The sequence below is a fragment of the Adiantum capillus-veneris genome, chromosome 4 (genome assembly GCF_014529385.1).
Source record: "Adiantum capillus-veneris isolate H3 chromosome 4, ASM1452938v2, whole genome shotgun sequence".
NCBI lineage: Eukaryota > Viridiplantae > Streptophyta > Polypodiopsida > Polypodiales > Pteridaceae > Adiantum > Adiantum capillus-veneris.
The window spans coordinates 110,461,637-110,605,815 of record NC_140934.1 but is presented as its reverse complement, the minus strand read 5'-3'; the positions used below and the strand labels follow the sequence as shown (position 1 = coordinate 110,605,815).

The following is a 144,179-nucleotide window of genomic DNA, read 5'->3' as shown; positions in this document are numbered from 1 at the left end:
GGTCGGGTTCCCACCTCCAGCTCAGTCCTAGCTTGCCTAAGGTCAAAGGACTTTTAACACTAACCATTGGAGGTCCATTGGAGGTCTTTAATGAAGCTAACCCTAAGGTCTTTTAAGCTACATTAGTTAGCCTTTCTCTTTGACATACCATCTCTCATTTGGACCCCTTTACCATTGGCCCCGTGTTGAGATAGATCCGTAAGCACATGTCTATATTCTAACCCTTGTTCCCATGAAATATCCCATATTAAATTATCAATTTAATATGAGAAAATAATTTGGGTTGGTTAGATATTAGATTTTATGACATTGCCGCTCTCTCTCTTGAAATCATAGTCGTCCTCGACTATGAGGTAGAAGAGATAAAGCCTTAGTCATTAGTCAATTTTTTCTTAGCGGGTAGAGGATCCCTTTTTACCCTACAACATCATTCCAAGATGGATTACTAATCCATTTGGTGCTTGGGAGACATAGTTGCCGCAAGCATGTGTAACATTTAATGGCCTAGTAACTTGTGTGTATGGGAAAATAACATGAACATAGGAGCATTTCTTTAGAATAGATTCCTAATGAGCATAGCAAGAGTGCTTGGATGGAGAGAGCAACAAAAAGCATAACACCTAGTTAGATAGGCATGAAAAATACTTCAAAAGAGAGAGAAATTAATCAATTGACAATAGTTGAGGACCGGATTTACATGGAGCCGGTCCCCCCTCGAAAAGGCTTTGTATTATAGGTTTCCCCCATCAAGGGAGACATTTTACAATACAATTCTTTGTGTTCCTTAAATAACTAGCTAGTGCAATGAAGATGGAAGCTTCAAGCACTAAGAAAACACTTATAAAACACAACATCAATTCCCTCATGGTCTTAGACCCAAGACCTCACACACCTTCAAAGATGGTGAGAGCTAGCGGGGTATGAGAGTATATTGAGAGGAAGAAGGAGTAGTCTTATGAGAAAGAAGTATATCTCCTCACATAATCACTCATAAAAGCTTAGCATAGCTTAGTAATTAGCATGGTAGAGGAGATGAGCATGCATTGAAGCTTGGCTCTGGGTTGAATTGCATCACAAAGCCAAGAGTTGTTGGTGTAGGCCTTCCTTCTCACAAGCTTGGAGTAGATTATGATATTTCCATTAAAGCTTGAGAAGGGGAGAGAGAGAGAGAGAGAGAGAGAGAGAGAGAGAGAGAGAGAGAGAGAGAGATTCTTCTTGCTTCACACATAAGATTGTGTGAGTGTGTGTGTGATAATGCCTTGCCAAAATCAGCCCCCTCTCTCTCTTGGTCAACCCCTCTTGCAAATATTACTCTTGCTGGCACCCATTGGACCCTGCAAAACTTAGCCAATCATAATTGAGAAGCATAAGTGATAGCCTTGTGACATGTGTCCCCCTTTCCCCTTTTGTGAGAGCTTTAGGTAATTAAATAATTCAACTAAACTCTCATTGGACCCCTTTGTCTTCTAGCCAATAGGAATCAGGCAAGCCATTGGGCTGTTGAATGCTCATTGGACCCCTTGGGAGACTGTCCAATAGTCTTCTAGAGAGCTTAATTCTTATTGGTTATTAAGTGTTCTTAAATGAATTAAACTAGATTTAATCTAGCCTAATTCTCATTGGTCTACCTTTATGGCCATCCAATAGGATTTGAGTGCACCTTGTGGGCAACTGGGCTAGGGAGCTGACATGTGTCCCCTATTCCCTTTGTGTAAAGGGAGTCATTGAGTGAGTGTGTGTGTGTGTGTGTGTGTGTGTGTGTGTGTGTGTGTGTGTGTGTGTGTGTGTGTGTGTGTGTGTTTGTTTCTCTCTCATCCCCTACTTATAGGGCTCGCCCCCTCCTATGTAGGAGTCTTGAAGACTTTTGTGTACACTCACAAAGCATCCAATTTCACTAAGCTTGACCATTTGGACATAACCTTTGAATTTTGAAACCTTAGCATTTTGGAAGTCTTAATGGGCTTAGCCTTAGGGTCTTTGAAGCCCATTGTTGCACATTGCTCTTTTGCAGATGGCCCCCCCTTTGGATCCGGTTTCCCTCCTTTGGATCCCTATTGTGGCCAGTCTGCCAACTTAACCAATATTCTAGCTTTTTCTCCCCTGGCACTTTTCCATATTAAATGATCAGTTTAACATGAGAAAATCATTTAGGAGAATTAGATATTAGTTATTATGACATTACCTCTCTCTTGAAATCATAGTCGTCCTCGGCTATGGGATAGAGAAGATAAAGCCTATTCATTAGTCCTTGTTCTAGTGGGTAGAGGATCCCTATCTTACCCTATGACATCGTTCCAGAATAGATGACTAATCCATTTGGCGCTTGAGAGCCTAAGCTGCCACAAGCATGTCTGCACATTAGTCCTATCAATCTTCCGTAGTAGAGTGACAAGCTCTACTTGGTGTTTGGAAGACGTCGTCTCCACAAACTTGATTCTAAGCATGCATAGTACTTACCATTTGTGCACAATAAAGAAAAAGAGAGTCTTATAAGACAAAAACTTTGTTCATTTTAAACATATGTACATTTGCTTACTCTAGGGAAGCATTGTAAGCATTGACAAGGTTTAGGTTATCCTTTTAATTGTATGCCTTGCATGCATCTAGCATCTTCAAAAGCATAATTCTTAAACCTAATGAGATATCATTGGATAGTCTTACCACATCTTAATACCTTGTCTTCATGTCGAAGAATATTGGACTCGGGCTACTGCACCTCTTCTTGGTCCTCAATATTCTCCGATGGGTCTTCAATAGTTGGTTCTTGAGGTGGCCCTCCTTTGTAAGGCTTTAGTAGGCTCACATGGAAATCATTGTGTATGAGCCAATGACTGGGCAACTTGAGTTGATAAGCCATCTCATTGATTGGTCTAAGAATCTGGAAGGGACCATAGTACCTTTTTGCTAACTTAGCATAGTACTTTTGGTGTCCCGTAGGACTCTTTCCCATCGTGTGCCTTAATCGAGCCTTGGGAAATTTAAGTAAGACCCAATCGTTTCTTTAAAGGCCTGGCCTCTTCTGTGCTTATCAGCAGCAGCATCCTTTTGCCTTTGTTGTGAGATAAAGATAGCATCTTTAACCTTTTGGAAAGATTCTTGTAGGTCTCGTTTATACTCATCTACAGCGGAAGATCTTCCCGTGTACCTTAAGTAGCAAGGGACTTTTAGATCTTCCCTCAATTACCTCGAAAGGTGCTTTTCCGGTGGCAGTATGTACAATGTTATTCTAGGCATACTCCACTAAGGGTAAGTACTTCTCCCATTGGGACCTTTGATCTACTTTCATTACATAGGCTTTCAGTAGATCAAGAATTGTTAGGTTAGCTATTTCACTTTGGCCATCCGTTTGGGGGTGATAGGCCAAAGAGAAGTTTAGCCTTGTCCCTAAATTCTCAAAGAGACCCTTCCATAAATTATTGGTCATTCTAGAATCTCTATCGGACACTATGGACATTGGCAAGCCATGGTACTTGAAGATTTGTGATAAAAAGAGGGCTGCCATTTGATGGGATTTGATAGTCTTTTTGACAGGTATAAAATGAGCTTGTTTGCTGAACCTGTCTACTATCGTCCATATTCCCATATTTCCATGGATAGACTTAGGCAATCCAAAGAAAAAATCCATGTGCTCTCCCATGGTGAATTAGGGATTGGCAAAGTTTGAAGCAATCTAGGTTGCTTCCCTCTATCCCACACATGTTTCAATCCCTTTTAGGGTAGACTGAATCCCTCTATGCCCCGCATAAGGAGAAGCATGATATTCATACATTACTTTCTCACATAGTGAGTTAGTAACACATAGTCTATTGCCATAGAGAAGATAACCATCTTGTAAAGTGAATGGTTCCTCTTTCTTCCCTAGTGCAAGGACTGAAATCACATCTCTAAAATCAAGATCAAAGCGTACTCATCTATCATAGAAGAGAGATCATTGTGAGTTGCTACAGAAACCGCATTCACTCTCAGCCATCTTGAGAGTGCATCGGCTACTTGATTATGCTTGCCAGCAATGTGAGCAATATGAAAATGAAATTGCAAAAGGACATTTGCCCACATCATTTGTTTGTCGGAGACCAAACGTAGTGCGAAATGCTGTCTTTACAGTGTCTTGATCAACTATCCTTATTTGATGGTAGCCACTTTTTAGGTCAATCCTACTAAAGTAGGTGGACCCTTGTAGCTTATCAAATAGGTATTCTACTCGTGGAACGGGAAACCTATTTTTGATAGTGATCCTATTTAGTGCTCTATAGTCGACACACATACGATATGTGTCGTATTTCTTTTGCACTAATAACACGGGTGAGCAAAATGGAGATGAGCTAGGCCTAACCATGCCCTTCTTGACTAACTCATGCACTTGCCCCATAATCTCCTCTTGTTGAGCTTGAGAAACTCTATGAGGAGGTTTATTAGGCGGTGAACTTCCTGGAAGAAGTGCATGGTCAGCATTGCCTTGTTTAGGAGGTAATTCACAAGGGATGTCGTCAATAAAAACATCTTGTAATCCCTTGAGAAATTTGGATAACTCTAATTCCTTGTGATTGTTTACATTTTCTTTGCTAAAGCATTAGGTTCATTCTGAGAATCTTAAACAAAAATCATGTACATGGAAATAGAGCTCTTTATTGACTTATTGAAAGCTTGCATATGTACAATGGGTATGGTGTTACCCGTCTCTTTGGCATCTATGTACATATATTTTTCCCTGAACCTAAAGTAGATTCTCCTTTCAGAGAATTTAACATTGGCATCCATGCGATCAAACCATGGTGCCCCTAAGATTACATCCTCGTGCTTGAGAGGAGAGATAAAGAAGTCCTCTTTGCCCACATAGCTTTGGACATGGAGCCTCAAATTTCCAATGAAGGGAGTGACTGAAGCTTCTTGCCCCTCGAAAGCACCATCTGTGGTTAGGACATCTCCCATCTCATAGGCTTGGATGCCTAGCTTGGTGGCCAACTCTGTGGATACAAATTTGCGAGTAGAACCAGGGTCAAAGAGAATAAAAGCATCATTTTCTCTTACCTTTCCCCAAGCATGGCATAGAGGAGATCCTTTGTGGTGAGCTTCCTCTTCTTGGATTTTGACAAAGGTAGCTCTACGAAGCTCATGGCGGGTGTTCTTTTGGGGAGCAAGCATGGTACGCATGCCCTTGCTCGCCACGTTTGAAACAACAGTTATCCTTGCGATAACTCTCAAGCTCTTCAGGAGCCTGAGTTTGTTTTTGCCTTTGTAAACTCCCCTCTCCTTAGCTTTGTTGTTCTTGGAATTGCCCTTAGGAGACTTTTGGACATTGTCCTTCCCCTTAGGAACATTGGAACCCTTATTTTCCATGGGCTTAAAATTTCTCTTAGCCCCTGTTTGGAAATTGATTCGTGAAGCCACCATAGTATGATGTATGACCACAGATATGGTGCGTCGCCTTTGGGAGTTGACATACTCCGCCATATCTTTAGTTAAGCCCGCACAAAATTGTTGTTTTTGCTCTCCAAAATCCATCTTTTTGAAGACAGTGGCTTTGAGATGTAAGTCCCAAAACTTGTCTACATATTTGTGAATGGATTCATAGGGAGAGAGCTTCAAGCTTTGCCATTCAGTGAGTACTTTGTCTTTGGCATCGGTGGCCAAAAACTGCTCCATGATGGAAGCTCTTAAAGTTTTCCATGTTCGTGGAGCTTCACCATTTGCCCGTAGGCTAGACCACCATTGCCTGGCGGACTTTTGAAAATTCATAGCTACATGGTGTAGCTTAGAGGACTCCATGAAGCCCTCATCTCCAAACGCCGCATCAAATTGTTGGATAAAAGCCAAGACTCTGTCCGTAGCACCAAAGGTGCCATCGTAGGTAAGAAAAGAGATGTTCTTTCCTCCCTCTTTGAACTTCTTGAGCTTGGACGACCTCTTCCATGCGGCATAGGATTTCCTATGGCCTCTTCTTTTTTATGGTTCAAAAGTTGCACCATCGCTTTCTTCAGCAGATGAAAAATTTGAGGAAGATGGAGAAGAGGGTGACCTATTTCTCGCCTTTTTCTTGCCTTGGTCCTCTTTGTCTGCACCATCACTTTCTGCGTAAGAGGAAGAGGATGAAGAATATGGAGAAGAGGATGACCTCTTTCTCGCCTTTTTCTTCTCTTGTTTTCTGTCATCCCTCTTTGAATTATGGTGTGGAGAGGTGTGCAATGGTCTTCTCCGTTTACGAGGTGATGGAGAGCGTTTTGCGCGCCGTCTTTGTGGAGCCATCTCCATCAAGGTGGCAGGAGACTCACTTCTTTCTCGTTCTTTAGGTGGGGGATCTTGAGTTCTCCTTTGGGAAGGAGATGCATCTCAAGAAGCAAATTTTTTAGCCCTTCGTATGGATCCTCTTCTTCTTCTAGAATAGGAGAGAGGCCTCTTTTGGAAGTCTCACAAGGAGGCTTCCTATGTACTCTCTCGTCATGGTGGGGAGTTTGGAGAATCCCATGAGCACAAAGCTACCGTTGCACTTCGCTTTGGAGGGACGGATTGCCCCTGGCTTGTTGAAGCCTAGAAACAAAGTAGTTAACAAGCATAGGGGCATCATTAGTAGCCTGCTCATTAGCAAAATCAAGGCTATCAATATTAATTTCAATTTCTTTACTATTGTCAGCCATTCTAACAATTTTTTAGGTGTACTTTGGCACTTCAAGCCCTAGTTGCTACTCCTCTTTACCCCTTTACAAAAGCACTCAAGCTTCTGTACCCGTGGCTCGAATATCATTAATTGCAAGGAATAGAAGAGAGGGTCTTTCAACACCAAAATAGTAGTGGCTCCTATCAAGCTTCTAATAGCTCAATAGTGGTTAAGCCATTGACAAGCCCCGTAGAACTCCACTAGTAAGACCATAACTCTTGACGGTGATGCCCCGTTATTTGCACGAACACAGGCGTACTGCAAGGCTGAAAAATCCCTATTCTACTTACTCAAATTGTAATTAATAATACCAACCATTTGAGAACCATTTATAGCTAACTTGAGGACCTCCCTTCTTGAGCAAGAAAAGAGAAACCTTGTGCTCTGATACCAATGTTACATTTAATGGCCTAGAAACTTGTGTGTAGCGGAAAATAACATGGACATAGTGAGCATTTCATTAGAAAAGATTCCTAATGAGCATAGCAAGAGTGCTTGGATGGAGAGAGCAACAAAAAGCATAACACCTAGTTAGATAGGCATGAACAATACTTCAAAAGAGAAAGAAATTAATGACAACAGTTGAGGACCGGATGTACATGGAGTCGGTCCCCCCTCCAAAAGGCTTTGTATTATAGGTTTCCCCCATCAAGGAAGACATTTTACAATACAATTCTTTGTGTTCCTTCGATAATTAGCTAGTGCAATGAAGATGGAAGCTTCAAGCACTAAGCAAACACTTATAAAACACAACATCAATTCCCTCACGGTCTCAGACCCAAGACCTCACACACCTTTGAAGATGGTAAGAGCTAGCAGGGTACAAGACTAGATTGAGAGGAAGAAGGAGTAGTCTTACGAGAAAGAAGTATATCTCCTCACATAATCACTCATAAAAGCTTAGCATAGCTTAGTAATTAGCATGGTAGAGGCCATCATAATTGAGAAGCATAAATGATAGCCTTGTGACACGTGTCCCCCTTTCCCCTTTTGTGAGAGCTTTAGGTAATTAAATAATGCAACTAAACTCTTATTGGACCCATTTGTCTTCTGGCCAATAGGAATCAAGCAAGCCATTGGGCTGCTGAATGCTCATTGGACCCCTTGGGAAACTGTCCAATACTCTTCTAGAGAGCTTAATTCTTATTGGTTATTTTATCAAGTGTTCTTAAATGAATTAAACTAGATTTAATCTAGCCTAATTCTCATTGGTCTACCTTTATGGCCATCCAATAGGATTTGAGTGCACCTTGTGGGCAACTGGGCTAGGGAGCTAACATGTGTTCCCTATTCCCTTTGTGTTAAGGGAGTCATTGAGTGTGTGTGTGTGTGTGTGTGTGTGTGTGTGTGTGTGTGTGTGTTTCTCTCTCATCCCCTACTTACAGGGCTCGCCCCCTCCTATGTAGGAGTCTTGAAGACTTTTGTGTACACTCACAAAGCATCCAATTTCACCAAGCCTTATCATTTGGATATAACCTTTGAATTTTGGGACCTTAGCATTTTGGAAGTCTTAATGGGCTGAACCTTAGGGTCTTTGAAGCCCATTGTTGCACATTGCTCTTTTGCAGATGGCCCCCCCTTTGGATCCGTATTTTTCGTCCTTTGGATCCGTACTGTGACCGGTCTGCCAGCTTAACCAATATTCTAGCTTTTTCTCCCCTCGCACTTCCCCATATCAAATAATCACTTTAACATGAGAAAATTATTTAGGAGAATTAGATATTAGTTATTATGGCAGCATGTTTGCTCTTTAGTCCATTTCATTCTCCCAAATAGAGTGACTAATTCTATTTGGTGTTTGAGAGACGTCGTCATCACAAACATGATTCTAAGTATGCATACTACTTAAATTTGTGGACAATAAAAAGAGAAGTAGCCTTATAAGACAAAAAAATTGATCATTTAAAAGAAACATGTACATTTGGTTACTCTAATGTAGAATTGTAAGCATTGACAAGGTTCATACTATCCTTAAGCTGGATTCCTTGCATCCATTTTGCATCTTCAAAAGGATGATTTTTGAACTTAATAAGATATCGTTGGATAATCTTACCATGTCATAGTACCTTGTCTTCATGCTGAAGAATAGCTTTGGGTTGTAATACCTCTTCTGTCTTCGATTTTTGGAGGCTCTTCAATAATTGGTTCACTTGGTGGCTCTCCTTTGTAGGGCTTAAGTAGGCTCACATGAAAAGCATTGTGTATGAGCCAATGGTTGGGCAACTTGAGTTGATAAGCCACTTCATTGATTGGCTTCAAAATTTGAAAAGGATGATAGTATCTTTTTGCTAGTTTAGCATAATACTTTTGATGGCCGGTAGGATTTTTGCTCGTCGTTTGCCTCAATCGAGCCTTGGGAAACTTAAGTAAAACCTAATCATTTTCTTTGAATGTTAAGGCCCTTCTGTGCTTATTAGCAGCAGATTTTTTCCTTTGTTGAGAGATGGATATAGCCTCCTTAATCTTTTGAAAAGATTCTTGCAGGTCACTGCTATACTTATCGGCAGCGAAGATCTTCCCATGTACTTTAAGCACTACAACACGTCGCGCAAAAATCAGTGCAGATACCGATGAGACAAAGCTTCTTTTAAAAGTAAAATGTGATGGAATAAGCATCAAAATACATGCCGGTATCGTATCGTCGGTATATGCACCGGTACAGAAATCGTCGGAATGCATGCTATTACATGCATCGAAACACATGCAGTTACATGCGCCGGTATTTTTTTATATATATCGACGGTTGTTCCAAGGCCCATACCGGCGCGTGTATCGAATTTTGCACTGAGGACCAAACCTGCATTTTTTTTTTGGGGGGCAAAGAGGGCTGGGAATTGATGCTACATGTAGTGCAGAAGCAGAAAACAACCCTCTCTGCCCAAAGGAAGAGTGCACAAGCAACCGCACTCCACCTACAATTTGATGCTAAAGAGCGAGTGTATACAGATTAGCAAAACTGTAAAAAAAACAAAATCACAAAATCAAAAGCTTAATCATGACAAGTTCTCAAAAGCATAACCATAACGTCGACTCCCAAACCATAGGCACAATGTCATAAAGATTTTATAGCCATAATTAAAACATGATTTGAAAATGCAAAACCATAAACATAACCCACTTCCCATTTCATAACCATTACCATAACTTGCTTGTCATACCATAACCATAACAACCATACCATCATTGCAAAACCATAACCATAACCATAATATGATTTCCAAACCATAACCATCACATGATTTCCATATCATCATTGCAAAACCATAACCATAACTTGATTGCCATACCATCATTGCAAAACCATAACCATAACTTGGTTGCCAAACCATGACCAAAACCTCTGTGCCATACCATAACCATAACCTCTGTGCCATACCATAATTGTGAAACCATAACCATAACGTAATTTTTATACCACAATCATAATTGCAAACAGAATGCAAAACCATAAACATAAGCACTACAAAACTGTACATGCAAACAATTACTTAGTAAGACTGTATCAAGAAGACCACAGCTACAAAAAAGACTGTACCAAGAAGACTGTATCAAGATGACTGAGTAAGACTGTATCAAGAAGACCACAGCTACAAAAAAGACTGTACCAAGAAGACTGTATCAAGATGACTGAGTAAGACTGTATCAAGAAGACCCTCATGGTAATGCCTCCCAGTCAAAAGGGCCACAAGTCCATGCTTGTACCCATACTTCTCCTCTTGGCGTGTCGGAAGGCGCTTCACTACAACTTCCTGTAAAATTATGGTTTAATCGTGAAATAAATCTTCAAATAACATATATATTTTCAACAATGCAAAGCATACGTATAATTCTTACAAACTCATGTTGAAGTGTGTTGTAGCCTCCACTCCCACGATGTGACACTCTAGTAGACTCCAAACATGCTCTGGCTGTATCTCTCTGCTACAAAAATCTGTCGGATTGTCTTGTGTCTCTCGTTCAATCCCCGCCCACTCATCTGCGTCCAACCATGCCGGCTTTGGACAATCGGCATTGTACTCGTGTCTCTCCTCTGACCGATAGTGTGACATTGTGGCCTTCGCCACGGCCCAAATCCAGCCATTCAAGACTGCATCGTACCCCTTTGCCGACCTGTACTCTCTGTGAATGGCCTCGACGATGTAACTCTTTCTTTCATCATCGAGATTATCCCAAATCTCCATCACAGAGTGACCAAACTAAACTGTACAGAGCTGTCAAATCCTCTATCGCATGGCCTTTTTGACCCTATCCTCCACAATAGCCCCACCCCTGCTCTTGTACGCCTTGCTAGGATCGTGCTCGTGTGATCCCCAATCGATGAACTATCTACTGAAGAGAGTGGTGGATGCTCTCTTGGTGGTGTGGACGCATAGGTAGAACCGCTACCACAGCAACCACCACCTCCAGAACGACACCTACCTCGTCTCGAGGATGAACCACCTGTTGGTGTATGGGGCACACTAGTTCTAGGCGTAGGGGTCACACTCGATTGAGGTGTGGGGCCACACTAGTCCTAGATATAGGGTTGGTCATAGTAGGTCCAGAGGAACCTACTGCCCAAAGGTTTTATGCCATCGCGATCTTCTCTGGTGTGACTGTGACAAAAAGGAGCCCATCTTCTCGGGTGACATGTCGGCCGGAGTGACAGGAAAACTAAAACTAGGAGAGTATGTATCATCGTCATCAGCCATGGCTACAGATACACAAAGAACACCCACAAAATATGTTAGCTTACAGAAGAAACGCTTAATCAATACAAATAACAAATAAATAAAGCTGCAACACAAATGAATGAATCTAAAGTGTATTGTAGACTAATAAAAAGAGTTTTACAAAAGAGTTCCTAGCAAAAATCATTAGTTAATCTCTTATCTTCTATGAGATCTGATGCACCAAAGATGTCTATCTCAATCTGTACTTTTGCATCTTTGTCATCAAAATCTACTTCTTCGTCGCTCTCCGCATTAGCTTCAATATTTGACACCTCATCTTTAGGTTCAGGCATATGCTCACCACTGACCTTTAGCTCAAAATCCAAACTTATATCATCCGTCACCCCTGCACTTTGTTCATGAATCACCTCTTTGACCTCAACATCCAATACTTCACACACTTGCTCTGTGGAGCAACTTGAACAACATAGAGCCAACCCGATTTAGACAGATCATTTTCATCATTTTCTCTCCATAGTGGATCTAGTGTGAATACAACTTGTTCACAATGCTGAGGAAGTACGAATGTATCCCGCGCATCTGCCCACACCTGCCTAGAAAATCAATCCACTCTTGTCTTTGCGCACAGCTACATTAGGGCCGTTGGTAATAACTTTGAACCACTTGACATCAAAGATAAAAATATCAAACTTTCTAAAGCTAATCTTCAAGATGTCTTGGATGTAGCCAAAGTATTCAAGTTGGCTAGTCTCTGTGTTCTCATCCCTGGCACTACTCCTACTTTCTTGGATGAAGCTTTCTCTAACACCACTATCGAAAGTGACCCTTTGTTCATCAATCCATTGCACTCTGAAGTGTTTCCCATGCGACCACAAAGCTCCATATTTGTGATACTGCAGCCAGAAAATTGAAACAGACTTAATGTTATTAAAGTAATGTGATTATGTGGAGCTCAAAAAGGAAGTTGTGAAAATATACATGCCAATTGTAACCCCTTGACATCTCCTCTTTCTCTTCAGTAATCAACACTCCATTCCTCTTTGCCTCTGAGATTGTCGCATCTAACCACCACCCAGTTGGAAAGTCGGGCAATTTTTGAAGATGATGGAAAAGGAAGGTTTCTAGTGGCACGGTTGCGCTTGAATTGCAGGCGATCTGCGTTGTTTCTCAGCAGTCCACAATCGGGGAATCTTTGGATCAATTGAGCCTAAAAATACTCTAATGAGGACAAGAGACTCTTGTACAAGGCATCCTTCGGCCATGCTACCCTCGGGACGAACCCTTTGACGAACGAACCCCTTTAAAGTCTTCATAAATCTCTCCAAGAAGAACATCGACCTGCTATGAACTACCCCAGCAACTGCAACTTCATCAAACACATGCACAAGTACATGCATTTGGATGGTAAGAATGTTTGTTGGAAAGTACTTCTCCAGCATGCACACTGCTTCAATATCATTTAAGCGTGCTGCATCGATGTTGTCTTCTCTTATCTCTTTTGAATTGATCCAACGTACTGGAATTGGAGCTGATCTCTTTAGATAGCTGATTTCGGTATTAGAGTTTACAACTATTGGTGATTCATTAGTTCAATCAGTAGAACTGGAGGAGAAGATAGAAACCGAACTGGAACAGCTACATGAACTGAAATACATTTGCTAAGGAGAGAGACAGACTGAATGACTGGAATTAGTGTTCAGATTTAGATTTAGATTCAGATTTTAGAAAGAATGGATACAAAGTATATCTGACTGAAGTAAACTTGACTATTGTATTAGGGATTACAGAGTAAGATTACAAGTGAGGATAATGTGGCTTGGGAACAGCTTCAGGACTACAACCACACAACTAAGAGTAAGAAGTCAAAAGATAAACAACCCAAAAGTATAGCCAACCCGATTCCAATGTAATGGGTCCTATTTATAGCCCCTTGAAGTTACTGTGGTAACCGCCATGGTAATTACTGACTAGTCCGCTGCTCGGCTTTCAAGAGCCGGTTCCCAACCTAGTGAGACTGCGTCCGCCAGTGAGACTGCCTCCGCCATCTACATCCTTCCCTCCTTTCTTGAATTTTGGTAAGAGTCCAAAATTTTTGAAAAAAAATCCACCGTCTGATCCTTCTGGAAATATAGCTTTATGCCATATTTCATGCTTGTTGAGTGCTTGACACCCCTATAATTGTAATTCCAAGGGTGTCCAACCAAAGAGATACCAACACTTGACTGAGAAAATCCACCGTCTGATTCTGAAAATTCTTGGAAAAATCCACCATCTGATACTGAGAACGGCTGGAAAATTCCTCCATCGAATTATGAACCCGCTTCCTTTTGCCCTTAGGTCTTGATCGTGTCTCGGAAGTCCCAGTGTCAGCATTGTCCTTCTGAATGAGTCTGTAAATGGCCTCTTGCTCAAGCTGATCCCGCCGTTCTGTGGTCATTTCGACTTCATAAGGCGTGAGGGGATGATAAGTTTTCGTGTCAGGATCATAGAGCGTGCGTCTGCCTTTTGTTGGACGAGTCCTTGCCAATTTGTGACAATGCAAAGCTGTATGGATCCATCCTTCTAGAAGAGGCTGATTTTTTTTATCCTAGCTTCAAAGAGAATCTCAGCCATCTCTCTGTACTATGGTCCTAGGCCTAGTTTAGCTGTGATGTCCTTTTCAGGAACTTTAGAGGACTCAACAGTGAGTTGCAACAGCTGGTTTGTGATCTTAGTGAGACCTTTTCCATTGTCCCATACACAACTTGATCCTCTGCACCTCATCTCTTAATTCCTGGAAATCATTTAATTGAAGAGCATCATTGAATAGCATTTTCCAGGGTTTCCATTCCACAGTTGATCTCTCATACCAATCCTGAAGATCATCAGTAATCTTATAGTATGTGAGTCGATCCACTGGTTCTGTATGTTGAGAAAATAGTGCTGGAAAAAACCTCGGTAGCTCCGCTTCTCTTGTATGTAAAGCATACAGGAGCACTGGAAAAGCAGGTACAAACTCTAGAAAATCAAGGGCAGCCTTGTTCTCTTGCTGCATCATCTTTCTGGTAACTTTAACCAGCTAAAATAATCTCTGGAGAGCAATTGCCTATTCTCCTACTGTCATTTGAGTTCGAGGTCCCTTGTTGGTGGTAGCTTGATCTTCAAGAATAGCTCACACCCTCTCATCCAGAACTCCCCTAGCAATCTGCATTTGCACCAAGACCTCTTTTAATTGACTTCTGACATCTTTCATACATTAGTATGTCGGCTTATTCCCCAGTAGGAACCCTAATTCCACGACTAGGGAATGACAATCTGTAGTAAAATGTCGCTGCCAATGTTGTTTAGCTACTTTCTCATCAGCAGCTAGTATCCATTCAGGCACTCTCTCTAGCAGTTGTATTGTACTAGGATGCTCAGGCAATTGGCACACCTCCTGCTCATGGAAAGCAGCTGATTTCCAATGTTGAACCATTCCCTAGCGTCGACATATAGTCGCTGAAAGCGCTCCAGATCAGTGATAAGATCATCATCCTCCAAATACATCCTGGTTATAGGAGCCTGCTGATGTTGTAATCTCTTATTCAGCATGATGAGCTATAATGAATGTTGCTCATCACCTGTTAGAATCTTAGTCACAGTTTTGCCTTTCTCTTTATCATCCATACTCTGTTGTGACTAGTGTACTGGTGAATTTCCAACGTTGCTGGGTTGTTGATCTCCGACCTACTGGTCACCTGACTGCTGACCTTCATGCTAGTCTAATTGGTTTGTCTTGGACTAATTCCCTCAGGTAGCCCCCGCTCCACCAGTACCAGGTCATGAAGGTGGAGATGGAGGAGAGTCGTCATCCTCATGTCCTTCTTCTGATTCCTCCTCTTTCTCTTCTTCTTCAGCTTCTACCTTATCATCATCTTCCTCAAGGCTGTTCTGTTGCTCAATATAATCAAGGATAGCTTGATTTGCCAGAGCACTGTTATATTCAGAGAGTTTGTCTTGCAAGTCACTCTACATTGTCTCCATGAGTCCTCAAATTATCCATAATAAAAACAACATTCCCTTCTGGATTTAATATCTCAACCACATTATTATAGATGTATCTTTCCGTTAATGTGGCTTTCAAAGCAGTGTGGGTAGTCAGCAATGAGTTGAAATCAAATCGCTTCATTCTCAGCAGAGTTTCAAATCTGTCTGCAACCCTTTCAGCTTCTGCATTTTCTTCCCTCAAGGTCCGAATCTCATACTCCACGTTGGATAACTTATTTTCTAATTGTTGAATGGTCCTAGATGACTGAGTTTCAAGGATACTGTGGCGTAGGGTCTGGGCTGGTCTCTCCTGCTCCATCTTTTCAATCTGCTGCTCAACCTCTTTCAATTCAGTTTTTACCTTGGTTATTTCATCATCTGACACTGAAGCATCCAGCATTTGTCCTATGGCATTCACAATAGTGTTCCAAGATGACTGAATTAGTACAGAACAGCCATCCTTCACTGTGGTTGGGTCACAGGCAGTTGGCTCATAAACCGTGACAGGAGCCATATATGGTAATGTAGAATTATCAGATTTATGCAAAAGTAGACGTCCTTTGAGAGGATGAGTCTGTAGCTGCTGTAACCTATCTTTCCTTGTTAAACGCAGGGCCGCTTCACTATAAGGAATGGAAACCTTTCCAAGTGGACTTGAAGGTGCTGGTCCTTTTTTGTTATCAGTCTGATCCACTAGCTGCTCAGGATTGGCCCTATCTGTACTAGTGGTTGTTGAAATCTGCCCTTTTGACTGACTGACTCCACCAGTGGTCTGGTTGAGAGGTTGTTCAGTCTGGCTAGCTGGAGTCTTTTCAGTAGACACTGTTTGGATTTGGCTTTCTAAGTGCTTAAGAAGAGCAGCACTTTTAGTCAATGTCATCCTTGGTCTTTTAGAACTGCCAGCCTCCTCTTGTGTGGCCTTTCTCTTTTGTCCAGTGAGAGCTAACTAGTTTCTGGGGATTCTTCATCTGACGATAATTCCACATTGCTCGGAACTGGAATTGGCTTCTGGCTCCAAGCCATTCTTACCTGGACATGGGTGTCTGGAGCAGATGCCCAGTAAAGAAACTGCCAAACATACCAATCTTTGAAGACATTCTGAGACTTCAACTTGGCAGTTTGCAGAACCACATTGTGTGACAATATCTGACAGAGATTGATAGAACTGTAGAGTCCAATCTTTTTGCTAGGAGCATAGAAAATAGCTTTTTTAACACATAAGTCGGATTATTTTTAAGACTCACAGCTTCAACTACAAAGCGGTAGGTAGAAGGAATGTCCAGACCTGCTATTGGCACTCCTTGCGCACTGGCTTTTTGTTTCTTTTTGGCAGCATCATCTTCTTTCAAGGTTGCACTAATTTGTTTTGCAGTTGCCACAGATGGCTTTGGCCCATTTGGCATTTGGAATGCGAAAGCAAAATTTTCTAGAGTGACTGACACTTTCCTACCATAGACCATAGCACTTCCGTCTTCGGCATTAAAGGAATCCAAAACTTGCCTTATAATAGGTGTGTCAAACTCTATCCTTATGGCTTGCACAACCACATGCAAATCCCACAGTCTAAGTAAGGCCTCTGCTTGCTCAGTAAACACATATCTCTGTATTTTGTTGTGAGGAATAAGCGGAAGAGTTGCTTTTGCAACAGCAATAAGGGCTTGATTTCTTCTATGGTTTCCTACATCTTCTCCGACATTTTCTTCCTACCCATACACCGTGAAGACGATGAATCAGTATACGAAGAAGAAGATGACTTACTTGATTCGTCAAACCCGTATCCTGGTGTGGCTGGCAAGGATAAGCAGGAGTCCACAGTCTCCTCAGATGAAGAAGTTTGCGGCTGTAGCGAGGAAACTTCAGAGCTCGGTGATGGCGAATGAACGACAGTCGGTAGGCGTCGTGCAGGAGACTTGCGAGGAAAAACGCTTACTCACCTCACTGTTATACGCGTTCGCGCCATAAAAGCTCCACCACTTACCGTTCCTAGAGTTCTGTGCACCACAAGTGACGTGGCAGACATACATTGGACAAGACTCTCTCTTGTCTTTGAAATGAATACAACTGATAGTCCTTTTGGCCGTTGTTTCCATAAGAACTGATATTGGTTTCCGTACTTCTCTGTTTTTGGTATGGTCATGGTTTGGTCGTACTGGTACTGTTCTAACTTTTTGACTGGCTCTGGAACTGGTTGTACATGAAAAAGACCTAAAATAGCTGATTCTAGAATTTCCTGGTCTTCAGTTCCCAAACCATCAATACCCCTTTCTCGAAAAGCTTCCCTGGCTTCTGAATAATAGAGCTTGATTTTAGCTCCATTATAAACCCTTGGCAACAGTAATCCATACAAATCTTTCAGCCTTACCGTGCCATTGGAGAACACCCAATCAACTTCAAATGGTCCTGCCAAGGCTATCTTTAAGTTCGGTTTCTTAGGGCCTAATTTTGATCGATATAAGAGAACCAGATCGCCTTTCTGAAACTCCCTGACCTTAATTCGTCTGTCATGCGAGTGTTTTCTTCTTTGCTGAATAATTTCTTATTCCAGCATAGCCCTCTGTCTCAGCTCATCAACCTGTGTTAGCTCCTCCAGTCTCTTTTTTAGATTGTGATTAAAATCCAAGCCATGCTCTACTGCCATCCTGAGAGTGGGTATGACAAATTCCATAGGTACAATAGCTTCAGTGCCATACACCATTCTAAATGGTGTTAACCCCGTGGTGACCTTATAAGTTGTTCTATATGCCCATAGAGAAATTTGAAGTTTCAAGTCCCACTGCTCTCGTTTTTTCTACACAATCTTGGTAAGGATAGTCTTGACAGTCTTGTTACTGCTCTTAGCTTGCCCATTGCATCTAGGATAATAAGTTGTTGATTTCCGATGCTTGACTGAAAGCATATCCATGAGAATGTCCATATTGTCATTTATAAAGTGTGTACCTTGGTCTGACACAATCTCCACAGGGCATCCGTATCGGCAGACTATATTCTCAAATATGAACCTAGCCGTGGATTTTGCTGTGTTGTCGGGAAGAGCCTTAGCTTCGACCCACTTGGTCACATAACAGGTAGTTGTTAATATATATCTATTCTTCCTGGGAGTAATCTTTTTGAATGGACCCATAAAATCCAAACCCCATTTCATGAAAACACCCAATTGGCGGGACTGGTGTTAAAGGAGTCATATTCGCTACTGTGGGTCTACCCATTCTTTGGCATATATCACATGTTTTACAAAAGCTTCTGACATCAGATATTAAAGTTTGCCACCACAAACCAACCTGCATAATCTTCTTGAAAGTAATATCCATAGAAAAATGTCCACCAGATTCCCCATTATGTGCCTCTGCAATAACTTCTACCCTCCATAGGCACACATCGGCAAAGAATCCCATCGACACCCAATCTATAGCCGCCAATGATAGTGAACTTTAGACTTTTAATAACCAGAGCCTTCTTCTGAATTTTAGTCATCTGGGAACCCACCCTTAGACAAGAACTGATATACTTCATACAATTCTAGATCAATCGATTCTGTCACTTCTAGCTGAAATAGTTTTGCATCTACTGGATCATCTCTTAAAGACTCCTTATAGTAGCCCTCCATACTCCTAGACAAGAACTCAACACCACAATTATTTTTGCCAGGTTTATGGAAAATACAAAATTCAAATTTCAAATTTCACAAGGAACATCATCCATCGTATCAGCCTGCCTTGAATAATGACTTTATTAATCAGAAATAATAAGGCTTGATGATCCACATAGAAATGAAACAACTTGCCCAGCAAATAATGTCTGAATTTAGTAGCACTGAAAACCATCCCTAAGGCTTCTCTTTCAGTATTTGTATATCCTTGTTCAGCTTGACTGAAATTGTGACTGGCAAAGTATACTGGATAATCAGTTCTTTCTTCTGGCTGAGCTAGTATTGCTCCCATCACCAATCTCGAAGCATCCACATGTACATGAAAAATGACATCCCAATTCGGTTATCGAAGAACTGGTTTATTGATGATGTCATTCTTTAAATTCTGAAAACTTTCTTCACATTCAGTAGTCCAATTGAACTTGCTGGTTTTCTTTGTAAGTTCATACAATGGTAATGCTTGGGAAGCAAACTTGTGCACAAATCTTCTGTAAAAATGAATAATCCCAAGAAAGAACTTAACTCTGATGCATTTCTAGGTGCCTTGGCCTGTTGAACGCACTAGATCTTGTCATTGGCCATTTCTATTCCATTTCTCGACACCACATGTCCGAGTAGCTATCCTTTCCAAACTAAGAAAATAGATTTGAATGGATTCAGACAAATCCGCTTTTCTTGATAGCGCTTAAAAACTATCTCTAGAAATAGTAAATGCTTTTCCTCTGTTGAATATACAGTGAAGTCATCCATGAATATGGCGAGGAATTGATGAAGAAATCCACTGAATATTTCCATCATACATCGTTGAAAAGTGGTCAGTGCATTGCAAAGGCCAAATGGCATTACCAGATACATAAATGCTCTCAACTCCGTAATAAAAGTGGTCTTACCCCGATCCTCAGGAGCAATCTGTAACTGGTTATAGCCACTATAACCATCCATAAAGCTATACATCTCATATCCTGCAATTTCATCAAGTAACATATATGTGAAGGGTAATGGAAATGGATCCGTGATGGTTTGAGCATTCAGTTTCCTATAATCTACACATACTCTCAGCTTCCCATTCTTCTTAGGCACAACCACAATAGGAAACAACCAATCGCTACTGGCTACTTCAGTAATGAACCCAGCTTTTAGAAGGTTGTCAATCTCTTCCTTGACCTTCTTATCATAATTTGGATTCATTCGATAGCACTGCAGTCGTATTGGTCTGGCATCTGGTTTCAGTGGTATTCGATGTTGACAGACCTCTGGATCCACTCCTTTGAGATCAGTATGTTCCCATGCGAGCACATCTTTATAGTGCTGGAACATATGTCGTGCCTTCTCTTTCATCGTAGGATTCAGATGTTTATTTATTGACCTTGATCAATCTAGGATTTTCCTCAGACCCCAAATTTCATTCCTCTATCTCTTGATCATCTGGAAGCAACCAGTTAGGCCCTCCACCCTTTCTCTTGGTTGACTCCTCAGCGTAATCCCAAGATGACCCTCTGAGCTCTGAATTACTATTCTGATTTTCAGTAGCTCCTCCAGAGTGTGCCTGTTCTATGGTGTGCTGAAATCAACTGGTTCTTCTGGCCTTCCACTTAGCCGAACTGGACGTTCTCCCGAATTCAGTTCAGTGAACTAGTTTGGAAATTCTTTCTTTTGTTTTTCAGCTTGATCTTTGTTCAGTAAATCTGCATTGAGATCTATCTCTGTTAATGGAAAAATATTCATAGTCGCTAACATTCTCTCAATTTTCTTCACCTTATACTTCTAGCAAAGCTCTTTGGGTCTCAGTTCCTTTCTCCAACTTCTAGTGTTATTCGTCTGAATCTGGATTCTGCCCACTTGCCCCTTGTATTGTCAGAGTCTAATTAGCATACTCATGAACAACCTATGTTGTTCGCAGCCATGGGCGTCCCAGTAGCATCCCATGCGCTCCTTGCACATCCAGTACTAGGAAACTAGCTTTGAACTTTTCTTTGCCCACTCTTATCTACATACTCTCTATCATTCCAGTTGCCTGCACCACTCGATGATCCGCCATTCGAACTTTGAAAGGTGCTGGTTTCAGGTTAGTAATTCCCATCCTTTGTTGAAGATGTGTTCCCAAAATGTTTACCCCTGCTCCTTCATCTAGTATGACGCTCGATAGTGGTTCCCACTGTTTTTTAACTTTGTAATCCACCTGAATCACCGGCACTTCATCATCTTTGACAGCTGTCAAGTCGAATGATCTGGCCTCCGCCTCAGCCTTCATTCGTTGTCTGATGAATTTCGTTGCTTTAGGCAAAGTTCTTCTAATGTCCTCTAACTCCACAGTGAGTTTTTGAATTCTGTCACAAATCTTGACATGAATTTCCTCTTTCTCATGATCAGAGTTGTTTTCAGAACTTGAAGAACTGGTAGTATCTTCACAATACCATTCCTTTATTTTAGTGATTTCAGCTTCTTTATCAGTTCCCAACTCTTCCATCAACCCTTGTACTACAACCAACATGGTCTCAGGTATCCCAGGCTTTGACTGATTTGATTGTGTTGTCTCAAAAAACTGGGTAGGTATCTTAAGAATGGCCGGGGCGTCGAAACTCTCTAGCTACTTTGGCAACTTCTTGGCTAAATCCTATATGATTTTCGCCGCTAGTTCTCTCTGCTCCTGCCATTCATCAACCACCTTTTCTTTACCTTTGGCCTTCCATACCTCTCTCTGCTGAGACCGTTTGCTACTTTCAGGAGTGACTGGTTTCGTTGGATTTTTTGGAATTTTCTAAATCACCAACCCTTTACTTCGTTAACTACTCGTATAGGAACTCGTTCTGGAACCTTCACCTCAGTATCCGCAGTTCACAGGTGTTTTTGGACACTGAGCCACGAAATGCCCATACTTACCACAAGTATAGCAATTCAGGCTTTGATTCTGAAAATTACCACGACCTCGGCCCCAGCTAGTATCTGCTTGGTATCTACCGCACCCTGTACCAGTACCACTGATACCTGGTTTCTCTTCTTGAGAAGCATTGGTAGTTTCCACTCTTACTAGTTCAGCATTGGTAAATGCCACCACTGACAAATATTTTTCCTTCTTGAAATGATGAATTCGAATACCACAGTTGATCCATAGATGGCCATAGGCTTTGCAATAAGTACATTGTGGGCATTCGTTTGAAACATGGTCTTTAGATTTACACTTTGAACACCAAGTTTTCATTCTTCTTACCGGCTGTCTGGTCTGGCTAATTTCAGCAATTTGTCGGGCCATCTCTTCAATCTTCCTAGACCAAGATCCCTTCTTAATCTTGACTTTGGTCTTTTCATCTGAGCTACTTTCAGAACTATTGGAGGCTCTACTGGACTCAGAATCTTCAGTAGAAGTACTGCTACTACTGGACCTCCTCTTCTTATGACTCTTTTCCTTCTTAGCTTGTTGTTCTAGCTTCAGGGCTCGCTGCACCAAATCATTGAATTTCTTTGTTAGTGTTGGCACCTCCTGTTCCCTAAGCTTCTTACTGCGAAAACCATTCAAAAACCATGCTCGCATCCGCTTTTTAGATGGTGGTTCCCGCAATTGTCTAGTCAGTTCCTTGATTTTCTTAACATAACTTCTGACTGACAATTTTCTCTGCTTTATCTTATCCAGCTCACAAAGTATATCCTCATCACCTCTGTTGTCTGAATATTCTAGTCGGAAAGCTTTAAGCAGTTTATTATATGATCTGAGTTGACAAGCCGGGTAATGGTAGTACCATTTCCTTGTTGCCTCCTTTAATGTTTGCAGAAAGTATTCATCCCAGTCATCTTCATCAATATTTTTTAACTCAACATACTGCTCAAAGGCTTGGATATGAACATCTGGGTCATCCTTCTTTCCCCCTTTGAACACGGGAAAAGAAATTTTCGATGAGGATGTGTAATCATGTCTATCAGTATCATTTCTTCCTCTTCTCACCTTGGAATCCTGGCTCCTTTTTGAAGCTTTCTTATAATGGTATGTGTCTACATCCCAATTAATTTCTGCTTCCGTCTCAGTTGATGTTTCCTCCTGGATTTTCTACTAGAACTATGGTGACTTCCTTTACTGCCTTTGCTTCCTTCGTCCCCCTGTGTGGTCCGAGAACTCATGGCCTTGCGTTCTTCCCTTTTAGCCCTTCTTCTTTTGGACTGACTAGAATGTTGAAAGTCCTTTGCCTCATCAGCATGACTGTGCTCCTCCTGAGCCTCAGTGTCAGTTACTTGTTCATCCTTGGAATCATAATCTCTTTTTGACTCCTCAGGGATAGGGTCAACGCGGTAGGATGGTTTTTGGCCACGGCTGGGTTTGGGTGCCATCACTGTAGTTGAAAACTCAAACTCGGAGAGGAGTTTTCTGGTCAACGAGCAATAGCTCTAGCCATCGTGATCGCCAAAATGGAATTGGAGCTGATCTCTTTAGATAGCTGATTCCGGTGTTAGAGTTTACAGCTACTGGTGATTCATTAGTTCAATCAGTAGAACTGGAGGAGAAGATAGAAACTGAACTGGAACAGTTACATGAACTGAAATACATCTACTAAGGAGAGAGACAGACTCAGAGACTGGAATTAGTGTTCAAATTCAGATTCAGATTCAGAGTTCAGAAAGAATGGATACAAAGTATATCTGACTGAAGTAAACTTGACTGCTGTATTAGGGATTACAGAGTAAGATTACAAGTGAGGATAATGTAGCTTGTGAACAGCTTCAGGACTACAACCACACAACTAAGAGTAAGAAGTCAAAAGATAAACAGCCCAAAAGTACAACCAGCCCGATTACAATGTAATGGGTCCTTTTTATAGCCCCTTGAAGTTATTATGGTAACCACCATGGTAATTACTGACTGGTCCACTGCTCGGCTTTCACGAGCCGATTCCCACCTAGTGAGACTGCCTCCGCGAGTGAGACTGGCTCCACCATCTACACGTACCAACTCACTGATTTTGTATATTGTTCTTCTAATGTCATCTATCAAACAATCCTTTATGGCAATTGGTAAGATAAACTGTAAAAATTTGTGCCAATCGTGGGACTTAAGACCACTAAGATTGTCATCTCTTGTAAAAGCCATTTTCAAACATCGCATGCACCTAGTGGGAGTCTTGAATGAAGATATAGTCTTCTTAACTTGTTGCTCTTCTACACAACTCAAAACCCATGGAACTTTTGGTATAGCAAACTTTCCATTGGGTTTAAGTCGAGGCCACATCTCTGGCATTTGACGCACAGCCTGCAGGTCATCTCTTTGGGCCTTGCTCTCCCTTTTTCCAGTGATGGTTTTCCTTGTGATCTCCCACACATTCTTGAAGATGTGCATTGGGTCGAGCAGATGATTAATCAGCAGGTCACTCCAGTACGGGAGTTCATGGAAAATAGGAAAGGGTAAGAGTGAGCCGATGAGAGGTGTACTCTAACTGGAACATTCAAGGGATTAGTTGGCTAAGCATAGGCTCCCAAGTGTGAATGGGGCGAGCTCATATAAAAGTCAACTAAACCTAAAATTCACTCATTCTCTCATTTGTGCAAATTGACGAGTGCTCTTGCTCCATCTCCATCTTCTTCTTCTTCATCTCCTTGTGTGTGTGTGTGTATGCGTGAGAGAGAGGGAGAGAGAGAGAGTGTGTGTGTGTGTGTGTGTGCGATCGAGCATTGCGACGACGACACGGCGGTGGCAAAGAGGTTGAGCGCGGCGCAGTGGCAGCTCCTTCTTCTTCGTGGCGAGGAATCCTTCATGACGGCAAGCGTAGAGCAGTGAGTGACACATCATCGCCATCTTTGAGCTTACTAGATTAAGCTAGTTATGTGCTTGGAGCCATTTGTGGCTCGCACACAGTGTATCGGCAAGTCCCTTGCATTGACACGTGCGACAAACCGCACATTGTCAAAAAAATTTGTTTGCGTTATGAAGTACTTGAGACTTTGATGGTCTGTTTGTAAAATGAATGGAGTCCCCAATAGATAGTGCTTCCATGTGTTTAGGCCATGTAGAACAACTAAAATCTCTCTCATAAATACGTAAGACTCTTTCATTTGTATTAAGCCTTTGGCTCTCATATGCTATGGCATGTCCTTCTTGAAGCAGGACTGCTCCAAGGCAATCAACACAAGCATCACATTGGACCTCAAATGGCTTTGAGAGATCCGAAAGCATAAGGACTGGTTGGGAGGTAAGCTTCTCCTTAAGCTTGTCACAAACATTTTTGTCCTTAGCAGTCTATGAATACTTAACGTTCTTCTTTGTTAAGTCATGTAATGGTCTTGCTATTTGAGAGAATTTTGCTATAAAAGCGTCTATAGTATGCACACATACCAATAAAGCTTCTTAGCTCATGTAGATTCCTTGGATTAGGCCATGCATTTATTACCTCCAACTTTGATGGATCCATACAAATACCATCTTGAGAGATAATATGACCTCAGTATTAAATCTCTCGAAGGAAAAAATCACTTTTCTTTTGATTGAGAAAAAACTTGTTCTCCCTCAATGCTTGAAAAATCACTTGGAGATGTTGCTTGTGTTCCTCCAAGGACTTGGAGTAGATGATGATATCATCAAAGAACACTCCAATGAATTTGCGGTAGGGTCTAAAAAATTTCTCCATTAATCGATTGAGCGTGGCTGGTGCATTAGTCAAGCCAAAAGGCGTGACTAGATATTCATAAAGGCCAAACATCGTACAAAACGTGGTCTTTAGGATATCTTCATTCACTATCCTTATTTGATGGTGGCCACTTTTAAGGTCAATCCTACTAAAGTAGGTAGAGCCTTTGTAGCTTATTAAACAGATCTTCTACCCGAGGTACAGGAAATCTGTTTTTGATACTGATATGGTTTAGTGTACGATAGTCCACACACATGCGGTATGTACCATTTTTCTTTTGCACTAAAAGGACCAGAGAACAAAAGGGGGAGGAGCTAGGCCTCACCATCCCTTTGTCTACCAATTCTTATACTTGCCTCATGGTCTCGTCTTGTTGAGCTTGGAAACTCGATAAGGAGGTTTGTTAGGCGGTGAGCTTCCTGATAGGAGCTCAATTCGATGGTCATCATCCCCTCGTTTTGGAGGTAAGTCCATAGGATATCATCGATGAACACATCTCGGAATCCTTTTAGAAAGTTAGACAAGTCTAACTCTTCTTTATTCCTATCATTTACATTTGACGAAACATTAGGACCTTTTCGGGACTCTTTGACAAAAATCATGTACGCAGAAATTGAGCTCTTCATTGATTTATCAAGAGCAAGAGGATTTACAAGTGGTATAGTATGACGAGACTCATTGTCATCTATATGGTGAAGTAGATTCTTTTTTCAGGGAACTTCATGTTGGCAGCCATGCGGTTGAACCATGGTGCCCCTAGGATAGCATCCTCATGTTGGAGAGGAGAGATAAAGAAGTCTTCTTTGTCGACATAGCTTTGGACATGAAGTCTCAACTTCCCAATGAAGGGAGTAATGGAGGCTTGTTGTCTCTTGAAAGCGGCATGGGCAATTACAACATCTCCCATCTCGAAAGCTTGAATGCCCAACTTGGTGGCCAACTCAATTGATATGAAGTTGTGAGTAGAGCCAAGGTCAAACAAGATGAAGACATCATGCTCCCTTACCTTTCCCCAAGCATAGGAGAGAGGTGATCCTTTGCAATGAGCATCCTCTTTTGGAGCTTCGATAGTCGAAGATCTAGGAGTCTCATTGCGAGCATTTCTTTTGGGTCAAGAACGATAACCATGTCCTTGCTCCCCAAACTTAAAACATTTGTAGTCCTTGCGAAAAGTTTCAAGCTCTTCAGGAGAGAGTTTACTTTTACCTTTGTAAACTCCTTTCTCCTTGGACCGATTGTTGTTGTTGTTGTTGGAATGGCCTTGGGGAGAATTTTGGGCATTGGTTTTCCCCTTTGCATCACTTTTGTCTTTATTTTCCATGGGCTTGACATTCCGTCTAGCCCCTTGTTGGAAATTGATGCGCAAAGCAACCATGGTGTGGTGGATTAATTCGGTGATAGAACCAGGCCGTTGAGAGTTGACATACTCGGCCATCTCTTCAGGTAATCCAGCACATAATTGTTGCTTTTGCTCGGCGAAGTCTATCTTTTGAATGACAGTAGCCTTGAGATGTAAATCCCAAAACTTGTCCACATATTTGTGGATAGAATCATGAGAGAGAAGCCTCAAACTCCGCCATTCAGTGAGCACTTTGTCCTTTGCATCTCGCTTGCAAGAAATTGTTTCATGATGGAAACTCGTAGGGATTTCCATGTCTTTGGGGCTTCACCGTTGCCATGAAGGCTAGCCCACCATTGACGAGCCGATTTTTGGAAGTGCATAGCTACATGGTGTAGCTTGGAGGACTCCGTGAAGCCCTCGTCTCCAAAGGCCGCATCAAATTGTTGGATGAAGGCCAATACTTTATCGGTAGCACCAAAGGTGCCATCATAGGTGAGAAAAGAGATACTCTTTCCTCCATCTTTGAACTTCTTGAGCTTTTATGACCTTCACCATGCAAGGTAAGATTTGCGATGTCTTCCCCTCTTGTATCCTCTAGGAGAATAGCGATAGCTTTCGTCGGAAGAGAAGGAAGGTGAAGAAGAAGGGGAAGAGGGTGACCTCTTTCTTGCCCTTTTATTCATTTGTTTCCTCTCTTCCCTTCCGGAATGACGAGGAGAAGGACTATGGGTTATTGTTTCCTCTTGGGAGGAGTTGGCGATCGTTTAGTCCGCCGTCTTCATGGAGCCATATCTTTGAAGGAACTTAGGGACTCATTACTTTCTTGTTCTTTGGATTCCTCCTCTCATATGGGAGAGAATCTTCTTTTGGGGGTCTCATCAAGAGGCCTTCTAAGCTCTCTCTCCTCTTAGAGAGGAAAGGAAATCCCATAAGCACGAAGTTGTTGAGTAACTTCAGCTTGCAAAGAGGGGTTGCAACCTAGTAACAAGATAATTAACAAACATGGGGGCATCATCATTAGCACCTTCATGTGCAAAATCAAAGTTATCAATGTTCATTCTACTCTCTTGGTTATTGTCAGCCATGTTAACAAAATTTGTGTGTTTACTTAGTGTATGTTTTGGCAATTCAAAACCTTAGTTGCTACTCCTTTTAGCCTTTGAAAATCAGTACGTAAGCATCTACACCCATGGCTCAAATTGGTTAATTATAGAGTAGTGGAGTGGGTCTAACATAGCAAGTTGCCGAGGGTTAGCTCCTTTCGGACTTCTTATGGCTCAAGAATGGTAAAGCCGTATGCAAGTCTAAAAAGACTCCATTATTAAGACCAAATCTTTCGAGGTGTGCACCATATCCCACATAGTGGGCTCAACAAAACCGATAATAGTTCCCAGTCCCACTAACCCTGATATAATTAACAAAATCAACCATTAATAAGCTACTTAAGGACCTCTCTTCTTAACCAAGAAAAGAGAAACCAAATGCTCTGATACCAATGTAATGGAAATGGCCTATGAACTTTGGGAGTAGCGAAGTTAGGGAATTAGATAAAGCACTTTTGTCAGATTACTTTGTGAGCATAGCGGGTGAACTTATTTGATGGTAGCAACATAAACACGGTACTTAGTTAACTTGGCATGAACAACAATTTTGCAAGAGAGAGAGAGAGAGAGTTTAGAGGACATGACAACAGTTGAGGACCAGATTCATACGGAGCCGGCGGTCCCCCCTCCAATAGGCATTTTTATTATAGTTCCTCCCATCAAGAGAGACTTGGTACAATACAATCTTTGTGTTCCTTGTGACCTAGGTGATGCAATGAAGTTGGAAAGCTTCATGCATCACAAGCATAACATAAACTTTGTAGAAAGCATTAACTATCCCAAGCCTCGGTTCCAAGGCGGAGAAAGCTAGCGGGGAATGAGGGTAGGGAAGAGGAAGAAGAAACATTCCATAGGAGAAAGAAATAGTTCCTCACTTATCATCACTCTTCTTGCTAGCATACATAATAACATATTAATGAAGATGGAGAAGATGGCAAACTTAAGCATTGAAGCATGGCTCTTGGTTGGATTTACATTCTATAGCCAAGAGTGTTGGTGTAGGCTCTTGCTCCTCAACAAGCTTGGAGAAGGAGGTGGAGTCCCCTACTTTCACCAAGTGAGAATATCCCAAAAAATTTAGTGTGTGAGAGGTGTATCCCCTTAGCCTTACCCTTGCTTGCTTTGGGCAAGCCCCCCTCTTTTTGCTCAAGCTTCAAGCTTATTGGACCCCTCTCCCCCTAGCCAATCACATGCAACATGCATTTCAAGCACATGGGTAGTCTTTGGACAAGTGTCCTCCTCATCCCTTTGAGAGAGAGAGCCTAAAAATAACTAGATATTTGCTGAATGGAACTAGAAGCTCATTGGACCCCTCTTTAGCCCAGCCAATAGCATTCAAGCACACCATGTGGCTAAGCATAGGGAGAGTCTGACATGTGTCCATGTGCCCCTTGAGAAAAGGGGGTGTCCTTTGGGTGAGTGGGAGGTTAAGTCAAAGATTCCCCTAACTTTGGGGATTTCCCCCTCCTTTCTAGGGTCTATTTTTGACTCAAGCACCTTACCCCCATGCATGGGAAGCTTCTCAAGCACCTTCCTCATCACGCATGACAAGCACCTCAAGCACCTTAGTCATCAAGCAAGACAAGCACCTCAAGCAACTTAGTCATCAAGCACGACAAGCACCTCAAGCACCTTAGTCATCAAGCACCTCAAGCTTAGGTTGGGTTCCCACCTTAGCTCAACCCTAGCTTGCCTAAGGTCAAAAAGGACTTTTAACACTAACCATGGAGGTCTTTAATGAAGCTAACCCTAAGGCCCTTTAAGCTCCATTATTTATCCTTTCTCTATGACATACCGTCTCTCATTTGGACCCCTTTACCATTGCCCCGTGTTGAGATAGATCTGTAACCACATGACTATATATCTAACCCTTGTTACCGTTTATTATCCCATATTAAATGATCAGTTTAATATGAGAAAATCATTTGGGTTAGTTAGATATTAGATTTTATGACATTCTTGAAGCTATGGGCTTTAGCCAGTACACGATTCTCTGTGTTAAAACCCTTTTTGGGAATGCAAGGGCAAGAATCTCCCTTAATGGGGACAACTATCACATGCTCTTGGGTTAGAAAGATTAGTAAGGCAAGGTTGTCCACTAACCCCCTTCCTGTTTGCTGCTGCTACTACTGATGGACTCAGTTGCCTCATTAAGGACAAAATGGAACAAGGCCTTATCAAAGGGATTAATTCCCCCAACTCAGAGAAGCAACAATGCTTGTCCCAGTTTGCCGATGACACTAACGCTATGCTAACCAATGAAGAGCCCTCCTTAAGGGAGTTTTGGCTATCTCTCGAACTATTCTATCTGGCCTCCAGGTCCAAGATCAACCATGAAAAAACAGGGATTCACCCCTTCTCTTCTATTTCGGATTGGATTTTCTAAATAGGTAGTAAAATCATTCAAGAAGGCCACATTTTCGGGTTGCTGGGCATTCCCATGGGTTTTGAGGTAACTCTCAAAGCCATATGGGATTGGGTATGTAACAACTTTAAATCCAAGATCAACAGATGGATAGGATTCCGGCACTCCTTAGCAGGCAGAGTTATGGTCATCAACCATTTTCTCAACGCCTACATGCTATTTTTCTTTTGCTGTTGGAGGCCAACTAACTCTCACCTGGCAGTCATTACCAAAGTCTGTAGAAACTTCCTCTGGGATGGTGACCTGTTCCTCCAAAAATCTTCAAAAGTCAGCTGGGATGCATGTTGTCTACCTACCAAATATGGTGGACTTGGCCAAGCGACCTAAGAACCACTGCTGATAAGATGGCCATCAAATTAGTCATTAATGCTTTAGCTTCCCTTGATGAAAAGTGGGCCCTCCTGATGTTTAGGAACCTGCACAAGTTCAAGCTTCAAGAAGCTAAAGGTTGGTCGAATCTCCCCACTTCTACCATTTTTTTTGGTAAACAAGAGGTGGTCTCGTTACTCCGTTCAATCATTTAGGCTTGGAATCGTCACATGCTTGATCTGAGAATTAATATGGATTCTAAGCATAGGTATTCTATTCCCTCAGGGGACTCTATATGGTGGCCTACCCTCCCCCTTCTTGAACTCCATACCAATCACAAGAAAAAGGCCGTAGTACTCCACAATAAAGGCATGAGGACTTGGCACCAACTCTGGGGGATAATACTCATTATTGGCTGTCTGACCTAGCTCTCCCTAAGATTGAGAACCCAACCTTGGGATCTGCCCCTCATTAGAGATAGGATTGGGATCTTCCCCGAGGACCTCAAATGGACCCTCGACACCTTCCCCTCCATTGTCATTGAAGCTTTCTGTTGGGAAGGTAGTTTCAAACTTGTCAATCCAATATGGAAGCCCCCTGACTTATCTCCCCCTCTTTACATAACCCTCAATCTCATGTGGAAAGTTGATTTGGACAGGAAACAATGGAACCACAAGTTTGCTTACCTCTGGACTCCTTCCATTGAGCCCAAGAAGTCAGTCCTCATGTGATTCATTCTCCATAAAATTATATGGACGGGGAAGAAAATAGCCTAGACTAATCTTGAGTGTGGAATCTACTACACGTGTTCTAGAGAAGTGGAAGACATTGGCCATTTATTCAGTGTATGTTCAACTAACTCTTCTATGTTAGCCCCATTGGTTAAGGTGCTCAAATTCCAACCCAACTGGAAACAACTGTTTTTAGGGGACTATGTTGGGTTCCTTAGCATTTTCTGGAACAAAGTCAGGGGAGAATTCCTCCAGATTATTTGGAGGCAAAGGAACCTTACATTGCTTGAGGGGGCTTATTAGACACCAAGTTTGAGACTTTTCTTCTCCCAAGTGAAATTGCAAGACATGAAGATTGCCAATGATGAAGTGACCTTGTACATGGCAAACAAGGAGATTCTCTTAGATGCTGATTACCATTACCGATTGCTGGCCTATGAGAATTCATCTCAAGCCTCCTGTGTGAAGTTGCCCAGTAGGGAGCAGTGGCAAATCAAGGTTGAAATTGAGGTCCGTCACTTTAAGTCTCAGATTGAGGATGGGCAAAGATTTGTGGCAAGAGTCTAGGCTGAGTTGGATGCCCTTCCCCTCACTCGCTTAGTGTAGTAATGGAGATGGGTGTCAACAACCCCTTGTTTTGGTCTCACCCCCGAACCCCCCTTTTTTATGGAGCAAAGTTTGGACACTTCCCCCATTATGGAGCTTTCACTTGCTACACCCTCTTGTATGTGCCCATGCTTGGATACCCCAACGTATGAATCCTACACATGCAGCTCACCTCCTGTATGCTTTGCCACCCCATATGCTACATCCTCCACAACGGTGTATCGAGTTTAGGACCTCCGTGGCTATTCAGATGTAATCTTTCATTCTCTCCGATATAAATTCACCGCGCTTATGGTAAAAAAAAAATAAAAAAAAAATGAGGGTTGCTTTACCCCAGCCATGGGGGATGGCTGGAATAGGTAGTGTGTGAGGCTTGAGGGTGCGCTTGAACGCAGCGGACCCACCTGGACGAAATGCAGATGCACTTGAGTCGGCCAACAACCCAACTCTGCTTGGCGTCGCCATGGCCAGGGAGTTTACGCCGCCGAGAGGTTACGGTCTCCACCTACTCTCCTTCTCTCACCTCATTGCACGCTTTTTCTCCGCATCTTTCCCTCTTCACCCTCAAATTCCAAAGTGGCCATCACACCAGCAGGCGCCTTCCGAACATCTTCTCTGCTTCATACAGCGGCTCGGAGACCTCTGCACGTGAGCAGGTATCCCTTCTTTAGCCCCACCGATTTTAACTGTCTTATCTTTTCAAAATGACAAGCTAATCTGCTGACATGGCCAATCTAGCTTGGTAGAAGTATGACATGATTAGTGAGGATGTAATTTTTTATACAACGGTTGTCTATGAAGTGTGAACATGAAAGGAGTAAGGTTTATATCAGACACACAACATCAATTCTCTGCCTTGGGCAGAGAAATCGAGAGAAAGGTCTTCCACAGACTAAGCTTGCCACATTTGAAGGTAACTACCTACCTTATAGCTAAGGCTGGGTTCATACGACCCGGTGGAAGGCAGCTTCAAAGGTGCGTGCTTCCATGTGTCACATGATCATTGGGAAAAAAAGAAATTGCGCTCTTCCGGACCCACACAAAATTGGGCGGAATTTCCATATAGTTGTCAAGTCAGTAGCGCGATTCGTGGAAATCCATACGATAGCCATGTCAGCAACGCAAATCGTGGAGGTTCGTCCAATTGCCACGTCATCAGTTCTTTACGCTAGTCTTTTTAGCCTCTGTCTCTTTTGGGCCCCATCGGACAATACCCCATAAGTTGGAACAGCTTATAATTGGGTGTCCTTTCATATTTGGCTTCTTGGATTGGTTCTGCAAGTTGTCACAACTTCTTATGCATCTTACAACGGGGCTCATTCCTCAGTTTGTTTGGAATTTGTGTTGTAGGTCATGCCACATCATCACTTTATGACATACCCCCTCTTGAAAGAAATATAATTGCCCTCGATTATGCCTGCAAAACCAACATAAGCCAACAACCAGTTCAGTAGACACTGACTATAAGCACCGGCACATTGACAACACATATCCAGTACTTGCACGCAGACGACAATCCCTGAACATTTACATCACTATCCCCGTCGAGATCTTTGATGAGAATCATGGTCATCGTAACGTATTTAGCAATCACATCCAGATCTCACCGATCTTTAGCAGATGTCAGGATTGACTAAATCTTGTTACTATCATCTTCACACCCCTCCAGTGAATCAAGATCGAAACGCCTGCAGTCATTTCGTCTTTCAATCATGCACTCAAACATCACACACATGTGAGAGCACATATATCAAAATCATTTAAGGATTTCCCATTACAAAGTACTTCATTTCTTAAAGTCATACAACAGAATACTGTTAGCCCATTAGTACCTCCGAAATCTCTAAAGAAATTAGAGATTTTAATCGATGTGGGTAATCTGTGACAAAGAAGCCGAGTGACTCCCCTCTTGTGCAGTCCACGCCGCACCAGATTCAACCCGTTGAGCATTGGTAACTCTTGGAATAGTCGAAGCTAAACCAAAAGCCTCAAGGTAAAGTTCCAAAATTTGAGGAGTATCTGCTAGGTCCTCTCCTCCATCCATTTCACATTCAATGCCGGAAAGTTGTTTAACTTAACTAGATATTGGCGTATCACTCTACCTTTTACTTTCCTTTACTTGTGAGCCCGTATCTGTTTTGGGAGGAGAACTTCAGGTTGCTCCTCAAGCTTCTTGGCCACTGGCACCACACCTTTGAAAGGTTTCAACACTTCACATTAAATGCGTTATGAATCTTCCAAGTATACATCATTTCGCTTTTTCTGAATCTGGAAAGGGCCATAATATCTCATACTCAACTTTGAAAAAAGTCGCTCCTCCTTACCCTTTCATTTCCGTAGGTGTGCCTTCTCAAACCGTAGAAGCACCCAATCATCTTCCTTCAAGTGCAAGTCACGTCGATGCTTGTCAGCTGCCTTCTTATGCCTTGCTTGAGACTACTCAAGAGCCTCACTCACATTTGCAAAAGCAGTCTTGAGATCTTGAACATACTGATCTGCTTCAAAAATCTTATCCTTGATGCTTAGAACATGTGAAACCTTCTTAGCACCCTCAATGATCTCAAATGGCGCCTTTCTCGTAGACGTATGTACTGTGGTGATGTAGGCAAACTCTACCAAGGGAAAAAACTTCTCCCAATGAGCTTTCTAATCAGAGATGTGAGACTTCAACAAGTCTAGGACTACTGAATTCGCAGTCTTCGATTGCGTGTCTGTGTGCGGGTGGAAAGAGGACGAGAACAGCAACAGAGTATCAATATTCTCCCAGATTGCCCTCGAAAACAAACTGATCTCTTTTTGTGACTATAGATTGAGGCATGCCATGAAGTCAAAAGATATGCGAGACAAACAGTTTAGCCAAATGATTTGGCTTAACCGTCTTCTTGATTGGAATAAAATGGCCTGCTTGCTAAATCTGTTGATGACTATCTAGATGCCATTGTGTCCGCTATGAGTCTGGGGAAGATAAAAAATAAAATCCATTGCTATACTTTCAAGGTCGGCTAGATATAGGTAAAGGTTGCAAAAGATCTGGTGGCTTATGCTTGTCAAACTCAACCTTTTGGCATATCAAACAACCGCGAACAAACACATCCACATTTATTTTGAGCCTGGGCCAGTAGAATCCACCCTTTTCAAGGTGGTCTCTATGCGGCGATGGCCCAAAAAAGGTGGACAGTGGCACTTTGTCAAAACCTTATGTCTCAGTGCTTGTGTAACACACAACAAGTTCTTCCGCATCAAATAGCCTTCCTTGAGTGAATAGCCCACAACTGCTTCCCCACTCTGTAATCGGTCAAAGATGTCTGCAAAATCCGGATCTGTGGTAGACTGATCTACCATATCCTCGAAGCTGCGATGATGATCTGCCGAAATAGCCAAAATCAATGGCTTACAAGAGAGTGCATCGGCCACCACATTCTTTTGTCCCTTAACATGTATAATCTGAAAGTGAAATTGTGAAAAGATGTTTGCCCACTGCATTTGCTTGTCCGAAAGGTGTTTTTGCGACAAGAAATATTGTAAACTCTGATGATCGGTGAACATTGTAAAATTGGCTCCAAGTAGAAAGTGTCGCCACTGAGTAAGAGCATGGATAACTGCCACACAGAGAGAGAGAGAGAGAGAGAGAGAGAGAGAGAGAGAGAGAGAGAGAGAGAGAGAGAGAGAGAGAGAGAGAGAGAGATTGCAATGCAAGTCGCGACTAAGTTCTTTATCGGTCAATTTTCTCACATGTGTTACATGTATCAAAATTTGAAGGGCTGAGGATCTTCGATCATGGTGAGAGGATAGATCAGGCAGCCAATAATTGAGAGGGATCCATGGGAGTCTACAGTTTTCATTTCCAAATATCACAAATCTAGCTCTCGCAAGGTTGTATGTAAGCTGTGTGGGGATGTGCTCACAGGAGGTGTGACCCGCTTGAAAGCCCATTACGCTTGGATAGGAAGCAGAGGGAGAGATGCATGCAAATCTGTCTCCGAAGAGTTGTGGCTTTCTTTTGGGGGTGAGCGGGCTGAGCGGGCAAAGTACATCAGTATTGTCATGCCCTGAAGATGTCCTCTTAAAGAAAGTCCAAGATGAAAAAGGTAACTTGGCTGCTCAAAACCCTCCCTTGCCTATGGTGGGTGTTACTTCTAGTACTCCACGAGCCTCGACTCCAAATATCCCTACTACATCTAGTACTCCACGAGCCTCGACTCCAAATATCTCTTTCACCTGTCGTGCTCTAAATGTTACTTCTAGTGTGGAAGATAGCAATGCAGGAGATACTACAAAAGCTAGCACTCAAGAGGTGGATACTAGTCATGCTCCTCCTCCTATTAGCGCCACACAGGCAGCTCCTTTCCAACCCGAAGTGGGACAACTTAGAGTAGGTACGCATAAGAAGAGAGTTCGCACATCTGGGCGCTCTTCTACATTGCATGATGTTTGGGCTCCTAGCTTGAAGAAGGTGGCGGAGATTGTCGAGGAACTTTTTTTTAACGAATGCAACATTGCATTCCATGCTGCACGCACAGGGGCCTACAAAAGATTTGTGAATGCTGTCTCAATGGCTGTAGCTGCGGGAGCGCCAATTACTCATGTCGGATCTGAGGCACTTTGCACTAGCAGATTGACATGTCAAGTAGACATGGTTCATGAGCAATTGCAGGGTCATATAGATTCTTGGGCAATATATGGCTGCACTACCATATCGGATTGTTGGAAAGATGTGCGAAAGCGTCACTTACTCAACATCCTAATCTCTTGTTGTACCGGCACAACATTTTTGAGAGGCATTGATGTGTCAGGAGCTCGCATACGAATCAGTGGTATGTTTTTTATCCTTATTTCTTGTCTCTTGGAAACCAAAGCATAGAGCATCATAGTTCAAAGTGAAGTGTTTCTTACAAGTTACAACTTACAAGATTCGAATCCCAAATGTGTAGGAGAGCTTATTTTTCAGCACATTCGAGATGCTATCGAGGAGGTTGGGCCACAACATGTGGTGCAAGTGGTAACAGACAATGCAAGCAATTGCAAGCTTATGGGCGAAATGGTCGAAGCTGCATACCCACACATAGTATGGAGTCTGTGTGCAGCACACTCCATTGATCTTATGATGGAAGATATTGGTGCACGAGCATGGGTGACTACACTAGTTGATAAAGCTCTACAGCTTATCAACTTCGTTCATCAAAAATCATTTGCTCCAGGGTTGTTCAGTGCCCATTGCAAATGGGCTCTCAAGAAGCTGGGAAAGACTCGATTTTGCTACATCTTTATTGTCTTGTGCTGGTGAGGTTCTCAAAGGTTTCCTATTCTTTGAATGTTCATTTTTTAGACTTATGTGAAGCTCAAATATACATTGTTTTATGTACAGCTTGATGAAATGCAAAGATGACTTGCATCGTATGGTGGTAGATGGAAGGTGGTTAAATTGGCCAGACTCCACCACTCATGCTGCCATGGCGATCCTTGATGGGGTGATTTGCAACAACACGTTTTGGAGGGAGATTGATGGCCTTCAAGCAGCTCTTCAACCGATTGTTAGTGTTTTACGCTTATGTGATAGTGAGGGATCCACTCTGGGTCTCCTCTACGAGTTCATGACAAAGTTGAGGGTAGCCATACGTGATTGCACGTCATTGAGCTCAGACAGGTAAGGTTTTTGAAATATTTATCTTTCTTTCAAGTCTTAACTCTTATAGCATTATACATATCGTAGTTCACAAGTGATTATGTGAACTTGTGACATGTAGGGTAAGCATCATGCTCAACATATTTGATATATGATGGAATTGGTTTCTCCGTCCTATACATTGTGTAGCCCACATGCTACATCCGGCTTGGAGAAGTGAGACTCAAAGATCCGATCGTGTGCTTTTGACCGGATGGAATGAATATGTGGAGAGAATCTATTGAAACAATGGTCATGTGCAAAATTGACTAGAAGAGGATCTTTTGGAGTATAGAGGTAAAGATCTCTAAAGTCTATAAGGTCTTAAAGCACAATCATAAAGAGCATATTCTAAAGTCTTCAGAGCTTACAAATTGTGTCTTGATTCTTGTGAGAAATTCTACATATAGGTGGCAGGGGAAATTTTTCTCGTGCAATTGCCAAAGATGTTGAAAACCAAGCACTTCCAGTTTCATGGTAGCGTAACCGCGAAACGTTTCAGACCCGAAACGTTTCACCCCAAAACGGGGCGTTTCACCCTGAAACGTTTCACCCTTGAGAGGAGCCTCGGTGAAACGTATGACCGAAACGCCAATTTTGGGTATATATATACATAATAGGTGTGCACAGTGCAGTACACATTTGCACACATTTGTGGCAAATCTAGATCTTTGAGAGAGGGAGATATCATCATATATGATAATGGGATCAATATCAATGACATTACCTCTACTTTCCAAGATATAGACCGATGCATAATTTAAACTGGAACAAACTGAAAGTGAGTAAAATTTAAAGCTCAAAGCGATAAGAAATTACAACTTACAAAGTTACAAGTTACAACTAGTAACTACCTGCACATTCAAGTCTCAAGATTTCTGATTCATCGAACATTACTAGTAGAACTAAACAAAACAATGGATTAGATAGTGAAGTTTGAACACAATGCACATAGAATGTCAAGAACATAAGTCAATTCTCCATGTAAATAAGATGAAATCCAAACCATAATCTTGTGGAGACTCGATAGACTACATAGCACAAGACTGTAAAGAGTCAAGACTGGAGTGACGGTGTCAAAGCCCGTACGGCAAACACAAAAAAAGCCGTCCCATGACAAAATGATAAAGTAGCATGACAAAATATGCAAATCTGAGCGCTAGTGAGTCGTTGCTCTAGACTCAAAAAGAGACTACTGAGATCCATTTGACTGACTCCCCTCATCACTGTCACACTCTGAAGGAGTCGGAGTAAGTCGCCTAGTAGTAGAAGTAACCTCTGCAACACTACGTCTGGGCGACGTGTAGTCGAACGAGTCTGTCGTGAGAACCTCATCATGTCCTCACGGATGAAATCATACACATCGTCCTCAGTAGTGTGACATGAAACGTTTCGGGGTTTCGGTCGTTTCGGGGTTTGAGGTTTTGAAACGTTTCGTTTCGTAGCGTCAAAAACATGAAACAGGTTTCATGAGAGAGAGATGTGCTCACTGCTTAGAAGCGACTTCAAGCGAGCACGATCAAAGAGATGTTGAGTATTGATGAAAGTTAAAACACAGCCGCTAGTTTCATGAATCATAATTGATGCATCATTGATTCATTTAGCAAAGTATTTCTATTGAACAAAGTTTCTGGAAAAAAAGCTCCAATTTTAAACGTTTCATAAAAAATGCCTGTCCGTTTCATGCGTTTCGGCAAAACGTTTCATAGGTTTCGGGGTTTTGGGGTTTCATCTGCATGAAACGTGTTTTTATGTCACACTGGTCTTCAGGTGTATGTGGCTGGAGATGTGAGATGTCTGCTGCCTCAACTACAATCTGTCGATGATCCACTTGCTTTGGTAGCCAACTGACAGGGCTGGCACTATCCAATCCACCCGCCTCTCCAATACCCGAAAGATTGGTATTAACAAATGCCAACCTATGAAGCTGTGGAGTGTTCAGCCTACAAAAAAGTTAAAACACCCCAAGTTAGGCAAAATGCATAGACTAGTCACTGCAATGAACCATAGAGCGTATGACCAAAGCTAAATTCTCATTGAGAAACTCACCTATTTCGATCTTTTGTATGTATGTCTCCCATTATGCTCCATAGCCCTCTCCGCACTGGATGAGCTCACCTCTTGGGAGAGGACCCGCAAAGCCAAAGACTGCAACATGGGTGTCAAACCCCCAACTTTTCCCCACCATGAAACTGGAAGTGCTTGGTTTTTAACATCTTTGGCAATTGCACGAGAAAAATTTCCCCTGCCACCTATATGTATAATTTCTCACAAGAATCAAGACACAATTTGCAAGCTCTAAAGACTTTAGAATATGCTCTTTATGATTGTGCTTTAAGACCTTATACGTATACCTCTATACTCCAAAAGATCCTCTTCTAGTCGATTTTGCGCATGACCATTGTTTCGATAGATTCTCTTCACATATTCATTCCATCCGGTCAAAAGCACACGATCGGATCTTTGAGTCTCACTTCTCCAAGCCGGAAGTAGCATGTGGGCTACACAATGTATAGGACGGCGAAACCAATTCCATCGTACATTAAATATGTCAAGCATGATGCTTACTCTACATATCACAAGTTCACATAATCACTTGTGAACTACGATATGTATAATGCTATAAGAGTTAAGACTTGAAAGAAAGATAAATATTTCAAAAACCTTACCTGTTTGAGCTCAATGACGTGTAATCACGTATGGCTACCCTCAACTTTGTCATGAACTCGTAGAGGACACTGAGGGTGGATCCCTCACTATCACATAAGCGTAAAACACTAACAATCGGTTGAAGAGCTGCTTGAAGGCCATCAATCTCCCTCCAAAACGTGTTGTTGCAAATCACCCCATCAAGGGTCGCCACTGCCAGCAGGAGTGGTGGAGTCTGGCCAATTTAACCACCTTTCATCTACCACCATACGACGCAAGTCATCTTTGCATTTCATCAAGCAGTACATAAAACAATGTATATTTGAGCTTCACATAAGTCTAAAAAATGGGCATTCAAAGAATAGGAAACCTTTGAGAAGCTCACCGGCACAAGACAATAAAGATGTAGCAAAATCGGGTCTTTGCCGGCTTCTTGAGAGCCCATTTGCAATGGGCAGTGAACAACCCTAGAGCAAATGATTTTCGATGAACGAAGTTGATAAGCTATAGAGCTTTATCAACTAGTGTAGTCACCCATGGTAGTGCACCAATATCTTCCATCATAAGATCAATGGAGTGTGCTGCACACGGACTCCATACTATGTGTGGGTATGCAGCTTCGACCATTTCGTCCATAAGCTTGCAATTGCTTGCATTGTCTGTTAGCACTTGCACCACATGTTGTGGCCCAAACCTCCTCGATAACATCTCGAATGTGCTGAAAAATAAGCTCTCATGCACATTTGGGATTCGAATCTTGTAAGTTGTAACTTGTAAGAAACACTTCACTTTGAACTATGATGCTCTATGCTTTGATTTCCAAGAGACAAGAAATAAGGATAAGAAACATACCAGTGATTCGTATGCAGCTCCTGACACATCAATGGCTCTCAAAAACGTTGTGCCGGTATAACAAGAGACGAGGATGTTGAGTAAGTGACGCTTTCGCACATCTTTCCAGCCATCCGATATGGTAATGCAGCCATATATTGCCCAAGAATCTCTATGACCCTGCAATTGCTCATGAACCATGTCTACTTGATGTGTCAATCTGCTAGTGCGAAGTGCCTCAGATCCGGCAGGAGTAATTGGCGCTCCCGCAACTGTAGCCATTGAGACAGCATTCACAAATCTTTTGTAGGCCCCTGTGCGTGCAGCATGGAATGCAATATTGCATTGATAAAAAAACGCTTCTTGGCAATCTCTGCCGCCTTCTTCAAGCTAGGAGCCCAAACATCATGCAATGTAGAAGAGCGCCTAGATGTGCAAGCCCTCTTCTTATGCGTACCTACTCCAAGTTGTCCCACTTCGGGTTGGGAAGGAGCTGCCTGTGTGGCGCTAATAGGAGGAGCAGCGTGACTAGTATCCACGTCTTGAGTGCTAGCTTCTGTAGCATCTCCTGCATTGCTATCTTCCACACTAGCAGTAACATTTAGAGCACGACAGGTGGAAGAGATATTTGGAGTCGAGGCTCGTGGAGTACTAGAAGTAGCACCCACCATAGGCAAGGGAGGGTTTTGAGCAGCCAATTTACCTTTTTTATCTTGGACTTTCTTTAAGAGGGCCTCTTCATGTATTGGGGACTAAAGAGAGGACATGACAATACTGATGTACTTTACCCGCTCACCCCCAAAAGAAAACAACTCTTCGGAGACGGATTTGCATGTATCTCTCCCTTTGCTTCCGATCCAAGCGTAATGGGCTTTCAAGCGGGTCACACCTCTTGTGAGCACATCCCCACACAGCTTACATACAACCTTGCGAGAGCTAGATTTGTGATATTTGGAAATGAAAACTGTAGACTCCCATGTATCCCTCTCAATTACTGGTTGCCTGATCTGTTCACTCACCATGATCGAAGATCCTCAGCCCTTTAAATTTTGATACATGTAACACATGTGAGAAAATTGACCGATAAAGATTATAGTCGCGACTCGCATTGCAATCTCTCTCTCTCTCTCTCTCTCTCTCTCTCTCTCTCTCTCAGAGCATTGAGCAAGCAGAAATCTCCGAGTCAAACTCCAGACTCCGAAGTCGGGACGTGAGTGAGTCGTGACTGAGTCACGTGAACGGTGACATAAATGATAATACTCGCTCTCTCTCTCTCTCTCTCACAACAGACAATTCATTTGTCAATTTGTCTGTTGTCTGTTGTGTGTGTGTGTGAGAGAGAGAGAGAGAGAGAGAGAGAGAGAGAGAGAGAGAGAGAGAGAGAGAGAGAGAGAATTTAATACCTTTGAGCACTTGTAGAGTCGCAGCCAGGGAGTCCTCGACTCCTCAGTCGAATTGTCTTAGGCTCTCGTAGCCAGTCGCGTCAACGCTAGCAGGCAGAAAAGTTGAAAACCAGAGGCGCGAGGCCGCGCGACCCTTTTAAATTTACCCAGCTCCGCGCCCCGCAACCTGCAGCCTTTGATAAGCCTAAGGGTACGATTTCGGCAAAAAGCCTCAAATTTTTGAGCCGTTTCATTGGTGGCGTTTCACTCGCACACCGAAACGTTTCAGGCGTTTTGCGTTTCACGCATGCCGAAATGCGTTTCGCGGTTTTGTTGTTTCATGGTGGGAAAAATTTGGGGGTTTGACACCCATGTTGCAGCCTTTGGCTTTGCGGGTTATCTCCCAAGAGGTGAGCTCATCCGGTGCAGAGAGGCTATGGAGCATAATGGGGGACATACATACAAAAGATCGAAATAGGTGAGCTTCTCAATGAGAATTTAGCTTTAGTCATACGCTCTATGGTTCATTGCAGTGACTTGTCTATGCATTTTGCCTAACTTGGGGTGTTTTAACTTTTCTGTAGGCTCAATACTGCCCAGCTTCATAGGTTGGCATTTGTTAATGCCAATCTTTCGGGTATTGGAGAAGGCGGGTGTAAGGTGCAGCGGAATGAATGTTGTATTTTCTCAAGATTAGTGATCTTTATTGCTCAAGGTTCCTTTTAGTTCTTAGGGAAAGAGAGAGCTTTCCGTCTTATGGAGAGTGCTATGATCACGAACAAAGTGAATGGATTGTGCGTACAAGTGAATGAGACTGAGAGAAGGAGAGAGAGGAGATATGACACCGAGAGGTTGTAAAACCCTCCTCCGAAGGCCCCACTCTCGTCGGCGAGAGTGGTCTACTTTGATTGCACAAAGGTGTACAATGCGTATGCAATGGACTGATGCAATGGGACTATGCCAACGAGGACGACTTGATGGCTGAAATCCGGGATCTTCTAATCGCTGAATTCGGGACTGTTTCGGTGGCTGAAAATGACTGTTTTGGCTGCGTTTTTATGGCTGAAAATGGGGGATCATCTGCAACCATCTTGGGGCTGATTTGCTACTTTGCTAACGGCTGAAAACTGTGTTTCTTCAAGGCTGATTTGCTGCTGCAAAAACGCTACGAGAATCTGAGATCTGCTGGCGTTTTTGGGCTGATGTCGCTAGGGTTATGCTGGCTGATAATCTGCTGGAGTAGCTGGTGTTTTTGGCTGAAAACGCTGATGATGGCAGAGGCCTAGCGTTAGTAAACTGCAGCAACGGCTCTTGAAATGCTATGGGAGGAAAACGCCCTGGTGAGGGAGATACTGGCGATGGGAATCTGTTGGGAATCCCCGCGAAGAAGGAGGTCCAAAAACGTTGGGGGGTGTTGGGGGGGTTACTGTTGAGAAGTTGCCTGTTGGGCAGGAAGCTCTTGTTGCCTCTTCTGCCAGAAAGTGCTAACTTGGGTTTGCTTATATATTAACTTAGCGAAATTGCCCTACCTACTTTTGTAGGAAAGTCACTTAAAAATAATAAGTGAAAATCCCAATAAATAGGAAAATAGGCTAAATGCATTGGAAAATTTTCCTAAGTGATGCCAATGGATTCTAATGGGAATTGCGATGATCATGTTGTGTGCAACCGGAGGATATGCATCTATGCTAAGTGACTGGGCATGAACGGTCTACGAATAGACTCACAAAAGTGCCAGATCACTGCTAATCTAGACTGATTGAACCCTGTTGTGGTGTAGCTTGTCCACGGACACATAGGGTTGGGATGTGTCACGTGACATCCCCTCCTTTTCAAAGTGAGATACTGGTACCGAACTGTATGGCGTCGAGGGAGATCGCCAAGAGCATCCGGAATTCTGGAAGGGACTCTTTGCCGGCCCACTCTGATATGTGGGTCGTGCGGTACTTGAACTTCATAAAGGTCTGCAAAGCTTGCTTCTTTATGTCGCGCCGAAAGCGACACAAAGTCTTCAGAATCTCCTTTCTTGCTTCAACTTCGTCTAGAGTCCGGCTTCTTCCGTCTTCAAGAATCTCCATGGCTGAAAATTCCTGAAACCATCTCCAACAGAAAACCATGAACATACCCATTCCATGTAAAGTGAAGGAAAAAAATTGTGTCTTCTCTAAAGAGTGTGTATGCAATGTAGATGAACATAGAGACGGAGTGACAACCCGTTCATCAAACACATGTAAACAATGAGGTCGGATCTTTTCTGTTTGATCGAAATCAATCAACTGTGGCAAATCACAATGGAAATGCCCATGCTTGGTGTTCATACTATCATGTGCTCTTTCGTAAACTGTGTCATGCCAAGGAAGAGACATGGAATGCGACTTCCTGACATACAAACTTTTCAACTTTTCATGAACAATTCACATACATTCGTGCTCATCCATGATAGAAACGTGCTCAACATACAATATGTCATGCCTAGTAAAAGGGATCACATAACGATGCTGACTAAAATACAGGAAACCTTCACGAATGAAACACTCGAACGATGCGTGCGTATCAATCATGCGAACACATAATACTTCCTGTGAGGGTGCTTTTGACCAAGGCTCGAGAGCCAAGATCGGTTCTTTGGGATCTATCGAATCTTCTTGTGGGGGTTCTTTGGACCTCGACTCGAAAGCCAAGATCGGATCTTCGTGATTGATCGAATCTACAACGAGGTTAGCTTCGCTAGAAAAAGCATCAACTAACACATCATCCTTGGGAACAACCACGTCATCTTCATGCAATTCATCATGCTTGTCTTTCATGCAATTCATCATGCTTGTCTTTTTCATCCAAATCATCATGCAAATCATTATCCATCAAATCATCATGCTTCTCATAATCATGCAAATCCTGTGTCATGCTGTGGAGAAAAAGAGATTGAGAGAATCTCCTTATCCTGAATTCTTTCAACCTTGTCCTGCATATTAGCAATGAGAGATGGAGGAGCAGTGTCCACTCCATGAAAGACAGTAGGAGAATCACTTTTGGCATTGAGAGTTAAAGTGCTAGCCTCCCAATCAACGAGAGGGTTTATTTCACGAAACCATGTCATGCCTAAAGTCATATCACATCTTGAGAGAGGAGAAACAACAAATCTTCTAGTGAAGGCAGTCTGTTGAATTGCAAACAACACATCAAGGCACTCCTTTGTGATGAGAGCGTCCATACCAGGACGAAAGCCAGAGACCTCGATAGGAGATCTCGGACTAACTTCGAGGCGGGCTCTCTCAACAAGAGAGGGGCTGATCACATCATGCATACTACCTAGGTCAAACAATATGACAAAACGGTGCCCCGACGTACGACCATAACATTTAATGAGAGAATCATCAATGGGAGGGTCCTGAGAAACTTTGGGCACAATCGTGTTATCATTCATTGCATTGACAGATGTAGTGGGTGTTGTGGGTTCTTTAGATTCATTCGATTCAAGCTTAGGACATGTTCTTTTTATGTGACCCTTAATGTGACAATGAAAACAACGACCTTCTTTAGAATAAGTGCTTTGTTCTTTCGAAGTGATGTATCCTTCTACAATTCCTTGTGCTACCTTTTCATCTGGAGTAAGCTTACGTTTAGCAATTGTGTTAGCCTTACCCTTAGATTCATTGGAAGAATTCTTTGATGAGAGACTGTTGGAAGATTGGTTAGAAGAGTTATCATTCTTACCATTCTTACCGTTCTGTGGAGTCCGCGAGGTCCTTGTGGAAGTCTTGTTCTCCTTAGGCTTTCCCTTGTTGTGCTTCATCTCCTGTGCGAGAGCAATCGCTACCGCCTTGTTGAGATCGATTGGATCGAATACCTCGACATCGTACTTGATATACTCGTCCAATCCAAAGAGAAAAGCCTCTTTGCGCTCTTCATCCGACATGCGTAGTTGGGTACCCAGCTGCAAAACACGATTAGAAAAAGACATGACCGGCATACCATTTTGCTTGAGAGTGCGCCAATCGTCTTTCAAGCGTGCCAGGTACTGAGGTGGCATAAACCGCGCCTTGAGCTTGTCTTGGAAATCAGCCCGACTAAAAGAGAGGGGCGTGAAATCCTCGGCTGCCTCTAGGTGCGCGGCTAGTTGTGCCTCTTGCCATGCGTTGTACCAATTGATGGCATCACCGGCAAGGTACATAGCTGCCGTCAAAACTTTGCTATTTTCTGTCTTCTTAGTTGTCGCAAAATAAGTATTAAATTGATGCAACCAAGAATGAATAACTGTAGCATCCATCTTACCGTCATACTTATTGAAAGTCAACTTTTCTGTGACTAGATGGTTGGAATCCGCGTCGTGGCTTGCGCCACTTGACGAACTCCCACGATCTTTGGGTGGTTCGGTCCTCGAGGCTAGAATGTGGGAAATAAATTCTTGATGACGAATCTCCCTTTGAGCCTCTCATTCATCGCGCTCGCGTTCGAAAGTAAGTCGATTTTCTTCTTGTTTTGCGGCAAGAGCAATGCGCTCTCGTTCCTGAGCAAGGCGATTTTCTTCTTGTTTTGCCACAAGAGTGGCGTTTCTTTCATCGTGCTCGCGGTCCTTGGCTTCTTGTGCTTCCGCTTTGCTTGCGAGTTGTGCCAATGCAACTCTATTCATTTCTTGTTGTTGTGCCATCATCTCTAACACCGACTTGACCATCATCTCCATAGGAGTGAGTGCAACTCGTGGCGTAGATGGCGAAGGGGGAGGGTCGAAAAAGTCTCCTGGTGGGGAAAAATCTTCGTCGCCTCTCTCATGCTCATCACCTGTATGTCAAGTATCCATTCCGCTTCGGGTGACGACCATGCACTATAATCTTGGGTTCGGAAGTTCGCGAGGAACTTGGGTTCTTGAGGGTCTTGAGGTCCTTGATTCGTGAGAATCTAGGGTTCTTGAGGTTCTTGAGTCTTGAGGGTCTTGGGTTCTTGGGGTTCTTGAGGTTTTCTTTCGCTTGCAAATCGCGTTGGAGAAGGATCTTCTCTTCACCCGAGTTCTACCCTTTTCTGCGGGCGCACCCCTTGGCGGCCTTGCGCTCACACCAAGGTTGCTTTTTCCCACCTCACGTCGATTGGCTGGCCGCTAAGTGCACGGTCCGCTCTCAATGAGTGAAAAGAGACACAAGGGGAGGCTGGACAAGCCCTTCTTTCTTGGGATTCCTGTCACTCTTTAACAAAACACGATTAGGAATCGCCGCGCCCAAGTAAACTTGGGTTCGTGCGATCGCAACAAGCAAAAAAAATTCTTGTGGTTCTTTCCTTGAGTAATGCAGAACACTTCCAAAGCTCTGATACCAATGTAAGGTGCAATGGAATGAATGTTGTATTTTCTCAAGATTAGTGATCTTTATTGCTCAAGGTTCCTTTCAGTTCTTAGGGAAAGAGAGAGCTTTCCGTCTTATGGAGAGTGCTATGATCACGAACAAAGTGAATGGATTGTGCGTGCAAGTGAATGAGACTGAGAGAAGGAGAGAGAAGAGATACGACACCGAGAGGTTGTAAAACCCTCCTCCGAAGGCCCCACTCTCGTCGGCGAGAGTGGTCTACTTTGATTGCACAAAGGTGTACAATGCGTATGCAATGGACTGATGCAATGGGACTATGCCGACGACGACGAGTTGATGGCTGAAATCTGGGATCTTCTAATCGCTGAATTCGGGACTGTTTCGGTGGCTGAAAATGACTGTTTTGGCTGCGTTTTTATGGCTGAAAATGGGGGATCATCTGCAACCATCTTGGGGCTGATCTGCTACTTTGCTAACGGCTGAAAACTGCGTTTCTTCAAGGCTGATTTGCTGCTGCAAAAACGCTACCAGATTCTGAGATCTGCTGGTGTTTTTGGGCTGATGTCGCTAGGGTTATGCTGAGGTTGAAAACACTGATAATCTGCTGGAGTAGCTGGTGTTTTTGGCTGAAAACGCTGATGATGGCAGAGGCCTAGCGTTAGTAAACTGCAGCAACGGCTCTTGAAATGCTATGGGAGGAAAACGCCCTGGTGAGGGAGATGCTGGCGATGGGAATCTGTTGGGAATCCCCGCGAAGAAGGAGGTCCAAAAACGTTGGGGGGTGCTGGAGGGGTTACTGCTGAGAAGTTGCCTGTTGAGCGGGAAGCTCCTGTTTCCTCTTCTGCCAGAAAGTGCTAACTTGGGTTTGCTTATATATTAACTTAGCGAAATTGCCCTACCTACTTTTGTAGGAAAGTCACTTAAAAATAATAAGTGAAAATCCCAATAAATAGGAAAATAGGCTAAAGACACTGGAAAATTTCCTTAACTGATGCTAATGGATTCTGATGGGAATTGCGATGATCATGCTGTGTGCAACCGGAGGATATGCATCTATGCTAAGTGACTGGGCATGCACGGTCTACGAATAGACTCACAAAAGTGCGAGATCACTTCTAATCTAGACTGATTGAACCCTGCTGTGGTGTAGCTCGTCCACAGACACATAGGGTTGGGATGTGTCACGTGACAGCGGGTGGATTGGATAGTGCCGGCCCTGTCAGTTGGCTACCCAAGCAAGTGGATCATCGACAGATTGTAGTTGAGGCAGCCGACATCTCACATCTCCAGCCACATACACGTGAGGACGATGTGTATGATTTCATCCATGAGGACATGATGAAGTTCTCACGACAGACTCGTTCGACTACACGTCGCCGCCGTGGGGAGTCCACGGTTGCTACTACTTGTGCTCGTCCTGAGAGAGCTACTCGAGCACGTAGGCCCAGACGCAGTGTTGCAGAGCTTACTTCTACTACTAGGCGACTTACCCCGACTCCTTCAGAGTGTGAGAGTGATGAGGGGAGTCAGTCAAATGGATCTCAATAGTCTCTTTTGGAGTCTAGAGGAGCGACTCACTAGCGCTCAGATTTGCATATTTTGTCATGCTACTTCATCATTTTGTCATGGGACAGCTTTTTTTGTGTTTGCCGTATGGGCTTTGACCAGATATAGCTTTGACACCATCACTCCAGTCTTGACTCTTTACAGTCTTGTGCTATGTAGTCTGTCGAGTCTCGACAAGATTATGGTTTGGATTTCATTTTATTTACATGGAGAATTGACTTATGTTCTTGACATTCTATGTGCATTGTGTTCAAACTTCACTATCTAATCCATTGTTTTGTTTAGTTCTACTAGTAATGTTCGATGAATCAAAAATCTTGAGACTTGAATGTGCAAGTAGTTACTAGTTGTAACTTGTAACTTTGTAAGTTGTAATTTCTTGTCGCTTTGAGGTTTAAATTTTGCTCACTTTCAGTGTGTTCCAGTTTAAATTATGCAACGGTCTATATCTTGGAAAGTAGAGGTAATGTCATCGATATTGATCACATTATCATATTTGATGATATCTCCCTCTCTCAAGGATCTAGATTTGGCACAAATGTGTCCAAATGTGTATTGCACTGTGCACACCTATATGTATATATATTATACTATATATACCCAAAATTGGCCTTTCGGTCATACGTTTCACCGAGGCTCCTCTCAAGGGTGAAATGTTTCGGGGTGAAATGCCCCGTTTCGGGGTGAAACGTTTCGCGGTTACGTTGGACCCAATGTCTGATAGGCATCTTCTCAGCAAGACCCCAACAAGAAGACCTAGCGTTTTTGCAGTAGATGGCCATAGCGTTTTCTGCATGAACAATAGCTAGCGTTTTCATCAAGATCAGCCCCAGCGTTTTGCAGCTGCAGATAAGCCGGCGGTAGTAGATTCCCGGCAGATGCCATAGCATTTTTGCATTAGACCACAGGTCAGCCCTAGCGTTTTTGCATCATGCAGTCAACCTAGCGTTTTGCAGACTCTTCGTGGCAGATTCAGCCTTTGCATCAGGATTTTGCATTTTCAGCAGATAGACACCGCAAAATAGCCACCAAACCTCGCAGATCTCACCTTCCCGCAGCAGATCCTCGTCGCACGATCAGATCAGCCAACGTTGCAGATTCAGCCCGGAAAACGTGGATTTCAGTATCTGTGTTTTCATCGTGTCGTCGTCGCATCGTCGTCATCGCTGTCGTCACCGACATAGAGTCAGAAATCAGCAGATAGAAGCTTTGCAGATTTCAACCCTTAGCGTTTTCAGATTTCAGCCCGTCTTGTCGTCGTCATCATTGTCGTCGACATCGTCTGCAAGTCCATTGCATTGTAGAGATTTGTGCAATCAATATTAGACCGCTCTGGCCATAGAGAGTGGGGCCTTCGGAGGAGGGTTTGACAACATTCTGGTGTCGTATTCTTCTCTCTCTATCTCTCAGTCTCAGCACCTTCATTCACGGTGTTTGCCACTTTGTTTGTGATCATTTGCACTCTCTCACTAAGGGAACAGAAGGCTCTCCCTTCTGTAAGTAAAAGTAACCCTTGAGTATAGTTCGGAGCGCTCATCTTGAGCAAAGTTCAACATTCACTTCCACTGCACCTTACATTGGTATCAGAGCTTTGGCAGTGTTCTGTATCACTGAAGGAAAGAACCACAAGAATTTTGTTTTCTTGTTGCGGTCACACCTCTTGGGCATGTTGATTCCTAGTCGTGTTTTTGAAGAGTGACAGGAAACCCAAGAAAGAAGGGCTTGTCCAGCCTCCCCTTGTTTCTCTTTTCACTCATTGAGAGTGGACTGTGTACTAAGTGGCCGGCCAATCGACGTGAGGTGGAAAAAAGCAACCTTCGTGTGAGCGCAAAGCTGCCAAGGGGTGCGCCCGCAGGAAAGAGAAGAGCTTAGGTAAGAGAAGATCCTTCTCTAACACAGATTGCAAGCTAAAGAAGAACCTCAAGATTCAAGACCTTCAAGAACCTCAAGAACCAAGACCCACAAGAACCCAAGTTCCTCGTAAACTTAAAGAACCCAAGACTTCAGTGTATGGTCATCAATCGAAGCGCAATGGATACTTCGCATGGAAGTGGTGAGCATGAGAGTGGCGAAGAAGAGTTTTCCCCACCAGGAAGTTTTTCCGACCCTCCACCTTCCCCATCTACGCCAAGGATTGTACCAAATCCGATGGAGGCTTTGGTCAAGTCGATGATGGACATGATATCACAACAAGAAGCGAATCGCGTTGCCTTGGATCGCGAGCGCGAGTGCGAAGAAAGAAAGGCAATCTTGGATCGCGAGCACGAAGAAAGAAAGGCAATCTTGGATCGCGAGCACGAAGAAAGAAAAGCGGAATTGGATTGCGAACACGAAGAGAAGAGAGCGGCCTTGGAGTTAGAGCGGACAATCATAGAGTCCGTAGCTTTTGGAAGCAGTTAGATGTTGCGAGAGTGGGAGCTAGTGTGATCAAAGTTAGCAGAGTAACCAACATAAGCAATAGGAATATACGCTTTGATCTCTATACCCACTCTCTTAGTGCAGCTGAAGCGCTGGTAGGTAAGCTAGTTGCAGAACAGCGCTTCAGCAGATGGAGGAGCAGGATGTCGAGACCTTACCGAGACCGGGCCCGTAGACCAGGTTCCACCTCCGCCACTGGGGAGCAGTCCGTCAACCACGTTAAGGTGACCACCTTCAACGTTAACGGGCTCAGAAACAAAAGGAGCGAACTTGGGTCGTTGATGGGAACCGGTAAATGGAACATTGTCGGGGTGCAAGAGACCCGAATGTTCCAAGGATGTTGGCCTCTTAGACTCCTTGGCCGTTCGGTCTTTAATGCCCTAGGCACTGCAAAACCAGGAGAACGTGGAATGGCGTCTCTGGTCGCGGTTGAGCTCAGGCCCTTTGAGCTCAACTTCTCTTCCCTGAATCAAATTTTCATACAATTTTTCCCCAAGGGTTCAGGGGCTTGGATTCATGGCAATGTATACTTTCCGCAGCGCCAGTTGGGCGAAGCCAGGACAGTCGCTTTGAGGACCCTCGCACGAACGTTGGGAGTCATCTCGAACAAAAACCTACCGGTAATCTTGGAGGCGACTTCAACATGAAGACGGGGGCGCTGAAGAAGTGGCTACTGAGATGCGGAAGAGGATTCGAGAGCTTAAAGGTTCGAGGCTCGAACCTCACGTACCATTCCAGGTGGGGGAAGGGAAAGTCGGACATCGATCACTTCATCGTGAACGAGTTCGCCACGAGTCAACTTCTCAACAATACAGTACAGAGGGGGATAGATTTGTTAGACCACTGGCCACTAGTGTGCCACCTACACTCTGTGGATTCGGGAGTAGCAGCCAAAGCTACTTTTGCCGTCCGTACCCAAATTGGATGCATGCAAGATGGAGGTGAATTGCAGGCTATTCCTCGATGACAATCGGTGGAATACTTTGCTGCACCTCGAGCATGAGGATGGACGTGCAACCCAACAGTGTTATGACAAGTTTGTCTCCGTTGCTACATCCATTGCCAAAGAGGCAGGAGCTCTTTCTACGAAGCCCCCGCCGAGGCCAAGGTCAGGTTGTCGACTCGAACCTCGGGCTCGGAGACTCATTAATGCGCGTCGGAAAGCCTGGAATAGGGTGAGAACCAAAAGTTCGAACTCTAGGGCTGGCCGACAGGCGATTAGGGAGTACAAGGCAATAGCACTTCTTGCGAAGGCCGTTGTCCGTGACAGTAACCGAAGATCCTTCGAGCGCTTCGTGGAAAAAGGGAATGAGCTCCTGAGGGAGGGTCAAATGAAGAAATTCTTGACCCACCTCAAGAAAATTGTTGGGAAGGGGCAAGGAACTATTGCCAATCAACCTTTGAACGCAAATGGGGAGCTAGTAATGGAACCGGAGAGGCAATTACAAGTATAGGAGGGTCACTACTCCAGGATCTTCGCCAATACGGACGGGACCAGCAAGGATCCTCTTGCTTGGTATGACAAACATGTGCGCATTTGGCCTGGTATGCCTGAAGTATGTGACCCGTTGAACTGGTACGAAGTGCGGGAGGCCTGTCGGCGGTTGAAGAGACACAAGGCACAAGGCAGCTGGAGGTGACGGGTTACCACCCGAATTCTTTAAGCTGCTTGTGAAAGATAAGGGGCTTAGGTCGGATCCGCGTAAGCCACGATCGGAGATGGGCAAGGCTTACTTGCACATGATTGAGGGCATTTACGATACCGGAGACATCGCGGCCGGCACTAGCGATGCAGTGATTGTGTCAATCCCCAAGAAGGGCGATTTGACCAACACTGATAACTACCGCGGGATCGCGTTAATCTCCGTTGCCATAAAAGTCCTCACTACGGTCGTGATTAGGCGGATCACTAAGCTGCTTGAAAAGAGGAATTTCTTCAATCCCGGCCAAGCAGGCTTCCGTGCTAATGAGGAATGCATAGGGCAAGTCGCTTGTCTGAAAGAGATCGTGAAACTCCGTCACAAGGATGGGAAACCAACTTATGCGGCCTACATTGATTTCAAGAAGGCATACGACACAGTACCGCACGAGGCGTTGTTCCTAAAGCTCGCTGCGGCTGGCCTGCAAGGTCGGGCACTTAGATTCTTCCAAGCGCTCTACAGGTCCACCTCTGTTAAAGTCCGACATATGGATCAACTGTCGGATTCGATTCCGGTGCAGCGGGGAGTCCGCCAAGGATGCCCGGGATCGCCCTGTCTATTCAATATATACATCAATAATATTTTAGACGGAGATGGGGAAACATGGGGCCTGGAAGTACCTAACCTCCTCAAGAGAATAAAAGGACTCCTTTTTGCCGACGACCTGGTTCTACTTGCTGACTCTCCTGAAAGCCTACAAACGAGCCTTGACAAGGTAAGTGAATGGGCAAAGACCTGGGGCATGACCTTTGGAATTGACAAATGCATGGTCACGGTGTTCCACGGCGACCTGCAAGATCTCTCTATGAGGATCTTTACTTTGGGTGGTGAGATGGTTGAAGTAGGTGAGACGTACAGATACCTTGGCATCGACGTTGACTCGACCTTTTCCATTGAACGTATCGTTAAAGAGCGAGCGGACAAGGGGAGGAAAAGTCTCTTCGCATGTCAACACCTATTGGCGAACCGAGCCATCCCTATCTGGTCTCGACTGACTGTTTTTAAGGCGTGCGTGTATCCAGTGATTTGTTATGGCGCGGAAATTATGGGGGCCCACGACCAACGTGTCCTTCACTCTCTGCAGCGCCTCGTCGCCACCGAGATGGGAATGTTACTCGGAAAGGGAGCAAGGTCAACCTCTGTAGGGACGGCATCTTTCCATCACGAGTTTAACATACCACCCGTACCTGCCTTTTGTGGGGGACAACGAGCACAAGCTTTTGACAAGTACCGCTCGGTTTCATCTACTTGGATAGGCTCCTTGGTAAACAAGAAGTCTAAGAACCAACCGTTCAAGAAGTGGACTTGGACGACAAGAACCGAGAATTGGATGAATAAGTATATCCCAACGGCTGACTTCAGCTCAGTACGCTACCACGCATGGGACAAGTGGGACGAGAGGCATTCGTGCCTGGCGTTGGAGCCCTATAAGGAGGCCGGCTATGAACAAACACGTGGATACCTGCTGTAGCTCAATAGGAGCACAATAGTTACCAGGAAGGAGGAGAGAATGTTGGCTCTCGCGAGAGTAGGTGGGCTCAAACTGGCTGATAGTTATATGCGCGGACACAGCATTTGCCCGTTGTGCTCCCAGTTAGAGGGTCGTTCGCTTTCGCATTTGCTGGTGAGGTGTCCGGCGGCAGATGAGTCTAGGGGGAGATGGCTAGACCAATTCAACTCCACCTTCAACGCTCTCGACCCTTCGTTGGACCCTGAAGAAAGGGCCGTTATTCTCCTTGGTGGGGAGGCTCGCGGGAAGCTGCTGCCCTTCTGGGTACGCCGTGATCCGCACTCGAGGGACAGAACTGCAGGGCACGTGCCTGTGGCTAAGTTCCTCGGTGAAGTTGTACCCCGGTACTTAGGTGCTCTGCATAGGCGGATGGGGAGATAATGCTCCCCTTCCTATGCCGTTATTTGAATCCGATCCCTTCCGGGGGAAATGACGTAATTCTCCCCAAGCGAAGCCAGATGAGCTACGAGAGCACCCAAGTGCCATTCCCCCCCGGGGGGGTCAACTTCACCTAAAAGGGGTTGGGAAATGCATAATGGGAGACATTACCAGCCTCAGCGGACGCCACCTGTGAGCCGACGCCCTTCCAAGCGGGTATGGCATTTCCTTGGGGAAAACCGTCGGGTTTCAAAGGCAGTTTAGTGAGGTGAGCGATAAGTTACCTGGAGGAGGCAACTCCAAAGGGAAGACCGAAGCAAGTCCCGCAGTACCTGGGCCTCTGAATAGAGGTACTTGGTCGCTGTCACCATATTTACCAGGAACGGGAAACTGGAACAGGAACGGGGAACGGGAAACGCGGAACAAAATGCCATTCCCTGTTACGGGTACTTACGTTTGAAACACGGAACGGGGATTCGGAACGGGAACTTGGAATGGGAACGGGGAACGGAGACCTGAAAACAGCCATTCCCTGTTACTATGGCTGTCACGCCCACCGAAATGGGTCTCTCAAGGGAAAAGTCATCGCCCTAAGAGAGTAGATAATTCTGGCCTCCCGAGTCCAGAGGAAACTAGTGACAAAAGCGTCTGCCTTCGGTTTCTCGGGGCATAGTCCTGGTCGTTCTTCTTGTTCACTTTTATGGTGGATAAGGGGAGCGGCCGGGCTTGCCCCGCCCGACTCCGAAAACAAAACAAAAACAAATTGGATGATGAGCGCAAGGAGGCATTCCTTTATGGATTGGACGAGTATATCAAGTTTGATGTCGAAGTCCTCGACCCCGTAGATCTCAACAAGGCGGTAGCGGTTGCTCTCGCACAGGAGATGAAGCACAACAAGGGAAAGCCTAAGGAGAACAAGACTTCTCAAAGTATCTCTCAGAATCCTCAGAACGGTCAGAATGGTAAGAATGGTAACTCTTCTAACCAATCTTCCTCTAGTTTCCAGAAAAGAACATTCAAAATGAACCTAAGGGTAAAGCAAACACAATTGCTAAACCTAAGCTTACTCCAGATGAAAAGGCAGAACAAGGAATTTTAGGAGGATACATCACGTCAGAAGAACAAAGCATTTATTCTAAGGAAGGTCGTTGTTATCATTGTCACATCAAGGGTCACATAAAAAGAACATGTCCTAAGCTTGAATCTAATGAATCTAAAGAACCCATAGAACCCACGTCCTCTGTCCATGCAATAAATGACAACACGAGTGTGACCCAAGTTTCTCATGATCCTCCCATTGATGAGTCTCTCATTAAGTGTACTGGTCATGTGAAGGGTCATCGTTTTGTCATATTGTTTGACCCAGGCAGTATGTATGATGTGATTAGGGACTCTCTTGTCGGAAGAGCCCGCTTGGGGGTTAGCAAGACATCTCCTTCCGAGGTGTCGGGCTTTGCTCCCTGTATGGACTCTCTCATCACGCAAGAGTGTCTTGATGTTTTGTTCACTATTCAACAAGCGTCCTTACAGAGAAAATTTGTAGTCTCTCTTCTTTCAGGATGTGATATGCTTTTGGGTATTCGATGGTTTTGTGAGCATAACCCTCTCATTGATTGGGCGGAAAATACGTTCACTTTCAATGCCAAAAGTGACTTTCTCATTGTCATTCGTGGAGAGCAAGTTGTTCATTCTTCATCTCTCATTTCTAATGTGCAGACCAAGATTGAAAAGAATCAGGAAAAGGAGACTCTCTCAGTCTTTCCTTCTCCAAAGCACGACATACATGATTTGCATGATGAAGATGTGATTATTCACGAGCATGATGATTTGCATGATCAAGATGTGATTATTTACGAGCATGATAATGCTGTGATTGTTCTCAAGGATTATGGTTTAGTTGATGCTTTTTCTAGTGAAGCTAACCTCATTGCAGATTCGATCAATCACGAAGAACCTTTCTTGGCTCTCGAGTCAAGGTCCAAAGAACCCCCACAGGAAGTTTTATTTGTGCGCATGATTAGTCACCACGCATTGTTCGAGTGTTTCATTCGTGATGGTTTTTTGTATATTAGTCACCGTCTTTATGTGATTCCTTTTCATAGGCATGCCATATTGTACGATGAACACGATTCACTCATGAATGAGCACGGATGTATGCGGATTACTCATGAAAAGATGAAATGTTTGCACCCAAGGAATTCACATTCCATGTCTCTTCCTTGGCACGACACAGTATCCGAAAGAGCACAAGAAGGATTGAGCATCAAGCATGGGCATTTTTATTGTGATTTGCCACAGTTGATTGATTTAGATCAAAAGTCAAGATTCGATCCATTGTTTGCGTGTGTTTGATGAACGGTTTGACACTCCGTCTATGTGTTCATCTACATTGCATGCACAATCTTTAAAGAAGATTAGAATATTTCCAGTCACTTTATATAGAATGGATATGTTCATGTTTTTGTGTCGGAAGTGGTTTCATGGATTTCATCCTCTGAGATTCTTGAAGAAGGCAGACGCATGACTATAGACGAAGTTGAAGCATTGAAGAAGCCACAAATGACTCTGTGTCGCTTTCGGCGTGGCCCAAAGAAGCAAGCGTTGCAGACCTTCATGAAGTTCAAGTATTGCGCGACCCACACATCAAAGTGGGCCAGTGAAGAGTCCTTCCCAAGATTCTAGACGTTGTTGGCGATCTCCCTCGACGCCATACAGTTCGGTACCAGTACCTCACTTTGAAAAGGAGGGGATGTCACGTGCACATCTAATTCTATGTGTACGTGGACAAGCTACTTCATGACATGGGTTCAGTGTAGTTAGCTTAGGAAGTGTTCTGGCACTTTTGTGAGTCTTTTCGCAGACTGTGCATGTCCAGGTACTTAGAGTAGATGCATATCATTTGGTTGCACATAGCATGAGCATCAGATTACAGTCAGAAGCCATCAGTTGCATTTTTACAGTGCATAGACCTATTTTCCCTATTTTAGCCATTTTTCACTTAATATTAATAAGTGACTTTGTTGGGAAACTGGGCAGGGCAAAATGACTAAGGATATATATAAGAAAACCTAGCGCTAGCACTTTCTGGTAGAAGAGGCAGCAAAGACCCAGCGTTTGACAGACATCTTCTTAGCAAGATCTCAACAAGAAGACCTAGCGTTTTTGCAAGAAATGGCCATAGCGTTTTCTGCATCAACAATAGCTAGCGTTTTCATCAAGATCAGCCCCAGCGTTTTGCAGTTGCAGGTTAGCCGGCGGTAGCAGATTCCCAGCAGATACCGTAGCGTTTTTGCATCGGACCATAGCCCTAGCGTTTTTGCATCATGCAGTCAACCTAGTGTTTTACAGATTCTCTGCGGAAGATTCAGCCTTTGCATCAGCGTTTTGCATTTTCAGCAGATAGACACTGCAGAATAGCCCCCAAACCTCGCAGATCTCACCTTCCCGCAGCAGATCCTCGCCTCACGGTCAGATCAGCCAGCGTTTGCAGATTCAGCCCGGAAAACGCGGATTTCAGCATCTGTGTTTTCAGCGCGTCATCGTCGCATCGTTGTCATCGCCGTCGTCTCCGACATAGAGTGAGAATTCAGCAAATAGAAGCTTTGTAGATTTCAGCCCTCAGCGTTTTCAAATTTCAGCCCCTCTCATCGTCGTCATCATCGTTGTCGACATGGTCTGCAAGTATCATAAATGGGAGTGCAGAGCAATATAAAATACATTCGGATAAATAGGATTTATCACTTATTATTGAAGCCAGAGGATATATATATATATATATATATAGAGAGAGAGAGAGAGAGAGAGAGAGAGAGAGAGAGAGAGAGAGAGAGAGAGAGAGAGAGAGTGAGAAGATCGACACAGTACTGGGGACCAGAAGATGGGCTGGTTCCCCCCCTAATAGTATCTTTATTACTGAGGAGAAGTCTATACGAGCACTTGAACCAAACGTATTACCACGTTCATTCTAGAATAAGACTTGATGGTTCCCGGAAGCCTCGGCTTCCTATTCCTAGGGCAAAACACTATTCCAAGGAACTTCCGTTTCTTATTCCAAATCCTCGAGAATCAAGGTTCTCGCCTCTGGATCTCGCCTTCCAGACTTAGGGCATGGCATCCTTGCAACTCTGTTTCTCGAGTCCTCTTCTTGCAAAATAACTCCGCTTTCCTGGACACGAAGTCTTTCCCTTGGGAATTTCAACTTCCCGATCACATCTCGAGAGTCTACCTCTCTTCGATCCGTGGATCTGCTCCCCAAACTTGGGTACGAAACCCTTGGGCTGATTTGGCTCTAGTTCCTGAGAGCGCTTTCTCCTGCAGAGGCTCATGCCTTCCTCTGCTCCTCCTCCCTCACTAAGAGGAACACTTGCAAACAAATACCTAGAGATCATAACATGAGAATCGGTACCTTCAAAGTCTCGACGCTCGAAACGCAACTCGGTTCTCGAAAAGCAATTCCCCGGAAGAGATCTCTACATAGAAAATCCTCTCTTCCAATCCTACACACAAAAGAGGTGTGTTTTCGGTTTCCTTCTCGTAAATTAGCCCCGTCTACGACATTTATGGGCTGAAAACAGAGAAAAACAACAACTTGTCGCAATGGAAACACGCTCCGTGATGCTTTTATAGCTCCATGGTCACGGCAAAGATAGCAGAGTATTGGCAGCTCGCGTAGAGACCGCGACCGGATTTCGGTTTTTTTTTTCAATGCTTTTGCGCTGTTTTGCCAGAAAAAGAGAGAGAAAAATCGCTCGCTGATCTGTTTCCTTATTTATCAGATGGCTGCCCACTTATTAAGTGGGCAGCCGACATATTTTAAAAATAGTCTGAATCTGCCCTAAAAACTCAATAAAACCTTATAAGTTAAAAACAATGCTTTCACAGCACTTCCCATGCGTCTTTGGATGCAATCACATGCACATTTGCAATGCAGACATAGACTTCCTCGCGAGAAAGCATCTGCTTTCCAGAAAAGCAATCCCGCTTTCTCAGAAAGCATCCGTTTTTCCTCAAAGTTTCATATGAACCCATCTTCATTCAAGTGCTTGCTTTTCCTTGTGCACAATTCTAACACAGTTCCGAATTTCCTCCTAACTATGGGTATTCCCTTTCTGATGCACCCGTCACCCACCTTGTGACGCATTAGGAATAACCATCACCTAGTCCTTTCCTACCGAACTTACAGTACAATCTCCTTTGCGATGCTCTATGTCACCCATCCTATGACGCATCAAAGATGCCCGTTCCCGAATGGTCGGATACTTCTTCTCGATGCTCCTTGTCACCCATCTGATGTGACGCATCAGAAGTACCCGTTCCTGGTGGCCTTACAGATATTCCCTTTCACAGTGCTCCCGTCATTATTCTGAATGACGCACTAGGAATTCTTTGTACTCGGATGTCTCCAGTGAGAAAAACCCTCACTTAAAATTCCAATAATTCATTTAGAATTATTTTTCCTTTGTGTTCCAAGCGAGAAAAACCCTCTGACTTATAAATCCAATAATTCATTTAGAATTATTTTTTTGTCAGATGAAGCCAATTTAGCAACATCCCTCTCACTTATAAACAATTGTCCTCAACTGTAGAGGTCCAACTGAACTGCCAGGGAGAAATCGGAAAGATTCCAATTGCTTAATGGTGAGTTGAGCTAGTCCTTTCTCAAAAGAGAACTTTAAACAAAAATTCAATAATTCAATACTTACCTCACCTGGTCACGTCTTTCCTCTAGTACCTCGAGGATATCCTTCACCATTCATTAAACTTACGAGCCATGTAAGAACTCGTCATTCACGTTTCCGAGAATCTGTTAACTCAATTCCACCTTCTCAATCTCGAGAAGAATAATCCTCCTAGAAATCAATCTAGGTATCTGTCCTTGCGCATAATCCTGCGTTGTCAGTCCAGAGGGTATTAAAGCTCTTGTGTCCTCCCACATAGGGAATGTGGAGAGTATTAAGCTCATGTGAATCTTCCTGTGGCAGACAACGTGTGCCATCTTACCAAAGGAAGTTCTTATTCCGGGCCTTTGCTTTGGGAAGGCCAATTGTTCTGATCCAAAGTTTCCTTATGCGAGACTTTGTTAACTTGATTCCGTCTTCTCAAATTCGAGAAGAATAACGTTCCTAGAAATCAATCTAGGTATCTGTCCTTGCGCATAATCCTGCGTTGTTAGTCTAGAGGGTATAAAACCTCTTCTGTCCTCCCACATAGGGAATGCCCATGTCATAGAGCATTAAGCTCGATGTCTTTCTTGTTCCGAGCTATCGCTCAACGGAGGCGGACGGTTCCAATCTGAAGTTCCTTGTGCACGGCGGCACTTCCTTCCAATCTTTTCCTCTTGCGAGTTATTACCACCAGCAATGTTTTCTCGACGCCCATTAGCGTCTCTTCCTTACAAAATCATCAAAAATGATTCCCCTTGCGACCATCAATGACGACCAGCAAAATATTCCAGCAACATATACCGCAACATCAATTTCGAATTTATTCCAGCAACATATACCGCAACCAAAAGTTGCTACTGTAATGGTAAAAGCACATAGCGTACTCAATGATCGACGACCGTTAGAAAACCTCTTCTCTGTAGAGAAACTCAAATTCCTTCTACCGAACACATCTCAAATAGAGATTCTCGTGTCGGAATATCCTTGAGCACAAAAAGGCGCTCAAGAGAGTATAATAAACTCTCGTCCAGTTCTTGAAAAGGAAGTTGGTTCATCTCATTCCGTTCAACAGAAAAAAAATTCGACTGGTAGATGACCCACCTTGGCATAGGTATACATCTTCGTGTGTTATCCATGGTATACATAATTCTTAAGCTGTGTTAGAGTTTCGGGGAACCTGGGAAATTACGTTCCCTTCGTAAGATCCTTAGAGCGAAGACGCTCAACCTGACGATCCCTTGGCTCGATCTTAGAGCAAAACCCGCTCATCAAATAAACTTGGATTTCAAATGTGGAATTCTACGAGCATAGGCCAAGGCCGTCTCTTGCTTCTTCCCTCATAAAGAGAGTATTCCTTCACTTGCGAAAAGCACTACCCTTAACTGGTAGGGGTTTTGGGCCTAAAGAGTACTCAAGCTTAATGGAAGTTTTTGTTTGCTTGAAAGCTCAGAATGGTTCTTTCATAATTTCCTACCCGAAGTAGCAGGTAATCTGTTTGAGAATTACTGGATACCAGATCAATCATGGACCTTTCGGATGGTTAAGCAAAGCAGTTCATCGTATAAAACAATGTTCTGACTCAACCCTACTCTCATAAACACTCAAGAGTGATCAGTCCTGGTTAGACATATGCATTCGTCGTGCAAAAAAGAAAATGCACTTTGTAACTTCCTCAAAGATGTAACCTTGATCAGACTTGCCTTCTCACTTGAAGTTTGAGGGTCTTCTATTCAAAAACTCAGGAGTTAGATTGAATTCTCTTACTCCAAACTTTCTCCGGATAGCAACGTATCCTTCGAGGAGAGGTAACAAAAATTCATTGTTTGTGTGTTCAATGGTTCCCATCCCACTGCGGAGATTAGATTCTATGTACACTGAGGTGTACACGTTCAGCTTGTATTGCTGACTCCACCATCCGTTGCAGTGTATCTTGCGGATGCGTTTACAAAATTCGGGCAAAAGTCCTTCATTGAATTTCTTCATCTTTCTTTCCTCGGAGCGGATCAAGAGTGGGGCTACCTTGGCAAGATTGAACCACTACTTGCTTTGACTCGCTCGTGTTCCTATTGGGCAAACCGATCCCAGTCTTCTTGGATGCCTTCCTCAAAGCGTAGAGGAAAAACATTTGTCGGAAAATTCAGCCTTTAATTGATCCAAGTCTTCTTGTAAGTTCCTTGCAGAGCTTTGGTATACCACCAAGTACTTGCAATCCCCTTGAGGTGTTTGGCCACATGCCTCACCTTCGACACTTTTCAGAAATTGCCATTAACAAAGGCAACTTCAAACTCTCGAATGAAAGCAGGACATCTTCCCTTTCGTCAAAAGTATCAAACTTGATTGGAGTGTTCCTAGGTCTAGAGACCTTCTTCCTATCCTTCCCGAAATGACGGGATTTCTTGGCTATGGTTCTGGATTGATGTTCATGCACATCTTTTGGGTTCTGAAGGTTATTGAGCATTTCCCCCCCCCCCCCCCCCCCCCCCTAATAGTATCTTTATCACTGAGGAGCAGTGTATACAAGCACTTGAACCGAACGTATTACCACGTTCATTCTAGAATAAGACTTGATGGTTCTCGAAAGCCTCGGCTTCCTATTCCTAGGGCAAAACCCTATTCCAAGGAACTTCCGTTCCTTATTCCAAATCCTCGAGAATCAAGGTTCTCGCCTTTGGATCTCGCCTTCCAGACTCGGGGCATGGCATCCTTGCAACTCTTTTCCGACTCTGTTTCCAGAGTCCTCTTCCTACAAATAACTCCGCTTTCCTGGACACGAAGTCTTTCCCTTGGGAATTTCAACTTCCCGATCATATCTCGAGAGTCTACCTCTCGTCGATTCTTGGATCTGCTTCCCAAACTTGGGTACGAAACCCTTGGGCTGATTTGGCTCTACTTCCTGAGAGCGCTTTCTCGTACAGAGGTTCATGCCTTCCTCTGCTCCTACTCCCTCACTAAGAGAAAGTACACCTACAAACAAATACTTAGAGACCATAACATGAAAATTGGTACCTTCAAAGTCTTGACGCTAGAAATGCAACTCGGTTCTCAAAAAGCAATTCCCCAGAAGAGATCTCTACATAGAAAATCCTCTCTTCCAATCCTACACACAAAAGAGTGGTGTGTTTTCGGGTTCCTTCTCGTAAATCAGCCCCGTCTACGACATTTATGGGCTGAAAACAGAGAACAACAGCAACGTGTCGCGATGAAAACACGCTCCGTAGGCACTTCTTCGCATGGGAAGTCGCGCAGTGGGTCTTGGCGACATTTGCTACACTTGGGACAACCATGGGCATCACCGGCAATGTCTTCTTTGCGGATGAAATTTGCAGGAGCATCTTCTTCTTGCAAAAATTGATCTTCTCCTCTGGGGGAGAGTGTGTGATGCTTTTATAGCTCCTTGGCCACGGCAAAGATAGCAGAGCATTGGCAGCTCGCGTAGAGACCGCGGCCGGATTTCGGTTTTTTTTTTTTCAATGCTTTTGCGCTGTTATGCCAGAAAAAGAGAGAAAAATCGCTGGTTGATCTGTTGCCTTATTTATCAGATGGCTGCGTACTTATTAAGTGGACGGTCAACATATTTTAAAAATATTCTGAATCTGTCCAAAAACTCAATAAAACCTTATAAGTTAAAAACAATGCTTTCATAGCACTTCCCAGGCGTCTTTGGATGCAATCACATGCACAGTTGCAATGCAGACATAGACTTCCTCGCGGGAAAGCATCTGCTTTCCAGAAAAGCAATCCCGCTTTCTTAGAAAGCATTCGTTTTTCCTCAAAGTTTCCTCTGAACCCATCTTCGTTCAAGTGCTTGCTTTTCCTTGTGCACAATTCTAACACAGTTCGGAATTTCCTCCTGACTCTGGATATTCCCTTTCTGATGCACCCGTCACCCACCTTGTGACGCATTAGGAATACCCATCACCTAGTCCTTTCCTACCGAACTTACGGTACAATCTCCTTTGCGTGGCTCTCTGTCACCCATCCTATGACGCATTAGAGATGTCTGTTCCCGGATGATTGGATACTTCTTCCCGATGCTCCTTGTCACCCATCCAATGTGACGCATCAGAAGTACCCGTTCCTGGTGGCCTTACAGATATTCCCTTTCAGAGTGCTCCGTCATTACTCTGAATGACGCACTAGGAATTCTCTGTACTCTGATGTCTCCAGTGAGAAAAACCCTCTCACTTAAAATTCCAATAATTCTTTTTCCTTTGTGTTCCAAGCGGGAAAAACTCTCTCACTTATGAATCCAATAATTCATTTAGAATTATTTTTCTGTCAAATAAAGACAATTTAGCAACATCCCTCTCACTTATAAACAATTGTCCTCAACTGTAGAGGTCCAATTGAACTGCCAGGGAGAAATCGGAAAGATTTCAATTGCTCAATGGTGAGTTGAGCTAGTCCTTTCTCAAAAGAGAACTTTAAACAAAAATTCAATAATTCAATACTTACCTCACCTGGTCACGTCTTTCCTCTCGTACCTCGAGGATATCCTTCACCATTCTTTAAACTTACGAGCCATGTAAGAACTCGTCATTCACGTTTCCGAGAATCTGTTATCTCAATTCCACCTTCGAAATCTCGAGAAGAATAATCCTCCTAGAAATCAATCTAGGTATCTGTCCTTGCGCATAATCCTGCGTTGTCAGTCCAGAGGGTATTAAAGCTCTTGTGTCCTCCCACATAGGGAATGTGGAGAGCATTAAGCTCATGTGAATCTTCCTGTGGCAGACAAAGTGTGCCATCTTACCAAAGTAAGTTCTTATTCCGGGCCTTTGCTTTGGGTAGGCCAATTGTTCTGATCCAAAGTTTCCTTATCCGAGACTCTGTTAACTCGATTCCGTCTTCTCAAATTCGAGAAGAATAATCTTCCTAGAAATTAATCTAGGTATCTGTCCTTGCGCATAATCCTGCGCTGTTAGTCCAGAGGGTATTAAACCTCTTGTGTCCTCCCACATAGGGAATGCCCATGTCATAGAGCATTAAGCTCGATGTCTTTCTTGTTCCGAGCCGTCGCTCAACGGAGGCGGACGGTTCCAATTTGAAGTTCCTTGTGCACCGCGGTACTTCCTTCCAATCTTTTCCTCTTGCGAGTTATTACCACCAGCAGTGTTTTCTCGACGCCCATTAGCGTCTCTTCCTTACAAAATCATCAAAAATGATTCCCCTTGCGAGCATCAATGACGACTTGCAAAATCTCAGGCAGATAGGATTCTAGCCATAGCATTTTCTGAACGTACGTTCAAACCCGGTTCACAATAGAGCGAACCCTCTTTGATTCTCAAGGATGTTCTCCCATATGTAATTCTTACCATTTTGAAATGGTTGTCGAACTATATTCTTACGAACATAATAGTTCGAATTTATTCCAGTAGCGTGTAAATGCTACTTGACTTGCTCATGGAGAAACATATTGTCACGATTGTGACTATGTTAATAGTATTACATCTACTCCTAGTTGCAGATACGCGAAGTGCCATGCCAAGGAGGACCCCTACGCTTGGATGGTCACACCCCTTCGCCCAAAAGACGTGTCTCTTCGCCAAAAGCCACACTCCTTCGACGACTGGTCACACCCTTTCGCTCTACGGGTGCGACTCTTCGCCCAATGGTTGCAGCTCTTCGCCGAAAGGATGTGTCTTTACGTTTAAAGTCATGTCTCTTCACCAGGAGACATGTCTTTTCATTTGTGTCTCTTCATCTCCTATATAAGGAGCCCTTGTATCACACATTCAATCAATCAACACAGAGTCTTCTAAGTCTTGTTTCTAAGTACAGTTCAAGTTCCTTAAGTCTTAATCACGAGTTTAAGTAATTAATGAAGGATTAGCAACTAGAATCCTCACAGTGGTATCAGAGCAAAATTTTTTCCCAGGCCTTTGGACTTGGCGTCTACCTAGCCTCGCCGTTGCCGACCCTACCTGCGACACTCACCTCGTGTGTTGTATGGCCGCAGAGGAAAGATGGTGTACTTCTACTACGCGTATGAGGTAACTTAAATTTATTATGTTCCAATTATATACATAAAGGATACAGGACAGAACACAGATGTGTGTGCGTGGCGAACCCGGAGAACCCTGCGTACCCCTTCATCGGATTGCACTCCTTCGCACCTCCCGTGTGTTAGCCCCTCTTCATGTGAAAGGATAACACCTCTTCGCGAGAGGGCACCAAGGAAGGCACCCCTTCACTGAGGCAGCACCCCTTCCCCCAAATCGCGCCCCTTCATGGTACCATCCTCACAAAACCCCTGGTGCTAGCAATTCCCATGGCTGGCTGCTGTTACGTGATCTGCTGCAAGAAATAAATCCCACGCTGGACTGCAAAATCTGAAACGCTGGGCTGAATTTGCGCTAGGTTGCCGTTTCACTTAACGTTGGCTGAAAGTAACGCTTTGCTGAAATTTTGAAACGCTGCTCACTGGGCTGCCCCTTCGTCAAAACAATTCTACGATGGAGTTTTTATGCTACTACTCACAGCGCAAGACTTTATTAAAATCAGCCAAAGGGTTTTTTTTAATGGATGGTCAAACTTGGCTGGCCTACCCCAAAATTTATACACAAGAATTACAACCCATGTGCAACCCATTAAAAGAGCCTTACAGTAAAACAAATAAGACCCATCGTCCGAGCAAAGCCTTCCTTTTCATCAACGGTTCATGCTCGAGTATGGACTCTCACCTCTCATTGTGGAAGCAGCGGGTAGCCCCCTTGGAACAAGATATCTCCTCACTTACAGTGAAATTGGAGGCTATCCGGCAACAATTGCAACAACCTTTTGGTATCAAACAGTTTTCGACGGTTTCTCAGCAATCTATGTCTCATCCTCAGCATGTTTCTTCAGAGACAACCCAACACAAACTCACTTTGCTTCAGCAACAACATGCTCAGAAGCAACATTCTTTGCAGCATGACTGTTATAAAAAGCCTCAACCTCAAAATGATCATCGGCAAAAGCAGCAACATGAAGCTTTCAGAAGATCTCTCCTTGAAGAGCGTTCAACCTCTTCGAAGTGGGCTCACATAGTGGCACATATTTCCGACCCTAGTCAAGTACTCGGTCGTGAACGCCGCAACGCTGGACAAGTTCCCCCTTGCGAGCCATGCCATGCTCCTCTTACTCTGGAAGCCTTAATACCCGCTGATAAAGCTGAAGATTCAAGAGATTTTGGTTCATGTGTGGCATCCCAAACGCACACAACTTCTTTGGTTGTGGTCCAGGCAAAAACAAAAGCCTCGTCACCGCCCTTGCAGAATGAAGTCTTTGTTTCTGATGAGATAACTGATGCTGTGGTGAATGATAATTCTTCAAACTTGAAGATACCAATTCTTACCTTCAATGATACAAAGGATAAAACGGATACAGAATCTTGCAGCACGACTTTAGTCACTGCAATTGAATATTTGGACACAACTTGTTTCACAGATAAACCTTCACAGATGGATATACCTCCAAACACTAATCTGTCTCAGTCTACGACATCCCTTCAAAAGGATTTTACTGTTCCAAACAAACCAATGGAATACCTTACAGATTTTCAACCAGTGGTCTTTACTCAAAAGAAAACTCAAGTCAGTTTATCAATAATTTCACTCGAAGCAGATACAGACTCAATCTTTTATAGGACAAAGCTCGAAGTTACAAATGACTTTGACAAAGGCAATAATCAAGTTGCAAATGGGATACTCATACTTTTGACAAAGATGAGACAAGTTGCAGATATGATCATTTCACAGTTTGGCAAAATAGTCATGGTTAATAACAGTGCCATGACGTGCGACTTAACAGTTCGAGCTTTGGATGTAGAAGCACAACAACAATACATTTCCTTCTCCCGGAGTTTTCTTCAACTACCTTGGGTATTATTTAAAGAGGGAGGGAATGTCACGATTGTGACTATGTTAACATTATTACATCTACTCCTAGTTGCAGATACGCGAAGTGCCATGCCAAGGAGGACCCCTACGCTTGGATGGTCACACCCCTTCGCCCAAAAGACGTGTCTCTTCGCCAAAAGCCACACTCCTTCGACGACTGGTCACACCCTTTCGCTCTACGGGTGCGACTCTTCGCCCAATGGTTGCAGCTCTTCGCCGAAAGGATGTGTCTTTACGTTTAAAGTCATGTCTCTTCACCAGGAGACATGTCTTTTCATTTGTGTCTCTTCATCTCCTATATAAGGAGCCCTTGTATCACACATTCAATCAATCAACACAGAGTCTTCTAAGTCTTGTTTCTAAGTACAGTTCAAGTTTCTTAAGTCTTAATCATGAGTTTAAGTAATTAATGAAGGATTAGCAACTAGAATCCTCACACATATATCGTAACCAAAAGTTGCTACTGTAATGGTAAAAGCACATAGCGTACTCAATGATCAACGACCATTAGAAAACCTCTTCTCCGTAGAGAAACTCAAATTCCTTCTACCGAACACATCTCAAATAGAGATTCTCGTGTCGGAATATCCTTGAGCGCAAAAAGACGCTCAAGAGAGTATAATAAACTCTCGTCCAGTTCTTGAAAAGGAAGTTGGTTCATCTCATTCCGTTCAACAGAAAAAAAATTCGACAAGTAGATGACCCACCTTGGCATAGGTCTGCATCTTCGTGTGTTATCAATGGTATACATAGTTCTTAAGCTGTGTTAGAGTTTTGGTGAACCTGGGAAATTACCTTCCCTTCGTAAGATCCTTAGAGCGAAGACGCTCAACCTGACGATCCCTTGGCTCGACCTTAGAGCAAAACCCACTCATCAAATAAACTTGGATTTCAAATGTGGAATTCTACGAGCATAGGCCAAGGCCGTCTCTTGCTTCTTCCCTCATAAAGAGAGTATTCCTTCACTTGTGCGAAAAGCACTACCATATCTTCCCTTAACGGGTAGGGGATGTGGGCTTAAAGAGTACTCAAGGTTAATGGAAGTTTTTGTTTGCTTGAAAGCTCAGAATGGTTCTTTCATAATTTCCTACCCGAAGTAGCAGGTAATCTGTTTGAGAATTACCGGATACCAGATCAATCATGGACCTCCCGGATGTTTAAGCAAATCAGTTCATCGTATAAAACAATGTTCTGACTCAACCCTACTCTCATAAACACTCAAGAGTGATCAGTCCTGGTTAGACATATGCATTCGTCGTGCAAAAAAGAAAATGCACTTTGTAACTTCCTCAAAGATGTAACATTTGATCAGACCTGCCCTCTCACTTGAAGTTTGAGGGTCTTCTATTCGAAAACTCGGGTGTTAGATTGAATTCCCTTACTCCAAACTTTCTTCGGATAGCAACGTATCCTTGGAGGAGAGGTAACAAAAATTCATTGTTTCTGTGTTCAATGGTTCGTGTCCCACTGCGGGGATTAGATTCTATGTACACTGAGGTGTACACTTTCAATTTGTATTGCTGACTCCACCATTCGTTGCAAAGTATTTTGCGGACGTGTTTACAAAATTCGGGCAAAAGTCCTTCGTTGAATTTCTTCATGTTTCTTTCTCGGAGAGGATAAAGAGTGGGGCTACTACCTTGGCAAGAGTGAACCACTACTTGCTTTGACTCGCTCGTGTTCCTATTGGGCAAACCGATCCCAATCTTCTTGGATGCCTTCCTCAAAGCGTAGAGGAAAAAAATTTGTCGAAAAATTCAGCCTTTAATTGATCCAAGTCTTCTTGTAAGTTCCTTGCAGAGCTTTGGTATACCACCAAGTACTTGCAATCCCCTTGAGGTGTTTGGCCACATGCCTCACCTTCGACGCTTTTCAGAAATTGCCATTAACAAAGGTAACTTCGAATGAAAGCGGTAGCTTTCGGGACATCTTCCCTTTCGTCAAAAGTATCAAACTTGACTGGAGTGTTCCTAGGTCTAGAGACCTTCTTTCTATCCTTCCGAAAATGACGGGATTTCTTGGCTATGGTTCTGGATTGATGTTCATGGATATCTTTTGGGTTGTGAAGGATCGTGAGCATTCCGCTCCTTGGATTCTCTAGGTTCTTGAGCATCATGCTCTTGTCACCTTCGTAGAGAATTCCAAGTCTTGTGTCGACTTCTTGCAGAGAGAAAAACTTTCCCAACTCTGCGAGCTTTCCTTGCAAGTCTTAGGGTTCCGCTTGTTTACTTCTCTCTTGGCTTGTCATGGCTTCTTCTCGTATCTTCCCAGAGTCGTCCTCCATTACAGAGAAAGAGAGGAGGCCATGCTCTGATACCACTGTCACGAACGGGAGCGCATAGCAATATAAAATACATTCGGATAAACAAGATTTATCACTTATTATTGAAGCCAGAGGATATATATATATATATATATATATATATATATATATATAGAGAGAGAGAGAGAGAGAGAGAGAGAGAGAGAGAGAGAGAGAGAGAGAGAGAGAGAGAGAGAGGGAGGGAGTGAGAAGATTGACACAGTACTGGGGACCAGAAGATGGGTTGGTCCCCCCCCCCCGTAATAGTATCTTTATTATTGAGGAGCAGTGTATACAAGCACTTGAACCGAACGTATTACCACGTTCATTCTAGAATAAGACTTGATGGTTCCCCGAAGCCTCGGCTTCCTATTCCTAGGGCAAAACGCTATTCCAAGGAACTTCCGTTCCTTATTCCAAATCCTCGAGAATCAAGGTTCTCGCCTCTGGATCTCGCCTTCCAGACTCAGGGCATGGCATCCTTGCAACTCTTTTCCGACTCTGTTTCCAGAGTCCTCTTCCTGCAAATAACTCTGCTTTCCTGGACACGAAGTCTTTCCCTTGGGAATTTCAACTTCCCGATCACATCTCGGAGTCTATCTCTCGTCGATCCTTGGGTCTGCTTCCCAAACTTGGGTACGAAACCCTTGGGCTGATTTGGCTCTAGATCCTCAGAGCGCTTTCTCCTGTAGAGGCTCATGCCTTCCTTTGCTCCTACTCCCTCACTAAGAGGAAGTACACCTGCAAACAAATACTTAGAGATCATAACATGAAAATCGTTACCTTCAAAGTCTCGACGCTCGGAACGCAACTTGGTTCTCGAAAAGCAATTCCCCGGAAGAGATCTCTACATAGAAAATCCTCTCTTCCAATCCTACACACAAAAGAGGTGTGTTTTTTTTTTCCGAGAAAAAGATCCTTCTATTAGTTAATGAAAACTGCCTGTAGGGCTACAACCACCTCTGCAAGAGAGGGCTACAACAAACATGGTGGGGAGACTCTCCCAATGAAAGAACAACATATATACAATGAGGCTAAATCAAGAGATGGGAGGAGGGAAGAGCCACACAGGTGGTCGGTAGTGCCATCTGAGCACCCCCTGGACAATGGTGTAGAATGGCCCAGGGCGCCAGAGTCAAAGGAAAGCCTCGCGGCGCTCCCGCATGCGGTCGGAGCTGCCCTGTAGTCCCTCAAGCTGTCCTCTGAGAGTATGGATCAGCTCTAGCCAAAAGTCACGAACAGTCTCTGTCGGTGGCACAGAGCGAGCCTCAAAAATGCGAAAACAGCGGGCCCGCCAGATGAACCAAAGTGTCAGGCCACTGATGAGCTCCCAACACTCCTCTCTCTCACTGCACCACTCATGTGGAGTAAGCTCTGTAGCAGGCTGGAGTGTAGGTCGCCCCCCTTGAATCACTATCATCCTGCTGGTGGAAAATAGCTCGAACTGAAGTGTCGGGCCCGTGAGAGTGGACCAAGCCGCTGCCCCCCAAGTGTACTGTCTAGCCGTGGAGAGAGTAGGCATCAACCTAAGAACTCGTAGTCACACTTGCTGGGCCGAGGGACAGTCCCAGAGACAATGGCGCTGACTCTCCACCAACTGGTCGCAGGCTGCACATGCGGTCGAGAGACCACTATGCACAAGCCAGCTCCCTACTGCTGTAGCTTTGTGTGCAACCAGCCACTGAAACAAAGTGACGCGCCTCGGCTGTCTGGAGTCCCACAGTCTCTGCCAAAAGGCTGCCAAGAACTCGACTGAGGCCCTCCTCCTGCCAATGATGTGCTGCAGCGAGGCGGGCCTCTCTCTGTGCTGCAAGTATATGACGTCCAAGCCGAACAGTGTACTGGAAGAAGGGGACTCCTGGGTGGTCTGCAGAAGAGAAGGGGTCCCTCCATAGCCACTCACCAGGATCCCACTGTACTCGTGCCAGTGGACAACACTCCCAAGCCCAAAGCCTCCAGTGTCCAGTCTCAAGAGATGCTGGGTTAGGGTCTATGACGCAAGTCCTCCCACAGATGCCCACAACTCGGATCCACTTGAAACAACACTCTGCTACCTGCGGGGCCGCTACTGCAACTCGCTGCAATCGTCCCCCACCCTGAAGCTCGAAGAACAGGGCTGGGACAGTTAGTGAGCAGGCCCTGATTGAAATGAGAACCTCCAGCCGTGTGAAGGCTCCCATCCACCGGGGTGCTACGGGCTCGAGAGGCGTGAGCCACTCAGCTGGAACTGACTCTGAGATGTCCTGACACATGCTCTGCACCCCTCTCATGCCCTGTAGTTAGCTGGAAACTCTGCACCTCCTCTGACAAACCTATGAACGCTAGCCAATCACCTAGAGAGCGCGCTGGACTTGCTGCCATGGGACCCTAGGAAACATGAGGCCGGCTACCAACCAAGTGTCCTCTCTGAGTGCTAACCATGGGGTTCCAGACGAGGGGCTGCCGTAGGCGCTCCTTCGTGCACGTCGGCTGTCTCTGCTCCAAGCCACGCCGTAAGAGCTCCCAAGATCGAAGCAAACTCACAGCGAAGCGGTCCTCCAGTCTCCTGCTCAAACCAACTCGGCGCATCTCTGTAAAGATCCATCTGGTCGAAGGTTGCCAAGGGCCTCCTGACTGAGGCACCCTGGCTCGCAGCCTTTGCAGCAAGAGCTCCTTCTAGGGCTCCTCACCTGGAAGAAGGCCTCTGACTATGAACTTCCCAAGAGGGCTCTGCTCTGCTATGCTGGATCAATGATCCCAAGTCCTCCCTGAGAACAAGGAAGCGTGATGACCGACCAAGCCACCTTGGCTCGGGCTATCTGAGTGTCACGTCCTGACCAAACAAAGTTCTTGATCAGCCTCTCTACCTGGCTGATACAAGAACTCGAGAAGATCCAGCAGGAAGTGATGTACCACATAGTCGCCAACAGCCCCTGGTTGGCAACTACTACTCTACCAGCCAGCAAAAGTCGTGCTGAGCTCCAATGTAACAGCTTTCTCGTGATGGACAGGAGAAGAGGAGCAATCTGCTGCTCGGGAGACAAGTCCAAACCAACCTGACAACCCAAGTATCGAACCGCAGTCCCTGGGGGGATCCAACTGAAACCCTCTCCTGGCATCCAATCTGGCACAGGAGCACTACCAACCGAAAAAACCACTGTCTTTCTCCAGTTGATCAGTGCGCCCGATGCACAACAGAAGGTTTCCAAAGCCTGCTCACATCTGTGAAGATTGGCCTCCTGGCCATCTAAGTACAAGGCTGAGTCATTGGCAAACTCATCGTCCAGTAGCTCATCTCCCCGCCGAAGACCAACCTGCTGTAACACCAAAAATCTGCTCATCGCCTCTGCATAGAACAGAAAGAGAAAGGGGGCAAGAGGACAAACCTATCTGACCGAGCGTGTGAGCATGAAGCGCTCACCCCTCCTGCCAAAAGCACCTGACTGTGAGCCTGTCTGTACAAAGCTGACACCCCTCTGATCCAAGCATCTGAGAAGCCCATCCTGCATAGAGTTCCCTCTAGAAAGTCCCAGTCAACACTGTCGTATGCCTTCTCAAAATCGAGAAGAAGAATCACAAGGTCCTCACCGCGGAGCCGTGCCAGGGCACAAGCCTCCCAGAAAGTAAAGATGTTGTCAAGGATATTGCGTTCCTTGACAAAACCTGTCTGAGTCCCATGTATGAGGCTCTCTAAAAGTGGCTGAATCCTCAAACTCAGAGCCTTGGCAAGAATTTTGTAGGCTGAGTTGAGGATGGTGATGGGGCGCCACTGTCGAATCTCATCCAAGGAGCCACCCTCCTTGGGAATGAGGTAGATCAGGCCCTCACTCATGCTGTTAGGCATCACTCCTGTGTGCAAAATGTACTGAAAAGCACTACAAAGATCTGGGCCAAGTAGGTCCCAGTACTCCAAGAAAAAGCTGGGAGTCAACCCATCCTCACATGTACAACTACCACGAGGGAGGGCCCTAAGAGTCGTGTGCAGCTCCTCAAGCTGAAGTGGCATCTTTATCCTCTGGCGCATCTCCTCTGTCACAAGACATGGCATCTGTGCCCAAACCTGCTCCCTGCATGCATCCTGCCGCTCTGACTGAGGCTCAGCCGACAGTAACTCACGGTAAAAGTCAGTAGCAACTGCACATATATCCTCGGGCTCACAAGCAACTGACCCATCGGGCCTCCTCAACTGAATGACCTTGGCATGCGAGTGCTGAGGTTCCACTGTCTCAAAAAAAGCACCAGTCACTATGTCACCCACTTGAGTCCACTGAGATGCCTGTCGGTGAAAGGCAAACTCATGACGCCTCTCCTTTGTGCTAGCAAGCTCCTGTCGAGCCTGCTGTAACTGCTCCTCCACCCATGGACTGTCTGGATGCTGCTCCTGCATCCTCTGTAGTGAAGCAATGCCTTGTCTGAGACGTTGCTCCTCCTCTCTTGCTGCAGCCCGGCGAGCCAGAGACTCCTGAAGAAAAAAATGGCTAAGCTGAGCTAGGCCTGAGGCCACTCTGTCTGCAGGTGAAAACTGGCTGTCCATGCCCTCTGTCCAGAGAGCCTCTACCCTCTCTTTGAGTGCTGAGTCCAACAAGACCCTCTCTGGGATGCGAAGCATCGTGCTCCCACTCCTCTGCCTGTCTGCCACTGTGAGGATCACTGGTGCATGGTCCGAGAAGGAAGTCCTTGCCAGGATGCCAACGGAACCCCCATGTCACTGAAGTGGTCACTAGTGTAGAAGCGATCTATGCACGATAGATTCACTCCTCCCACTCTACGGTCCGATCTAGAGAAGGTAAGACTGTCTGGGGGCCTCACAAAACCAGAGTGCTGCCATGTATCCGAGACCCTCAAAGTCATACACAACCTCTCCCAAGCTGCCAACTCGACTCCATGCACAGTGGCATGGCTGCCACCAATCCTGTCAGAAGGGTCCTCCAACATGTTGAAGTCCCCTCCTATACACCAATGATTGGCCTGCGGCAAAGACTCAACAATCTGTGACCAAAACTGTGCACGAGCACTCGCCACATTGGGCGCATAGATGTTCAGGAAGCCCACAAGGCCACCCTGAACCTGCATAGTAATCCACTGAGCCCTGCTAGGCACAATAATCCCTCGCAATACTCATACATACCTCTCCGTGGATCCCTCCAGGTCCAAAAGCAGCTGACCAAAAGGTATCATAACATCCACGCAAAATCTGACCACAACGCCGAATGCGGCTCTCACACAGATGGTGCTCCTGAAGCATGAGGAGATCAATCTCTCCTCCCACAAGGCAACGCTGAAGCTCCTGATGCAATCGGCCCCGCTGTCGCTGAAACTGGGGCCCACCTAGTCATTGCACGTTCCATGAGACGATCCTCATGGGGAGCAAGAGAGAACAGATGCTGCTGCAGCAGCAAGACGGGCTATCTTCGAGGCAGGTTTGGATGGGGAGTAATCCGCATCCGAGCGTCCTCTAGATAGGCGTGACTGCAGTGAGTGCCTAGCCCAAGCCCAAGCAGAGCGAGCCGTATGTAACGCAACCTCCTCTGTCCAGGAGTCCTCATGAATGTATACATAGCAAGACAAACACTGCGTATCAGCAAAGAAGTACACCACAATGTGCCTAAATCCTGCTGAGTCTGGGGGTGTCACTGCAAACTTGGCCAATGGCCACAAAGTCTGCAGCATATCTGTAACTCCAAGTTCTCCCATGTGGTGAGAGAACTCTAAGACCTGTGTATATCCCACATTGAGTCAAGGGACCACTCTGAATCGACCCTACCACAGAGGGGGAAGGAGAAACCAACTGCTGAGTCCAGGGCCTCTGTCCCCCTAGCGGCGAGGAACAAAACATGGACCCTGAAATAGGCTGCCTCATGGTCTGCTGCGGAATCGCCGAGAAAACGAGTGAACCCGTAGTCGAAGAAGTCCTAGCGGCGTCTGGACTCTGATGTCAATGCTCGTCAGCCCACGAGGGATCGATGCAAGGGAGGATGTCTGAATCTGCAGAGGGGGCCGCAAGAAGGGCTGACCCTCTCGCGCTAGGCAACTCGTGGCAAAGGCGCTGCCAAGAGATCTCCTAGCCGTCGGAGAGGGACCAGTCTCCTGAGCCAACTGAGGAACTGGAGCAGGAGGGGGGGGAGAGGGAGCTGGGGAGAGTGGAGGAGAAGAGGGGCGGGATGGGGCGACAGAGGTAGAGGGGTGAGGTGGAGAGGTGACGGGGGCAGAAGGCGGGGAGGAAGAGGCAAGAGGGGGGAACTATGGGGGGGGAGCGGCTGTCGAGGGAGAAGCGGAGGTGGAGGCTGGCGTAGGGATCTCCTCCTGCTCGAGAGGACCAAAATGGTTCCCCGTGGGAACCCACTGCTGCTGAGTAGGCACCTGAGGGCCACTCTGAGTGCCAGGCTGACGCTGTGGCCCCTGGCGTCGGCGGCCACGGGCGTGCTGCCACCCCTCCTCCGTTGGAGCCCCAGGCTCGGAGGGTGGCTCTGCATCTGTACACTGTGCCGCTGGCTGCGGCTGCGGGCCAGCCCTAGCAGGCTATGGTTGAGGCTGTGGTGCAGGTCGCGGCCTCCTCCGTGGAAAGGCCTTCGCTAGATGGCCCATCTGTCGGCAAATGAAGCACTGGTTCGGGAGGCCCGAGTACTCCACACTCTGTCGAAACCAACCCCCACTCACTCGAGGTAAAAGGATAACCTTCGGGAGAGTGTGGGTATCTCTGACAAAAACTCGAACTGAGGGGAATGCCAGCCGCCTTGGCAGCTACTGATGCTGCCGTGCGAGGTGTCTCCAGGACAGTCCCAATGGTGGAACCGATCTTGGAAAGAAGTGGTAGGTACTCCCTCCGTAAACCCGGAAAGCAAACTGAGATGGGGATGTCTACCTCCTCTACTAGAACATCCGAAGCTGGGTCAAAACCATGTTGCCACTGTCGAAAGTGGGCACGTGAGGCTCGAATGGCTAGTGGACTCATAGCTATGACTTTGGACGCCATCTCGGAGGACTCAAACTCGATCTGGTAGTACCCCCGTCCGAGAATTTGGACATCCAAAATCTTTCCCACCTCTGCGAGAAGGCGGGCCTGGAGAAGGTCTCGCAGCTCTCCTCTGCTAGGTCGGGTGTCGAGAATCTTGCAGATGACCGAGGTCGCCTGCAGTCGCTCTACCTCGGCGGCAAGGCTCGCTTGCTCTGTAGGCGAGAGAGCAAGTCGAATGGACTCAGCGGGGTCGGGCGAGGGGGCTTCTGGCGAGTCCCTCTGTGGCGAAGCTGGAGCCTCCATCTGTGTCTACTGCTGTGGCGTAAGAAGAAGAGGACGTCGGGAGGGTGCTGCTCCAAGGAGTTGAAACAAATGCCGAAAGTGCCGAATCTGCAGGGAGTAACCGAGGCGGAGGGCCCAAATTGACGGGCGAACGGGCCGAGTCGGGGGGGAGGGGTGTGTGATAAAGCGGGCTGGGGCAAGCGAGCCAGCGGCGAGAGAGCTGGGGCTGAGGGCGTGCGGTGGCAGCAGGGGCTAGGAGCGGGCGGACGGGCTGGGGCAGGGCAGCGCGAGGGGGGCAGCGGGGGCTGAGAGCAGGCGGAAGGGGACATGCAGCGCGAGGGAGGGCAGCGGGTAGCATGGGGGGGGGGGGGGGGGGGGCGAGGGCGATGGCGCAGCGAGGGTGGGTGCACAGCAAGAGCGAGCACGCGCGATCCTGTTGAAAACTCTCCAAAAAAGAGGTGTGTTTTCGGGTTCCTTCTCGTAAATCAGCCCCATCTACGACATTTATGGGCTGAAAACAGAGAAAAGCAGCAACTTGTCGCGATGGAAACACGCTCCGTAGGCACTTCTTTGCGAGGGAACTCGCGCACTGGGTCTTGGCAACATCTGGTACACTTGGGACAACCATGGGCATCACGGCAACATCTTCTTTGGCTGCAGCAGCATCTTCTTCTTGCAAAATCTGATCTTCTCCTTTGGAAGAGGGTGTGTGATACTTTTATAGCTCCCTGGTCACGGCAAAGATAGCAGAGCATTGGCAGCTCGCGTAGAGACCGCGGCCATTTTTCGTTTTTTTTTTTTTTTTTTTCAATGCTTTTGCGCTGTTATGCCTGAAAAAGAGAGAAAAATCGATGGCTGATCTGTTGCCTTATTTATCAGATGACTGCGTACTTATTAAGTGGGCGGTCGACATATTTTAAAAATAGTATGAATTTGCCCAAAAACTCATTAAAACCTTATAAGTTAAAAACAATGCTTTCACAGCACTTCCCAAACGTCCTTGGATGCAATTAGATGCACAGTTGCAATGCAGACATAGACTTCCTCGCGGGAAAGCATCTGCTTTCCCAAAAAGCAATCCCGCTTTCTCAGAAAGCATCCGTTTTTCCTCAAAGTTCCTATGAACCTATCTTCATTCAAGTGCTTGCTTTTCCTTGTGCACAATTCTAACACAGTTCGGAATTTTCTCCTGACTATGGATATTCCCTTTCCGATGCACCCGTCACCCACCTTTTGACGCATCAAGAATACCCATCACCTAGTCCTTTCCTACCGAACTTACGGTACAATCTCCTTTGCGATGCTCTATGTCACCCATCCTATGACGCATCAGAGATGTCCGTTCCCGGATGGTCAGATACTTCTTTCCAATGCTCCTTGTCACCCATCCGATGTGATGCATCAGAAGTACCCGTTCCTGGTGGTCTTACAGATATTCCCTTTCATAGTGCTCCCGTCATTACTCTGAATGACGCACTAGGAATTCTCTATACTCGGATGTCTCCAGTGAGAAAAACCCTCTCCCAATAATTCATTTAGAATTATTTTTCGTTTGTGTTCCAAGCGAGAAAAACCCTTCGACTTATAAATCCAATAATTCACTTAGAATTATTTTTCTGTCAGATAAAGCCAATTTAGCAAGAGCAAGTCCATTGCATTGTAGAGATTTGTGCAATCAATAGTAGACCGCTCTCGCCATAGAGAGTGGGGCCTTCGGAGGAGGGTTTGACAACATTCTGGCGTCGTATTCTTCTCTCTCTATCTCTCAGTCTCAGCACCTTCATTCACAGTGTTTGCCACTTTGTTTGTGATCATTTGCACTCTCTCACTAAAGAAACAGAAGGCTCTCCCTTCCGTAAGTAAAAGGAACCCTTGAGCACAATTCGGAGCACTCATCTTGAGCAAAGTTCAACATTCACTTCCGTTGCACCTTACATGTAGGACCAACTCTTGCATGCGTTGGTCTCTCTGCGCCTCGCGCTCTAACTCCAAGGCCGCTCGCCTTTCTTCGACCGCGCTATGCTTTGAGCTTCACGTGCATGCTCACGCTCAAGCTCCATAGCTGCCCTTCTTTCTTCGCGCTCGTGATCCATGCTGGCGCGTTGCGCCTCTTGTTGTAGCATCATGTCCATCATCGTCTTGACCAAAGCCTCCATAGGATTTGGTGCAACCCGTGGTGTAGATGGGGATGGGGGAGGATCGGAAAAAAATACTCCTAGTAGGGAAAACTCTTCGTCACCAACTCCACTCTCATCACCTTCACGTAAAGTATCCATTCCGCTTCGGGTGATGACCATACACTGAGATCTTGGGTACTTAAGTTCTCGAGGAACTTGGGTTCTTGGGTTCTTGAGGTTCTTGAGGTTCTCAAGTTCTCTAGCTAGCAATCGGTGTTTGAGAACTCCACGAGATCACCGACATGGTCTCTCCATGGGTATGATCTCCAACATGCTCTGAGAGCATAGATCTGTTTCACGCTAGATCTGACATGGATCTGGATCTCAAATGAGAAACTGTACCATTGCATGATCGCAATGCCTGTGTAAGGGTGCTGTGACGATGCACTGCACCGTGAGATGGTCTCCATGCAATGCAACTGTTGCCCATGAAAAACGCTAGGGCTGATCTATTGGGCAACACGCTGGGCTGATATGCAACAAAAACGCTGGCTGCCCATGCATAGCTCATCTGCCACAACCCCCTCTGGGCACCCAAGGGAGGGCGCTGCCCCTCTGGGCTCAACTACTATGCTAATGAGGTGACCCCCCCCCCCCCCCCCCCCCCCCCCCCCCCCTTCCCCCCTTCCCCTCTCCCCCCAAATATATATATATGCCCAAAGATAGGCTGCCCGACCCACTCTTCTAGCCCCACGACCTTGGTAAATGGAGGAAAAAATATGGAGAATATGGAATGGAGCACTTGAGGCCCATAGGGCTCATGGGAAAAATGTGCCAAGATTGGGGAAAGATACTTCAGCTTGCAGGATGGCAGAAGACCATGGAACAGGCCAAAACCCAAGGCTAAACATGGCTAAATACAACCCGACATGAGAAAACAACCTCACACTAGCCGGGCACAGTCACAAAACAGCCCTCACTCCCTGACACCTGTCCTCGGGAGAAATTGGGACCGAGTGGATCTAGAGAGATGCCTGAACTCTAAGAGTAAACTCACTAATAGTGACCTGGTACAGATATTTAGTAGCACAACTGCAAAACACTCGAGACTCTGACCCCGAGAAACCCTAGGAACGGGATCCTGCCTCATGCTAGCCTACCGGGTGGGAACCACCGTGTAGTGCATCGCCGAGAAAGGTACGTCTACCTCAAATACAGCCAGGCACATCCATTAAACAACCCCACTCCCTAATCTGCTCTTGGGAGATATTGGAGCCACCACTGTACACGAATCTGAACTCTAACACCCCCTCTCAGCTCTTAGACTGGAAACAAGTATAAGGGAGTTGGCATGAGAGGATAGTGTTGCTTGTGGAAGAGGTTTGGTGAAGATATCAGCAGGGTTGTCTGACGTCGGAATTTACTCTAGTCGAATAGAGCCATCCTTCGTCTTCTCACGAACAAAATGGTACTGCATCTCTATATGCTTGGCGCATGGAACACCGGATTTCTCGCAATGGCTATACAACTCTGGTTGTTAGAGTACATCATGGTTGTCTGTTGGGGAAATCCCATCTCCGGAAGTAGCCTCTGTAACCACACTGACTCACATGAAGCATTGCAAACAGCCCTGTACTTTGCCTCTATGTATGATAAGGCAAATGTCGGTTGTTTCTTGTTGCTCCATGAAACTGCTCCTGAGCCAAAAGGAAAGGTGTAATCTATAGTCGACCGTCGTCCATTTGGATCTTCACCCCTTTTTGAATCACTCCATCCTCGTAGAATGATTTTGGAGTCTGTACCTCCAATCACATAGTGAATGCCTAATGCCTTGGCTGCCTTTATATACCGCAGAGTCCGAAGAGCCTGCTCCAAATGTGGCTTGGCGGGTCTCTGCATGAAAGAACTAAGAAGTCTCACTGGGAAACTGACATCAAAGCGGGTGTTGGCTACTTGTAATCACAAGATCGTCCTCATAGAGGATAACAAGTGTCACCAATCCTCCCTCACGGTAAATGTACAAAGGGGAGCCAGCTAAGCGCAAGGCTTTTGGAGTGAAATGGGTGTTCACCAAGTGTCACTGATAGGACATTGGACAAGCACAAGGCTGGGCTCATACAGGGCACAAGGCTAGGCTCATACAGGTCTTACTAGACACTACCTGTCTACTTTTTGTACTGAACAAATTCAAAGACGATTTCAAAGTGCCATCAACCATGTACGGGATTGATGTTAAGCATTAAGAGCTTAAGACATAGTCATAGGGGACGCTTATTTTTGGGCTTGCCGTCCCGCCCTCTTTTTTGCACAAAAAATCCATTTGAGCCCCGTCTCCACTCCTCAGGACACCTCCCTTGTGACCATGGCTTAAGAACATGTGTCAGATTATGCTTTTAACAGGAGCAATACCTTGTTAGTTTCTAAATCTCATTCAATTCTGCCAATTGTTTATTGAGCTCGTGGATATAGTTACTAATTTGCTATGCTTTTGCTCAGGTTTCAAAGCGTCTTGCTAATTTTGCCAAGAATCTTCGAAGATGTGGAACTCTTGGATTTTGGGGCCAGCTAGTCTGCGCTGTAGTATCTGCTGTTATACTGGCATTTTCAGTTGCAATAAGTGGAAACCCCACATCCCAAGCAACTTTCTATGCTACTGCAGGAGGGATCGTAGCGGCATTTCTCTCTGTATTTTGGTCATTTGGTTACGTACGCTTATCTGACCGATTGCGCTCTACCATCAATGATCTGAGCAAGGTATAAATCTTCCGTTTTTGCTGGCAAATTAAGGTTATTTCAAAATTCAACAACCTTCAGCTGTGATCTCATATTGGGGAAAGTGGCATTAACAGGCTCCTCCACGAGCTGACGTTGTAAGGAATTTGCAACAAGGAATTCTTCTCAATCTTTTAGGAATGGGCTTGACTTTGCTAGGGATGCAGGCGACTGTTGGCACTCTTGTAGCAAAGTCTCTTACGTCGACAGCTGTGCCTTACTTCCAGGGAACACGTGCAAATTACAGCCCTGTTTTGGCTCTTGATGTTTTTCTAGTGCAGGTATTCTCTATGTATTGTATATGGATTTCTGTAAGTTTTTGGATTGATAGTTGGAGACTCCCATATAAACAGAATACATCTGCTTTTTACAGAGAATTAATTTATAAGCCTATGTCCTCTTAGAAAATAATCCTTTTGTTTATCGAAGTAATTGGTAGTATCGTCTATCTTATGGGGTGCATATGCCCTGTCAACTACCCCATTTTTGTGCTAATTTTTCCTATTTAATACTGCTTTGAGTGCTATGTTTCATTATGGCCGAGTCTGCCCTGCATTTCTAGATTATGACAGAAACTCAGTACGCAGATCTTTGTATTGATGTATGCTTGTGTGCATGTGTGCGTGTATGCATGTGTGTATACCTAGTTCTACAGGCACTTTTGGGCACCGATGATGTTGGTGGGGATGTCATAGTATTTTGGTCAACACTATGAATGATGGAGCTGATGGTTTTATTGTCTTATGGGTGACTGCCATGAGTCTATACCTTGCACTTTCCTGGGCCTATCCTGGATTCATCTGGGTATATATATTCTTAATGTATGACGAATTCTGTTGGAATAAAAAAGGGGTCATTTTCTTGGTTAAGCTTTCTCTGTCACCTTGTTTTTATGTGATAATCCAAACCATTTTGACCATATTAATTTGATACTAATGGTTTGTTGATTTTCCTAATTTTGTTGCAGGCATCTGTGAACACAGTTCTTTCTCACTTTCTGGGGTTGATTTTCTCAATTGAGCTGCTTCGTTCCGTGACTCTATCTCAGCCTCCACCTGAAAGTGTAATTCCTAAGGTGCCAAGTTAGTGGAACAATGTAACATTTCTGCGATTTTGTCAGTATCTGAGCTCACTTTGAAAGTCTATATGGAGCACAACAAAACCTTCAATAAGGATGTTCATACTGTTTCTCTTGCTGTGATTATGTGTGATCATGCTTGGTATACCAAGGGTAGAATTGTGGAAAAAGAATAGTGAGTTACAGGATGTATGAAAGGGCTGATCCAAATTCCTCCAACGCAAAAGCTCTGTAAAGCTCTGAGATACAGATCAAAAAGTTGTCTACTCCTTGGTGATGAAAGGGACCGCTTCTGTGAGAGCTCAAGCCCACTGCGGATAGTAACATACAAATGAATGAGGAAGGTCTGCCACGTGTACACATAATCCAGAGCTATCACACTTTTTGGGTCACCTTTTGGTCATTAAATGATCTCTTGTAACTGAAATATGTTGGAGATTATTGCTTGTTGGTTCAGAAACCTTTATGTGCAGAATTTCGAGGGTGAGAGAGAGGGCCTAAGATTTGAAGCTGAGGCTCTCGACACTCGCTTATTCTTGAATGCTGGATTTTCATCTAGTGCTTTATCAAACCTAATTTTCATTATGTGGGCGTTGCCTTGTGTTGCTACGTTGTGCCAACAAACGCATCTTGCATCACAGAAAGATACACCTGTGGGTTTTAATTAGGTTGGGGAGTTTAGCGATGTTTTTGATAGGTAAACGTGGTATCGTCCTTTGGTCTGATAGGGAACATGCATTGTACATGCAATCTGTCAATGCACAGAGTTTTTTTATATAATTTTGAGCTTGTTGAGGTTCTTGTCTGTTATAAATCCTTTCCTTACAGATTGAAAGGAGTTGTAAAAGGTCATATAATGCCTTCAGCATCTTTATTATCTCTCTATATAAGCATGGCCAATTGTTGTTGAGTTCTGACTGTGGGCTGCCTTTTTTTAGTTTGTAAATGGGGCTCTTTTATTTAAGAGCCTCATTGGTGTCCTTTTTCTTTCTTTCTTTATTAAAATTTGACCGCGACATGGGAGGTGACGTCGATATGCCTCTTTTATCTGCCAGATGAATCACATCAGGCTCACCGACTCCTTCGGCTGATAATGCCGAGTGCCTTATGAATAGCTATTATATGTTTATTTTTCTTATTATATAGTAACCCACCTATTTGTCCTCAACATGGCGTTTATCAGTTTCAAGTTGTTGGGGATTTTGTTTTCATGTAATTAAAGCCTAGAGGGTGTTATATGGCACCTTATACAGATCCATGCAAATACCAGTTATCAACAGTTATACATGATGTTTTGAAAGCTTTGCATTTAGCTATAAGACATTAGGTTGTGGCGGTGTCATATATTCAAAACTTTGAGAGAAGTAACATGATTGGCTTAGTATTTGGCGAACTACGGTTTGCATCCTCTTGATTAGCACCAGTCTCCACAGCTTGCACTTGTCTTGCGGAAGAAAGTAAATTATTAGCTTCTAGTTGTGACGAATATTAGGAACAGTTCGCAGTTTAAATTTTATCTATCATGGTGAGCCTTGAAATATGTATCATATATTTTAACCTTTTATATCCAGCCCTTCATTGTTAGTCAGATTGCCGGAACTCAAGCTTTTGGGTTGAATGTCCAATGTGTCACGACTCGTGAATGCCGTGAAGGCCCAAAGTGAATTTTTCTTTCTTGTGGGGGAAACTGTGGCAAATATTCTTTTTAATATGTGGATTGAGGCAGGCTGTTGTTCAAGTTTCTATGTTTTATGTTCTTGGCTAGCCACTTTTGTAGTTCTGACACGGTTGTGGAAAGATGACCACCTCGAGTCATAAACTTTACCTAATGTGCAGACTAATTGGTAAAGTAATTTGTATTTAAGCTTGGACTTTTATGCAAGAGTTGAAGACTGCCTTTTGGTAGCCCAATCTATAAGAGCCTGTGCATACCCTTTGTGGTAGTATTATTAGCATCAATGTTTGAGTAGCTTTTAGGTGGTTGAACTCTTTAGTTCACTGTCTTTATTTGGCCTTCATGTATAGCTTTTGTACTTCTATCACTTGTGTATACTATTTCGGAGAATGATGTTAAAAGTTTTGCATTTGAGCTCAATACCCAACGTTTATTGCAAATGCTTCATCCAATGCTTTGAAATATTTTTGTATTTTTTGTTCTTTGCCATTTGTTTAATCAAATAATAATTCCTTTTGAGGCCTTTATCTATTAGTATAGATAAAGGGGGAGGGAATTCCGGCTTCCCCCCTTGCCACGCGTCAGAAGCTGCTTCATCCAACGGGTGTCACTTGCAGCGTTCGGGCACACAGTGACACAGAGAGAGAGAGAGAGAGAGAGAGAGAGAGAGAGAGAGAGAGAGAGAGAGGCGGCGAAGCCGTTGGCTATACTATGATAAAAGTAATGGGGTGGGTGGGCTTAATGGGGAGCTTCTTGTTGGCTTTAGTGGGACCAAGAAGTTCTTTTGCTTTAGACGTGGATACTAAACCATGCAAGATTTGGCCTTTAAATGTGTCTTGCATTATTGGAGGTACGTCTATAGGCCAAAATCTTGTTTGGAGCTACATGTACGGTAGATGACATAGTGGAAATGCAAAGAAGTCATAGACCCCAATGTTTTGAGGTCTTTTCTATGCTAGATCTTGGCTTCAAAGGGAACCAACCCTTAGAAAAGACTATACTAGCCCACTTATTCCATCTTTCCAATCACCACTTAGCATAGTGATAATAGATAGTGATCCATGTATCTCATGTTTCACACCCTACTTGGTAACATCCATTTTGGAGCTCTTAGACAAAATATTAAGTGGCTACGGAAATTACAACATTATGTCAATATAATAGAAGTTGATGAGAGCAGACAAGGGAAAAGAGGAGAGAGGGAATAGGGAAAAACGAGGAGGGAAGAGGAAAACCACAACCTGCAATTTCAAAAGAGGAAAATTGAAGATTTGAACGACTTTGGCAATTGAAAAAGTCAACTTAGGTAGATTAAGAGTGGGGGTGAAAGTGATTGTTCTTTAGTTAAGAATACTCACTTGTGCTGAATGAATATTACCTCTATACATTGTAATGTACTTGGAGTTTTTTCTAAGAAATTATGTATCCGTTCAAGACTATATTTTAAAACTTTTGGGTGTCATTAAGCGTATAAATGATTGTCTCTCTCCAAAACAATCGGTTTTGAAATCGGACATTGAATGTAAAGAGTTATCTTAATTTTTTGTTTTAGACCTTAGAAAATGGAAAGGCTTTTTTAAGGAAAGTTAGTGTTCAATATTTTTGTGGCACTCGGGTGACTGGGAGAAAAGAACTCCAAAAAGGCTGATGCGAGCTTGTAGCTAAAAGAGGAGGGCAGCTAAAGTTGAATATAAAAGGTGAAAGAGACGCACAATTGAAATTACCGATGTGCAAGGCAAGGAAATGAAAAGCATGCGCCAAAAACAACACACCTTAGGGCTCTATAAAAAGGGGTAGAGGACGAGCGCAAAACAGTGAGAGAAATTCACAACAAAAATTCTACGTGGACATTGGTTTTGCATGAGGGACAACTGTTTGTTTGAAATCAAAACTTTCTGAAAGGTCACTCACTCGAGCAGTGTTTCTGTCCAAACGCGCTTAACCGTAAGTTTTTTTGTATTACGTGAGTGATGACCTCACTAAGAAAAAAATGCGAAGTTCCAACGTTGGCATGAAACTCTAGCAAACCCTCAACCTGCGGCACTAGTGAATGAAGTTGTTGATGTCCATCCTCAATCGCATGCCGTTGTTGTATCCACACTTATCTTCATAAGACAAATTGTTAGTTTATCAAAGGCCAAGAATGTGATTTTTATCATGAGAGACAAGCATGTGTTTTCTAAATCAAGCATAAAGGGCTATTTGAGGAAAGTATTACCCAACTTAAAGTAAACATTAGAAAAAGTTTGGACTCAAATTGGAGCTTTGTAAGAAATGCCATGTTAGTGTGGAGAGAGACAACGAGATTCATTTTCTTCTTTTCGATACATGTTTTTCAAATCTCCTTCATTACAAGGTATGCTTATAAAAAACCTAAAAGATAGTCCATCTATGATAGCACTTCACTGTTTGCGGTGGCTAAGAATTCAATGTCGAGTATCTCAATCTTCTGCATTTTTGAAAACTAAGCTCTGTTTTTTCAGCTCATTCTTTCCCCTATTCTCGCGCAGGAGGGAATGTTCTTTCCTCCATTGCACTCACCTCCTCCTGCATAAAGTTTTAACTAGTCGTGTTTCACTCGAGGCCTGTAGCTTCCCCACAAAGAACTTCTATGAGAAATTAGAAAGATGTGTACCATATGCACATAGAGCTCTCATGCCAATATGAGCCCCTCTGTAAGAGAAAATAAATAAAAAATCAATTTGAAGCTTCGAAGGAGAACTTTACATCACCTTTGGATGGATGGCAAAATTTATCTTGAGCATCCCGTCACAAACTCCGCTCCACCTTTCAAGGATATAACCTTTTTGGTAAACTATGTGGGAGATGGCTATAATGACATATATGGATACACTAAGCTGTTGGCTGCAAGAGATGATATTCTGCAATGAGAGAGAGACATTGCATGCAACAAGAATGTGCGCTTACACTAGGAAGTTGTGCAATGTGCTTAGTAAGTTGCAGACAACAAGGAGACCATGAAGGAGCTTACACAATAACTTAGAGAGAGAAAAACAATGCTAGGTCCTCGACAAAGAGGAAGAAGACTACAGGACATCAAGGACTTGAATGTTGGATCGAAAGGAATTAAGAATAGAGTATAAACCATTAAGTAAGTCCATGTATCCCTTCTTAGGTTTAAGTTCATAAGCTCTTAGGGATATCACTTACTATACACAAATCTTTGCTTCACCCTGACAAAGAGGTGGCAGCTCCTTACAGGCTCATATTGAATTGGAAAAATGTTGCTAACCTCTTGGATATAGGCACTATGGTAAGATTGTTTCTGAACAGCTTGACAACATTTTAAACGAGAACCAATGCCATGCACGGAACTTTCAATTAATTTTGGATGAAGCCGATATATCAAATAAAAGATATGGTGCCATTTACAAGTATGTAACATCATTTGTAGTGCTATTCCACTAGGGAAGAGTTTAGCTTTCTAGCTTCTTCTACCACGTTTGTGAAAAAACAAGTAAAAAAGATTCACATGAAGCACACGCTACTTCCAAACCCTTTCTCTATTTAAAAAAAAAAAAAGAAAGTGAAGGAGGGGCTTCAAACACTAGTAAGTCCTTTCCACATTGAATCAACAGACAGATTGCCAAAAGCAAAGGAAGTGGTATATGACAAGTATAACAATATTTTTTATGATTTGATTTCCCTACAGTCATATATTGTTCAATTGTTCGATGTTACACCCGAAGAGTGCAATGGTGTCAAAAGTAACAAGAAATGCTTGAACAGAGCATACATCCATAAGTGCATTGCAATAGAGGATTGGATAATAGAGGATTCATTTAGCAAATGGTGTAGGACTGAGAACCTATCTCCTTGATTCATCCCATTGAATAAGGTCCTGCAGGTATCAATTATACATGATATTTTTAGCACTAGGTTGACAAGTCTGATTACACACCGAACTAGACCTTTGGGGGGGGGGGGGGGGGGGGGGGGGGGGGTTGAGACATCATGATTACACTAGGGGTTTTCTGCTAGTACTAGAATAGGATGGAGAGGATTCAGCCTAAGTGGCAATTGGGTTCCAATACGATTATGGTGAGGTTGAGGGTTGGGTGATATATTGGGGGTTGGTAGGCCTACCTCTTCCCCTTCCTTTGTTGCTAACACTTCTAGTCCTTTCTCTATTTCTAAGATCATCCGCATCATGTGAGGGCATAACTACTATTTGAAGGAAAGCTTCAAGATCAATGTTAGGATAGTTGGGGAGTGGTTGCTGGCAGAGTGCAACATGCTTGACATAAACTTTTAGTCTCTCTCTGTAGAGAAGATGAACCAGCAAAGCTTTATAGCTTCCTGAACTTTAGTAGCTATCCAATGGAAGAACTTCATCATAGATAGTCTCAAGGAGCCTACAGGAAAGAAGATTGAAAGCTTGTGCAACATTAGCCATAGGGCATGATCCCAACCAAAGAAAATTACCATCCTTGCAGAAATATCCTTCTCCAATATATTCGCAACCACATTTAATGAAAGGCCAATTCACATTCTAGATTTGAGTGGTGTAAGAGGCATCCTTGCAAGTGTATAAATAACACCTGACCTTGAGCATGCAGCCATATTCTCACATGCCTTGCGACACACATTTTCTTGCATAATCAAGGGCCACCTATAACTGATGAGGGCCAAACAATTCTTTGACCCACATACCATCTAAGGACAACATCACTATCAGACCACTGCACCATATCAACCAAGCCTGCATACAATTCTTCCCTCAAAGTCTGCTGATTTGTATGAACCCATGCAAGACAACACTCATCAATGGCACAATATACATCAACCATAAATTGTTGACGTAAAATACCCCCACAAAGTAAGCATGATTATGTATCAGCACAAACCTCTAGCCGATATGCATAATACTCTCTTTGAGTGACACATTGTTGACCACCAACCAACTCATCCATAAGAAATCTTGACATGCCATCCATCTTCTCTATGTGGAAAGAGAAGAGCCTACAATAGTGGCATGTATGACCTTTGTAGATTCAAATTCCTATGCAACCTTCCATCTTGATAATGTATCACAATGTCTCAATGGCCAATTTTTTGTACATCCCCTTGACCTGGCATAATTGCAACAACCTTGTTGCCAATAGGTATGAAGTATTGCATGGAAGTAATTCTATTCTCACAAATTGTCATTTTGATCTCCACATTAGGGCGGTCATGCAACATTCTACCACCATTGTAGGAGGCATTCACATATGTAGAATGCATAAGTATATGGATTACATGATTGCATCATTGTCAACAATGCTTCAAGACTGGACAAATCAAACATCCAAGGAAATCATTCAATTATGAAACTCATGCTCAATATCATATACATACATTTGTGCAAATTATGGAACCCCTACTTCATGTGATAGCAAAGAATCAATTTAATGGTACACATTGTTGCATGCACAAAAGCAAAATGAACTAGACCTACACATCAATGTCTCATCAATGGTAGCTCCAAGAGATGCAAGTGCCATCATACTATTGTAACTCTTGAAGTTTCTTCTGAACGACCTACTCAAAGCATCACTATTATTGAGTAGCCTCTCCAATATGTACCATGGTACCGCAAGAGGAAAGAGGGATACTTTTCCACCTTTGTAACAATATCTCCTTGCGGATGGTGTATGCTCATTCTTCATTTTGCACCGCCAAAAATGTGCAGCACAAAACTCATAGGAGGAGGACATGGCTCCTGTATATTCTGTAGGTATGAGATCTGTGTTAGCGGCAAAATGGAAGGGTGAACCCCTCATATACAAGGATAGGCATCTAGAATGCAAGCAATGCCTCCAAGCAATGTGTCATGAACATACGAGCCCTACTCCTTGCTTTGAGAATCTATGAGAGGGTAAAAGAGGCCTCCATGTTGATTGCATTGCTCTCTTATGTTGGAGATGTGTTGCCTTGCATGTTATCGATGATATCTTCTTGTCACATCCAAACATGACAAAGTGTGTTGTCTTCGTCCTTGTCCTTACATGAGGGACTTGTGGAACAGTTTCATCACCATGGACACAACCCCCATAAATGAAGATGTATTGATTTTCACTACCCCCATAGGAAGGTAGACTCCTGGATCACATGTATTCGAGTCCGAGTGTGAAAGCTATGCCAAAAACACTGTTTTCGGCCCAAAAACGCAGCAAAAACTTGCTGCTGCTTCAAAAATTTCAGAGGTCAAAATTAGCTCAAATGGACATAAAAACTGCGTCCGGAGCGTGCCAAAACCCCAGATTACACCTTAACCTTGCATAAATCACATTCTGTATGCAAAAGTTACGCAAAAAACACTATTTTTGGGATCCGAAAAATGACCTGCGGAAATAAAAATCTGCATGCTTCCTGCAAGTATGGCTGCAAATAACCATACACACTTGCAATACACTCTTCCCTCAAGCTTGGAAATGCCCCTCAAGCTTCCATGAGCACAGATCTGGTGCTAACGCTGAATTTTCTGCAGCAGCAGTTGTTTATTGTGTGTCGAGAATTCCACACATGGTTTGCTCTCAAATGTGAGAGTGATATTTGTTGCAAGTTTCCTCACATGTGGGAGGATACGATGTATACCTTATGTGGTTTGATGCTCAGGGAGACTAATGTGATTGCATTTTGAGCTCGGCAATGTATGCCTCGAGCATGTTTTTTGGCAGTCAGGAAGAGCAGATATTTGTGTACTAGATTTGCAGGTGTTTGCAATGATGTATGCAAAGTGTGGAGATTGGTGCATGCATTTGGAGTGCGGTTTGATGCGCTTTGGTTGCTTATGGTTTTGAGCGTGTAGTCAGTTTGGTTACTGGTTTTGTGGCCGTTTTACTGACGAAACTCTGGCGAAATTTTCCCAGGAGTTTTATGCGCATCATTTATGTGATCTAGGTAGAGATTGCGGGTTGCACTCAGCATTTGCGTGCGGTGTTCTCTGCAGGTGGGAGATTTGTGTCTGTGTATGCATCGATACCGCACAGTGTGGCTTGGTGATTAGCTCACGGTTTGACAGGCGTACAGTTATCTTGGCACACTCACAGGAGTAAATATTGTGATGTATGCTTGTGTGGCTACGAGCTAGGTAGCCGGATTCGAGTCATATTGACTTATGATTTTGTGCAAGGTTTTGCAAGGTTATTGGTGCAATTTTGCATCAGGTTTTGAGCCATATTTGCAGACTTTTGTTGATGCGATTCGAGCCAGTTTAGGGCTGATTTGGTTGACATTTGCTACTCATTCTTGGTTGCTCTTTTGCGAGCATTATGGCTGATTTTTCATTTGACTTCCGACGTTATGGTCTGACACAGTTTGATGGTGCAGATTTTGTTGCTTGGAAGGAGCATATGCTTGTTGCATTGGCGGATTTGGGATAGGATAAACCCTTGCGTGGTTTATCGGCAAAGCCCAAGTCTATGCGTGATGATGATTGGCAGGATCTTGATGAGCTAGCCATGTCTACAATTCATTTGCATCTGGTTGAGTCTGTTTACTGGCAGGTCTCAAGGGAGACTACAACTCATGCTTTATGGCAGAGTTTACATGCTATGTACGCGACATCTATGTCTACAGGGGAGTCTAGTCCCACTTCTATGTCCATGGGAGAGATTGGTCCCACAGGCTTTTCACTGAGGCATTTAACCTTGGTACCTGTTTCATTCTCCACAAAGGCTTTCCACCTTTGAAATATGGAAAATACATCGGATTTATTCTTCATGACATAAACCCATGTTTTTCTAGTCGCATTGTCTATGAATGTTACATAGTACAATGAGCCACCAAGTGATGGTGTACTTGCAGGACCCCAAACATCAGAATGAACCAACTCAAGTTTTTTATTTTTTCTTTCATTTCCTGATTTTTGAAAATTTACTCTCTTTTGTTTACCATAAACACAATCTTCACAGAACTCTAAGTCCACTTCTTTCAAACCTGGTAGAAGCTTCTTTGTTTGAAGGATTTGCATTCCTTTGGCACTCATATGCCCAAGTCGGTAGTGCCACTCCGCACTGTCAACTTCTGTAGTTGCTGCACAAGCTGAAGGTTGCGTGCTAACAGTACACAAGTAAAGTGTACCGACTTTTTCACCCTTGGCAACCACCAAAGATCCCTTTGAGATCTTCCACCATTTGTTTCCGAATGCAATGTTGTGACCTTCATCGTCCAATTGTCCTGTAGAGATCAAATTTTTACGAAGAGAAGGAACATGCCTAACATCTTTAAGCTTCCATTCATTTTCGTTAGCAGTTTTGACAGAAACTGTACCTTTGCCGACAATCTCACAAGCTTCATCATCTCCCTAGTATACATACCCAAAATTACCTTTGGTGTAGTCTTGGAAATGTTGCTTGTGTGGTGTCGCATGGAATGAAGCCCCGGAATCTACTATCCAGGAATTAGACACATTGTCTAATGAGAGAATTAGAGCATCTTGCTCTACTTTACCTGCCACATTGGCCTCCGATGTTGGCTTGTTGTCTTGAGACTCTATCTCCTTCTTCTTCTTGGACCATCAATCCTTCTTGACGTGGCCCTTCTTGCCGCAGTTCCAACATTCAAGAACTGACTTTGTGCGTGACTTGCTCCGCCTTGAGCGATCACGACCCTTTTGGTTTTTGAACCTCTCCTTAAGCCTTCCTCTCGTTTCCACTGATAGTGCAGCACTTGATGATTCTCCTGCGCTTCTCCTTCGCATTTCCTCGCTTAGGAGAACACCCACAACATCATCAAACTTAAGAGTATTTGTGCCAGAGATAGAATTACTTACAGCCATCACAAGGCTGTCCCAACTATCCGGTAGAGATGATAGTATAAGGAGAGCTCGCACTTCGTCATCGAAATTGATTTTCACTGATCGAAGTTGACTTTAGCATAAAAATTGATTTCCACTACCCCCATAGGAAGGTAGACTCCTGGATCACATGTATTCGAGTCCGAGTGTGAAAGCTATGCCAAAAACACTGTTTTCGGCCCAAAAACGCAGCAAAAACTTGCTACTGCTGCAGAAATTTCAGAGGTCAAAATCAGCTCAAATGGACATCACAACTGCGTCCGGAGCGTGCCAAAATCCCAGATTACACCTTAACCTTGCATAAATCGCATTCCGTATGCAAAAGTTACGCAAAAAACACTGTTTTTGGGGTCTGTGTATGCATCGATACCGCACAGTGTGGGCTTGGTGATTAGCTCACGGTTTGACAGGCGTACAGTTATCTTGGCACACTCACAGGAGTAAATATTGTGATGTATGCTTGTGTGGCTACGAGCTAGGTAGCCGGATTCGAGTCATATTGACTTATGATTTTGTGCAAGGTTTTGCAAGGTTATTGGTGCAATTTTGCATCAGGTTTTGAGCCATATTTGCAGACTTTTGTTGATGCGATTCGAGCCAGTTTAGGGCTGATTTGGTTGACATTTGCTACTCATTCTTGGTTGCTCTTTTGCGAGCATTATGGCTGATTTTTCATTTGACTTCCAACGTTATGGTCTGACACAATTTGATGGTGCAGATTTTGTTGCTTGGAAGGAGCATATGCTTGTTGCATTGGCGGATTTGGGATAGGATAAACCCTTGCGTGGTTTATCGGCAAAGCCCAAGTCTATGCGTGATGATGATTGGCAGGATCTTGATGAGCTAGCCATGTCTACAATTCATTTGCATCTGGTTGAGTCTGTTTACTGGCAGGTCTCAAGGGAGACTACAACTCATGCTTTATGGCAGAGTTTACATGCTATGTACGCGACATCCATGTCTACAGGGGAGTCTAGTCCCACTTCTATGTCCATGGGAAAGATTGGTCCCACACGCAAGTCTCGACGGCACAGAGACTTGACATGTTGGCATTGTGGACATAGAGGGCACATTAGGCGTCGATGTTTCAGGCATTTGAGACAACGGAGGCGACAGATGCGTGATGCAGATTTGGGCATGACAGATGCTAGTGAGATCAGTACGGTGGTTACTGAGTATGCTTGTGACGACGATGTCACATTTACATCTAGCTTTTCTTTAGACGATCTTATGTCTACGGATTGCATATCGGATTGCACATTGTCTTCACAATGGTTACTAGATTCAGATGCTACTTTCCATGTCACGTCGCATCGTGAGTGGTTTAGCACGTTTTCTAGTGGGAGACTTGGTTGTGTGCACATGGCTGATGGTGTTGTGTATGACATTGAGGGTGTAGGAGATGTATGTTTGTCCTTTCCCAGTGGTATGAGATTTACCCTGCGTCATGTGCGTTATGTGCCAGATCTGAGATGGGATTTGATCTCAGTCAGACAGTTACGGGATAGTGGATGTCGGGTATCTCTGCTTGTGCAATCTTTTGCGTTGCATTTGGGTTCGCTAGTGATTGCGAGAGGTGCTAGAGTTGACACATGGTACCCATTGCACGTAGTACTGGTGCGAGATAGTCGAGTCTCAATCTTGTTACAGCCATGCAGAGAGCGAGAGACCCGGACAGTCTCTTTTGCTCATGGGTTGCAGAGTGCTTTGCATGGAGTGCAGAGTAGTGAGCTCGTTGTGCACACAGTTGGGGCACGACTTGAGCAGTCACATAGAGAGGTGACAGAGGCAAACATGCATGCTTTGCTAGTGATTGAGCAAAGCAGAGAGTGAGTTGTGCGAGATACTTCTATGCAGGATAGACAGGTAGAGCGGTCTTGCTCTAGTGAGTCACCACAGGAGGACGTTGTGCAATAGTCTATGCATAAGGAGTTAGAGCATGAGAGCTCTAGTGAGTCACAGCAGATTGAGTGGTCATGTTTGCAGTGGATGATTGCACAGGAGGCTGAGATGTCAGCGATTATGCAGTCATTCCTTTCTATGCTCGACAATGAGCATGGGGATATAGTTGTGCAGGATATGTCTTCCAGAAAACACCTAGAGCAGGTGGTTTGCTCTGAGGTTGCACGACAGGTTGATGCGTCTTTTGCTGACAGTCAGGAGATGCATGTGGCTGACACGCCTTGTCAGTCAGAGATGCCTATTGCCAGGGATATATATGTTGATGCATGCTCCGTAGAGCTAGCAGGGCCCGCTAGCATTGCATCGGCATTCGGTGGTCTCATGTATGAGATGCTGATCTTGAGACCGGATATCGCAGCTGCAGTGGGAGCATTTGCAGTTGGGGTTGTCAGTCGTTTGTTGACTGATGATGACATCGTGCACGAGGGAGATATGCAGGTATTGCGTATATACTTGCAGTACGTGTGCGGTACGTCTGGTGGTGTATGGACTTACACGGGAGCAGGACAGCCGGATGCACACGATCACAGCCAGCCAGTGGGCATCGGTTGAGAGCGGTTTTCTCTCGTCTTTTGTAGTCTTTAGACTAGGTGTTAACCCTCACGGCTCACGGACACCGTATCACCTACGAGACGGACGTTGTAACCTACGGTGGACATTGTATTATTTATTTGGTAGAGTCAGGTACCGGGCTTGTTGGTCCAATAGGAAAAGGGTAAGAGTGATCGCCGATGAGAGGCGCACTCTAACTGGGACATTCAAGGGATTAGTTGGCTAAGCATGGGCGCCCAAGTGTGAATGGGGTGAGCTCATATAAAAGTCAACTAAACCTAAAATTCACTCATTCTCTCATTTGTGCAATAGAAGAGTGCTCTTGCTCCATCTTCTTCTTCTCCACCTCCTTGTGTGTGTGTGTGTGTGTGTGTGTGTGAGAGAGAGAGAGAGAGAGAGAGAGAGAGAGAGAGAGAGAGAGAGAGAGAGAGAGCGATCGAGCATTGCGGCGGCACGACGGCGGTGAAGCGGTTGAGCACGATGTAGCGGCGTCTCCTTCTTCTTCGCGGCGAGGAATCCTCCACGGCAGGAGCATAGAGCGGTGAGTGACACACCATTGCCCTCTTTTGAGCTTACTAGTTAAGCTAGTTGTGTGCTTGGAGCCGTCCGTGGCTCGCACACAGTGTTAGGCAAGTCCCTTGCTTCGACAGTGCGGCAAGGAGCGCACATTTTTGGCGCCGCTGCCGGGGAATCGCCCTGCACTAAGCCCAAGAGGCACTTTGTGCTTCTTCTATGAGTTGTTTGTAGTAGGAAAGAAGAGGAAGAGGAAGAGGAATGAGTTATTTTTATGCAAGTTGTTAATTTCTGTATTGTCTGCAAGTTCTGTGATTTCTGCATAATCTTGTGTTTTCTGTTTGCACACAGTCTTTGCACAATTAGTAGTCGTTAGCTTGTTCGCGGTGAATGAGTGAGTAGGTAGACAGTTAGCAATTTCTGTTTGCACACAGTCTGTACACAGTTTTCTGTTAAGGTTTACCTGCACACAGTCTTTGCACAGCAAGGTAGTGAGAGAGGAAGTAGGGAGACAATTAGCTCACTGTCAGTAAGCAGTTAGCAGAGTGGTTAACAGATTAGTTAGTAGATTAGTTAGTAAGTAGATAAGGTAGTGAGCTATGAGCTGTTGATAGAGAGGTTAGGTAGGTGTTGACAGTGTGTGTGGCCAAGAAAGGGTCACCTAAACCGCGCACGATCGTCGCCTTTTAAAAAATTAAAAAAATTATTAATAATAATAAATAAATAAATAAATAAATTTAAAAAAAATCCGAAAATATTTAAGCGTGAGTGACTGGGGGGCTACACTAAAATTTTGATCGGGATCATTTCCCCAAGCCCTAGCCCAAGCCCAGGCCCAGGCCCAGGCCTCAGTCCTATGATATATACTAGACTCACTCTTATATATATACCCTACCCCCTCAAGAGGGAATGAGAGCATGTGGGGCAAGTCCTCCACTCTCCTCCCTTCTCTTCCCACTTGCACCCTTAGACTTTCTAATTTGGGCCTAGTTCCCTACTAGAAATTGACGGTTTTAGGGATTCCGAGGGCATAAAGTGACCAAACGGAGGGCTGTAAAGCACGGCACGTCCCTCTGATCGAGACGCTCATTTTGAGCTATCATACGTTCTATTCTATAGCTGGGTCAGAAAAAAAGGACCAAAAAATCAAAAAAAAAATTAAGAAAAGACTTGGGTTGCAAAACACCCAAAAATACTAGGTGAGCAGCCTTCACGGGCACTCACTGACACTTCTAGGGGATCCAAGTCATATGAACCTACACTCTGGACGAGTGTTAGAGAACGAGTATATTGGTAGTGCCTCCATTTACGCGGGCACCCATTATTCCTCCACCCTAGGTTCTGGACCTTCGGCCGGGACTCAAAGTAGCGCGACCCAAGATCCTAATATCGCGTCTAGTGATTCTTCCTCTGACTACGAAGTCATGGAGGGGTATCCTACACCAAACCCTGATAGTTCAAGTCAAGACATGCATGCCATGGGCCCACGGCCCAGGTCCAGCGTGTTTAGCCGCTTAAAAGAGACCCTTAGTAGAGCTACTCGCTCCGAACATGCGGTGAATGAAATAAATGAAGGGAGTGGGGAAGTAAATTCGTCATTCATGTCTAAAATAGACCCTATGATTCTTGAGAGTGTGCATGTGAATGTTCTATCCACTGCACCTCCTGATCCTTTAGGACTATCTCCCTCTGAGGTTCTACTACCCGATGGTAGGAGTCTTGCCGAAGTACAAGAGATCGAACGCTATATGCAAGCAACAAGGGAGAGGGAAATTGAGAACCTACGAAGGCTAGAACAAAGTCGAGCCCTGAAAGCAAAGGCTCCTATGACAACAATCATGCCAGCTGAGCAACCGAGCGCTCCCAAGGTAGCAGTCATGGAAGGGCAAGCGATGGGGAGCAATAATGCTTCCACTTCGAGGGAAACCTTCAGCACGCCAGGCCTAGATGGGATATTCCTAAACGAAAATTGGGAGTATGAACTACAAGCAGAAGCTTTAACTGATCGGTACACAGGACACACCTATCATGTGGGTTGGTTAGATGTTCTACAATCCATATCGGGTGTTACTAGCATAGATGAGCAACAACAGAAAGTCTGTGATGTCCTCCATAGGATTGTCGAGTTAGAAAGACAGAACACAGGGATCAACATGCCTTCAACAGGCCTAATGAGATTCTTGGATACGGGAAAGGCCAACTAACCAACCCTATCACAAATAGAGACTCCCTCAGTGAGCCCCATTGATCCTCCATATGTTGTTTCGCCAGGAGCCTCAGTACAATCTGAGCCCACAAGTGGCAGCTTTACCTTCCCAGATCTAGCTCATCTTTCTCTTAATGACACTACGGCTACCATGCATATCCCAGTGGTGAGCATGACAAGAAGTACACCATGGAGTTCATTTGTTAATACTCCGCCGATGCCTAGTAGCACAGTGCCCCCAACTATACCTACATGTATGTATCAATCATGTGCACCTGTCGTACCTCAGCCTCATGTAGCTCCTACACCTCCGATTATTCCAAGAGCTTACAATCCACAATGGCATTATCCAAGCTCTTATACAAGTGGAGCCATGCCATTTAATAATAACATGCCATATCAAGCACCCCCTATGCCTAGGGCCACGCCTGTAAACTTTGGACCACCGTCTGGTACACCACCATACGAAATATGGGACCCAAGAGCCGCGCGTATGCCAACGCCAAGGCCAACTCCCATCTCACATGTGGTTCCAGGAGCACATACACCCATTATACCTGCTCAAATAGGAGATTTGGCAGCATTTGCTCAAACTATCGGTCGCTCTATTGCGGAAAACATGCGTAGTGCACCTGATAGAGAGCCTAGGAGAAAGGCAGTTCAAGTAGCTAAGCTCACACAGAAATTCAGTGGAGACGGAGATGCTAGAAAGCATATGGAAGTCTTTGAACATGTGTTCGATTCCTTGGAAGAGCACAATGAGCTACATAAGTGTAAGGCTTTGAGTTTGACCCTAAGCGGAAAGGCTGGAGATTGGTGTAGAACCTTAAGAGTAGAAGAGAAAACGATCTACTCTACTCTTAGGAGATTGTTCTTGAAAGAGCACATACGAGAGGGAGTACTTTGGGGTGTAGCCTCTCAGCTCCAGAAAGCCCAACGAGAAGAAGGTGAATCCGTGAGAGACTTCATTAGTCGCCTAAAGAATTTGAATTCTCGATGCAATCCAAACAAGCAATTCAACAACAACCAATTGCTCGATAGATTCATTAGGGGACTACGACATGAAAGTATCTATAATGGCCTAGTCATTAGAGGTATCACTACTTGGGAAGCAGTCACCATGAATGCAATCCAATTGGAGGATAATTTAATGATTGTAGGAGAAAGAGTGTCTGCCGAGCCGAAGTCTAGTATCTCGCAAGCGTCAGGGCATGAGCCAATGAAGATAGAGCCAATCGTGAAAGAGCAAACGATATTTGAGATGACTTTGGCAGATCTCAGCAAGGCCATCCAAGAAAGCCTTAGGGGTAATCGTGCTCCACAAAACACTCATATGTATCCAAGAAGGGAGCAACAATGGTGCTCAATTTGCTTGAGCCCACATACTACGAGTGAATGCCCTACTTTCAGAGTAAAGTTTAACGGGACTTGTAACACGTGTGGTAGGTATGGCCATCAAGCGAAGGATTTCCTAATGCTTAAACGCATCATGGAAAATAGACCGCCTATAGCTTGGGCAGACTCACCTCGAGTTCCTGCATTGATGCCTACCCCACCCATGGAGCAACAGTTGCCATTACAGCACATGGTCCCTAGAACCCAAAATGTGGTCCAAACCACACCGTTGCCACCTCCAGTGCTAGGACCGCAACCCCCTCATCCAAGAGTTACACCTATGAACCAAATAGGTTGCGAGTCATCTAGTACTTATGTAGATTGCGAAGAGGACATAGACTCTAGTATCACCTATGGAGTCGACATGCTTGAGGAGTGTCCCATGTACTATATGGAAGACCATTGGGGACAAATCAAACCGGTATATCAAGCTACTGCGCTAGCAGCAAGAGGCCAAAACATTAATAGTTTTGCCAGGAGACCACCTCTTCAGTGCTACGAATGTGGTGGACCACATCGAGTAGCTGAGTGCCCCATTAGAATGCAAAAGAATGCTGCACTAATGCAAACAAGTCAAGGGAGTGCATTGGCAACGCCAATACTCACTTGTAATCGTTGTGGCATAGATTATTTGATCGCACAATGTCCTAACAATCCAAACGCACCGAAAATCACACCATTGAACTTAATAGAGATTGTTGATGGGACACCACCAACTATAAACATAGTACCAGTAAACGCACTCACACGATCGATGCTCCAAAAACAAAATTATATTCTTGAGGAAAGAGACACGGCATCAATTGCCCAATCTTAGAAAAAGAAGAAAACACGAAGAAAGAGATCGCAAAAAGCAGCGAAGTAAGACCCCAGCTCAAAGACCAACATAGGGATTGGTGATGACCCCATATATATGAACAACACTGAAGAAGATTCTGATTCAGGTGAAACCATGGAGACCAAAACGACCACTAACATAGAAACCAACAAGGAAGATCTTCATGAGCCACAATGGCCAGGATCCAAAAAGAAGATAGGAACTTACCCAAACCCTACAGAGGAGATTGAGCGAGTTAATCAATTAAGGAGTTTGGTAGAAGATACCCAAAGGGATCTAGAACCAGCACCTAGGAAGATCCAGATTATAGACACCGTGTTCCCTACACAACAACAACCTCACCAAGTCCATAGACCCTTGGACATACCTAGTGTCATCCAAGAAGAAAGTGACTTAAAGTCATGGGAAAGTGGGCGTACTCACTTCTTGATGGAAAGAATGTTTACAGAGGGACTACCTGATCCTATCGAAGAAATGGAGATCCCATCTTCCCCACGTCAAGGGACTCAAGGCCAAAAGGTGCCGTTAAACATTGCCAAATTGATGGATTTCATGTCTTCAGAAGTTAGAACCACCATCATGTCCAAACTATATAAAGACCCCGAGCTAGTCTCAGCTCTTCGAGCCTTCCTCAATGGAGAACTGAAGTTTGGGCTACCACAATTTGCACAGATGGATGGAGTTGGGGAGATGCCAATAGAGGAGGAACACTTAGATCCAAAACCCAACCTAGATGAGAACCTTGTTATAGAAATACCTGTTAACAAGTTGAGACAATACTTTGAGGGTGATGAATCTAATGCAACTATACCAATCACTACTAAGGGATTAACTGTGAAGGGAATCCTTGAAGGTGGCACTGGGGTTAGCATTGTGACTAAAAATTGTTGGGAGTCTATGGGGAGACCTCACCTTGAAGCCACAAGCGTAGTGGTAAAAATGGCTAATGGATCTATTGTTACGCCTATTGGAATGCTAAAGGATCTCAGGATCAAGGTCTTGGGACACAAGGTAAGGCAGACTTTCATTGTTATGGATTTTTCCAAGCATCCTATGTCATTTGAGATGATCTTAGGGCGTCCATTCATGAGGGAAGCAAAAATAATGCATGACTGGTCCAAAAACCACGTCTACTTATAGTTCCAAGACTCTGTCATTCGAGTTGATATTTTAAGTGGTCGAACGCATCCTCTAGGAAATAAATTCATCATTGATAATCGATCAGACACAACAATTCACTCAGCTCCATTACAGTATTGTTACACGTGTAACGAAGACACGGATATTGGGGAGAACTCTCCTTATATGGATATCCTACCCAGAATGGCTGAGTCAGACAATGTCAATTGGGTACACCTAGCGGCAACTATAGATACATGGGGAGCTAGAGGAACAACCTGGGTAACACCAGATGGGGAAGAGATACCCCACATTGCACCAGTAAACATGTTAGGTGTAGCGCATGTAACATCCGATGATAAGAAAGAAGCACACCTACCTGAGAGTGAAACTGATGATTCCTCAAAGGCTTCAGGCCAATACACATCAGAAACGGAATCTCAGGGAGAAATGGATTGAGAACCTGAGGAAACATCGAGTGAACCAAGTATAGAAACTAAACACTCAAGGCCTAGTACGACCGTCTATGGTAATTTATATGAGAGTGAAGAAGATACAAGCAAAGACCTATCAGGCGAGTCGAGTTCAAACATTTACCAAAATCAAAACCTTAACAAGAAACAAAGGTCATATAAGAGACGACGATATCGAGCAAATGTGAGAGCTAGGATAAACAAGGAAAGATCTACTGCAGAATGGCTTAGCTATCTAGGGGCATGTGATGCTCATCGAAAGCTAGTAGACAACTGGGGTGAACATCTCCAGAGTGTCATGTGGTGCAGCCCGCGACCCATTGACCTCGCTCAATTGGAGGTTATAGAGCCGAAATTGAGTCGAACTATAAGAAGACGTCAAAACCGAGAGTTAGCACAACAACAAAAGGAGGTAGAACTAAAAGAAAGGTCTCTGTCAGGACAAGAGCCTGCTGACTTACATACGGCTCCTGAACATTTTAAATCTTATACCACGGGGGAGCGAAAGGTTGTGTATGCCAAAGCCCAACGAATACCTACCAATGGAAGCAGTGGAGTTTATGATGGTCCCGCGGTAGTTAAAGAGATAGAATTAGCAGAACCAGGTGAGGAGTCTAAACCAGTCTTTATTGCTCAAGACCTTACCGAAACTGAAGAGGCTGTACTTAAGGAGCTCCTCAAGGAATACAAGGATATCTTTGCTTGGACATATCATGACATGAAGGGCGTTCCACCTTCTGTGGTGCAACATACAATTCCCATGATCAACTAAACCCGTCCAACAACGACCCTATCCAATGAATCTTAAGTACGCCAAAATTGTACAAGAGGAGATTGAAAAACTTATCCAATGTGGATTCATATACCCTATTGAGCACTCAAAATGGGTTTCTCCAATAGTCATTGTGCCAAAAAAGAATGGGAAACTAAGAGTGTGCGTGGACCTCAAGAAAGTTAATGCAGCCACTAGGAGAGATCATTATCCCTTGCCATATTTAGAACATGTGCTTGAAAGAGTTGCGGGCAAGGAAGCTTATAGCTTTTTAGATGGGTACTCTGGTTACAATCAAATCACAATTGCATTAGAGGACCAAGCTAAAACTGCTTTTATCACAGAGTTTGGAGTGTTTGCATTTCGTGTTATGGATTTTGGCTTAACAAATGCCCTACATTCCAACGATTAATAAACACTGCATTTAAAGAATTTCCAAGGGAGTTTTTTGAAGTGAAGCTTTCCTAGACGACCTTTGTGTTTATTCTTCTTGGGAGAAGCATTTGTTATATCTATGAAAAATATTTGAAAGGTGCAGATTTTATCGCATCTCATTGAACCCTTTCAAATGCCAATTTTGGGTTAAGCATGGAGTCATTCTAGGGCATATAGTGTCCAAGAACGGGATATCCACAGATGAGAGTAAGATTAAAGCCATTGCCGATTTGCCACCACCTACGAACTATAAAGGAGTTCAAAGATTTATGGGCCATGTTGGTTATTATTGAAGGTTTATTTTAAACTTTGCCGAGATAGCGCGTCCATTGTACAAGCTTCTTATCGAGTTTCACTGGACGGAAGAATGTCATCAATCTTATGAGTTATTAAAGAAGGCCCTAACAAGTGCTCCAATTGCGAACACCTGATTGGAATGTACCTTTTCATGTGCATATTGATGCATCAAACTTTGCTATTGGGTGTGTTCTAACTCAACCAGGAGAACATAAATTGGACTACCCTATTAGCTTTGCAAGTCGCCAATTAAATGATGCCGAGATGAACTACACTACTACAGAGCGCGAAGGTCTAGCTATGATTTACGCAGTAAAGAAATTTCGCTATTACCTTCTTGCTACCAAGTTTGTGTTTTATGTTGATCATCAAGCATTGCTATATTTGGTAAACAAGCCGTGTTCCACAGGTCGAATTACACGATGGTTGTTAATTCTTCTTGAGTTTGACTTCACCGTTGTTGTGAGGCCTGGGAGGAAACATGTCATGGCGGATCATTTATCTCGTATCCCTAATGGCGAAGCTCCTACGGGGGTTGATGATGAATTGCCTAATACTCCTTTGTTCATTGTTGAGACAATGCCTGAATGGAGTGAAAAGATTGTTAACTTCTTAGTTAATGGTTTTCCACCCAAAGAGCTTCGAAAAGATATAGCTCGAAAATTAATCAAGGAATGCGAACCCTATTGCTTATTGGCTGGAACTCTCTATAAGAGAGGAAAAGATGATGTTCTTAGACGCTGTGCCCGCGAGGATGAGTATTTATATATTCTACAAGAGGCACACATGGGCGTAGCTGGTGGTCACTTTTTAGGAAAGTTGACTGCCCGAAAGATCTTACAGTCAGGCTATTGGTGGCCCACTCTGTTTAAGGATGCATCACTTTTTGCAAAGGGATGTGATGAATGCCAACGCTTCAAGAAGCCACAAAGAAGGGATAGGATGCCTCTACATCCCATCAAGGTAACCCAACCATTTGAAAAGTGGGGCTTAGACTTTGTAGGACCGATTAGTCCGGCTGCACGTAACACGCAATCACGATATATCATTGTGGCTACCGACTATGTAACCAAATGGGTTGAAGCAAAAGCAACACGAAAGGCGGATGCAAAAACAACAGCTAAGTTCCTCTTTGAGAACATTATCACACGTTTTGGATGCCCCTTTGAACTTGTGAGTGACAATGGAACTCATTTTATAAATGAAGTAATAAAAGAACTCACATCAAACTTCATGATATCTCACCACAAGTCTACACCCTATTATCCCCAAGCAAATGGCCAAGCTGAGAGTACCAACAAAACTCTCATCTCCATTTTGACAAAGACAGTTGAGGCTCATCGCACTGATTGTGACCTAAAGCTTACATCAGCTTTATGGGCTTATCGTACTGCGTATAAAGTTGCTATTAATTGCACACCGTTTAAGATGGTGTATGGCCAAGAAGCAGTTATGCCATGGGAGTTTGTCATTCCTAGTCTTCGAGTAGCTTCTCGAGAAGGTTGGGATGGTAACCCCTTAGTGGAGCGATTATATATCCTGGAAAGGCTAGATGAAGAGAGGCAATTATCTGTACGAAATGCTCTAGTGGAGAAGGATAGGAGAAAGAAGTGGTTTGATAGCCATTTAAAGGATAAAGACATCAAGGTTGGTGATAAAGTTCTTATGTACGAGGTACGTAATGAAAAGAAGAAATTGAAATAAGCTGGTAAGGGACCATATCGAGTGTGTGAAATTACCCCGCAAGGTACCATTCGTGTGGAGACTCTAGATGGAGTTGAAACCATTGGATTCCTTAATGGGAGTAAATTCAAAAGATATTATGATCCTCTAAGCCAGGAAGAGTTGCAAGCCATCCATCAAAAGAAGGCTGCCAAGGAACAAGCAGAGCTTAGAAAAATCCAAGCAAGAGTTGAGGCTCGAGAACGACAACAACGTCTTAGGCGCCAAAGAGAGGCTAATCTGGGAGTCACGCAAGCATTTTTCGAGGACACTGATGACGACTCATTAGAATCTGAGCCACCCCTACGATACCCAATTGAGCTAAATAGCCCCTATGGGAAAGTACTATACAATGCCTTATTAGATACGGGAGCTAAACACAATTTGTTATCCTATGGAGTTTGGTGTCAATTAGGGAAACCGACCCTATCCCCGAGTACGATGCAAGTCAAGGGCATTAATAAAAAGAAAACTGCTATTCTTGGAGTCCTTCAGACCCCTGTTGTCTATGACAATGGAAGCATAGTGCAGAGGTTTCTAGTCATGCCCGCAGGAGCTATGGAAGGCAACGTAAACCTGGGACGCACGTGGATGTTGGCAACCAAATGAACTATTGATTGGGATACTGGTAGTGTCACGACGCGACCACCAACTCTTACCCCTATCATTCAAGCAAAGTCACCTACGTTGCAAACTCTAGCAAAGTTGAAGGATAGCCAACATTCACAAGCCAAGGTGGTTAACTCGTCTTTGCCGGCTACCCATGAACCTAGCACTTCAACACTTGTAGTTGCAGCAAGCAGTATTATTGCAAGTACTCAACCGGCACGACCTAAGAGTACATATCAATGGGTCCCCAAGGCCTTACTTCCAACTACCTCAACCCTCCCATCCATTTCAAGAAAAAAATTCCCTGGAAAACCAAGAGCACGCTCTAGGAGAGTCAAGACCAAATCACGATGGATTCCAAAACGACTATTAGAAGCCCAAGGCTACTATGATGGAAATGAGCAAATTTGGGTACCTAAACGTAAAATGTGTCCTTCCCTATCGACAACAAACCCATATGAGTCAAACAGTGTAACGCTAAAGCCAATGGCAGACCGTGGGAAGGGAAAGATCACAAAATGCTACACACCTAGTCCAGAGCTAGTTTGGGCTCCAAGGCAAAACCAATTTATTCCACCTAGCTCAGGAAGGGGGGAGTTCCATGAAGCTTCTAGCTCCTCATGTAATACATCCATAGAGGTAAAAGCTTCTACACAGCTTCCACCTACAATAGTGGACCTCCATGAAGCTACAAAGGAATCCACACCTTCTAGTGTTCAAGAATCACCTGATGAACCACTTCAAGTTCAATCCTGGGAGAGTACCTTACCACCCTTGCAACTCGACGAGGCACCTAAGGTAATAGAAAACTACTGGCAAAAATCTTCACCTATAACAACTTGGAACAACTGGTTTCAAAGGGTGACGACATCATTTCAAACGGTATGATCTACCCAAGGAAGGGGGGAGTGTTTGTGGACATCCATTATTCACTTGCTTCCCTCTCAACCTTTCTCCCTGACCTCTTAATCTCCAATCTTAGGGAATGTATATATAAAGCCTTATACTCACAAAAACAAGATAAAAAAGTAAAAGAACAAGAGCCATAACACAAAATCATAAAAACAAATTATGCACAAGAACACGACCCTTGTAATATTTGCACTCTAACCATCATCTATTTGCGTGTACAGATATGGCTAGTACGCTAGAGTCATCTACTCGTGCCTTGGATGAGAGGTACCCTCGTTACTTTTCACAAATATTTCACATGGTCTTTCCAATGCTTGCATGTGAATGGGATTTGATAGGTACGCTAGCATGTGAGAGGAATTTTGAGGAGTTAGAATGACTGATACGTCTCTTGACCACGTCTGATCCATACTTAGTAGAGAGCGTTTCTCCCATTGCACAAGCCTACCCTTTTGACCAAGATGACTATAGGTGTCTAGTGACCTTCTTAGTAAACATGGGCACCTATGATGAAGAAGAAAATTTACAGGACTACACGGATGGCACATATGGTCTCATGGATGATGACTTTGTTTATCTCGACGACGAGGATAGGGGTTTAGCCTTAGGGTTTCCCCCCAACCTCTACAATATCCTATTCCCTTGACTCTCTAGGGGGAGTGCAAATAATTAGGTTAGGGTTCCTTATGTTTTTTGTTGTGTTCAATAAGTGTTGGTACCTTTTCCCACTAATGTGCCTCCTGGAGGTATTCCTTTTGTTTCCTAGTGTGTACAGGAGCGTATTGCTATTGATAGGATTTGGACCTTCATGGAACCTTTCTCGTTCACACTTCAGATCAAGCGCGACCATCAACACAAACAGGTGTTTTTTGTCCATTAGCATTGCCCCTATCTATTTTGCATCCATGTTTGTCTGCTTTAATTGTGATTGGTAGCCTAATATTCACCGCATTTGCTTAGTATCAAACATTTAATTCAATGTAATTTTTTGTCATAATCACTTGTCTAGATTTAAAAATCAAGCAGTCCGACTAAGCTAGTTTGACCAAGCTAGGTGTTAGAAATCTTCTCTTAATACCATGGGGAATGCCTTCCTAATAAGCAATGGTTACTTAGGTTCTTAATCCGATTTAGGCAGCATTGTGTGAATTGTACTAGGGCTTTCTAGTGGGCTTGACCCTATTGACCTTTAGCTTAAGTATTATAAAGGGAGTTTACTAGTGTGATGACCCTGGGGAGGTGTATCAGAGTTATATGACCCCCCAAAGCTACAAAATTAAAATGATGAAAACAAACAACACAAAAAAATATCAAAGTGCCACAATGTAAAATTTTAAGATGGAAGAGAAATCCCTGCTTAAATTGGTACTCCACTCACATGTATCGCCTATGGTACTAGAGCCCTAGAGGTTCCCATTGTGGGCGCTTTTCCTTGAAAAGCAAAAAACCCAAGGCATACAAAATAAGCACACACATCAAAATTGAATCACTGTGAAAAGACTTTGGGGGGTCAAAGCAAAGGTAATCAGTCAGGCAATGATTTCATGAGAAATTCCTTTTATCGTAGCTTAACTACAAGGTCCTCTAGGTATAGCCTCTAGTTAGCCCTCGAACATGAAATACTTGGCTCTCGCGATTAAACAACTTAATTAACCAGAGAAAATTAAGAAGCTTACCCATGGTATTAATAGTCGATCTCTAGTGCCTTTCGACCGTTAAATTAGCGACCCCAGACTTGTTTAATTTTTTACCTTTACATATGTTTATGCATTTGATTACATTACAATTTAATGCTTATTGCTGACAAATTGTTTAAAATTCTATTACCAATCAATTGTCTGCCTAAAATTGCATATGCTTTTTAATCGCTTATGAGAATGCAATTACCGTGCAATGTTGTTTGATTTTGCAGTGACTGAAGAAGGCTAAGGACATTCATCTCAAATGCTCTTCCACCTCGACCAACGAGCTTCAACTCAATAGCTTCCGAGGACGAAATCTACATCAGAAAGGGGGGCATGTTAACGCTCACGGCTCACGGACACCCTATCACCTACGAGACGGACGTTGTAACCTACGATGGACATTGTATTATTTATTTGGTAGAGTCAGGTACCGGGCTTGTCGGTCCAATAGGAAAAGGGTAAGAGTGATCGCCGATGAGAGGCGCACTCTAATTGGGACATTCAAGGGATTAGTTGGCTAAGCATGGGCACCCAAGTGTGAATGGGGTGAGCTTATATAAAAGCCAACTAAACCTAAAATTCACTCATTCTCTCATTTGTGCAATAGAAGAGTGCTCTTGTTCCATCTCCATCTCCATCTTCTTCTTCTCCACCTCCTTGTGTGTGTGTGTGTGTGTGTGTGTGTGTGTGTGTGTGAGAGAGAGAGAGAGAGAGAGAGAGAGAGAGAGAGAGAGAGAGAGAGAGAGAGAGTGCGATCGAGCATTGCAATGGCACGACGGCGGTGAAGCGGTTGAGCGCGACGTAGCGGCGTCTCCTTCTTCTTCGCGGTGAGGAATCCTCCACGGCAGGAGCATAGAGCGGTGAGTGACACACCATTGCCCTCTTTTAAGCTTACTAGTTAAGCTAGTTGTGTGCTTGGAGCCGTCCGTGGCTCGCACACAGTGTTAGGCAAGTCCCTTGCTTCGACAGTGCGGCAAGGAGCGCACACTAGGTTCTCTTGCTTAAAGGCACAGTCGCCTTTAAGTGGGAGGTTGTTGGGGTATAGGCGCCTGTGCCTTGCCCGGCCGCCAAGAGTCTGGGCGCCCACCACTGACTTGTATACTTCATAGCATAAGTGTATATGGGGCTGCTCACTCTTTGAGTCTCCCCACCTATATCTGTGTGTCGTGTGTCTCCTTCTCTCTCTCACTCTCCGTCTGTGGTGCTCCCCGATCCCCTTCAAGGACTAAATTGTACTCAATATTCAATTACTTGATGATTGCGGTGATTGACAGAGCTGTCAGTGTCTCTTGTTCTCTCTCATTTATGCCTCCCACAGCCAAAGGCCCGACGCCTGCCCGGCTCAGGTAGCGAACACATATCCCCTGACACCGTGTTTGGTAATGGTTCTTGGATAATTAGAAAAGGTAACTTGGTCATACTCAAAAGAGAATTCCATCTAGGTACTCGAGCTGCCTTCTACTGAGTTGTGGCATACCCGGCTTTGTCATATGAGTAAAATAGAAATGAAACAGTTACACCATTTTGGCTATATCCCTATGTTCACCTATTTTGATTTTAGTTTGTGTCAGCAACGTACTTGCAATACAGGGTCTCATGGAGACGATGTGGGAGACACCTACAAAAGAAGAGGCGTGGAGAAGTTGGGTCCTGTTGATGATAACGGGAAGGTAGGAGGGTGGACGTTGACGTGGCTACATGCATTTGCAGCCATACCTGGGCACCCCTCCAACAATTCCTCAAGCATCTCTTTTTAAAAATAGCATCAGCTAGTAGCCTCAACATTAAAGAGCATTGGGTCTTAAATGGACCCCCAGTGATGGGATCCATGGAGGAGAACAAAAGCAGAGATGCGCATCGTCGTCCTGCTTGGAAAAGGTAAATTCAACAAATCTGGTAAAGTTGTGCGCTTGGTTAAGGCATCGCGCTACCGCAATGCTTGCGAATCGGGAGACAACCCACCACACGGATTTTTGTTTGTCGTTGGATATCCTCGAAATCTGCGCGCACAACTCTTCATCGTCGATCGCATGATGGGGTCTTCATTAAAGACCTCATGGGACTTAGTGTCGAGGATCAGCTAGGGGTCGCCCCTCCACACTATCTCACACGGGTAGCTTCAAATGGAATCCGGTTGAGGTCATTTGTAAATTTAAGACATTTGGTAAATCGGGAGCGAAAAGTAAGGTATGGGCTGTCCGCCCACGTCTTGAACCCATGAGCTCCCCATTGCGAACTACTACGCCCGCTTGCGTTCAATGAAATATAGGAGATTTGACATATGACATTTGTATTTGGAATGCTTCCACGCCACCAGATCCGTCGGCCCACGATGGATCTGCCCCCCATTTTTCTCCTCCACCATTGATACGCCCACACACCCACACTCACATGTCGCCCTCATCACACGGCTACACACCCAGACCCACACGCGAATGTTAGAGCAACATCGTGGCGCACACAAATTTACTAGTTCAGTGATGGAGCTCCTGCGACAGGCTCACCCAGCTTGCCTGGCGGCGGGAGCAGAGGCAGCAGACGCGTCTGTAGGCGCTGGCAGGGGGGTGGTTATGGTGACGGGTGGAGCTGGCTTTATCGGCTGCCACACAGTCGCAGCCCTTTTGGCGCGCGGCCTTCATGATGTCATCCTCGTTGACAATCTCTCCTCGCATGGCTACTCTTGTTCTGTCAAGGCCACTAATATAAAGGTAATCCCTCTCCTGGTGCAAGTATTTTGTGCAGAACGTTGAGTAAAGAGGGCGGTTCCTGCATATATAACATAATCAACTGTCTATGCATGGGAATTCATGGTGTATGGGTGACGTTCATCGAACTCTATGTGGGCTTTGTGACGATTGTGCATGCAGTTTCTAGACTTGAATGGGTTGTGTGAGTTTTTTTTCTGATTCATATGGTAATTGTATTTATGTCATATTTTATGAATTCAATGCATGTGCACATTTTTTTCCTACATTGTATTTATGTCATATTTTATGAATTCAATGCACATTTTCCCACATCGTATTTACGTCATGTTTTATGAATTCAATGCATGTGCACATTTCTCCTGGTTGATGTCGCCTTTGTGTCATGTTTTACGAATTTGATCCATATGCTCGTGTCTCCTGGTTGATGTTGCACTAACATTCACAGCTTCGGAATATCAGACTCTATCACTGAGGTTATTGGAAAATTGTACCTCGATCACAATTGGGGAGGAAATCTGAAATATTTATGAGGATTAGAGCTTATCATTCCTAGTGGAGTTGCCCTGATTTTAAACTATTCTAAGCAGCTGTATGACTTGCTAAGATGATTCTAAATGATATCGTATGTTACTACATTTCAATCATTAATTTGTCTGTGTAGTGTATATTCTTGACAGTAGATAATACTTTTTTATTCCTGCTTATTCAACCACATTGCGGTAAAGTGGGCAACTAATTTTCTCTTTTGATACGACTTTTTTCCTGTGATTTTTCCCAGTTATATCTTTGTTAAGTGAAGGAGTTTATTTGATTGGGGGTTTGTAGTTTGATGACGTGTCATATGACTTGGGACGCCTCAGTGGTTGCAAACGCTTGCGACAAAGAGTTCTGGACGTTTGCAAGTTGAACAAAGAGACATCACAGACAGGATGGCTATGAAATCGCTGTTTGACAATGGTGTGGATGTGGTCTGCCATTTAGCTGCCCGAGCAGGAGCGCGGGAGAGCATATACTTTCCAGAGGAATGTATCAATACAAATGTATCTGGCACAGCTATACTGCTAGAGTTAGCGGCATTATCTGCTTGCAAGAATTTCATTTACGCTTCCAGCGGAAGTGTTTATGGAGCACAGACATCTAGCTTTGCTCCTCAACAACAGATGAGAGAGGATAGTCGACTAGGTCAGCCATTGAGCCCTTATGCGGTCAGCAAGGCAGCTGCCGAAGCCATGGCAGGAGTGTATCATCGCCTTTATAAGCTGCCAACAACGGTTAGTTGGACTTGTATATACCATTTACTCGCCACGACATTAAAATAGTTGTTTGATTGTTCGGATGCTATTGTTTAGGGTCTGAGATTCTTCACTATATATGGACCTAGAGGCCGCCCTGAAATGGCTCCGTTCAAGTTTATGAACTTGTTGTACAGAGGGCTACCCATAGAGCAGTATGGAGATGGAAGCTCCTGGCGAGATTATACGTAAGATTGTGCACTTAATTTCGGTCTTGTTAGGGTTTAGAGTTGCATGGAGAAAAGCCTGGCAAAGAAAACATGTCATGTCCAAACTTCTGTAATATGGAATGTGTGTGGGAGAGTGTGTGTGTGTGTGTGCGCGTGTGCAAGAGGTGTTTATGTTTGAAAGTACGCACATGCTAATGTTGTTAACATGATGTTTCACGTCTTGGGCAGATTTGTAGATGATGCGGTGGATGGGATTCTAGCAGCAATTGATAAGCCTCATGATTGCGAGGTTGGTCATGTTTATATGCCGCCTCTTACGGTCTATCCTTGGGGCTATTCTTTTAATTCAAGGAATTGTGCAGATCTTCAATATTGGAGCAGGAAAGCCTGTGTGCCTGTCGGAGTTTATCAGCACATTAGAGTTGGTCATGGGATGCAAGGCTACTGTTATCCGGAAAAAAGAGCCAAAAGGAGACATAGTTGGAACATTTGCAGACATTCAGAAGTCAAGATTACTGCTGGGTTACAATCCAAAGGTGTTTTTTAATGCATATCTAGTATTGGTTTTTACGCTATTGAATTGTTGATTGTGGAGGTACGTGGGAAATTATTGAGTAGAGTGGGGCCACGGGCTTCCAATTTGTGTTGCAGGTTGACTTGAAAGAAGGCTTGGGAAGATTGTATGCATGGTTTCAAGAATCGCTTTTGAATTAGAGATGTGGGTCTTGCAGCAGAAGCACCCATTTCTAGCTGCGGTGGTAGACGGCTTGATGTGTTCCAGCTGCTTCCCATGGTTTTCCACGCGAGGAGTGCATTGCTGTGTGTGAGCAATACGCAAGTCGAAAAGTGGTTGTGCTGCCTTGTTTCTTTCCAACAATGACACTCCAACATCACATGTGCATGGGCCTCGTTGATTATTTTTCTAGGGGGCGGCAGTGGATGCTACTCAATACAAAGAAGCTTTGCCACGGACCTCATAAAAGTGGAACGCTGGTTTGCCTTAGAAGGTCTAGATCATCCACATGAATCTTTATGTTCAGATTTTGCATTGGATTTGCAGCTTCATGCAACAAACATGCTATGATCTTATGAAACTTTTACTGGCAGACATGCTGCAAGCTTTCTTTGAATTGCTCTCTCTCTCTCTCTCTCTCTCTCTCTCTCTCTCTCATGGATGATGTTACTTTGTACTTTTGTCCTTTTTGGATAGGACACAGGTATAATGATTTTGTCTCGAGAGTTCTAGGCCAACTTTGGCCACTAATGCCATTTCCCTGTCGAATAACAGGTCTTGAGTTCAACTCCTAGTCGGCTAGATCTTTAAGGTCTCTTGGAATAGTTTCCGCCGACGTTAAAACTCTCTTCTTCTTCTTCTCCTCTCTCTCTCTCAGTCGTATAGTGTGATGAAGTATCGAAAGGGGCGATAGACTCTTAAGGCCAGTGCATCTGGAAGCAGATATCTGCCGCTTTGTGTCCTCTCTCTCTCTCTCTCTCTCTCTCTCTCTCTCTCTCCCCCCCCCCCCCCCCCCCTCTCTTCCCCTGCCCCCGCTCGCTGCGTACCTGCCCTGCACCTGCTGCCGCCCCTGCTCTCCTGCTTCCGCTACCCCCCTGCTCCCAAGCTCTCCCTGCCCTGCTCGTCCTCTCTCTCTCTCTCTCTCTCTCTCTCTCTCTCTCTCGCGCTGCCTGCCCCCCCGCCCCCCCTGTCTATCGCCCCCCCTCTGTCGCGGGTTATTAATTTTTTCGTTAATTTTTTCAGCATTAAAATAAAAAATCCTATCTATCGTCTATCGCCCCCCCCCCCACTCTATCGCCCCCCCTCCCCCCGTGTTGCTTCTCTCTCTCTCTCTCTCTCTCTCTCTCTCTCTCTCTCTCTCTCTCTCGGGACTGTAGCAGCAGCCCAGCCTCCCTCTATTCGCGCGGCACCACAGCAGGAGCATCGACAGGACTTTAATCTCTCTCAGCGCGCCCATCTTTGAACACATGGTGGATTGCAATGACTGAGGACGTACAGAGTGCGCAGCCCCAACAGATCAGCCTTGCACGTCAAACTTGAATTTTATAATGGAAAATGATTCTTTGTGCCACACGGTAATGGATCAACGTCAAGGCCATGAATGTTTGATGGATGTTGCACAAACTGTTACACTTGAAGAAGACCCTACACGACACGGAAGCCGCCAATGTCTCACCTGTTTGCAAGCCAAGAGCGAAGGCAACCTTCATGCTCACGAGTAAGCGGATGGCGTAGATGGAGTGGGAAATGAAGGAGTGGAAAACAAAGATGGAAGGATGGTGGAAGGAGAAGGCCAACCTCCTTCAGATGGTCTTCAATGAAGGCGCACAGTGGAAGAAAGAGAAAGAGAGCCTTAATGCAGAAATAAAGACACTCAAAGAAGAAGTCTCAGCCCTCAAATAGGAGAACCCAAACGTCGAGATACGGGCACTCAAAAAAGATGTCTCAGTCCTTAAACGGGAGCTTGCTGATAGAGTAAGCAATGGACTAGAGGAAGATGAATTTCAACCTTCGGTAATAGATGAAATCAAGGAAATCAAGGAACAGGTAAGGATGATCACCAAGGAAGAGAAACTGAGTGTGGCAAAGACATCTTCATGGGCGGAGATGATAACAAGGACACAGAAAAAGGCAGACGAGGCTGAAAAATGGATTGAGGTCGCCAAGAAAGGGAAAGGTCAAGAAACTCCTTGTACACCGACGCTTATCAACATGACTCTCGAAGAGGAACAAAGAAGGCGGATGTGAACATTGCATGTGAGAGTGACCGGTCTCAAGGACATAAACAATGTAGAGAAAGAGGTCACAAGCCTTGCATCCATGATGGGGATGGAGAAGCCTTTGCACACAAAGACATGGAGAGTAGGTAAGAAAAGTGATGGCACGGGAGAGTCTTCAAAGGGGAGAGCTCTCATACTACGATTCACCTCGTTGGAAGAGAAGAAGGAATTCTTGAGGAAGAGGCCACTCTCAAAAAGACAGGTATTTTCCTCGGCGATGATCTGACTCTCTCACAGCTCGCAAATATGAGAGAGGTAATGCCAGAGATTACAGCGGCAAGGGAGAAGGGAAAGTTAGCCTTCTACAGAGATGGAAGGGTGGTGATTTTAGAGCGGCGTATTGCACGACGGTGCGAGACATATGGGACCACACTGAAGATGGCTACCTGGAATTGTAATGGGTCTATGAGATTGGACGTGGGTGCATTTGAGGAGAGTTTCAAAGACAAGGATATTGTGTTCTTCTCAGAGACTCATCAGGCCCCCGGACAGGGACTATATATTGCCATATGTTACTTTCCTCCCAGTACATCAATGTATACCATATCCACAGGGTAGTCGCCTTTCTCTATCCTAGATGATGACATTTGGGAGTTCTCTAGGGAGGGTGATATCATTCTCCGAGGGGACTTCAATGCTCAAACGGGCAACTCGCAGACAGTCTTCTACGACACTTCAGATGAGATGCTTAGAGAGCTGGATGTGGGTGAGTTGGGACTTGACAGATGCTCAGATGACAGAGAGCAAACGGAGTATGGGAGATACCTCATGGAAATGACGACTACACATGGATTAGCCATACTTAATGGCTTATAGCGATTTCCTGGAGCAGCCGGTTTCACATGCTTTCCACATAGACATGGGGCCAGTACAGTGGATTATGTTATGACACAACCGAGCTTTGTCCCTTGCATTCAGGATTTCACAGTGGGAGCCACGCCAATGGGCATAGCAGTAGATCATGCTCTCTTGACACTATCCATTAAATTTCAGTATAGTACAACCCAGACATCAGGAGGCAGGTCACACACCCGCTATACATTCACACCATAGACTGATTTCGTTTATTCAGAGGAGATCTGGGACCGTCTATTGGAAGGCACAGCTGGCACAAATGGTACATGCCTCTCAGTCGAGGAGTGCACCACTCTATTGACTGAGACACTGCATGGGGCTGCATCAGTGGCGTACCCACACACTCAGCCGGGCAAGAGACGACATTCTGGGAGCATGCCCCAAAATAGTTGGTATGATGAGGAGTGCAGAGAGATGAGAGCCCAGCTTCAGAAGGATCTTCTTTTAGGAGTCATCACTTACAGACAGTCTCGGATTGCTTTCCGACGCCTTATGCGACGGAAGAAGCGAGCTTACCTAGCTCAGATGGAGCGAGACTTGTATCAGATGTTCTTGAGTAGGGACTCAAGAGAGGCATGGCGACTCTTCCATGAACACTCCCCTCCCCTAGTGATTACTTCACCTGAGGTGTGGGGCCAATATGCGACATCATTATATACGGTTCCTGGACAGGAACCACTTCCACACCCTACCAAGCCTTGCCCAGCTACAAGCACTTTCTTTACACCTCAGATGGTACAAAGGGCCATCGACAGGATGAAGACCGGGAAGGCATATGATCATGACGGTCTAGTAGCGGAGCACTTTATACATGCCAGGGATATGCTGATGGAGGTTCTCGCAGTGTTGTTCAATCGTGCCATGTGTGAGGGATTACCTGAGACTTGGAGGCTGTCTAATATTGTGCCTATCTTCAAGGCTGGTGACCCTACAGAGCCTGGGAACTACCGCACTATTATGGTTGGACACACATTGGCACGGTTGTATGCATCTATCCTGGAGCAACACTTGAGTAATTGGGCAGAGGGCGAGGGTGTACGAGTGAAGGGTCAAGCTGGCTTCAGGAGGGGTTTCTCCACTCTTGATCATATTTTGACACTCAAGGCCATCATTGAGGAGGGCAGAGCAAATGGGAGACGGATCTATTGTAGCTTTGTGGATTTTCGTAAAGCATTTGACATGGTACCAAGAGCTCGATTGATGCGCAGATTACAAGAGATGGGGGTGTCCATAGAGGTGATTTGGGGGATTATGGCTCTGTACAGATCAATGATCGGACATGTACGCACTCCGGAAGGGGTATCTGATTTAATTCACTCTACTATTGGAGTGAAACAGGGCTGCCCATTGTCTCCTACGCTATTTGGTGTGTATGTTGATGAGGTGTCTGATTACATCGACAGAGAGGGTGACAAAGGTGCACAGCTGGCACGGACGTGGATCCCATTGTTGCTTTATGCTGATGATATTGTGCTGATATCTGATTCACCAGAAGGTATGCAACGACAGTTGGATGCACTACGCAGTTTTGCACAGGATAGTGGATTGTGTGTAAACCTAGGTAAAACGAAGGTTATGGTGTTTAACACCACACCGCAATGGGTCAGGAGATAAGTACTTACTTTCAAGTATGGTCAAGAGACTGTGGAGTATACAGATGCATACACTTACCTGGGGGTAGCCTTTACTGGGCCGAGATTTTCCTTGAAAAGAGCGGCAGAGACTAGACTAATCAGAGCTGGTGCAGCTTTGGGAGGAATGGAGAGGATGTGTTCGCAAGTTCAGTTCCAGGAACCCAGGACAAAGTTATGGCTCTTTGATACTCTGGTTGCCTCTACTATGTTATATGGGGTGCAGGTTTGGGGACCTTCTGTAGGCCAGGAGGGTTGGAGGCGTATGGAGAAGCCCCTGGTATCTATGATCTCTCGGCTGATTAGAGCCAAGGCTTCCGTACTGCATGATATCATTCGAGCGGAATTAGCTGCTCCCCCTATGGTGATTGAGGCACTTACTAGATCAGTCTCCTTTGTTCACAGTCTGTGGGATACTACCAGAGACAGATATGCCAGGGTGGCTCTAGAGTCCTCCAGACAATTAGCTCTTAATGGGGATACATCATGCTGGTATGCACAGATGGCATCATGGTTTCAGACACATGGTTTCACCATGGACAAGTTGCCTCCTTTTCAATACTCTCTACAGGCACCCTTGAGGTCTTTGACGCGGGTAGAGATTAATAGACTCATTCGTCAGGATCTGATTCAGCTGGACACGAGGAGGACATGGATAGAGCCGATACAGGAGTTGGGCACAAAGACGGCTTTCTATAGAGAGCATTTTCTCCACCTCACGGAGGATGGGTTTGTGATTCGACCTAGCTATATGGATAGGCATCTTTCTCATGGTGTCCGATGTGCCATTGGCCAGATACGCACGTCCTCACATCAGCTCGAGATTGAGACTGGCAGATTCAGAGGGACACCAGCAGATAGCAGGATATGCCCCTTATGCCATCTAGAGCCAGAGACAGAGGTACACTACATATGTCATTGCACAGTGTACTATGAGATACGAGGCCGTTTTCATTGTCTATTCAGAGAAGGTTTCGGGCCACTATCTAGGGTCATGAGTTATGAGGATCAGAGATGTCTTGGGCTATATCTACTTGAGCTACACAGGCATAGAGAAACTTTACTGAGGAGAGCTGAAGAGAGACAACCCCAGAGACAGATCACAGATTTCTTTACACTAGATACTGTACACCCAGAAGAACAGACAGAGGAGCAACCAACAGTAGAGAGGTCTACCCGCACTAATGGCATTCTAATAATCCGTGCATTGGAGCTAGGGAGATCTAGACGACCCCGATGGAGAAGAGGAGCTACGCAGTTTCGAAGGAGGCTACAACAAAGGATTCGAGCCATACTTTTTCGTCGTCCAGAGTGCAGATGAAGATGGATCTCTATGCAGATAGATTTCTACTTCCCTCCCAAATTGTCTACACATTGTATAGCTCAGTTCACACGATTCACGGCTTTCGCCTTTCACACCTATCCGCTTAGTTTAGGATTCCGCAGTATTTATATCTTGTTATCCCTAATTTAATTTATTTTGTTAATCTGACTTGATATCAGATACACCGCATTGTAACTTCCTGGTCTCATAGGTCACTTTGGCCTTTTGAAGACGTTAATATAACATTTCATTTCATTTCTCTCTCTCTCTCTCTCTCTCTCTCACACACACACACACACACACACACACACACACACACACACACACACACACATAGGGGGTTATGCCATTTCCCTCTTGAATAATAGGTCTTGAGTTCAACTCTCCTCGTCGGATAGATCTTTAAGGTCTCTTGGGATAGTTTCCTACGACATATCTTTAAGGTCTCTTGGGATAGTTTCCTACCACGTTAAAAACATTCTTCTTTTCTGGTGTGTGTGTGGGTGGGTATAATTTTTCTATCACTTAAGTGTGGTAGATTGGTTATGCCATTTCCCTCTTGAATAACAGGTCTTGAGTTCCAACTCTCCTCGTCGATTAGATCTTTAAGGTCGCTTGGGATAGTTTCCTACGACGTTAAAATACTCTTCTCTCTCTCTCTCTCTCTCGGCTTAACTTATTTTGGCTTTCTGTTTTGCAGATGTTAAAGTAGTCCCCGACGCCCGTGTGAAAGAATTCTAGAGTAGAGAGAACATGCACTAGGAGCCTGGTAGAATGTAGCCTCTCTCTCTCTCTCTCTCTCTCTCTCTCTCTCTCTCTCTCTCTCTGTGTGATTGGGCGAGGGTCATGGTGGATGGGCTATAAGGTTGTGCAGCTATGGGCTGGGTTACGCAGGGATGCAGTAAGGCACAATCGAAAGGGTAAAGTGTAAAGTGCATAAAGCCCAAGTGATTTGGGCGATATTAGCAGGCCGTGAGACCTATGTTGGGGAGTGGCCACGGGTGGGCTGGCTAGGTACGAAGGGGTCGGCGAGATGGTGACGAACAAAGACTATGCAATCCAGGAGGGCTTTGCAGGCAAGATAGTGGTGGAAAATGAGAATGGCCAAGGTGGTAGGCTGCTTACATGTGATCGAGTATGATAAGATGGTTGCGATGGCGAATGCCTATGGATAGGTGATGCTATGCTCTCACAAGAAGATTTAAAAATTTTCTCATGTAGGAATATGGAGTCTTTCTCAGTGTTTTTCATACAATCATGAGCTTCTGCTCGAGAGGCACCGCATACCTAGCTAGGTACAATTGGGGGCAGTGGACCACCAGCCCCCCACCGGGCCGACTGTCCCCTGCCCCCAATCGTACTTAGCTAGGTATGCGGCGCCTCCCTCACAGAAGCTCATGATGTGGAGGTAAGTCGCAATGCGGGAAATATTGTGAGAATTTGTCCAAAACTTCTTGTGTATAATTGTGCAATCAACGGCTCAATATGTCATATCTTCTAAGTTCTGTATTGTGTGTGTGCGTGTGCGTCTATTGTGGCAGCACTTGCCCCTCCCTATTTGGTTTTGTATTGTGTGTGTGCGTGTGCGTCTATTGTGGCAGCACTTGCCCCTCCCTATTTGGTTTTTTCTTTGTGGTGATGGTGGTGCATACTATGTATTCATTACTTCAGAAGATTCCTCCAACCTGAGGCATAGGTCACACCTTGATATTTGCTACCCTTGAAAAAGTTGGACGTAGGATTCGTACTCGACCCCGATAGGCATCACTACTCACAAAACGATGTGCTGACCAATCGAGCATGCTTGCTGTGGTGCGAACACCATGGTCGTCATTTAATAGAAAAAGAAAAAATTCCCTGACCCCAGCCTCGTGGTAACACCCTGTGATCTCCGTTCTTCGCCTGCTTTTCCTGCCTCGCGGCCCTTGCCTTACCTACCTCGTCGGCTCCCACCTTGCACCTGCCTGACAACATCCTGGACTCCCCTTCTCCTGCATCTGCCTAGATTTGCACTCGTGTTTCTTTTTCAAAATTCGTAGTACCTACCTGCCATACTGTTGCTAGTTGTCATCAACCCTCTCTCTCTCTCTCTCACTCTCACTCACACACACACACACACACACACACACACACACACACACACACCCGTAGAGTATTGGACGCCTTGCAAGTGCACATCAACGTGTTTACATTTTTGCTTGCTGATTGTGTTGCATGCTTCCACTCAGTGCATTAATGATCTTCCTCTTCCCTACTCCAGGACAACCTTTGTGAGGCGGTGTAGTGAGACCTTGCCATACCCATTTGATTAATGGAAGCCTTGGAATTCATGTTTGGCGCACAGAGAGAGAGAGAGAGAGAGAGAGAGAGAGAGAGAGGACGAGGAAGAAGAAGAGAATATTTAAGCTCGTAAGAAACTATTCCAAGAGACTTCAAAGATCTATCCCACGAGAGTTGAACTCAAGACTTATTATGAGAGAGAGAGAGAGAGAGAGAGAGAGAGAGAATAAATAAATAATAGGAGATAGGAAGAGAATGTACCCAAGCTGAATTTCTTAAGAGCTAAACTTGTGTAAGATGAGTAGCATTCGTTGTATGTTAGAAGAGGTGTAGACATGTTGAGTTAATGTTTCATTTTGAGGTCGAGCAATCTTTTCCTCTTCGTTTCACACAATCTTTTCCTCTTCGTTTCACACGTTTCCTAAATTTCAACAATATGAAGTGTTTTGGGGCATTTCTTTTTCTATCTTTTGGGGAGAATTTGGTAGAAGATCATTAATTCTCTTAGGTTTGTCGTCGTCTAATTTGTGTGGTGGACATGTATGAATTCTTGCCATTTCACTTCGATAGATGATCGTTTGTGAAGAGCAAACCTCCTCGTGTGCTCCTCCCTCTCCATGTTCCCCTCTCAACACCTTGGCTCTCCTGCTATGGTCCCCTTCCACACTTCTTTAGGAAAAAATTAACCAATCATTGGCATGTCAACTCATCCCAACATTTTACCTCTGTTGAGATCTTCTAGGCCTCATTCACATTGGACTTGGCCATTCTCACTTTGGACGTCCTCTTGAACATATTCTCCCCAGCTAGGCCTTGGGTCTCTCTGACACTCCTCGCCTTGGCATGCTTGATTTGGATCATCTTGGCCAACTTGATGGGATCTTTATATTAGTTTCCTTCGTCGTTTAACAATCTCTCCCTCGTCAACAAGATCATTGACCTTAATGATCATTGTAGGCACGGGTCAGAAAACAAAAAATTTATAGTATACAAAACACATGCCAAACTAAGCAAGAATTAGTTATGGCCAACCTACCATTTTCTAACTTGGTTTCTTGTCCAAACTTGGACCTTATATGCCCTTTGCAATATCCACACGTTATGAAGTTTTATTGAGGAAACTAACAAACTACTAGTCAATCTAACAACCTTATCAGAGATCATAAACTTTTTCAATATGAAGATGTTAAAATGATCCCAATATTTGTGAGTACTTGTTAGTCTATGACCATCTACGGAGGGGGGCTACAACAACGCATATGTGTGCCCGTACACACACACACACACACACACACACACACACACACACACACACACACACACTTGGTCAATGTAATGAAAATGGCCTATGAACTTTGAGAATAGCGAAATTAGGAGAATTAAAGAGAGCATTTTTGTGAGAGTTCTTTGAGAACATAGAGTGTGAACTTAATTGATGGTAGCAACATAATCATAGTACTTTATTAACTTGGCATGACCAATACTTTTGCGAGCAAGCGCGCGCGCGCGCGCGCGAGAGAGAGAGAGAGAGAGAGAGAGAGAGAGAGAGAGAGAGAGAGAGAGAGAGAGTTTAGAGAACTTGATAACAATTGAGGATCGGATTTATGTGGAGCCGGTCCTCCCTCCAATAGACATTTGTATTTAGATTCTCTCATAAAGAGAGACTTGGTACAATACAATCTTTGTGTTCCTTGTGACCTAGGTGATGCAATGAAGATGGAAAGCTTCATGCATCACCAACATAACATAGACTTTGCAAAAAGAATTAACTATCCCAAGCCTCAGTCCCAAGGCCTCAAACACCTTCAAAGGTGGAGAGAGCTGGCGGGGAATGAGGATAGGAAAGAGGAAGAAGAAAATTCATAGGAGAAAGAAATAGTTACTCACTTATCATCACTCTTCTTGCTAGCATGCATAATAGTATAGTAATGAAGATGGAGAAGATGAAAAGCTTAAGCATTGAAGCATGGCTCTTGGTTGGATTTGCATCCATAGCCAAGAGTGTTGGTGTAGGCTCTCAACTTCTCTACTAGCTTAGAGAAGGAGATGGAGCTCTTGCACTTTGCGCTTCACAGAATGAGAGTGTGTGTGGGAGAGTATACCCCTCAAGAAACCCCCCTTCTTGCTATGGTTGACCCCCTCTTCTAGCTTAACATGATGCATTTCAAGCAACAAGGGTATCCTTGAGACAAGTGTCTCCCTTTCCTCTTTGAGAGAGAGGACTTGATAAATGAAAAAACAATTATCATTGGACCCCTTGGGAGGGCAACAAATAGGCTTTAGGCACACTATGAGGGCAACATGAAGAGGAGCTTGACATGTGTCCTTGTTGCCTCCTTGGTTTAGGTTTGCCTTGTGTGAGGGTGTGTGTGTTCTCTCTCTCATGCTCCCAACTTGTAGGGCTCATCCCCTCCTTGTAGGAATACTTGTTGACTTTTTGACACCTCAAACCTCTCAACCTTGGGCTTGGTTCCCACCTCAAGTACAACCCTAGCATCTCAAGCATGACAAGCACCTCAAGCATCTTAGTCATCAAACACGACAAGCACCTCAAGCTTGGACCGGGTTCCCACCTCAAGCACATTCCTAGCTTACCTATGGTCAAAGGACTTTCTAAGTATGCATACTATTGAACTTTGTGCACAATAAAAAGAGAACTAGTCTTATAAGACAAAAAAATTGGTCATTTAAAAGAAATTTGTACAGTTGCTTACTTTAATGTAGCATTGACAAGGTTCATACTATACTTAAGCTGTATTCCTTGCATCTATCTAGCATCTTCAAAAGGATAATTTTTGAACTTAATAAGATATCATCGGATAATCTTTTCATGTCGTAGTACCTTCTCTTCATGCCAAAGGATAGCTTCGGGTTGTAGCACCTCTTCTTGGTCTTCGATTTCGGGACGGTCTTCAATAATTGGTTCACTTGGTGGCTCTTCTTTGTACGGCTTAAGTAGGCTCAGATGAAAAGCATTGTGTATGAGCCAATGGTTGGGCAACTTGAGTTGATAATCCATCTCATTGATTGGCTTCAAGATTTAAAAAGGACCATAGTATCTTTTTGTTAGTTTAGCATAATACTTTTGATGGCCTGTACGATTTTTGCCCATCGTTTGCCTCAATTGAGCTTTGGGAAACTTAAGTAAGACCCAATCATTTTCTTTGAACGTTAAGGCCCTTCTGTGCTTGTCAGCAACAGCTTTTTGGCTTTGTTGAGAGATGGATATAGCCTCCTTAATCTATTGAAAAGATTCATGTAGGTCAGGGCTATATTCATCGGTAGCAAATATCTTCCCATATACTTTAAGTAGCAAGGGACTTTTAGGTCTTCTCTCGATGATTTCAAAAGGTGCTTTTTTCGTATAAGTATATACAATATTATTGTACGCATACTCTACAAAGGGTAAGTACTTTTTCTATTGTGAGTATTGATCTACTTCTGTAACATAGGTCTTTAGTAGATTCAGTATCGTAAGATTGGCTATCGCACTTTGGCCATCCGTTTGTGGGGTGATAGGCCGAAGAGAAATTCAATTTTGTACCTACATTTTTAAAGAGACCTTTCCAATTTTTTTGGGTCATTCTAGGATCTCTATTTGACACGATAGATGTTGGCAATCCATGGTGTTTGAAAATCTGTGATATGAAGAGAGTTGCCAGTTAGTGCGTGCTTGCTTGCTAAACCTGTCGACTATTGTCCATATTCTTGTATTCCCATTGATAGACTTGGGTAATCCAAAGATAAAATTCATGGATATACTCTCCCATGGTGAATTTGGGTGTGCACGTATGTCGCACGTGTCAATGCAAGGAACTTGCCGATACACCGTGTGCGAGCCACAAATGGCTCCAAGCACACAACAAGTCTAAACTAGTAAGCTCAAAGAAGGCGATGGTGTGTTACTCACCGCTCTACGCTTGCTTCGTGGAGGATTCCTCGCCGCGAAGAAGAAGCTATTGAGTTGAAGCTCGTTCGTCAAGGTGGAAGAGCATTTGAGATGAATGTCCTTAGCCTTCTTCAGTCACTGCAAAATCAAACAACATTGGCACAGTAATTGCATTCTCATAAGCGATTAAAAAGCATATGCAATTTTAGGCAGACAAATTTTACAGAATATTAAACAATTTGTCAGCAATAAACATTAAATTGCAATATAATCAAATGCATAAACACATGTAAAGGTAAAAAATTAAACAAGTCTGGGGTCACTAATTTAACGGTCGAAAGGCACTAGAGATCGACTATTAATACCATGGGTAAGCTTCTTAATTTTCTCTGGTTAATTAAGTTGTTTAATCGCGAGAGCCAAGTATTTCATGTTCGAGGGCTGACTATAGGCTATACCTAGAAGACCTTGTAGTTAACCTACGATAAAAGGAATTTCTCATGAAATCATCGCCTGAATGATTACCTTTTCTTTGACCCCCCAAAGTCTTTTCACATGTGATTCAATTTTGATGTGTGTGCTTATTTTGTATGCCTTGGGTTTTTTGCTTTTCAAGGAAAAGCCCCCACACTGGGAACCTCTAGGGCTCTAGTACCATAGGCGATACATGTGAGTGAAGTACCCAATCAAGCTAAGATTTCTCTTCCAGCTTAAGATTTTACATTGTGGCACTTTGATTTTTTGTTTGTTCATTTTCAACATTTTAATTTTGTAACTTTGGGGGATCATATAACACTGTTACACCTCCCCAGGCTCATCACACTAGTAAAATCCCTTTATAATACTGAAGCTAAAGGTCAATAGGGTCAAGCTCACTAGAAAGCCCTAGTACATTTCACACAATGCTGCCTAAATCGGATTAAGAACCTAAGTAACCATTAATTATTAGGAAGGCATTCCCCATGGTATAAAGAGAAGATTTCTAACACCTAACTTGGTCAAACTAGCTTAGTCGGACTGCTTAATTTTTAAACCTAGACAAGTGATTATGACAAAAAATTACATTGAATTTAATGTTTGATACTAAGCAAATGTGCTGGATATTATGCTACCAATCACAATCAAAGCAGACAAACATGGATGCAAAAAAAAATAAGGGGTAATGCTAATGGATAAGAAACACCTGTTTGTGTTGATGGTCGCGCTTGATCTGAAGTGTGACGAGAGAAAAATTCTATGAAGGTCCAAATCCTAACCATGGCAACACGTTCCTGTACACACAAGGAAACACAAAGAATACCTCTAGGAGGCACATCAGTGGGAAGAAAGAACTTTGCTAATCACTCAACTCTAAAACAGAAACACTCCTATCGTACTAATCTTACCTACCCTCCATCACTCGAGTGATGAGGATTAAAGGTGTTTTATGGCATAGGTTTCTGTTTCAATGTATCGGATGCGAATGTGTAGGTCTGAGTCAATGTTTTGACTTTTATTGTGCATACTCGTTTGCTAATTGCTCTTGCTCTTTATTATTTTTGTTTTTTGTGAGTATAAGGATATATATATACATTCCCTAAGATTGGAAATTAAGAGGCCAGGGAGGAAGGTTGAGAGGGAAGCAAGTGAATGATGGATGTCAGCAAACACTCCCCCCTTCCTTGGGTAGATCATACCGTTTGAAATGAGCTTGTCACCCTTTGAAACCAATCATTCCAGTTGGTAATAGGTGATGATTTTTGCCAGTAGTTTCTTATTACCTTAGGTGCCTCGTTGTGTTGCAAGGGTGGTAAGATACTCTCCCAGGATCGAACTTGAAGTGGTTCATCTGGTGATTCTTGAACACTGGGAGGTGTGGATTCCTTTGTAGCTTTATGGAGGTACACTATTGTAGGTGGAGGCTCTGGAGAAGCTTTTACCTCTATGGATGCATTGTTGGGATCGGAGAGCACACACACAGAGAGCCAGCACGAAGAAGGAGATAGACACAGTGTGTGGCGGGGCGGTACTCACACTACAATGTGTAGTTTTGAGTATAGTTATTATGAATGAGTAAATGAATGGCTGTACATGGGCGGCTGAACAACGGGCAGCCGAGCACACGGGCCTTTAACCCAACAATCTCCCACTTAAAGGCAGTGTGCCTTTAAAGTGGCCAAAGTACAGCAAAAGAAGTCAAGCCATACCCATCAGCGATCTGCAGTGTGCAAACCGCTGTGAGGCTAATGACTTCGTGAGTAGATCAGCAGGGTTATCGTCAGTGTGTACCTTGACAAGCTCTATGCGCTTGTCCTCTAGCACCTCTCGTATGAAGTGATACCTCACCTCAATGTGCTTTGTCTTCGTATGGAAGACAGGATTCCGTGCCAACGCTATGGCACTCTGGCTATCACAATGTAGAATTGGAGCATCACCAGCCATACCAAGATCTCCCACTAGTCGTGAGAGCCATATGGCCTCCTTGGCAGCCTCAGTGCCAGCCATATATTCAGCCTCTGTAGTGCTCAAAGCAACGCATGGCTGTAAACGTGATGCCCACGAAACCGGTCCACCTGCAACTGTGAACACATCGCCGCTAGTAGACTTCCTCGAGTCCACTGACCCTGCATAGTCTGAATCTGTATATCCGCAAACATACATATCTTCTCACCATAACATAGGGACAACTCTGAAGTCCCTCTCAAATATCTGAGAATACCTCTCACTGCATCCCAATGACGCTTGCCCGGGTTAGACATGTACCTGCTAACCACACCAACTGCATGAGCAAGATCTGGACGCGTAGCCACCATGGCATACATCAAGGAACCAACAGATGACGCATAGGGAATCTGAAACATCTCTGTAGTCTCCAAATCTGTCTGAGGGCAGTCATCATGGCTGAGTTTTACATATGGAGGCAACGGGGTACTAATGGCCTTCCCCTCTTCCATATGAAAACGCTCAAGCACCTTGTCAATGTACTCTTTCTGACTAAGAAAGAGCATCTTGTGAGAACGATCACGAGTGATCCGCATACCCAAAATATGACTGGCATCCCCAAGATCCTTCATGGCAAAGGTCTCATGTAGCCTATGTTTCAAGGCATCCACATCAGAAATACACTTCCCTGCGATCAACATGTCATCCACATACAAAACCAAAACAATAAGACTACCATCTGCAGCCTTGCGAGTATAGAGGCATGGGTCCTCATAACTGCGTACATAACCCAATGAACTCATGAATGCATCAAACTTACGATACCATTCACGAGATGATTGCTTCAGCCCATACAAGGTCTTAAGAAGCCGGCATACCATCTTCTTTGAACCATGAATAACAAACCCACTTGGTTGCTCCATGTACAAATCCTCGTGCAAGTCCGGATGTAAGAAAGCTGTCTTTACATCCATTTGCTTCAACTCCATGTCTTCTGTAGCTACCAAGGCAAACAACATACGCAAAGTAGACATCTTCACCACTGGGGAGAAGATCTCGTCAAAATCAATGCCCTTCTGTTGCTTGAATCCTTTAGCCACAAGCCTTGCTTTGTACCTAGGCTTTGCATCCATTGAACACAATTTTATCTTGTAAACCCACTTGCATGGTAGTGCCTTCTTACCCTTTGGCAAAGGAGTAAGCTCCCACGTTTCATTTTGGATCAACGAATCCATCTCTGAGTGCATAGCCTGCTCCCACTTGAGCTTGTCAACACTAGACATGGCCTCATCATAACATGATGGCTCCCCGCAATCAGTCAACAATACATAATCCATAGAAGGCACAAAACGCTGAGGCTGTCTTGCACGCCGCTCTGAACGCCTCAAAGACTGTGCAGGAGGTGCATCTGGCTGTCCCACATCTACATGATCTCCCAACAAGGGCTGATCTCCCACTTGAGGGTCAATGGGCTGCCCACGAGCAGCCATGGGACCATCATACCGATGACCATCCTCCTCAAATATCACACGCCGAACCTCAACCGTTCGCGGTGATGCTCTATACATAGAGTCCTCATGAAAAACAACATCACGGCTGCGCACAATCTTCCTGTCAATAGGATCCCACAATCGATAACCCATCTCACCAGAGCTACCATAACCCAAGAAGATACATCTCTTGCTCTTTGGATCCAATTTGCTGCATTTTGCCTTAGGTACATGTACATAAGCTTCACAGCCAAAAACACGAAGGTGACCATACGAAGGTGGCAAACCTGTCCATACCTCTTCAGGCACTTTGAAGCCCAAAGGAACACTAGGTGAACGATTTATCAAATGCACAGAAGTGGCAACAACTTCAGCCCAAAATCCATTTGACAAACCAGCCATAGAAAGCATACTACGGACTTTTTCCTGTATAGTCCTGTTCATGCGCTCTGCCACACCATTTTGAGGAGGTGTATAGGGAGCACTAAGCTCGCACCGTATACCCTTCTCAACACATAATGTTGTGAAAGCATGAGACATAAATTCACCCCCATTGTCCGTACGTAAGCACTTCAACTTACAACCTGATTGGTTCTCAACAAGAGCCAACCATTGCTTAAATATATCAAACACCATATCCTTCTTACGAATGGGGTATGCCCATACCTTCCTGCTAGCATCATCAATGAACGTAACAAAGTACATAGCACCTCCAAGAGAAGCATTGGGCATCGGCCCACATACATCACTATGCACCAAAGCTAGCTTTTCCAAAGATCTGTGTGGAACACTTTTCTTATGAGAAGACCGAACATGTCGACCATAAAGGCAATGCTCACAAAACTCAAAACCACCAAAATCTGAAACGGGAATGTAATCCGCACGTGCCAACAACTTCAAACCTTTTAGTGACATATGCCCCAAACGCTGATGCCATAAAGAAGCAGGAGGTTGCTCAGTGATCCCCACAATGTGATCAGCCACACTAGCTACACAAAGGGAATACAACGTATTCCTCTTAGCACCTTTAACCAAAACAAGGATGCCCTTAGTGATCTTCCAACCTCCATCACCAAAAGATACATTGAAACCAAGTGAATCCAACTGACCCACATTAATCAAGCTTTTTGCAAGAGCCGGCACATGACGCACACGCTGCAAGACAAACGTAGTAGAGTTTGGCATAGTCAAATGAATATCCCCAATGCCATGAATCTGCATAGAACGCCCATCGGCAATCCTGACAGTACCTGTGCTCGAAGCATCATAGTCATGAAACCACGACCTATGAGGCGTAACGTGAAAAGAAGCACCACTGTCAATGACCCAATCCATAGGCATACTACGCTCATGAGTGAGAAGAAAAGCGTCATCAAAATAGGATGCAAGCAACACATCACCAAGCTCTTCACTAGTAGCACTAGTCGGAGCACATACATGGTCATCTTGAGAGCTACACTCTCCCTGTGTTGCATTTAACTCCTCAATCTTGACATTGGATTTAGGCTTGTCCTTAGCATCATGGTCTTTCTTCTTACAATCTCCATTTTCCCTTTTCCACTTGTAGCAATCCTTTTTGAAATGGACTTTTCTATCACAATGAAAACATTCCACATCCTTTTTACTTGTGCCTGCACGGGACTTGCTTCTAGATTTACCCCTGTTGGACTTATACTTGTCCATAGTCCTGCCTCTGACAACCATTGCACTAGAAGACTTACTACCTGCATTATTCTTTCGATTAATCTCTTCCGTGAGAAGACTAGACTCCACATTAGTACTTGTCAACTCATCCGCAGGAACCGAGTTACTTATGGCTGTCCTAAATGTGTCCCATGACTCAGGCAACGTGACAAGTAAAAACATAGCTTTTACATTGTCCTCAAACATAATTTTCTGCGTAGCAAGTTGGCTGAAAATTGTATTGAACTCATTCAAATGCGCATTCATGGAAGCACCTTCCTCCATTCGCAAATCAATAAGCTTTTGAATCCAATACACCATAGAAGCAGCCGAATGCTTATCATACATATCGCAAATCCGCTGCCATAGCTCATAAGCTCCACCCTGTGCATCTTTCACATTGTAATAAACAGACTTTGAAAGGGAAAGCCTAATGGTAGACCTGCACATCTCATCCAACTCCTCCCAATCATCCCTCTCCATGTTCTCTGGCTTAACTCCCTGCAACTTTAGAGGTCGAATCTGTTTCTTCTGCACCAAGACATCCCAAATTTGATCTTTCCAATATGAGAAGTTAGCACCATCCAACTTCTCAATATTGAAAACTGTGTCCTCTTTAGTGCCCATTACAACAAGAATGCAACAATGAGAAACCTATAACCAACCAACAAACTGCCACAACAAAGTAGTGTTGCAAATCTGACAACACCTGCTGCTCAATCAAAGAGCAAACGCATAGAGTATAAATCAGCCCATAATATGGTCAAAAAACGTACGTAGAAATCCACAACCAAATGCATAAACCCGTGACACCTGTAACTCAACCGGCCTAGGCAAACCGTGCCACAAAATGCATCAACAATGAGCTGTCATAGAGGCATAAACATACTCCATGTCTGAATAACCACAATAGAGACATAAGCTAACCAAGCTTACACAAATCCGTGAGCATAAATGGATCCAAGTGAGCATATAACCAATGCACAAGCTCAACGAAGTCCAATCTCTACTGTCAACCAAGTACCTGTCCGTACTCAAACCGCAACACTGCAAGCAAGAGCAAACCCGCTCTATATATAAGTGAACCAAATCTCCACAATATCATGCATAAAGAGTTTCTGTCAAACTGCCATATCCACATCCATCAACATACATAGATGATGTAAACCTGTAGCTCAAGAACACGCATAAACAGACTGCCCAGAAGAGTAGAAGCTCCCACTCAAACCACAACCATATACATGGCTGTCCCACAGTCAAAATACATGTTTTGTAACCACAGAAGAAACGTGTATCCAAAGCTCCCTGTAACCTGTAACCTGTACCCGTACCTGTACCTGTACCTGCACCTGTACCTGTACCTGTAGTCGAAGAAGACAATGTCGCCAAACTCCCACTCTATCTGTGTGTATGAGGCCACTCCAAGAAGAGGCTACACACTCTCAAATGAGCTGTGGGCTCACGTAAGTGGAAGACACTACAACAATGGCACCTGTAATGGTTATGGAAGCTCTGGCAGCAGAAAACTACCAAAGAGAGCTGAAAAACACAGCTCCTAGTCTGTAGCTCGGATGGGATTTCTAATGGCACGAATGGCTCCGAAAGGGGGGTTAAACCCCAGGACGCCTACTGAAAATACTCGCGGAGTGCTGAACCTTCCAATGCCAAGCTCAGAAAAACCTTCTGCTCTTTAGAAATATGCACGTGCGCGAAACCAAAAAACGGCAATGAAACAGCAGCAAGTTTCAACACACTCAACAATGATGATGAAGCTCTCAATGCTCTCACTACCAAGCTCTGATACCACTTGTTGGGATCGGAGAGCACACACACAGAGAGCCAGCACGAAGAAGGAGATAGACACAGTGTGTGGCGGGGCGGTACTCACACTACAATGTGTAGTTTTGAGTATAGTTATTATGAATGAGTAAATGAATGGCTGTACATGGGCGGCTGAACAACGGGCAGCCGGGCACACGGGCCTTTAACCCAACATGCATTACATGAGGAGCTAGAAGCTTCATGGGACTCTCCCCTTCCTGAGCTAGGTGGAACAAATCGTTCTTTCTTCGGTACCCAAACTAGCTCTGGAGTGAGTGTGAAACGGCCAGACTCACTAGCATCTATATACATGCTCTTTTCCCTGTAGGTGAAGTAGATTCTCCTTTTAGGGAACTTCATGTTGGCAGCCATGCGGTTGAACCATGGTGACCCTAGGATAGCATCCTCATGTTGGAGAGGAGAGATGAATTTTATTTCTTTGTCACCATATCTTTGACATGAAGCCTCAACTTCCCAATCAAGGGATTAACGGAGGCTTGTTGTTCATGAAAGCGGTGTCGGCCGTTATAATATCTCCCATCTCGAAAGCTTGAATGTCCAACTTGGTGGCCAACTCCATTGATATGAAGTTGTGAGTAGAGCCAGGGTCAAACAAGATGAAGGCATCATGCTCCCTTACCTTTCCCCAATCATAGGAGAGAGGCGATCCTTTGTAATGAGCATCCTCTTTTGGAGCTTTGATAGTGGAAGCTCTAGGAGCGTCATTGTGTACATTTCTCTTGGGGTAAGAACGATAGCCATGTCCTTGCTCCCCACACTTAAAACATTTATGGTCCTTGCGAAAAGATTCAAGCTCTTCAGGAGAGAGTTTGTTTTTACCTTTGTAAGCTCCCTTCTCCTTGGACCGATTGTTGTTGTTGAAATTGTCTCGGGAAGAATCTTGGGCATTGGTTTTTCCCTTTGCATCCCTTTTGTCTTTGTTTTACATGGGCTTGACATTCCGTCTAGCCCCTTGCTGGAAATTGATGCGCGAAGTGTGGTGGATTACTTCGGTGCTAGAACCAGGTCGTTGGGAGTTGACGTACTCGACCATCTCTTCAAATAATCCCGCACACAATTGTTGCTTTTGCTTGGCGAAGTCTGTCTTTTGAAAGACAATAGCTTTGAGATGTAAATCCCAAAACGTGTCTACATATTTGTGGATGGACTCATGACAGAGAAGCTTCAAACTGCACCATTTGGTAAGCACTTTGTCCTTTGCATCGCTTGCAAGGAATTGCATCATGATGGAAACTTGTAGAGTTTTCCATGTCTTTGGGGCTTCGTCGTTGCCACGAAGGCTGACCCACCATTGACGATCCAATTTTTGCACGTGCATAGCTACATGGTGTAGCTTGGAGGACTCCATGAAGCCCTCGTCTCCAAAGGCCGGATCACATTGCTGGATGAATGCCAATACTTATTGGTAGCACCAAAGGTGCCATCATAGGTAAGAAAAGAAATACTTTTTCCTCCCTCTTTGAACTTCTTTAGCTTTTTGGACCTTTGACATGTAGGGTAAGATTTGTGATGTCCTCCCCTCTTGTATTCTCTAGGAGAATAGCCATAGCTTTTGTCGAAAGAGGAGGAAGGTGACGAAGAAGGAGAAGAGGGTGACCTCTTTCTTGCCCTTTTCTTCCTTTGTTTCCTCTCTTCCCTTTCGGGCTGATAAAGAGAAGGACTGTTGCTTGACTGTTTCCTCTTGGGAGGAGTTGGTGACCGTCTAGACCGCCGTTTTTGTAGAGCCACATCTTCAAAGGAGCTTAGGGATTCATTATTTTCTCGTTCTTTGGATTCCTCCTCTCGTATGGGAGAGAGTCTTCTTTTGGGGGTCTCATCAAGAGGCCTCCTAAGCCGCCTCCCCTTTTGGAGAGGAAGGGAAATCCCATAAGCACGAAGTTGTAACTTCGGCTTGCAAAGTAGGGTTGCCCATAGCTTGCTGCAACCTAGTAACAAGATAATTGACAAACATGGGGGCATCATCATTAGCACCTTCATGTGAAAAATCAAAGTTATCAATGTTCATTCTACTCTCTTAGTTATTGTCATCCTGCTAATTATACTTATGTAGAGAATTACTTTGTGTGTTTACTTAGTGTATTCTTTGGCAATTCAAAACCTTAGTTGCTACTCCTCTTAGCCTTTATAAATAAGCACTTAAGCATCTACACACACGGCTCGAATTGGTTAAATATAGAGAGTAGTGGAGTGGGTCTAATATTGCAGAATTGCCGAGGTATAGCTCCTTTCAGACTTCTTATGGCTCAATAATGGTAAAGCTGTAGGCAAGTCTAAAAAGACCCCATAATTAAGATCAAAGCTCCCAAGGTGTGCACCATATCCCACATAGTGGGATCAACAAAATCGATAATAGACCCCAATCCCACTTACCCTAATATAATTAACAAAATCAACCATTAATAGGCTACTTAAGGACCTCTTCTTAAGCAAGAAAAGAGAAACTAAATACTCTGATACCAATGCAATGGAAATAGCCTATGAACTTTGAGAATAACAAAATTAGCAGAATTAAAGAGAGCATTTTTGTGAGAGCTCTTTGAGAACGTAGAGGGTGAACTTAATTGATGGTAGCAACATGATCATAGTACTTAATTGACTTGACATGACCAATACTTTTGCAAGAGAGAGAGAGAATTTAGAGAACTTGATAAAAATTGAGGATCGGATTTATGTGGAACCGGTCCCCCCTCCAATAGGCATTTGTATTATAGATTCCCCCATCAAGAGGGACTTGGTACAATACAATCTTCGTGTTCCTTGTGACCTAGGTGATGCAATGAAGATGGAAAGCTTCATGCATCACGAGCATAACATAGACTTTGTAAAAAGCATTAACTATCCAAGCCTCAGTCCCAAGGCCTCAAACACCTTCAAAGGTGGAGAGAGCTAGCGGGGAATGAGGATAGGAAAGAGGAAGAAGAACCATTCATAGGATAAATATATAGTTCCTCACTTATCATCACTCTTCTTGCTAGCATACATAATAGCATAGTAATGAAGATGGAGAAGATGGAAAGCTTAAACATTGAAGCATGGCTCTTGGTTGGATTTGCATTCCATAGCCAAGAGTGTTGGTGTAGGCTCTCAATTTCTCTACTAGCTTGGAGGAGGAGATGGAGCTCTTGCACTTTGCACTTCACACAATGAGTGTGTGTGGGAGAATATACTCCCCAAGAAACACCCCTTCTTGCTTTGTCAACCCCTTATTCTAGCTCAACATGGAAGCTCATTGGACCCCTACAAGCCTGGCCAATCGCATGTAGAGTGCATTTCAAGCAACAAGGGTAGCCTTGGAACAAGTGTCCCCCTTTCCTCTTTGAGAGAGAGAACTTGATAAATGCAAAAATAATTATCGTTAGACCCCTTCAATAGGCTTTAGGCACACTATGAGGGCAACATGAAGAGGAGCTTGACATGTGTCCTTGTTGCCTCCTTGGTCTAGGTTTGCCTTGTGTGAGGGTGTGTGTGTTCTCTCTCATGCTCCCAACTTGTAGGGCTCGCCCCCTCCTTGCAGGGATACTTTTTGACTTTTTGACACCTCAAGCTCCTCAATTTTGGGTCCGGTTCCCACCACAAGCTTGGCCCTTAAGCCCCTTAAGCTTGGGCCTGGATCCCACCTCAAGTACAAACGTAGCATCTCAAGCATGACAAGCACCTAAAGCATCTTAGTCATCAAGCACGACAAGCACCTCAAGCTTGGGCCGGGTTCCCACCTCAAGCACATTCCTATCTTACCTAAGATCAAAGGACTTTTAACACTAACTATTGGAGGTCTTTAATGAAGCTAACCCTAAGGTCTTTAAGCTCCATTAGCCAGCCTTGCTCTTTGACAAATCATATCTCATTTGGACCACTTTACCATTGGCCCCGTGTTGAGATAGATCCGTAAGCACATGTCTATATTCTAACCCTTGGTCTCATCTATTCTCCCACATTAAATGATCAGTTTAATATGAGAAAATCATTTGGGTTGGCTAGATATTAGATTTTATGACATTACCTCTCTTGAAATCATAGTTGTCCTCAACTATGAGGTAGAAGAGATAAAGCCTTAGTCATTAGTCAATGTGTCTTAGCGGATAGAGGATCCATTTTTACCCTATGACATCATTTCAAGATGGATGACTAATCCATTTGGTGCTTGGGAGACATAGATGCCGGCAAGCATGTCTGCTCTTTAGTCCATTTCATTCTCCCAAGTAGAGTGACAAATTCTATTTGGTGTTTGAGAGACGTCGTCATCACAAACATAATTTTAAGTATGCATACTACTTAATTTTGTGCATAATAAAAAGAGAACTAGTCTTATAAGACAAAAACATTGGTCATATAAAAGAAATTTGTACAATTTCTTACTTTAATGTAGCATTGTAAGGATTGACAAGGTTCAAACTATCCTTAAGCTGTATTCCTTGCATCCATCTAGCATCTACAAAAGGATAATTTTTGCACTTAATAAGATACCATCGGATAATCTTACCATGTCATAGTACCTTGTCTTCATGCCAAAGGATAGCTTCGGGTTGTAGCACCTCTTCTTGGTCTTCGATTTTGGGAGGGTCTTCAATAATTGGTTCACTTGTTGGTGGCTCTCCTTTGTAGGGATTAAGTAGGCTCACATGAAAAGCATTTTGTATGAGCCAGTGGTTGGGCAGCTTGAGTTGATAAGCCATCTCATTGATTAGCTTCAAGATTTGAAAAGGACCATAGTATCTTTTTGCTAGTTTAACATAATACTTTTGATGGCCCGTAGTATTTTTGCCCATCGTTTGCCTCAATCAAGCCTTGGTAAACTTAAGTAAGACCCAATCGTTTTCTTTGAACGTTAAGGCCCTTCTGTGCTTGTTAGCAACAACTTTTTTCCTTTGTTGAGAGATGGATATAGTCTCCTTAATCTTTTGAAAAGATTCTTGTAGGTCACGGCTATACTCATCGACAACAAAGATCTTCCCATGTACTTTAAGTAGAAAGGGAATTTTAGGTCTTCCCTCGATGATTTCAAAAGGTGCTTTTCCCGTATAAGTATGTACATTATTATTGTACGCATACTCTACAAGAGGTAAGTACTTTTCCTTTTGTGAGTGTTGATCTACTTCTGTAACATAAGTCTTTAGTAGATCGAGTATCGTAAGATTGGCTATCTCACTTTGGCCATCCGTTTGTGGGGTGATAGCCTGAAGAGAAATTCAATCTTGCACCTAGATTTTTAAAGAGACCTTTCCAAAAATTATTGGTCATTCTAGGATCTCTATCTGACACGATGGATGTTGGCAATCCATGGTGTTTGGAAATCTGTGATATGAAGAGAGTTGCCATTTGGTGTGCCGTAATAGTCTTTTTGACAGAAATAAATTTTGCTTGCTTGCTAAACCACTCAACTATTGTCCATATTCCCGTATGTAAAGAATGAGGATGCAAGAGAGCTACACAATACAAGCACAAAGCACACAGAGATGGAAAGCTTCTTCTTCTTCTTCACAGAAAAGAGAGTACAAAATGACTAAGTGCTAAAGCTGAAAAGTAGCACATATGTACATGCGGTCACTAAGTGTGAACTCGCTAGAAGCGTACTAGGCTGGCACTATAAGTGTAGTCCAGCTGTAGAATCACTGGCAGAGATCCTCCGTGTCAGTCACCTAACGCGCCAGTGAGTAAATGCCGTAAGCGGCCAAGACCCGTAGTGGATGCCAGCTCAAGGTGTAGAGCTCGACATCTCAACACTCCCCCTCGAGCTCTGCATGTCGCAGAGTCCAAGCATAGTCCGGAAACGTCGAAGCTTCTCAGCTCCGAGGGCCTTGGTAAAGATATCCGCTATCTGCTCCTCTGTGCTGACGTAGACCAAGTCGATGTCACCCGCCAACACTCGCTCTCGAACGTAGTGGTAATGGACCTCTATGTGTTTGGTCCTGGCATGGAACACTGGGTTCATAGCCAATTGCATGCTGCTGAGGTTGTCACAATGGATGAAAATCTGCTGGTCCACCTGCACTCCCAAGTCCTCAAGTAATGTGCGTAGCCAAGCTACCTCGCACGCCGCAACTGCTGCACCTCTGTACTCGGCCTCTGTGCTCGATAAAGCAACCGTAGGCTGCTTTTTGCTGCTCCAAGTAACAGCAGCACTCCCAAAAGAGAACATGAAGCCACTCGTAGATCTCCTATCAACAATGGTACCTGCCCAATCTGCATCTGTATACCCATACAATGCTAATGGTGCATCTGCTGCATAGAACAATGCGTAGTCAAGAGTACCTTGCACATACCTAAGTGTGCGTCGTACTCCATCCAAATGTGGCTTCCTCGGAAGCTGCATGAACTGACTCTCCAAGCCTACTGTGTAGCTCAAGTCTGGCCTTGTGATAGTCAAGTAGATTAGACTACCCACAATCTTCCTGTACATGTTGACATCCTCAACAACATCACCCTTCTCTGCACTCAGCTTTGCATTCACATCCAAGGGAATAGAAATTGGCTTACAATCAGCCATACCATACTTTGACAACATGTCCAAAGCATACTGTCTCTGTGATAGCCATACACCCTCTGGAGTCCTGATCACCTCAATGCCAAGAAAGTAGCGCAACTCGCCTAAATCTTTCATTTCAAACTCCTGTTTGAGAAGACCCTTCACATGGTCAATCTCCATAGCATTGTCACCAACAATAATAAGGTCATCTACATATATGGTAATGACCACAATCCCCACATCACTCTCACGTACATAGAGTGAATGATCAGCATGAGCTCTCCTAAAACCAATACTGACAAGATACTTGGCAATCCTATCATACCATGCTCTAGAGCCCTGCTTCAAACCATACAAAGCTTTGAGAAGTCTGCATACATAATCTGGGTAACCTGGATCGACATAACCAGGTGGCTGATCCATATACACTTCCTCTTGCAACTCACCATTCAAGAAGGCATTCTTTACATCCATTTGATGCATAATCCATCCTCTAGATGCAGCCACTGCTATGACAGCTCTCACAGTCGTCATCTTTGCCACTGGAGCAAAGGTCTCCTCATAGTCTATGCCATATGTCTGTGCATAACCCTTTGCGACCAGCCTTGCCTTGTGACGCTCAATGTTACCACCAGCCTTATGCTTGGTTTTATACACCCATTTGCAGCCAATAGCTTTCTTGCCACTTGGCAATGGCACCAACTCCCATGTGTCATTTGCTTCCAATGCAGCCATCTCTTCATTCATTGCATCATCCCAATGCACATTTCCAACTGCATCCTCAAAACATGTGGGCTCCACATCCTGTATCACCTTAGCCATGTAGGCTTGGTGATGCGCTAGATACCCATCATAAGTCAATTTCTGAACTGGATTTCTGACTCTATTAGATCTGCGCGGTCCTGGGTCACTCCTTTGCCCTCTAGCATCTTCTTGTACTTTCCTTACACCAGGTGTCCTGACAGCCGGAATTCCAAATTCCTCATCAAGACTTTGTTCAGAACCATCTGAATCCATGTCTACATGTGAAAAACCTGATGATGCATCAGCCATAAAGGGAGGTTCATCAACCTTTTCCTTTCCTTTTCGTGATACATTCCCTGTACCTGTTGGTGGAGTAACCTGCGTACGTAGTCTACCATTCCATGGTTTCTCAACAGAGCCACGAGAAGAGGACTCTTGTGGTCCACTCAAAACCTGTGACTGTGGCCTCACATTTTGTACAACCACATCATCTTTTACATCAGCCCCAATAGTGCCATGTGCATTACTGTACCAGCTGCTCATCTCATCAAAGACTACATCTCTGCTCACTCGTAATTCTCGTGTAGTAGGATTGTAGCACCTGTACCCCTTTTGTTCAAGGGAATATCCCACAAGAATACATTTCTCTGCTTTAGGATCCAATTTCCTACGCAACTCATCTGGTACATGCACGTAAGCTATGCAGCCAAACACTTTCAAGTGTGCCAAATCAGGCTTTGTACCTGTAAACTTTTCCTCAGGTGTTACATCATGCACCGCAGCTGTAGGTGTCCTGTTCATAATGTACACTGCTGTATTTACAGCTTCAGCCCAAAAATGATGAGGCATGTTCTTCTCATTCATCAATGCACGTGCAACCTCTGCAATGTGCCTGTTTTTCCTTTCTGCGACCCCATTCTGCTGTGGAGTATATCTGCATGTAAACTGCCTGTGTATACCATGCATTCGCAGAAAATCTGAAAAATCATTGGAGAAGTACTCTCCCCCTCCATCTGACCTCAATGTCTTGATTTGCATATCTGTCTCCTTCTCAATCATGACTTTGAAGTCTTGAAAGTGACTAAACACTTCACTTTTGTTACGCATGAAGTAGACCCATACTTTCCTTGTATGGTCATCAATGAAAGAGACATAATACCTGCAACCATGTATACTTGCAGTATCGGTTGGACCCCAAACATCTGTGTGCACCACCTCAAGTGGCTTTTTACATACATTGCGCTCATGTGGAAATGAGCCCTTTGACTGTTTTCCAAACTGGCATGCTGCACACACTTTATGCATACCATCCACCTTGAATTTGGGCAAACCTTTTACAATCTGTTTTGATTGCATGCTACGCAATCTTTGCTCATTGACATGGCCAATGCGTTTGTGCCAAATGTCAACATCAGCCACAACACCTGTGCCCTGTGCAAATAATGCAGCTTTTACCTCAGGCATGTCTACATTCAGCGTAAACATTCTGCCCACACATTTGCCCTCTGTGATCAGCTTACAACCATTCTGGAAATCTTCTACATAACAGCCATTTGGATTGAAGCGAACCTGCAAACCCTGCTCAACCATTTGTCCAACAGAAACAAGATTCTTTGTAATGTTTGGGACATGAAGTACATCTGCTAAGTACTTTGATTTCCCACTCTTCGTATTTAGAGGTATGTCCCCTACATGAGCAATGGGGTGAGCTGTGTCATCTCCTGTCTGCACATAGCCTGACACATCTGGTTTACGCATATCTCTAAACCACTCTCCACGAGACGTCATGTGATTAGAGGCACCTGAATCCACATACCAAACATCATCTTGGGTGGAATTCTCTGCAGTCATTGTATTCATTACATGCTGCATAACAAACATGCGCTCGTTTTTGCTGTCATCTGCATCTCTGCTAGTAGATGCATAGTTGCCCTGTTCTCTCTTTCTACTTGCTTTTCCCTTTGGACAGTCACGTGACATGTGACCTCTTTCACCACAAGTCCAACATTCTCTACTATCTGGAGTATGTTGATGCCTGCTTGATCCTGCACCACGACCTCTTTGACTCCCCCTGCCTTGAGACTGGTTTCCCCTGCCACCTGTATTGTTTT

At 44.3% G+C, this 144,179-nt stretch overlaps 2 protein-coding genes and 3 pseudogenes across 2 annotated transcripts; 4 read left to right on the top strand and 1 right to left on the bottom strand.

Moving 5' to 3' along the window:
- The first annotated feature begins 32,417 nt into the window (after positions 1 to 32,417).
- Positions 32,418 to 85,100, top strand: TIC21 (translocon at inner membrane of chloroplasts 21). The gene is made up of 4 exons (XM_086511006.1): positions 32,418 to 32,753; positions 83,162 to 83,419; positions 83,515 to 83,718; positions 84,405 to 85,100. The coding sequence occupies exons 1-4, from the start codon at positions 32,511 to 32,513 to the stop codon at positions 84,522 to 84,524; spliced, it is 825 nt and encodes a 274-aa protein (XP_086367132.1). The 5' UTR covers positions 32,418 to 32,510; the 3' UTR covers positions 84,525 to 85,100.
- LOC147459801 (uncharacterized) lies at positions 35,867 to 49,463 on the top strand (annotated as a pseudogene).
- On the bottom strand, positions 38,952 to 42,261 carry LOC147459802 (uncharacterized; annotated as a pseudogene).
- LOC147459800 (uncharacterized) lies at positions 52,181 to 55,070 on the top strand (annotated as a pseudogene).
- Positions 85,101 to 112,862: 27,762 nt separating the features above from the next.
- On the top strand, positions 112,863 to 115,783 carry LOC147459798 (uncharacterized). Its single transcript, XM_086511005.1, has 6 exons — positions 112,863 to 113,191; positions 114,052 to 114,462; positions 114,541 to 114,671; positions 114,882 to 114,942; positions 115,016 to 115,189; positions 115,305 to 115,783. Exons 1-6 carry the CDS (start codon positions 112,919 to 112,921, stop codon positions 115,365 to 115,367), a joined length of 1,113 nt encoding a protein of 370 aa, XP_086367131.1. The 5' UTR covers positions 112,863 to 112,918; the 3' UTR covers positions 115,368 to 115,783.
- The last annotated feature ends 28,396 nt before the right edge of the window (positions 115,784 to 144,179 follow it).

Bases quoted from the DNA above. Each gene is read 5' to 3' on its own strand.
- TIC21 (XM_086511006.1), top strand. From the start codon at position 32,511: ATGCAGATGCACTTGAGTCGGCCAACAACCCAACTCTGCTTGGCGTCG. The intron at 83,420-83,514 runs GTATAAATCTTC...TGGCATTAACAG, and splicing joins CCATCAATGATCTGAGCAAG to GCTCCTCCACGAGCTGACGT. The intron at 83,719-84,404 runs GTATTCTCTATG...ATTTTGTTGCAG, and splicing joins TTGATGTTTTTCTAGTGCAG to GCATCTGTGAACACAGTTCT.
- LOC147459798 (XM_086511005.1), top strand. From the start codon at position 112,919: ATGTTAGAGCAACATCGTGGCGCACACAAATTTACTAGTTCAGTGATG. The intron at 113,192-114,051 runs GTAATCCCTCTC...GGGACGCCTCAG, and splicing joins TCAAGGCCACTAATATAAAG to TGGTTGCAAACGCTTGCGAC. The intron at 114,672-114,881 runs GTAAGATTGTGC...CGTCTTGGGCAG, and splicing joins AGCTCCTGGCGAGATTATAC to ATTTGTAGATGATGCGGTGG.